The following is a 144,179-nucleotide window of genomic DNA, read 5'->3' as shown; positions in this document are numbered from 1 at the left end:
TCCTCATATGTTCTTGCTACAAATACCCAAGAAGAAATCAATACCCAAGGTCACTAAACCATTTCTTTAGTAATATCAATATCACCACTTTTCTTTGAATGCATTATAGATCTTAATCTAGTATTTCAGTGCATGATGAAAATTTTGACACAATATTCTGAGGAATTTCATCAGATATTATGAGCATATTTCTTATACGATATCAAGAGTTAGGATGGAATACTTTAATGATACAAAAAACAACATTCACACATTACTTTTATCGTTTTTTCCTCATCTTCCCATGCCTCAATATATTAAGGATATTCTACAAATAATTATCGACTGATACATCTCTTTGAATATTTGATGATTGGTATTTCTTCCCAAAATTTTAAAGTCTTATGATTTCTTCCTTTTCAAGATAAAAGTTGATCATGTGTGTGTCCACAATATTTTGGGAACATTATGCAAATCTTTGAATCTATCATGTTCTATTTCGGCATAAAAATTCCATCATACTATTAGAAAAGAAACAGAAAACCATGTCATAGGATTTTCTAAGGGCCCTTAGATAATATACAATGATATTTATAGTTTAAGTCATAATGTGTTTATAAGAGTCACTAATCTTGATCCTAGTTTGAACTTGTCAGGTACCCTAAGAATAAACCAACTCAGAAAATTTAATAAAATACCTACCTCTGATAGCAAGTTTATAAATGAGTACTCCATACATATTAAGCAATCCAATAAAGAAGAAACCATGTATTGTGTGTCTATTTATAATCGTCTTATCTATTTTCCTAAGGTTCCAAAAATAAAGGTTTGAGATGTAAATCAACTCTAAAAATTGAAGTACAAACTCTTGTATCTCTGTAAAAAGTGTATGGATTTATAATCTAGCAGGTTGTATTGGAATGCTTATTGGAAATTAATAATATCCCAAGTTCATCAAAAGGGAAAATGTGATCAACAATAGCCTTTTGCAGTATCAGAAGAAATTATTCTTTCACAACTTAGTAACTAGTTGAATTTAACGTGATAGTGGGCTTTGAAGAAGATGAGATAATGTTTCATACTTGAATTCAAAGCATTCAAATAATACTTTAATGGCCAATGGATACAAATCTTCTACTAGTTCTACTGCATAGAGAGCACTTTGTTGGTTATGCTGCATGGAGAGCACACAAGGGAAGAAATGGTGAGAGACATGGAAAGTACACAATGGAAGAAATTGTGACCAGGTTATTTCATAGTTTGATTTCTATGAAGCTGGAGTAGTATCTAAGAGCATCAGGGTCAGAATGATGGTAATGATTAGGATCATTCCAAATAAATATAGACAAGTATGTGTTTGAAGTGTCTTTTCTTATGTTAGTAATTGATTTTAATTCAATGCAAGTTAATTTGTCTTTATTTGTAAATTTATTTCTAACTAGAAATGAAATTGAATATGTTCAAATGAGTGAAATTGAATATTAATCTGGTGTAGAGAGAACTAATTATCCTCACTCAACTAAGGTTATATGGCACTATCACAAGCATGAAGCATGAAACTCTTACTAATCAATACTCATCCATGGTAGTCCAACATTAGAATTCATACCAATTCCCTCGGAACATTATATGGTTTGTTGTGCACAACTTCCATAAGCCTTAGACCTACAAGAATGTTATTTTTAGTTTCTCTATGCATGGATATGTCAAGGTGGGAAGCATACGGGAAGTCAATTTGGTTTATGAGCTTCCTGCCAATACTATCATTGAGTGCTAGGAGATCTTTTATCAAGAGAGACATATCATTAAGTGGAAGAACCATTATTTTTGCAGTGGTGGAATGAAGAGGGGGAAGGAGGATAGAAGACATGGTAGGTGGAAAGAAGTGATGGCCACCACTGCTGGAAATTTAAAAAATTGGATATTACCAAACTTGCAATTTAAAACATTTCGTATGATGAAACTTACAAAACTTAAACTAAATACAAATATGTATTTACAACTCAAACTTTGGTTAAAATAACATCTAACAAAAGGTTGGATATAAAAAACTTTGGACTTTGGATAAAACTTGAGAGGACTTGAAGATATAAAAAAAATGGAAAAACTTGGGAGAAATTGCAAAATATGTTTCGGAAAGGGAAATTTTTCTATAATACCACCAATTTGCAGACCAATAAAAAACGATGTTTCAATAAAACTTTGGTTAAATCAATGATACGAAAAAAATCAAACTGATTAATATTTTTCAAAACAACATCAATCAGAATTATATACATGCTACTTTGATAGGTATAATAAAGGTAATTGATTCACTTTTATGCATGTAAGATGGAATGGCATAAATAATTTTAATCTTTATAGTTATGTGGATTTTTCATTATGAAAAAAGTGGAAGGGTTTATTTTGATTTTAATTTGAAAGGTATATAGTCGTTGAATTTTAAATTAACAACACAATTAAAAAAAAAGTGGAATAATATATTGTACTTTGAAATTTTGAAGTGTTAAAAGTTAACTACCATAACATAAATGAATAACATTTTTAATTAAAATTTAATAAGATATGTTTTATAATTTTAATCATAATCGTAAATTGGGATATTTGAAAAATAGTTTATATTTAAGTGTTCAAGAATAAGCCAGTAAATATTATTTAAGATTTTCTAGAGGTGGCAAGAGTGGTAGGGGATATCCTTCGCCCTGATGAAAAAATAGATAAAATACTATAATTTGGGTTTAGGTATCACAATTAACAACCAAGCTGAATATTTAACTCTTTGGCAGGGATTATAGTTAGCAATAGCAAGGAAAATTTCTAAAATCATGGGGTTTGGAGGTTCAATAGATATAATTTGATAGGCGTGGAAAGAAAAGGGATCTTGCAATTCTGACCTCCCACCTACATTGCAAAGGACTTCTTTACAAACACAACATTTTGAACAAATTGAATTTTTCCATGTGTATAAGTAGTTGAACACATCAGCTGACACATTGGAAAATAGAGGGACTATGTTGGAACAAGGGTCTTTATAATTGGACCATAGGTTGATTGTAAATTCTCCTTTACCATGAAAATGATGAGCGCAATTTTTGGATAAAAACTATTTATAAACGCTCAAGCAACCGAATAAATGATCGAGCATATAATGTGGAGGAATCCCCATCCATTAAATCATCTAAGAATCAGGCATAGGATTGCATCCCAACACTAGCAATGAATAAATGGTAGTTCCCATTAACTCTCCATCCATGTAGATCAATGTAGACACACTCATGTCCAAATCATTGTAACATCTGGTGAAGGAATGAAACCTTAGGTGAGCACAAGTGGCCACCATTTTTAACACTTCAAGACAAGAATTGAAATATACAGATAGGGAACACATTGGCACATTCAATTTATAGAATGGGGTTAATCTGTTTCTCCCACTATAACATTTAATAGTCACCTAAGGGAATTCGACGAGGTTTTAGTATGGATTTCATAGCCTTGCAATTTAATGCTCCAGGGTGGAGGAACAAAGGTAGAGGAGGTTATATGAGGCTTGGTGATGTTCGTATTCAAACTCACACTGCATTGTTGCTGAGTGTTTTGTACTATGAGTTGCAATGTTTGTCAACTCTTGGAAACCGAGGAGCAGTGCAGAATAGGCTTATTAGGAAGAATCCAAGGACCCCATCTAGTGGGAATGATCATGTCCAAATGAACTTGCTCCTAGAAATATTATTGGAGGTAGTGGAGAGGTTGTTGAAAGCCCTAAAGAAAAAGAGTGCCTCAGAGGAAAAGGAAAGGAAGACTTATTAGTTGTTAATGTATACCAAGTATGAATTGATGCAGAGAAAAATGGAACAATTTCAAGCAGAAATTTGAACAAAATTAACAACCGTGGACATCAAACTAGAAAAGGTTGAAGACCGCTTTAACAGAGGATCTAGGTTTGCTCTAGAATAAAGTGAGACCAACGAGGGATGAGTGAAGAAAAGGGACAAAAAATCTAGGGAGGTAGGAACAACAAGCTAAGGAGGTTGAAGTTGAGTTGCAAGAAGAATTTGAAGAGGCAAGACTTTCATCTGCGAGATAAATTATATTTTTCTTGAAATTTTTTAATGTTATGTAGATATAAAATGTTACTAGGAATTTTTTGTAAGGAATATGGTAGCCATTTGTTTAGAAAAACTAGTAAAAAAAGCCATAAGCACACGTTATCAATATTTTAGACTTCTGAATGTAGTATAATTATGGAACATGAAGAACTATGTAGGGGTTCTTGCCTAGAAACCAAATTTTTATTTCAATATAAAAATACATTCCCATCCTTTTGAAATATATATATGGACAACATTAAAGGTAGGTATATCAACATCAAAAATAAATAAGTTTTAATAAAAATATTGCAATATTGTCTTTTTTGGAAGAAGTTTAAAACATTAATATTTACAATATGAAGCTTTGGACATAATAAAAAAATTGAATATTTTTGTGGATATCTAAATAAAATATTTTGTTCTATGTATCTATATAATGGGAGAGCACTAGATCTTAAATTCATATCTAGAGCATATCACAGAACATGCCTAGCAATCTGACTTACTTGAAAACTTTCGAGCACATCGAGTATTGTGATATAAGAAATTGTAGAACTTGAGGCCTTTGTCAAGGGAATGAATTTGATCAAAACTCTATAAAATCTTGGAAGATATCCTACCTTCTTTACACACATCTAAGATAATGTAAATCTAGCATGTTTGTATCCATGGCTAGTTATTTTGGAAAAAATGCTTATGATTTGGAGATTCATGAGGTTCATACAAATGTAAAGCTAAAGTAAAATGTTAATCAAGACCACAAAGTTTATTATTCTTCTTGAATATGTTGATTTTTCATTGTATCTCTCAACCAATGCATAAATCAATGTAATAGTGGATATTAGAGCATTCATCCATAAATTATTGTGGATATTCCATAAGACAATTTTTCACACCATATATGCTAAAATAAATTGAAGTCTATACTACGATGGTTAATTTCCTTAGATTCCATATTTATTAATTATTGTTTTTCCTCTTATGCATATAATAGATAAAATGTGAAAAATAGATAAGAATAAAAATATAATCACACACCAGCCAAAATGAACACAAGATATGCTCTTGGAAACTCATAAAGGGGAAAACCAAGCTAAAAGTGTTGGGTTGTCTTATATTCTTTCCACGACTAGTCCACGTAGTTAACGGGGGAATTAGAAGGGGGCTGGAGCCCCCCCTTCGTTGTGTTGATTGTGTAGCAAAGGGAGTCACAGGGGGTTTGAGGGGTGCAGGTAACCCCACTTTATGGGGTTCGGGGCAGCGCCCTGGAAAATTTTGTTTTTGGACCCTATATTAGGTTGGGCCGACCTACCTATGGTTTTGTGCATGATTTTTTACACATTGTTTTGGATGTGATGGTTTTCGGTCCATGGTGTTGGATGCTTCGGTATGTATAAATATGTATTGTAACATTGAAAGGATCATAATGAAAAATCAAGATGGTAGTCCCAATTTTAGGATCCAGGGGAAAATCTCTATGTATATGTGTTTTATGTGTTATGCTCTCGCATTGTTTATTTTCTGTGTTTTAGAATTCTTATGCAAGTAATGTTTGTACGGGGTTAAAACCTACATTTGGTATCAGAGCTGTTTTGGCTTCAACGGGATGCCTTTGTTGCTGAGGGGATTTGCTCAAGCCTGTGGTAGACCCTGTTCTATGGGAGATCTGAGAGATCGATTTCCGTGGTGAAAGAAGATGGCAAGCAGTTGAAAGATAGAGATTGAGAAATTTAATGGTCAGAGTTTTGAGTTGTGGAAAATCAAGATGGAGGATTTGTTGGTTAATAAAGATCAATGGATCATGGTAGATCCAGGTACTAAACCAACGGGAGTGTTCGATGAAGAATGGAAGAAGTTGGATCGAAAGGTAAAGAGAAAAATACGATTGTGTGTCTCAGATTTAGTATTGTTTAATGTATCAGGGGAAGCTACGGTGAAGGATTTGTGGGACAAGTTAGGGACTTTGTACCAATCTAAGTCTCTGGTGAATGAACTATTCCTACAGAAAAAGCTATGTAATCTAAGGATGAAAGATGGAGACTCGGTGACAAAGAATCTGAACGCATTTAATATTATGGTAAGTCAGTTATTATCTGTTGATATTAAAATTTCAGATGAAGATTAGTGCATCAGTTTGTTGTGTTCTCTACTAGATTCATGGGATAGTCTGGTTATTGCAATAGGTAGCAATGTAACTGCCTTACATTTTGATGAAATAGTCTCATCCTTTCTAACGAAGGAGATGAGACAGAAAAATATGGAGAGACAAAATGGTGATTCCTTATCTGTATGAGGACGGTCCTAGAACAGAAAAAAAATAATTCATTGAGTGGGAGATCTAAACCTAGAGGGAGATCTAAATCTCCAGGAAAACCTGTAACGGTGGTTTGCTGTAAATGCAGAAAGGAAGGGCACTACAAAAGGGACTGTAAATCTAAAGCTCCTGACAAAGGAAAGGGGTCTGATGATTCTCCTTTCGAAGAGGCGAAAACCACCTCAGATGAAGATGGGGATGTGTACTTGGCTTCTTCAAGTACACATGTAGATCATGAGGCATGGTTGATTGACTCAGGTGCATCCTTTCACTTCACTCCCCATAGAGAGTGGTTCTGCGAGTATGAGAAATATGATGGTGGTGATGTCTTCTTGGGGGATGATAGGAAGGCTAGAATTGTTGGTCATGGAAAAGTAAAGTTGAAGTTGCAAGGTGGAAGGGTTAGAACACTTTCAAGTGTTCTGCATATTCTTGCATTAGCCAAAAATTTTATTTTTGTAAGCAAGTTGGATGATGCAGGTGTAAAAACAGTGTTCGAGAAGGATACCTGCAAGATGGTTTGAGGAGCACTGGTATTGATGTGGGGAGTTTGGATTGGAACTCTGTACAAGCTACAAGGTAGCACTTTTATTGATGGGTGCAACAGTTCGGTGGTTCTTGAAAGAGGAGTAGAAATTCTAGTAGTCTCTAGAGAGAAGACCATGCTGTGGCATCAAAGGCTTGGACATATTGGAGAGAAGGGCCTTCGAATACTTCATGATAAAGGTATGGTAGAAGGTATGAGTAATAGCTCTTTGGATTTTGATTTCTCCAAAAATTGTGTATATGGGAAGCAGAATCGGGGAGTTTCCCCTCTGGTGGTAAGAGGGAAAAAAAGATATTAGAGCTTGTGCACAGTGATTTGTTTGGACCTGTGAAGGTTCCATCACTGGGTAAGTCTATGTACTATGTATCATTTATAGATGGCTTCTCAAGGAATACATGGATATATTTCCTTAAGAACAATTAAGTCTTTGACAGGTTTAAAGAATTTAAGGCTCTAGCGGAAAACAAGACAGAGAAGAAGATAAAGGTGTTGAGGACAGATAACGGTGGAGAGTTTTTCAGTAAGGAATTTTAAGAATTTTTCAAGAAGTTTGGTATAGCATGGCAGAAGACTACTCCATACACACCTGAGAAAAATGGAGTTGTAGAAAGAATGAAAAATACATTGATGGAAAGGGCAAGAAGCATGCTCAGTGGTGCTAGGTTAGGACAGAAATTTTGGGTAGAGGCAGTGGAGACAACATGTTACCTGGTCAACAAATCACCTTCATCAACATTGGAGGATAAGACTCCATGAGAGGTATGGACTGCTAAGAAACCCTCTCTTTCACATCAATGGGTATTTGCATGTGATGCATATGTACATGTTCCAAAGGAAAAAAGAACCAAGTTGGATAGCAAATCCGAAAAGTACATCTTTATTAGGTATAAGGATGGTTTAAAGGGTTATAAGCTTTGGAACTCGATAACGAGGAAGGTTATTTACAGCCGAGATGTGGTGTTCAGAGAGGTGAAAGATGTTATTAAACATGAAATCCAACCAAAGGAACCTGAGAAGATAGATTTTGCGCTTAAGGAGGAAGAATCAAACTCTACAACAGAGGAGGAATCAAAAGACGAAGAGCCACAAACTCCGAGTGTGAGAAGATCAGGCCGAGAAAGAAGTCAGCCAGAAAGGTATAGTCCATCTGCTTTCTATTCAAATTTTGCTTTATATGTTGCTGATGATGATCCTAGAACTGTGAAGGAAGTAGTAGATTCAGAGGATGGCAAACTCTAGAAAGAGGCCATGCTTGATGAAATGGCATCTTTGCACAAAAATGAGGCTTGGGATCTGGCGGAATTGTCAGTTGGAAAGAATCCCATTGGCAACAAATGGGTGTTAAATAAGAAGACAAATACGGAAGGAAAGGTGGAGAAATACAAAGCTCAGTTGGTAGCTAAAGGTTATTCCCAGGTGCTAGGAATTGATTTTGGTGATATTTTTTTCTCCTATTTCCAAGGTAGCTTCTATTAGATTACTTTTATCTGTTGCTGCTACTTTTGATTTTGAGGTAAAATAGATGGATGTGAAGACAACATTTCTTCATGGCGATCTAGAAGAGGAGATCTACGTGAATCAACCTAAAGGTTTTGAGGTGAAGGGTAAGAAAGAAATGGTATGCAAGTTAAAGAAGTCTTTGTATGGGTTAAAATAGTCACTAAGGATGTGGTATCAGAAATTTGATACATTTATACAGGAACTTGGCTTCACCAGAAGCAAAGAATATCACTGTGTGTATTTTAAATTAATTGGTGACCATGTTATTTATTTGGTCTTGTATGTGGATGATATGTTGCTGGTTGGAATGACAAAGAAATTATCTAGGATTTGAAGACCCATTTTTCCTCCAAATTCGACATGAAAGACCTTGGTGCTGCAAACTATATTTTGGGCATGAAAATTAAAAGAGATCAAACAAAGAGGAAGCTCTAGTTAAACCAGAGGAAGTATGTCGAGACAATATTACAGAGGTTTAATATGCAGGATAGTCAAACAGTGAAGGTTCCTACTATAGGTGTAAAGTTATCTGTTCAACAGTGTCCCAAGACACAAGAAGAGGAAGAGGACATGTCCCATCTTCCATATGCAAGTGCAATCGATAGCCTGATGATGCAATGGTTTGTACTAGACCGAACATTGCACATGCAGTGGGAGTATTGAGCAGGTTTATGTCAAAACCGGGGAAGGAGCACTGGACAACAGTGAAGCAGGTTTTTAGGTATTTGCCTGGTACTAGTGATTATGGTTTGTGCTACCAAGGAAGACCAGGATTGGACAGAATGTTGGATATTTGTGGCTTTGTTGATGCATACTGGGCTGGAGATTTGGATCAGAGAAGATCTACAAGTGGGTATGTGTTTAACCTATTTGGAGGTGCACTCAGTTGGATGAGTAATAAACAATATGTAGTGGCACTATCAACTACAGAGGCAGAATACATGGCAGCCACTCATGCAAGCAAGGAAGCAATTTGGTTGTAGAGATTGTGTTCAAGTATGGGGTTAGTACAAGGAGCTATAAGGATAGACTGTGACAGCCAAAGTGTAATTCTCTTAGCAAAGAACCCTGCATATCATTCAAAGACAAAGCACATTAATGTTCAGTATCACTTTGTGAGGGATATGATAGAAGACAAAAAGGTGTTGCTGGTAAAGGTGTACACTTTGAAGAATACTACAGATGCATTGACAAAATCTGTGAGCTCTGAGAAGTTCTCTTGGTGTAGAGAAACAATGGGTGTTGCAGGGCTGGATAAATGACTAAGCTCTCTTGTGGCCCTCTATGGAAAGAAAACAACAAGTGGGATAATGTTAGGTTGTGTTATATTCTTTCCACGACTAGCCCACGTAGTTAACTAGGGGGTTAGAGGGGGGAAGCCCCCCCTTCGTTGTGCCGATTGCGTAGCGGGGGGAGTCACAGGGGGTTTGAGGGGTGCAGGTAACCCAACTTTATGGGGTCCAGGGCAGCGCCCTAGAAAAATTTATTTTCGGACCCTATATTAGGTTGGGCAGACCTCCCTATGGTTTTGTGCATGATTTTTCACACATGGTTTTGGATGCGATAGGTTTCGATCCATGGTATTGGATGCTTCGGCATGTATAAATATGTATTGTAACATTGAAAGGAACATAATGAAAAATCAAGCTGGTAGTCCTGATTTTGGGATCTAGGGGAAAATCTCTGTGTATATGTGTTTTATGTGTTATGCTCTCGCATTATTTATTTTCTATGTTTTAGAATTCGTATGCAGGTAATTTCTATAAGAGGTTAAAACATACAAAAAGGAGAGGTTTATTTTCTCTCTCTTTCTATGGAATGAAGATAATGAAAGTACAAATAAGAAGGCACTATCTATAGAGTTTCTTGAGACATGTGGCCTTTTAGGTTGCTACATTACACAAATGTGTAAAATATCCTTGAATTGCAGTAGCTCGAATTTACTCTTCTAAGTGGTTAGCAGTTTATTAATTTTCTAATGAATACCGAATAAATTACACTATAATTCGTCACAAATAAATTTTTTGGAAGCTAAATAAAAGTTTTGAACTGAGAAATAGATGCACATAGATAATAAAATGGACGCTATAATTTTTGGACAATAGTCCCCTGAAAAAAACCAAAGTAGAAAACTGGTGTAGTAGATGAGGATTTATTTTATTATTATGTAGTAGGAAAATATGAGTACAATAATCCAGATGCCTCACTATCAATCCTCAATAAATAATCTGACCAAAAATATAATGGATAAATTATGTCCCTTCTATAACAAATCTCCCTCCCACTGGCCTGCTCATTCTCTCTCCCTGACAACTCAACTTGCCTAGAACTCACACTACCTAGCCTGAACAGTTTGTACGATATTTGGAAATGCTCCAAAACTTGTCATCTAGCCCTATCCTGCTACGAGAAAAAATTCATATTGCCTTCCAGAATGTCTTTTAGACCCCTGATAGTTGATCCAACATCTTTCTAGCAATTCCTCCACCGGGACGAGCTAACTTGTACCTCCTATATGGCTTTCTCTACAAAATAATTCAACCTCTCTCCTACTATCTAACACTAGAAAATCCTTGAGAATTCTCTTTTGTTGCTCCCTCAATCACTGATTATCTCCTTCTTTGGTTCAAACTCTTCTTCTTGCTGAATCTCTGGAACTAGAGAGCTCAATTTTCTAAGGAACTCACTCTCCTCATGTCTTAAACGTATTTATCTCCGACTAAGATAATTTGAAACTAATATCATCTCAAACTCGATTTTTGTGATTTTCTAGAGCTTTCTCAATCTTTCTCAAATAATTTTTATTAATTAATCAATTTTCCTAAGTTAGACTTAGGCATTTTTTAATTATTGATCAATTAACTTAATTCCATGGTCTCTAGGTGTTTTATCCTGAAACCTTTACTAGGTTTTAGATATCTTGTGTTCCTTAGCCTCTATGACATAAGTCAAGACTAGAATACATGTCCAATGCTACAAAAAGTTGTTGATTAGTGGTTTTCATTGATGTCAACCCAAGTAGCACCAGGGGCTACCCTGATCTTGCAAGGGCCTTTTGACTTGACAACTTACTCTATTTTGAGTCAAGGATCTTCTAAATTGATTCTACTCATCAAGATGTTTCTGTTGATATATGGCACACCAAGTAATTCTTCATAGTTTAAGAGATATTAATGTTTGAAGTTAGTAACCCCGCTTGGTGGGCTAAAACCCTATGGGGTTGTGGCATGGCATGCATAATTGGTTGTGGTCATTGAATAGTAAATAATTAATAATAATAAAAAGTTCTCCTAAAATCCCTCCAACATTCACTTTTTGAGGACCCTCTCAACTCAAGACATTCATATAAATAATGATCCTCATATCCTCCTCTAGTAGGGATTTTGTGGCTTAAAACAGGTCATCATGGCATTTTCACTATAAAAAAATTTCTGCGAAGCTTCAGAAGTTAGAATTAAAACCCATTTGAGCCTAACTCTTGATGAACCTCTTGACCTGATTTCAGATCTTTGATCGCTTTATTTTCAAGGATATGATCTGAGGAAGTTAGGATTTTGGTGGGCTCCCGAATTCCGTGTCAAACAGGAAATGTTGGGAAAATCGTCATAACTTTCTATCTAGGCATTGAATTAAAATTTCATAAATATTCACAGAAATAGGACGGACTTTAGTTTGTTGAGTAGCATTTTCAGGTTTGAAGGTGGCAACAGTAACACATGGCACTTGGTACAAGTTATCTCTACTGAACAACTCTATAATCAGGTCATTGTGGGAGATTGGGCATAACTGTTTATTGAAGAATCCAAACTTGATCAAACTTAGGGGGTTGGAAAGAGGACTCAAATGTCTACCACAAAATGAAATTGCAGCCCCTAGAGATCCTAAATTTCATAGATACAACAGATTCAATATTGAGCTCCTAGAAGGCAAGACAAAACATGCATTCAAGGATCACTGCAGTAAGGACCACACATCAATAGTCAAGGGTAAGTATCCTACAACAATGTATGTATGATTAGTGTTTGCGTTTGAATTTTGAGTATCATCTTTGGCATATGTTTTTGAAGGACAACGTAAATATATACAATATCTCGGTTATATCTCTATGTCTCTATATTACACATTTTATGCTACATATTCTTGATGCTACACCAAGTTTGCTAAATCTATATGATGTTGTAAGTTCATGTTACTTGTCTTATCATAGTTAATAGAATGTTCTCTATTGTTGTACTTATAACCCGGTCCATCACAAGTCTAGGGTCTATCATCAGTTTTTACTGTTTATATCTTTAGGTCAGTTTTGGATATAGTCTTGCATAGAGTCCAGGTCTATATCAAGAGTGGGAGTCTTTGTCTACTGTTGCACCAAGTCAACAAAAAAGTAACAATCAAACTTTAGGTACGCATTGTAATTTTAATTTGTATTTATTCATTATGATGCACTTACACGTGTTTTGCAGGCAGAGGTAGGTTGAAGGGTATTTCTTTTTGTTTTGGGATTGGTTTTGCCTAGAAAATTTTGCATGCAAGTAGAAGAAGATTTAGTTACAACTTCAAGCAAGAATTCAAGAACAGAACTATAAAATCAAAGGAAGCATTGTAGCAGGACATCCTTTGAAGACATGACAGCCATATGTATATTATGAATAAGTGTCAAGGTGAAGGGTCATCATTGTAAAGTTGAAAAGAGTCATTTGTAAAAGTGTCATCATTGGAAGAGCCAATATTGTAAAAGAGTCAATCTGCCCAGAGTCAAAAAGGCATTATTGGGGGTTATTGGAGTCTCTGTTGGGATGATGTCATGGTTGGGTTGCAGGTCATAGTGTGATTGGGTGTTCAGTCAAAATCATTGTAAATCATATTGTATCGTGGATTGGTTTCCTTGGTATGGGAATCCACACTCTTGTCTCATTTCAGTCATTATAGGATGGGAGGGACATGCTAGGTTGGTGCATGAAGTCGCCTATAGGTTGGAGCCTGTGAACACTTCAGGGTGGTAGGTTGGTCTAGGATGTTGGGGCATCCATTCAGTTGACTACTAAAGAAACCAAGGCATTGGGGCATCCTTCTAGTGGGAGCTGGAGAAGAATGTTTTTCTATAATTCTAGGAAGTTGTTGCTTTCATTTCAGTTGGGGCTGAAGATTAAAGAATTTATTAGAAAAGTGTTCAATGGTTTTTGACCTGGAGGGGGTCTTCTACCTAAAATTATTGTGTCTATTGTGTTCTTTTATTTACTATTATTACTTCATAAACATTAATAATAGTTGAATATTAACTAATGCTCTCAAAATATTTAAAAGTGCTTATTACTAAGAAATATTGATTCACCCCCCTCTCAGTATTTCCAACAATTGGGATTAGATCTTGGTTCCTTCAGTAACATCTTAACCACTGGAAGTCAGTTTTTAGAGCATAGATATGGGAAATTCAAAAAAGCAGGTTACAAGGATTTCAAAGGAAGGTACATGAACAAAATCTGAAGAAAGTGAGTATTGTGTACCAACCCGTGATTTTGATGTAGATAATTACTGGATATGGGAATCCATGATGGAAGTACACTTGCAGGCACATGGAGTATGGGAATTAATTGTTTTTGGAGAAACATCTACCGACGAAGCTAAAAGGTACAATTCAAAGGCCATGAATGTAATTTTGAATGTTTTGCCAAATTCTGTGAAAACAAAAGTTGGTCAATGTTCAACATATAAATATATTTGGGAAAATCTTCATAATCTATATTCAACAAAGAAAATAGGTCAAGATGTTATTGAAAATTTAGATCCTTTTGATTATGATGAAAAAATGGGAGAAATAATTAAAACAAAGTTTCAAAATCAAGTGATTAAGTTGATAAAGGAACTCAAAAGCAAAAAGGAAAAGACAATACTTTTGGAAGCAGAATTGAAGACAACAAAAGAACTCATCAAAGAAAATGAAGAGTCTGAGAAGACGATTAGTAGCCTTAGAAATCAATTGGAATAAATCAAGAATACAGCAACACGAGACCTCAAGAGAGAAGTCCAACAGAAGAAACAAGAACTCAACACAGTGTTTGCAGAGATTATCAGGATCACACAACAGATGCAAGAAGAAAAAATTAAAAGGAAGGAATCTAATCAAAGATAGATATCCATTGTTGACCAAAAACAAAAGGAATTGGAAACATCTCTAGTAGAAATAAGTAGGCTCGGGATTGAAAATGAGAAGCAAAAGGAACATATATAGGTTCTCAACAGAGAGGTAGAGAACATCACTCTTCTCAAGCTACAGTTTGAGGAGGCAGAAAAAAGAAGGAAGATCTTGAAAACATGGTTTCAAGAATATCTTTCTCAAAAGAAAGAATAACTTGATGAAACTCGTGATGAGATCAACAAAATCAAGTGATCGAAAAAATAACACTTACAAGATAAGACATATGAAGAAGCAAAAATGATTGCAATTAAAGATGGTAAAGCTCCAGTTGATGAAGGTGCAAGCTCCACATCTTCGCAGGATGATTCTAAGAACTTGGAAGTTGGTCAAAGTGAAAAGCCAAAGAAGAATGTTACAACTCCAAATAAAAAGATGAAATAAATCAAGAACAAAGAACCACAACAAACTACAACACTGCCTCCAAAGAAGAATGAAAAATATTCCAGGTACAACTATCAAGGCTCATCGCATCTAAATGAACCATTCAAGTACGCACATTTATTTAATGGTTATTTCTCTTTATGTGATAACTATGGACATATGGCTAGGGATTGTGAAGTTTTTGACAGGTATAATTATTATCTGCAAAACCCTAGAAGCAAGTTTGCAAGATCACGAGATAGATTCCACGATGATTTTGCCTTGAGAGAATACATCCTAGATGGGCCAAACATTGAATGTTTCAAATGCCATAACTATGGACATAGCGCTCACATTTGCAGATATCATATGGAATCACCTATGGACAACATTTAATGCTTCAACTATCATAACTATGGGCACGTGGCTTGAGATTACAGGAATAAGAAGGTCTGGAAAAGGAAACAGTTATAGGAAGACGAAGAAGATAACAAGGCTTCAGTAGTTATGCTTTTAGGATTTGTAAAAGCATAAGGTCATAAGGAATTACCAGTTGCTTAAGATAATGACTCAAGTCAAGATGGCCTGTTACATGACTCCATATTTTTAACAATCTAGCTTGTTGACTCCTTAATGTTTGTAGAGGAAGAGTCTATGCAGCAGTATATGATAGAAGTCTACGATTGACAGGAAGGTATTTTGAACAAGATGGAAGTTTCATTACAGGTTCATGGGGAGAAAAGAAGTTGCAGGATTACAGGTTACTAGGAACAAGGCAAGATTGGTTTGCAAAGGATATGCACAAGTTGAAGGAATCGATTTTGAAGAAACATTTGCTCCCATTGCCAGAATGGAAGCTATCAGGATGTTTCTCACTTACGCTTGCTCAAGAAATATCAAGATCTACCAAATGGATGTTAAATTAGCTTTTCTAAATGGTGAATTGGAGGAAGAAGTTTACATTGAACAACTCGAATGTTTTTTGCTTTCTAACAAAGAAGACTATGTCTACAAATTAAAGAAGGCTCTATATGGTCTCAAGCAAGCTCCTAGGGCTCCGTATGATCGTCTTGATAGATATCTACATCAATACGGATTCAAGAAAGGAAGTGTTGATAGAAATATTTATGTGAAAGTGGATCGAGATAACCTAACGATTATCGAGGTATATGTGGATGATATAATCTTTGAGGCAATGATGAAAAAATAAGTAAATACTTTTCCATAAAAATGAAAAGTAAGTTTGAAATGTTTATGTTTGGTGAGCTGACATACTTTTTGGGGCTTCATATTTCTCAGCAGGATAAAGGAAAATTCACATGTCAAACCAAGTACATCAAGGAAATGCTCAAAAAAATCTAGATGGAAGATTGCATGCGAGTCCTTACCCCCATGATAACAGATTGCAAGTTAATCTTAGAATATTCATGAAAGGATGTGGACCAAAGATTGTATAGATCCATGATTGGTAGTCTCCTATATGTGAAAACCTCCCGACCTGATGTGATGCAGGCAGTTGGACAAGTAGCAATATTCCAAGCAGCACCAAAAGAATCTCATATTATTGTTGTCAAAATAATTCTTCGATATCTTAAGGGCACAACAGAATATGGTCTATGGTATCCCAAAGGAAATGATCTGGTTATCCAAGTAGATTGGTCAGGAATTGTTGAAGATCATAAGAGTACCAGTGGAGAGACATTCTATCTAGGTGGTTGTCTTGTTTCGTGGTCAAGTAAAAAGTACTCTTCAATCTCGATATCCACAACAGAAGCATAATATACTGTGGCAGTAGCTTCTTGTACACAAGTTCCTTGGATGAAGTGAAATTTCCAAGATATTCAAGTAAATTTTGATGAGCCTATTTCCATATTTTGCAACAACACTAGTGCCATCAGTATCTCCAAGAATCCTGTGATGCATTCCAAAACGGAGCACATTTTGATTAAATATAATTTCGTTAGAGAGGAGGTTGCCGAAAATAATATCAAGCTTGAATATGTTAGCACAAAGGAACAAATAGTTGACATCTTTACCAAACCATTACCTCATACAGAATTTGAGTATCTTTGCCAAAAGCTTGGTATTCTCCCAAGTTTTCATTAGACTCTTTCTCTTATCTACTCGAGTAGAAAGGGGGAGTGGAGGTGTGTACAGGTCAACAGGATAGTTGTTTGTCAGGGGGAGTTACCCTTTTCCATTGATGACAAAGGGGGAGAGAATTGTTGGGTGTAGGAATTTCACTTAAGAAAACTCCTCAACACTTAATTATCAACCTGGGGGTTTCGTAAACTTAGAGATGAATGCTAGAAGTGGTATTAACTTTTCCTATTCTTAATCCTACTTCTTAAAGGAAATGTTTACAGAATCAGAAAGAAAAAAAAATCTTTAAAGGTAACCAACACCAAAGCAACTCTAGTGCTAGAATATAAAAGAACAATTTGCAAGTAAATCAAGTAAAGGAGTTTTCATACAATAGAAGCAATCTTAAATGCTGGAAATAAATGCTATGTTTATATTTAGATAGATGGCTAACAGTCTGACAAGTGGGCCCTTATAGAGATCTGTTTTCCTTTTGATCTTCCTTCTACACAAACAACCTGTTGTTGTACTATTGCAATTTGCTTGCACTAGTGTAGGTATAGTGCCGCTCTGTAAAAGTATATTTTACCTCCATTACTGAAGATTTATGTCTTTGTGGAGGTGCTCTAAGCCTTGGGGCTTAGATCACTCTATTTCTGTGACAAGAGACCAGCTCTTGCACCAAGGAAGAGTTTCCTTCACCAAGTTTCTAATTTATTTTTGAAAAGATTGAAAGACGTGCTGAAAAAGAATTGCAATTACAAATGAAATTCTCAGATAAATTATCTATGGAAAAGAAATGTTTTAATTAATTAAATCTTGCAAAGGAAGTAAACTTCATGAAGTGAAAACAACTCGAAGTAATCAAAGCAATAGCCTAAGTGACCTTACATGTATTATCTAACTTCGGCAATCCACTTAAAGTATTTATGTTCCTTGGTCATAAAGCATAAAATGAAAGTATAACGTGTCTATGATAAATTCACACAATTGTTCTTAGATCCTTCAAAAATATACTTTTAATGCTAAAGACAATTACTGAAATTAACAACCCATTTTCTTGCGAGAATAATTGAAATGAAAATCAAGGAAAGAAATGTAATTTTTGCGATAAAATAAATGACTGAACTGGAATGTGGGAAATCACATGCACTGGTACAGGAAAAGGGCTTCCTGCATGATCCAAGCAGAAGCAAATTGAGATAAGAATTGCGAGTAAAGAAATGCGAGAAAGGAATTATAGAAAATAAATAACTCAATTAACTCCCAAGCCACGGATCCGTTTCACACTTAACTCCAAAATAGATTTAAATCAGAACTTCAGAAATAAACATAAATTTGTTCACACCACGCAACTGCAAAGGGAAATATCCACACAGTCTTTCCAAATAACGAAAGCACAAGGGTAAACGAGCTGGGTTGGCTGGGCCCTAGCCAACCAACTCGTTTCCCTTTTAAGAAACAAACAGATTTAGCACTCATGGTGATTCCTTGTATTACTTGATTAGCAAATGTACATAGTAATGCAAGTCCAACCCCAAAGCTAAGGGTGATACCATATTACATAGAAAATGAAATTACAGTCTAAGGATCGCTAACTAGTTCTACCTACAATCTATATTTTATACATCCTTTCGGCCTTAGCCGTCTTCCACTAATTACAATCATTTTCTTATTCAAGCCTTTTGGCTTAACAAATTAATAACTGAACATTACAAAATCAGCTAACAGTTATAATGGAACATGTACTTCGTTGGTCATAGACCATCCTTGGCAAACATCCCTGATTGTGCGCCACCGATATCCATCCTTAGTTGATCAACAACCGAACTCGGAGTTATGGATCAAAACGTCCTCGTGGAAAGATTCAGCTCATGGAAATCTCGGACCAATCATCGTGGTGATGTAGGAATGTGCATGCACTGATCATACTAACTCATAATTAACACTAAGTTCCTCAATTACTTCTAGGAAATTATCATAAGTTACAAGAGGTACTTAATAGGCATGAAATCTATGTAAAAATGATTAATAAAGCACTTTAATAAATCTTAATGTAAAATACGAAGCATATGTAGGAATAGGTAGTTATCTTGGACTAGTGTAGGAAAGAGAGGTTTAAGTTGAGATAAAACAGAGGTTAATGTTTATAGAAATGGGGTAAAAATAGGGCAATTTGGGACACCAACATCCTCCCATCCCTAATTGTTGTGTGTCCTCACACAAAATTTTACAAAAAAATCCTCAAAAATGGGTGGCCAGCTCTCAACCCTGAACTTCAATGCTTATTCCTGCTTTCACTATCTTCGGCTTTTTCCCTCAGGCTCTTCTCAGTTGATTCGTCACCTTCTTGAGGCATTTGTAGCATTTGGAAGCCCGATACTTCCACACTTTTACTTGCTGCTTCTACCTTTTTACCTCTACAAGTAGCTCCACCTCACTTTGTTTCTGCCAACTTTTTTCCTTCATGACCTAGTTCAAAGCCTCCAGGTCATGAACTTACTGCTCCAATTCTACTATTCGACTGTTGAGGTAGAGAGTAGAGGGTGTTGTGCTAAGATCTTCAGGTGTAAATGTCTTCTTTGCAACGGACTCGAAATAGGTCCCATCATCGTCAAGGTCAAGGCCATCAAATGTCTACATTATGACATCGCTGAGGGTTTCTACACTTGGGGTTTCCTTGTCACTGAGGGTTTTGATACCCTCCACAATCTTCGTGCCAAGGGTTTCAGTACCTTGTGCACTCAACTCCTCAGGGTTTTTAATGCTCTGTTCTTCCGATTCCTCAGGGACTCAGTAGCTTTTCCATCCAAACTAGCAGGGGTCTCATACCCTATCCTTCTAAAATAGTAGGGGCTTTTCCCTAAAACAGAGGGGGTTTCAGTACCCCGTTCCTCGAAAGCACCAAGGATTTCAATGTCTGGTTCACTGAAATTATCGAGGGTCTCTATATGTTTCTCTTCTTCATCTTCATGACCCTTTGTTTTGACTTCACCGGTACTCGGTGTCGTCTTCCTCTTCCTTAATTTGCTGACAAAAATTTACAACAATACATCATCTTTCGCGTTCTCTTCATCTTCCATAGTTTGTGCTGTTGCATCTGCAAGCACAGAGAGATTATGAACTTTAGGGGAAACTTGGGGTGATTCGTCAATTATAATCAAAGAGCTCGACTGGTTCATCCCTTGGGAGAAAGTCTTCCTCCTCATCGAGGTTCTAGTCTTTCTCTTCTTAGCCGAGGGTGAATTACTTTTGATAGCCTTCTTCTTTGCTTACACTGGTGTGCTTTCCTCTTTCCGCTCGGAAGGAGACAATGTCTCTGCTTTCCTTTTCTTACTTGTATTCATGCTGGCAGACTTCTCTGTACTCCTTGCTCGAAACTCCTTTAAGAATGCTTCCTAATTTACTCCTTTTTCTTCCAACTTCTTCTTAACCAGAATCGTGATAAGCCCATGATGGTAGAGCTTGTTTGAAACTTGGCTTGTGTTTCCATTCTGCATGCCCTTCACCATTTTCTCAAGACTCCTAAGTAGGTAGTAAGGGAAATTAATCAATTTTCCCGACTCAAAGTGTAGCAACAACCGAAGGTGATACATGAATGCCAATGTATAGCGTCCCTCTCCAGTCACAAATTTTTGCAGTATGAACAGGAGGTCTCGCCACTTCCCAATCATGGTGCTCTGCGGAAGTCCTTTCCTCCAGTCAACCTTAAGCTTTTTTTCAACCATGAACCAGTGCCATCATTTCTTCCCGAGCCGCTCCTTTTTAAACCAATGCTCTCATGTAAGTGGCAAGCCTATAGCTTACGAGATAGACTCCTATGTAACTTTGAACTTCAATGATCCAACCTTGACTCAGCCTTCTTTGAATGTCCATGCGAACTCCAGTACCACAACCATGTTGAACCCATCGAACTTCTATAAAAATTGTAGGAACCCGGATTCTTGCAATAGTGCAAGACTGTTCTGGTACTCTGCAATTTTCTCCATCTCCTGCAAAGACAATGGCTCACTTCTAACGGGTGCCATTTCAAACTGCACTTCACTCTTTCGGACCACACCCTCGAAGGAATTCCAGTGAGTGACACCAACACTCTGCCAAGAGGTTTATTCCAGAGGTTCTTCACCCTCCATCTTTTCAGTCCCACTCACCTGGTCATAATGAAAAAAACTATTCGTACTAGCCACAGATTCGTATCAACCCGCTGCAGGTAAGTCATAATGATTGGGTGGAGTGGAGGTTTATGCGGTGGTGGTGCAACAGTTACAATGATCGGGTTACGGGGTAAGGTAATAATGGACAAGCAATGCAAAATTATTTCAAGGAAGGTGAATACAGGCTATCTGAAAACATTACTATCCCATAGTATGCCTCGTAATTTAATCAATATGTGCTTCAGCACTTATTACACACCTTGCACTTTAAATATTTTTCCTAAGTCAGTAAATGATGAAACATAGTATTAATTGAAACGTGAAACACTCTTGGACTATGTGAATTTTACTTGCTTTCACAGTCAGCTACATCCCTGCACTAAACCTGCTTGCACTACACTGCGCTTGCATTGCGCATCTTGCGCCGGGGACTTTTACCAAAGCAAAAAATCTGATAGAACATAATTATGTAGTTGGACTTAAAAAAAATTGCCTCATTATACAAGAAAAATGTATTCACCATCCTTTGGTGTTTCACGAGCATACCTTCTGTATTGATTGCATCAAATTCTGCAATCAATTTATGAGTGAATAAAGAAGTGGGAAAGGGGGTAAAAAAAAATAGAATGGGAAGGCACATTATAGCAGGGATTCCTGAAACAATATCACCAAGAGGGATAAACAAAACGGGATGTGGGAAAAAAAATTCAAGGGAAAAGAGGGATTTTACGAAATCAGGCAAGGGTAGTTTCTTAGAAGAAAGAGAAAGGTAATTCATTGGGGATTTTAGTAAAGAAACTAGTGGAAATTTTCTAAATAGGAAATAGAAGAAAGGAAAAGTTTTTACCTTGAAATTTGCCTGCACTGGTGTAGGAAAAAATAACTACAGCGGGAAGTAAGTGTTTACTTGCATAAAAATGTCCATGCTAGTTACCTAAAACTTGGGTAAGTGCCCGGTTTCGTGAACCTGCTTCTTCTTGGTGGCGGCCAACATATCTAAAAATCAAGTAACATTCCCTTTTCATTTAGAATTTCAATCTTCCTTCCATCATGCTAGTTTTCAAGATGATCCTTCTGCAATTATGTCAGTCAACTAATTTTCATAATTACAAGAATTTTTTTTCTTTTTATACTTTTTATTTTTGTCATTTTTTTCATTTTATTTTTCATTTTATTATTTTTTTTTCCAATGAGGACAAGAAGGAATCAAATCTTCAACAGGTTGTTCTTACCACCTGCCAACTCCTTTCCAAAGGGGCTGAAAATATACCTTGAATCTATGCTCGTTTACCAAGAACACATAATTTTGTCCATCAATAGTTTTTATTTCTACTGCTCCATTTTTTAACACTTTGACCACCTCATAGGCTGCCATCCAGCGTGTATGGATTTTTCCTTTAAAATATTTGAACCTAGAATTGTAAAGGAGTACCAAATCACTTGGTTGGAACTACTTCTTCTGAATGGACTTGTCATGCCATTTCTTGCATTGTAGTTGAACCAAGATGTTCTGTTTAACAACATCCCTTCGAAATTCATCTAACTCGTTTAACTGTAGAAGATGTTATTGTTGTGCTTCAGAGAGATCTAGCCCTAATTGGACTACCGTTCTGAGAGACTTGATTTGGAATTCTATGAGCAATAGGACTTGTTTTCTGTACAACAGCTCATATGGTGTGTGTCCTATGCTGTTTCTCCAAGTGGTTTAATAGGCCCACAATGCTTCCAGTAATTTGGCAGCCCAATCCTTTCTATGCATATTTACTATCTTGGTGAGGATGGACTCAATCACCTTATTCGTAGACTCCACCTGACCATTTTGTTGTGGGTGATATGGTGTAGGTTTCTAGTGTCGTATCTTATACTGCTCCATCACACCCTGTACCAAATTAAAAATAAACTGCGGTCCATTGTTAGAAACAATTTCTCTAGGAACACCAAATCTAGTAAAGATTTCAGTAAAAAGAAAATCAACAACAACTCTTTCAGTAGCAAAAGAAACAACTTTAGCTTCTACCCATTTCGTAACAAAATCTGTACAAACCAAAATATGCTTTTTATTTGATGATGCTGGATTTATTGGTCCTATGAAATCAATGGCCCATTTTTCAAAAGGCTCAATCATAACTTGAGGACATAAAGGCATTTCATTGGTTTGATTAGGCTAGCCAATTCGCTGACAGCTATCACATCACTTGACATATTGTTTTGAATCCTTAAACAAGGAAGGCCAAAAATAGCCAACTCGTAACACTTTGTATGCAATCTGCTTATCAGCGAAGTGACCCCCACAAGGTTCATCATGGGAAAATTTTAAAATATCAAACACTTCTTCCTCTCTTACACATCTACGGATAATGAGATCTGCTCTGGTGTAAAAGAGGTCTCCTTGGATCCAGGAATATGCAGCACTTTTCTGAATGATATTCCACTTTTCACGAGTGGATAAGTGAGGTGGTAATTTTCCAGTGACTAAATAGTTAGCTATGTCAACAAACCATGGGGATTTTGTTGACACGGCAAAAATATGTTTGTCAGGAAAATCATCATCAACAGGAATTGCTTCACCAAGATTATTTAACCTTGAAATATAATATGCTACTACATTTGACTTTCCTAGTTTATCAGCAATAGTAGTATTAAATTCCTGTAACAATAGTAACCACCTAGTCACTCTACTGCTAGTTAATGGCTTATTCATTAGATATCTTATTTTGGAATGCTTAGTATTACAAAGACTTCATATCTTGTAATATAATCTCAAAATTTATTAATAGAAAAAATTACATCTAAAAACTCTTTCTCAGTAACCGTATAATTAAGTTCGGCAGTTGACAATTTTTTACTAATGAAATAAATAGGATAAGATTGTTTGTCTTCTTCTTGTCCTAAAGTTGCGCCAATAGTAGTATCTGAGGCATCAGAGGAAATATGAAATGGCAGGGATGAGTTTGGTCCTCTCAAAACTAGTGCCTGGACTAATTTTTCCTTCAATGTCTCAAAGGAATGTTGGCAAGCTGTGGACCAAGAAAACTCACTATCTTTAGTCAAAAGTCGGAAAAGGGGGGTAGCTATCCTTGACAAATTCTCAATGAATCTCCTATAGTAGCTCGCATGTCCTAGAAAACCTCTCACTTCCCTTGGATTTTTGGGTATAGTGAGACTCAAAGTGACTTCTATTTTTGCAGGGTCAACCTGGATACCTTTTTCAGAAATAAGATGGCCAAGAATGACTCCCGCCTTGCACATTAATCTGCATTTCTTGAAACTCAAGGTGAGATAAGCTTCTTGGCAATGAAGAATCACTTATTCTAAATGCTTGAGGGCTTCCTAAAATGAATCACCAAACATAGAGAAGTCGTCCATATAGATTTCTACACACTCAAGGTCAGCAAAAATAGCTAAGACTGCCCTCTGAAAGGTAGCCGGGGCATTACATAACCCAAAGGGCAACACTTGGTAAGCGAATGTACTCCATGGACATGTAAAAGTAGTTTTGTTTTGATCCTCAAGTGCTATTTGTATCTAGTTATATCCACTAAAGCCATCTAGAAAAGAAAAGTACTTCTTACCAGCAAGGTATCGAGTGCCTGATCGATGAAAGGAAGGGGGAAGTAATATTTGTGAGTGGCTTTATTCAATTCTCTTTAGTCAATAAAAATGTGCCATATCCCATCTTTCTTCAGGACTAATACTAATGGAGAGATCCAATGGCTGTTAGAAATGGGATAGATAAAATCAACATCTAAGAGTTTTTTCAATTCTTCCTTTACAACATCTCTTAGAGTTGGGTTCATTCACCTTTGGGGTTGTCGGACAGGTTAGGCTCCATCCTAAATATAGATATGGTGTGTACAATTTTCAGGAGGGATGCCTTTCATATCTTCATAACCTCATGCAAAGGCATCGAGATGGTTTCACAAAAAATTCACAAGCTGCTCTTGTTGAGAATGATCCAAGTTTGAACTTATATACAAGGATTTACCTGGACTAATCTCAACAAGAGTAGTATCAGGTTCAAGAGTACACAAAGGTGTCACTAGTGATGGTGGTGATGGAGGTAGAGAGCCATATCTTTCCTGAAAATCTAGACTAAAAATCTGACTCAATGACTCAAAAGTAGGCATGGTGTCTAGATTGTTCAATAAGTCTTGAATCTCACCCTCTTACGAGGACTCAACATTCTAATTTATCAAGGAAATAGGTTGAGTCTCCTCATCACTCTATAGTCTAAGCATAAAGTGTCTTGGAGCTCCTGAATGGATCTAGCAGGTGGATATAAGGTGGCCTTTCTCCTGGAATCTCCATGGGAAATATACATATCACCAGAACAACATCCAATATAAGCATCGACCGTAGCAAGCCATGGTCGTCCCAAGATGAAGGGATGCCCTCTGTTGAAAATAGGAACAAGAAATGCTAAAAATAGAAGTGCTAAAAATAGCACTACTATAAATATCATTTTGAGATACATTCAAATTTTAGTTAGTCGCTGAACTAAAATTGAGAATTAAAATTCGAATTTGATCTTAGCAGTTGTTTGTAAAATAATTAATTAATTCATATTCAGTTAATTAGTTGTAGGAAATCAAACATGAAGTCTATGTGAAGACATGCAACAGTTTCTCCATTGATTGAGGAAGTTATCCCTTGATTAAGGAGATCAGCATGAGTTGTAATTAGTTAGCTCAGTTATCTGAGTTAAGTCCAGTTAGATTAGTTCCAACAGTTTGCGGAAATGATTATGAGTTCAGTTAGTTAATGCATGCATGCATGTAACTTCTGCACTTCAGATAACTAAATATTCTCTCATAAATAACTCATGTACATGTCAGTTTAGTCAAAGACCCAATTGAGATCAGATGATGGAACAGTGTACTATTAGTTGCAGGAATATTCCATTGAGGATATCTCTTGCATGCATAAGGAATTCATTCCTTGGACATTGTGCAGTTAATTTTGAGTTTGATGAGTGTGTGATGAGGCCAATTCACATAGGTGGCAGCATTGGACCCCAGGAGAAATTATGCAAGGAAATAGGAGGCTTGGAGGGCTAAGGGAAGGCATATGTTGTTTCTATTCAGTCTATGAGTAGCATTGAGGGATTGTACTGGGAGCTAGATAGCCTGTGAGGTAAAGCTTTGTGTAATTTGGACATATTTCCACTTGTATGATATTACATAGATCAGAGTTTTTAGCTGAGGCTTTCCCCAGAGTATTCTTATGTGTTCATGTGTGATTGCTTTCTCATTCTTAGTTATATGTGTTCTATTTGATCTTGCTCAAAATCAATTAAGCTTCCGCAAGTTTGTTGTAGAAGTAGATCTTGTATTTTGCTTTAGTATATTGCATAAACTGTTGATCTACAGTGGGAAATTCTACATGGTATTAGACCAAAGGTGATCAAAGCGAAGAACCATATACAAAGAAGGGAGAAGTTTTAAGTTCAAAGTTCCTGATTATAGAAATCAAATTCTTATCACATCTCAAATTTCACCAATGGCATTCAACGGTTTAGGACTCGAGTATGCCCTTGATGGCAGCTCGAATTATATAGTTGGGAAGGATCGCGTGGAAGTAGTATTAGAGGACAACGGTCTAAATGACTTCATTGATCAAGAAGTCTCCAAGCCGGTAGTAGTTAATTCTATAGAATTGGCAGAATGGAAGAAATGTGGCTAGAGCGAGGAGAATCCTTCTCGAGGGAGTTCAAGACCACATAGTCTCGAGTCTCCATGGGAAGGAGACATTGTTTTAATGTAGAAAAAGTTGAAAGATCTATATCAGAATAGCAGCGATCATAGGAGGCTGGTTCTGAAATACAAGCTTCAGAAAATCAAGTGTGGAAAGGGCGACATAATCTCTACATATCTGAACAAGCTCACCACTTGCAGGGATGAGCTTGCAAGTGTAGGTATCACGACAGCCAATGATGACATGGTGAGTCTTGCTCTCCTCGGTCTTCCTAAGAGCTAGCATAGCTACCAAGACTTGGTAAATGGAAGAGAGAAATTGCTAGATTGGGAACGACTTTGGTCAGATTTAATGTAGGAGGAGATAAGAAGAAGCACTAGAGATGGATTTTCATCAAAGCAATATGATGAAGAAAATCTTGCCTTAGCGAGTAAGGCGAGGAAAGGGAAAGGGAAGGCATCCCATTCCAAATCTGGTTCTTCCTATGGTGGGAAGAAGTTTGACAAATCAAAAGTTTGATGCTTTGATTGTCATGAGGTGGGAAATTATGCTACGAATTGTCCACAAAAGAAATCCAAGAAGGGATCCTCGAAGGGATCAGATGGTGAGGCACTGGCCTCACAATTTGAGTTGGATTTCTCTCTCATCGCATGCATGGTTTCATCCATGGTGGGATGTGTTTGGTACCTACAAAGTGGAGCTTCGTTCCACATGACCGACGACAACAATCTTTTCAGTACCTTGGAGGAGAAGGATCTCCAGATGCGGATCAAGATGCGCAATGATGGAAAGTACCATGTTTCAAGTGAAGGTATAGTTGTGTTTCAGAGGGAGCATGGAGCTCCTCTCACCCTGAGTGATGTAAAGTATGTACCAGGTCTGAAGAAGAATCTTGTGTCCATTGCTATGCTAGAAGACAAAGGCTATGATGTAGTCTTTAGTAAAGGAAAGGTATTCCTGAGGCATATCGGCACTGGACAGATCAAGAGGATTGGGATTTGAGTAAAGAGTCCCAACAAGATGGAGGTAGATGATTATGCTGCATTGAGTTCAAAAGCAGAGTTGGTGCAGAGCCAAGATGTTGGCGAGCTATGGCATAGAATATTGGGCCACTTGCACCATGGAGCCTTGAAGATCATGCAGTAGATTTCTACTGGACTTCCCAAGGGAAAAGTGGATCAGACAGGTACATGAAAAGGTTGTACCTTGGGTAAGTATGCGAAATATTCCTTTCAGGATCGAGACAGTAGGGCTAGAGCAATCCTAGAGTGAGTTCACACAGATGTTTGTGGACCATTCTCTACAATCTCCACCACTAAACAAAGGTACTATGTTATTTTTATTGATGATTTTTTTTGTAGATGTTGATCTACTTTGTGAAAAAGAAGGATTAGACCTTCTTGAGGTTTTGTGAGTTTAAAGCCTTGGCGGAGAAAGAATATGGAAAGAAAATAAAGGCCTTGCATAGTGACAATGGTGGAGAGTATGTCTCCCAATAGTTTAAGAACTTTTGTGCTGCAGAAAGAATTAAATGGGCGTTGACGACACCCCATAACCCACAGCAGAGTGGGGTGGAAAAAAGGAAGAATAGATCGATTGTGGGAGAAACTCGAGCAATGTTGCATGACCAAAGCCTACCACTTCATTTGTGGGTTGAGGCATGCAATACAACAGTATACTTGCATAACAAAAGCCCGTACTATATACTGGGAATGAAGACACCTATGGAGGCCTTTTTTGGGAAGTGACCAGATGTGAGTCACTTCAAGATATTTGGATCATTGATTTATTTCCATGTGACCAAATATACCCAGAAGAAGCTAGATCCAACAGCTGAGTTGGGGATACTTGTGTGGTACACTGGTACACTCCACAACTATCGAGTGTTCCTACCTACCAGTGAAAGAACAGTGGTATGCAGAGATATGAAGTTCAATGAGTAGAAAGCCATGCAAGTATCACTTGTTGAGTCTTCCAGAGATGGGCAGAAACACTCAAGGGAATTTGACAAGTTGATGTTGGATGCACGTGAGAATGTGGGATAACCATCTTCTCAGTGCAGACAAAGGAGGTCACCCGAGCAGTGCACTAGTTACATGGCCCTGGTTGGGGAGTGTATAGAGTCTGAACCTTCTTCATTCGAGGAGGCAGTGCAACAACCAGTCTAGGTTGATGCTATGTAGAGGAGTATGACTCTATCGTTCGGAACTATGTTTAGGATGTTGTCCCAAGACCTCAGGGCAAGTCAGTGGTGAGTTCCCAGTGGCTTTACAAGGTAAAGCAGGTAGCTGATCGCAATGTTGAGAAACATAAGGCAATATTTGTTGCCCGTGGTTTCTCACATGTCGAGGGGATCGAATACATTGAGAATTTTGCTCCTGTATCAAGGTACTCATCTATCAAAATGATGTTGGCACTATAAGCTCAGATGGTTTGGAAGATCCATCATATAGATGTGAAGACCGTGTTCCTCAATGGGAAGATTGAGGAAGAGGTGTACATTGAGCAGCCAGAAGGTTTTGACACCTTTGATCGTGAGTCGCATGTGTGCCGACTCAAGAGGGCTTTGTACGGGCTGAAGCAAGCACCTCGTGCTTGGTACACCAGGATCGACAACTATTTCATCGGGTTGGGCTTCACCAAGAGTGAAGTAGATGCTAACCTTTACCACATCATGGTAGAAGGTAAGCCATTGATCATTGTTCTTTATGTCGATGATCTAATTTTGACAGGTGATGATCAGTTGATCAAGTCTTGGAGTTTGAGATGAAGGACATGGGTCTCATGCACTACTTTCTATGCATGGAAGTGTGGCAAAAGGATGGGGAAGTGTTTGTGTCTCAAGGCAAGTATGCCAATGAGATACTTAGGTGGTTCCACATGGAGAAGTGCAAGCCCATGCAGACTCCTCTAGCTGGTAACTGGAGGAAGGAGGATGCTACTTTAGGTGAGGTAGTAGCTGCTACTATTTATCGACATCTTGTGGGTTCATTAATGTATCTAGTGAACACATGACCAAACTAATGCTTTGTGGTGAACCAGCTGAGTCAAGCCATGGTTCAGCCTACCAAGCTGTTTTGGAAGGCAACGAAGCATAAGCTGAGATACCTCAAAGGCACATCTCAGTATGGATTGTGGTATAGACAGACAAAGGGAGTCAAGCTTCAGGGCTTCATAGATGCAGATTGGGTAGGGAGTCCATTAGACTGAAAGAGCACTTCTGGAGGAATCTTCAACCTTGGTTCAGTTGCAGTTTCCTGGTACAACAGGAAATAGAGGTCAGTTGCACTTAACTCAGTAGAGGTTGAATACATGGCTACTAGTCAGGCAGAATGCAAGGCCATTTTGATGCGGAAGATTCTAGTGGGATTGTTTGGTCAGAGGATGGGTCCAACTATGATCTACTCTGATAATCAGAGTTGTATAAAACTCTCTGAGAATCTAGTTTTTCATGACAGGTTCAAGCACATTGATATCCAATATCATCATCTTCGAGACTGTGTGATGAAGAGGATCATGTTCTTGCTGTATGTTTCGACCGAGGAACATGATGCAGATATTTTGACTAAATCATTGTCAAAATGCAAGCTCGAGTTCCACAGAGACAAGATTGGGGTGGCTGATAATCCATTTCTTGTTAAGAGGGAGTGTTGAAAATAGCAACAAGAAATGCTAAAAATAGAAGTGCTATAAATAGCATTTCGGGATATGTTCCAATTTTAGTTAGTCCCTGAACTAAAATTGAGAATTAAAATTCAAATTTGATCTTAGCAGATGTTTTTAAAATAATTAATTAAGTCATCTTGAGTTAATTAGTTTTAGGAAATCAAACATGAAGTCTATGTGAAGACATGCAACAATTTCTCCATTGATTGAGGAAGTTATCCCTTGATTAAGGATATTAGCATGAGTTGTACTTTGAGTTGTAATTAGTTAGCTCATTTATCCGAGTTAAGTCCAGTTAGATTAGTTCCAACAGTCTGTGGAACTGATTGTGAGTTCAATTAGTTAATCCATGCATGCATGTAACTGTTGCACTTTAGATAACTAAATATTCTCTCATAAATAACTCATGCATGTCAGTTCAGTCAAAGACCTAGTTCAGATCAAATGATGAGACAACGTACTATTGATTGGAGGAATATTCCATTGAGGATATCTCTTGCATGCAGAAGGAATTCATTCCTCGGATATTGCGCAGTTACTTTTGAGTTTGATGAGTGTGTAATGAGGCCAATACACACAGGTGGCAGCGTTGGACCCTAGTAGAAACTGCGCAAGTAAATAGGATTCTTGTTGGGGGGAAAAGTATCTAATGCAGAATGCCTCTATCCCACTCTGAAGGTGATAGTACTTCAGCAACAACTGAATGCAAAGCTATTCAAAGTTTCTTCTTTATGAGATGAGAGAGGGAAGAAAAGGATGATCTACTAACCGTTATCTTGCGCTAATAGTCGATCCAGTCTTCACTCCTTGCTGCTTGCTCCTAGCTCTTTGCCCTTTCACCGGCCCAGCTACCCACGGATCTTGTAAAAGCACAAGAAAAGGAAACTACAAGAAGCATACATCCATAATCGATTATAGGATTAGCATAAATCAAATATACAAGCATCTATTCATCATAAAGACACATGCATATAGAAGAACCTCAAATACTTTATTGATAATAGAAGTAAAGTTCTGAGAGAGTTACAACCACAATGGGCCCAATCCAGCAACACCTCCCAGCTGAAAGAAATCTCCTCTTCACCTCCTTCAAGCAAAACACCCAATAGCTCTATACACAAACCAACAACACTTCCTTACTTGCACAAAATTCCAGCCTCCCTAGACCTCATGAGAGAGCTCTATATATAGGAGATTTGGAGAAAGGATGAGTCATCTTGAGACTGGCCTGAAGTTGACTTGTGTCCTCTCCCACTTTAGTTAATCTTCAGTTCTTGAGTCCACTTGGAGAATCTTGCTTCCACTTGGAGATCAAGACCCTCTTACTCATCATAGGGCGAATTCCTTGAACCAAGTGTCAGTTTGGAAGCTTCCTGGGCAGTTGACACCTTGCAAAATGACTGTGCCACTTGGCCAATCTCGCCCAGCGCAGGTAGCCTTCATTGATTTTGACCTTCAGCGCAGGTACAAGGAGGAGCAGTTGACATTCAGCGCAAATGCTCAGTGGAGCAGTTGACATGATCCAGAAATAGCCTGTTTTTGAGTGTTTTCAGGTGGAGAACTGATTTTCAGTGTTGTGGTTTGCAGACCTTGTTCCTCTAAGGGTAAGAACAACATGTTTAGGGACTTTGGATCCCTCAGATTATTGACATTTCATGCTCCATGTTGTTAGGCACAAAAATGTCTATAACAGTTGCCCCCTAAAGTATGAGGTCGTTTATTGGGTGAAATGCTTTATTAGGAGGATCCGAAGTTCATTCAATCGCTGAGAGGTGCCCTGCAATAAAATACAATACAATACATTATTTTTCATTCTGCTTTCATGATCTAGCTGAGGCGGGCATTCCCATGCTCAGCTTTATAAATTCATTTTGGTACACATAACAGACGACCGTCTGATAATAGACTGATAATTCTCTGCTGAAATTATCATCCTTTGAGTAGGATGATCATCTGTTGCAATGATGTACATATCAAATGTCTTTATATTTCCTGAATATATATCGCAGCCCGGATGGATGAAACTAGATCCAGGGTCTTCAATCTCGTTCGATCTTCACTCTAAGTACAAGTCGATCCATGTGAGAATTTCGCTGAAGTCGAACATGGAAAGACATCGCTTGATTACCGGTCAATAATGTAAACCGTTAACAAGCGCGAGAGGAATCACCAATAATGACAATGACCCTCAAGGTACTACAGTACAATTCACGTGGTGTGAATAAAGGACTTGGTGTCGAACACCGCGCAAAATCTTCTGGTCGAAGGTCATTGATGTATACCTGTCGCTGGAAGTGAGAAACTTGCCATTGAGGCATGCAAGCTTCAAAGTACTGGGGGGGTGTTCCTAGATCAACTTCTTGGATAATGAGCTGAAGTCGACAAGAAGCGATCCGTCAAAGGAGGGCCTTAATGAATCCCACATCAGTGACACGGAACGGAGCTAATGACTTTAGTGGAGGTGAAAACAATCTGTGAAATATGATTCAGGGTGGCGATCATGGGTGGATGAAGGATAATGTATGGCAGTGGATGGGACACGGTTGACTCTTTCTGAACACATCTCTTGAACATATAACGACACTGATGTGATGGATCGGTAGCATTACCCCAAATACGGATGGTTTGGCGCAGACCATGGTGATGAGACCGGTGAATGAAACAACCCAACCCGATGTGATACGGAGGACAAAGTATCATGTTCAAGAGCGACTTGCTACCATCAAAGCTTTGAGGTTCTCCCAATTTTTCCCTAGTCATTTCTGACCAGTACCTCTTTATTTTTGTCAAGCTTGAGGAGGATAACATATGCTTGTTCTATAACCTGCCCTTCGGGCAAGCCCATCGCTATGTTTTAACGAGCCTAGCGATAGGGAAACTCGTTCTCGTCTAAAGACAAGTTTGTTGCTATTTAATCATTTTAACGAGTCTAGCGACAAAGACAACTCGGTCCTTTTCATTTTTAGAGAGTCTGAAAAGGTACAGAAAGTTAACTCCAAAATTCCTTTTTCGTCATCTAATCCCTTAAGTCCGAAAAAGTATAAAACAATACAAAAGGGATGAATTTTCGATAACTTTAACGAGCCGAATAAAACAAGCGCTCGTCCTTTTTGTGCAATAATCCCTCAGGTCCAAAAAGATTAAAATCTAGAGGAGGGATAGCTCTTCCGGTCACTTTAACGATCTGGAAGGCCAAAACTCGGCAAACTTTTCATATTTTACGAGTCAGGAGAAAAGAGCTCAAAGAAGACTCGTCTTTTGAGGAACGAGTGATAAACAGGGATAGCAGCGGATTCCAGGTACAGGTTGGAATTTTCCAATCACGGCAGTGTCACAAGGATGGCTAAGTGAAATCACTCTTCGCAGCTGTTCCTCAAAATGGGTAAACAATCATATGGAGGTGAACGATTGGCCAAATGGAATGGAGGTGGCAGGTGCAAACACGACCAAGGCTTTTATGGCTAATAAATTTACGATCACAATGGTTATTTACCAGAATAGGTTCATTTTTTAATGAGCTTGAACTCTGGAGGAAACTCTTGCTCAAAAGCTTATGTTTATTTTTTAACGAGCATGAACTATGACGCTAAAACTGCTCGGATCTCGCTTTTCTATTTTTTAACGAGCATAAATTCCGCGGTAAAACTGCTCGATATACCAGTCATAGGATAAGAAATGTCTTCCTCCAAGATTCCAATCTTTATAGAGCTTGCACCTCACATAAGCTATGCTCTAAATTTGGCAATTTTTTGACCTTTGCCCCACATCCTTTCTTTATGTAAGTTAGGAAACGATCAATGACCGCTCTTTGTTTACACTCCAAAAGGTTTGCATGCCCCAGGTATAAGGTACAATTTCAAAGCTGCCCCTACTTATCCGATAAAACATTTGTTTTAAAGGGTGAGGCTTGCCTCTTTCTGGTTACCCAAAGGATGGTTTTATTTGCTGCCGCAAATGAAACTCTTTCTTCGGCGATGTCTATCATTAGGTTACTCAAAGATGGTTACTACTTGTTGCAGCAAAGGAATCCTTTTCTTTGGAGGCTGCCCCTACTTATCCTCTAAAACATTAGTTTTAATGGGTGAGGCTTGCCTTTTACCCAAAGATGGTTACCATTTGCTGCCGCAATAGAATCTCTTTCCTTGGTAGCCTACCTGTTTAGACAAAGTTGAATGACCTTTGTCAGACAAATAACCTTATCAAAAGAACCCTATTCTAGAACAACCCCTCTTCCATCCACGGACGGGGTACGGACTAGTCATATTCTTTCGCGGAAATTCTACTTTATACCCAAGGTTTCCTCTGCCCGAAGCAGACCAGGATGCATGCCCCCTGGGTTCCAGTTCTATCTTTCCGAATCACTCGCATTCATCGGGAAGGAGGACTGGGGGTGGAGACATTTCTTGGGTGAATAGACCATTGAGGATTGGTATTTGACTATTTGCGATGCGTGATCCCGGAAATGAAAGTTGGTCTACGAGCTTGACCACCTTTCTTTCGTGTGGAAAACACATTACTCTAAAGAGTGAGGAGACTATAGCTCCCATGCAATATATATAGTCACGTCCAAGGAGTAGGTTATAATCCAAGGGTCCTTGAACGACCATCACGTTCAAATTAACGGTCTTCCCTTTCAATGTAACAGGCACATTGGGGAGGATCCCTAATGGTCGACTGGTTCCTTTATCAAAGCCCGAGAGATTTCTTATCTCAGGCAAAAGCGCCGGGGAACCCAGTGCTTTCCAAGCAACAGAGGAAAGGATACTCACAGATGCCCCTTCATCAATGATAGTTCCAGCCATCACCATTCTATAAATTTGGACTATGATTCTGAATGGTATACTGGCTGGTAACCGGGGTCTGCCCAGTTGGTTCCAATCAAAGGACACAACCAGGTTGCTTGGTGGTGGGACCGAATACACGGCCAGATACGATCCTGACGATGTTCCTTCCTGTGATAAAGGAATGGGCGCATTGCCCTGATGCTCATCAGAATCTGTGTTGATGAAAAGAATCTGGATGGTGTCATCCTTATTCTCTTCCGTGAGGGTGTCATTTGAAGATGAATCTTCAGTGACGGTGTCATTTGAGGATGAAACCTCTGAAGGAGGAACCGGGTCAACTGCCGTATCGAACTTTAGACTTTCGTCTGGTCTGGATTCAGTAGGTTCATTTTCAATGATTGACGCTTCAGCTGACTTGGCACGAGTTTTTTGTATCCAGGAGGAAGTACTACCGGAGAAACCGGACGATCTTCCAAAACTCTCTTCGCTTCGTCTAAGAAGGGACAACGGTGGATGGCGTGACCGCCTTCACACAGTTTGCAGGGGGATCTTGCTCCCCCTCTTTGTCTCGAACCTTCACTTTCGCTGGTTGACGGTAAGCAATCAACATGGCTACCAGAGGTTGATGCTCCCGAATTGTGCAGACGAGGGGACCAGTCCCTTAGTATCCGGGGAATACAGGGACAATCTCTATGGAAGTGGTCTCCTCTACATATGACACATGGCGATTTAGGCCCGGTCAGTGCTGTGTGTGGGTTTTTGTCAGATGTCTTTTGCTTGCCCCCAGTCGCCTTAGGCTCCTTCTTCTTCTTTTCTTTCTTCTTATTTTCCTTCTTCTCCATGGGAGCTTGGCTTTTGCCAGCTTTACCTTTTGAAGATGAAGGATCGGAGGAAGGGTTAGAGGAAGTAGAAGGCTGGTGGGATGCTCTAGATTCATCTAACTGTTGATTCGACTGCTCAGGAACCATGGTGTTCTGAACTACACTAGTTGAGAATATCCAAATAGGCAGGCCAATTGTTAGTCCTGGAAGCGACAATGTGGCCATGTGGGGCGCACCAACTTCTCCCCAAGAGGAGAAAGGACTAGGATTTCCATCATGTGGAGTTCCTTGGTTGGGGCGTTCCATGTTCTCAACTTAAAGAACAACGCGGGAATAGGAGGTGATTATGTTCCGTTTAAAATAAATTTTATAACGACGCTTAGACACAACTTGCTTTTTCACTTTTTAAGAGTCGAGAAAAAGCTAAAGATGACTCTAGTCTCCTTCGATGTATTAACGAGCCCGAAGTGACAAATTCTCGGTTGGACTTTTTCAGTTATAGAGTTTGAAAAAGGCCAAAAGAAACTGCTCTGGAGATCTAGGCAGAGGGTGTGCCAAACCTTTCGCAAAACCACAGAATACGTTTTACGGTACGAGTGGTCGATCTTCGTGAATACTGTGTTCACTGCATTACGATCAGTAGGGCGGCCGACACGGTTTCCTATGGATAAAGGCTTTGATCCTATAGGGGTCTCCAAATATATACGCGACGGTACGTGGGAGCACAAGTCCGTATTGATACTTATCGCTTCACCGTGGAGGAATCACCCAACCACTCAACGCTAAGATATCACGTTTAACGACGCCGGAACACGTCTCTAGCTTAGACCTCTAGATGTTTGCGTTATGTTTCAATGCGTTGTTATGTAAATTCAATTTATTTTAAGGTTGATCTTGTTTAGCAGTTTGCCTTTATGGATCACCACGAGATGTATAGAAACACTCCTGAATGCAATCTAAGATGATAAGCAAGCTTTTCAATCTTTCAACTTTGAAAACCTTAACTACTGAGGGAGAAGGAAGATAACACCTTTTCACACAGATCATAGAGCACACACTAATGCACTTTTCTAAATCAACATGCAAACTGCCATAATGCACATGCACAATGCAAGTATTTCTTTTCTCTTTCTTAATGTTGATGAAATGCAAAAAGAAAGCTGTTGTATAACTTTGAATTCAATTTCAAGCGGAAGCAAACAAGTTTGTCCAAAATCGAAAGACACCTTACGATTCACTTGTTTCGACACTTAGAAATATATAAATTCAAACCATATAACGAAAGCGACAAACTCAATCAGCTATGAACAGCAAATAAACTAACTCTTAAGATCAGAACGACACTTAATCACAGGTCTAGATCTAAGAGGTCAATGCAAGACTGGTTCACTTTCGTTATGGGAAACTGTAAATGACACAAGAAATACAAAAGAACAAATACAGTTTCTTTATACAACTGAGGCGGAATAATGACAAAGGAAGATGGTTTCAGATAGGCCCACTGACTGGCAACAAACAGCAAAAACAATAGTGAAAACAAGGCAAGACACAGCAGGAAACCTCAGTAACTCAAGCCAAGACTGGTCCAGCGCAGGTGTAACACTGCCTGTTTGACCTTCAGCGCAGGTAGCCCCTTCGGGAACTGCGCTGAAATGCAGACTGCCTTTGTACAGCCTGCAATGAAGAACGAGACTTTCGTCCGTCTTGGTTTCCGGGTCATAGATTGCTAAAAAATTCACAGTTTTTGCTCAAATCAGAAGCTATCAGTCAAGGACACACTAAGGGATGTAAAGGAGGATGAAAAGATATCACTAAGAGCTTATTAGAGTCTTTGTGGATCAGCTCTTCAAATCATAAACTTGCCTAGAAACTGAGCTAGAGTAGCTGCCCTCTACTTTGTGTTTGATGGATTCAAACACAGTTTGATTCGATACTCCCTTTGTTTATGAAATGAATAACAAGAAACACAACAAACCAACAAGATACGCTCCCCAGTGGAGTCGCCAATTTGTTGGGGGGAAAAGTATCTAATGCAGAATGCCTCTATCCCACTCTGAAGGTGATAGTACTTCAGCAACAACTGAATGCAAAGCTATTCAAAGTTTCTTCTTTATGAGATGAGAGAGGGAAGAAAAGGATGATCTACTAACCGTTATCTTGCGCTAATAGTCGATCCAGTCTTCACTCCTTGCTGCTTGCTCCTAGCTCTTTGCCCTTTCACCGGCCCAGCTACCCACGGATCCTGTAAAAGCACAAGAAAAGGAAACTACAAGAAGCATACATCCATAATCGATTATAGGATTAGCATAAATCAAATATACAAGCATCTATTCATCATAAAGACACATGCATATAGAAGAACCTCAAATACTTTATTGATAATAGAAGTAAAGTTCTGAGAGAGTTACAACCACAATGGGCCCAATCCAGCAACACCTCCCAGCTGAAAGAAATCTCCTCTTCACCTCCTTCAAGCAAAACACCCAATAGCTCCATACACAAACCAACAGCACTTCCTTACTTGCACAAAATTCCAGCCTCCCTAGACCTCATGAGAGAGCTCTATATATAGGAGATTTGGAGAAAGGATGAGTCATCTTGAGACTGGCCTGAAGCTGACTTGTGTCCTCTCCCACTTTAGTTAATCTTCAGTTCTTGAGTCCACTTGGAGAATCTTGCTTCCACTTGGAGATCAAGACCCTCTTACTCATCATAGGGCGAATTCCTTGAACCAAGTGTCAGTTTGGAAGCTTCCTGGGCAGTTGACACCTTGCAAAATGACTGTGCCACTTGGCCAATCTCGCCCAGCGCAGGTAGCCTTCATTGATTTTGACCTTCAGCGCAGGTACAAGGAGGAGCAGTTGACATTCAGCGCAGATGCTCAGTGGAGCAGTTGACATGATCCAAAAATAGCCTGTTTTTGAGTGTTTTCAAGTGGAGAACTGATTTTTAGTGCTGTGGTTTGCAGACCTTGTTCCTCTAAGGGTAAGAACAACATGTTTAGGGACTTTGGATCCCTCAGATTATTGACATTTCATGCTCCATGTTGTTAGGCACAAAAATGTCTATAACAGGAGGGTTGAAGGAAGGCATATGTTTTGTCTATTCAGTCTATGAGCAGCATTGAGGGATTGTATTGAGAGCTGGATAGCTTGTGAGCCAAAGCTTTGTGTAATCTGGACATATTTCCACTTGTATGATATTACAGAGATCAAGGTTTTTAGCTGAGGCTTTCCCCAAATTATTCTTTTGTCTTCATGTGTGATTGCTTTCTCATTCTTAGTTATATGTGTTCTATTTGATCTTTCTCAAAATTGATTAAGCTTCCGCAAGTTTTTTGTAGAAGCAGACCTTCTATTTTGCTTTAGTATATTGCATAATATGTTGATCTACAGTGGGAAATTCTACTTCCTCCCATAGGATTCTTTAGCTGAAGCACAATGAAATCTGTGGGATATTCCCAATAGTCTAGGGAAATGACCACATCATCCAATACCCCTTCTGGTTTGATTTTAGATCTATCTACTAGTTCAAGTACAGTGGGAGTAGGACAAATATGGACCAATCCAAGTTGATCCATGGTTTTCTTGGTCATAACATTAATGGCTGCCCCTAGGTCTATAAGTACATTGGAGATAAGGACATCACCTATCTGAATAGAGACAACAAGGTTTCTGGGGTCGGTATATTTTTCCATGTGCATACACCCTGTCATTAACTCCGCTACTCTACCAACAAATTGAATAGTTTGAGGTTCCATTCTTCTCCGTCTTGGCTTCTTGAGATAGAGTTCCCTAATGATTTTTGTACAAATGGGGATCTCTTTGATAGCTTGGAGCAAAGGTACCTTTATGAAAAGGTTCCTAAGCTCAGAAGCCAGGCTAGACTCAGGAATGGGGTCTTTCTTCTCCACAACTAACCTCTCTGGATAGGGAGGTCGGTTGGAAGAAGATGACAAGGGCTTAGAATGTACATGGATAGGTTGAATGGTGTCATCTTTTTTAGAATGGTTAGGAGTTTCCTCCTCTCCTTTCTCATTGATAATTACCATAGGATGATTTTGATTTTTTGAGGTTACTACCTTCCCTGATCTCAATTGGAGATCATTGAATCCAACTGGCATAGTCTAATATCTGAATGAAGAAAGTTAGTTCATAGAATGGATCATTTGTACCACTTTATTATTGGGGTTGGGTAAAGGTTGAGCAAGCAACTGAGAAGGTCAAAATGGTGGAGATAAAGGTAATGGTGGCATAGGTTGACTCAGCTGAGGTAACGATGGTTGTGGTATTGGGTAAGGTGCATATGTAGGAGGGTATGTTTGCGTAGGTGTAGGATAGGAGTGATGTGAATGATGTGAATGGTTTGGTCCTCTCCATCCTTGTTGCCAAGATTGGGAGGGTTGTCCATACTAATATTGGTTCCCATGTTGCCAATGTTGAGAGTGACCAGTGTTAGGATATGAATATGAGTGTGCATTATAACCAAAAAAATGTGGTGGAGGTTTAGGAACCATACCTGCACTTACCTGAGGTCAATTTATTTGTGCTCCCATAGCATGCAGTGATTCGATTTCAGCTTGTCCTCCTTCAAGTACATATTTTAGCCTAGGTATGGAGGGACATTTTTCTGTAGCATGGTTCTTTGCACAAATTTCACACTTATTAGTTTCTTTAATATATAGAGGACATTCCCTTAAAGGATGTTTTCTTCTACGTCTTGGATAGAAAATAGCCAATGACTATTGCTCTTCCACAAGTTTTTGTTGAAATTTCAAAGAGTTTATTTGTTTACTAACAGTATTCATTATTTCAATTTTCATATTGTCCATTTTGTTTTCTAATCCAATAATTATAGCATCAGTAGACTATGTTTTCTTGTTTCTATTCCGAATTTCTTTACCAAATCTATATTGGTTCCTTGAGAATTTCCTGCACAAGTCACAGATTTGATCAAAATATTTTTGAGCAATATCCCCTTGTCCTAACAGATTTAAATTATTCCTAGCATCATCAGTAAGGCCACGTAAGAACAAGGTTCTAATGGTACTTGGATCAAATTTGTGCTTTGACCTTTGAAGGATATACAGGAATCTCTTCAAGTAGTCCTCTAGAGTCTCATCATCATTTTGAACAATAGTAAAGATTTCATCTTGAATATCTCTAGTTTAAAATATTCTTGATATTTTGACAAGAACACTCTCTTCATTTTCTCCCAAGAATATATAGTGTTTCCTCCTAGTCCCATGAACCAGCGAAGTGTTGCGTCCTTGAGAGTTGTAGGAAACAACTTTAACTTTTGGTATCAGATGAATAATCATAACTTCTACCCAAAATATCAAACTCAAATAAGAAAGAGTCTGGGTCTTCATGTACCTTACCATAAAAATGAGGAAGAGCAGATGGTGAAATATTTTTCATTTTCACTTGTGTATCAGGATCCACAATTGGTAACCCAAAAGTTGATTGTTCTTAATTTACCTGATTTTCACCAGTTCCTTCTACATGGTCTTCCTGATCTACCATTGTTGTTTTTCCACATGAACCACTCTCAACAGGCTGAGAAGGCTGACTATGGTTTCTAATAGCCTCCTTCTTCCCCTTTGTGAGTTATGTCACACTTGGACTGCTGCTACCAGAGCCCAAATGGACTATTCCTGCGTGATGAGTATGAGTTTGTTTGGACTCTTTGCCTGAAAAATAAGGCCCAATATGAGATTTGGTTTCATAATTTTCAGTATTTCATTAGTCCCTAGTGGGCTTCAGACCCCTACCTCTTTTAGGCATTCATTTCAAAAAAATGACAAAACGAAATTCAACTAAAAAGCTGCAATCTTAAAAAAAAAAAACTCAGCACCTATAAATTCCTTCAAACAATAGAAGCACACTGCAGGAAAAAATAATAGTAGGCTTACCCCTATTGCAAAAACAAAAAATTCTTACCAATACAAATCGCCTCCCCAGCAACGACGCCAAAATGTTGGGTGCAAGAATTGCACTTAAGCAAACTCCTCAACACTTAATTATCAACTCGGGGGTTTCATAACCTTAGAGACGAAGCAAAAGCAATGCTAGAAGTGGTATGAACTTTTCCTATTCTTAATCCTACTTCTTAAAGGAAATGCTTGTAGTATTAGACAGAAAACAATCTTTAAAGGAAACTGACACCAAAGCAACTCTAGTGCTGGAATATAAAAGAACAATTTGTAAGTAAATCAAGTAAAGTAGCTTTCACACAACTGAAGCAATCTTAAATGATGGAAAGAAATGCTATGTTTAACTTCAGATAGATGGCTAACAGTCTGACAAGTGGGCCCTTGCAGAGATCTATTTTCCTCTTGATATTCCTTCCACACAAACAAACTGTTCTTGTACTATTCCAATTTGTTTGCACTAGTGCAGGTATAGTGCCTTTGTGTAAAAGTATATTTTTCCTCCCTTACTAAAGATTTATGTCTTTGTGGAGGTGCTCTAAGCCTCAGGGTTTAGAGCACTCTATTTCTATGACAAGAGACCATCTCTTGCACCAAGGTAGATTTTCCTTCGCTAATTTTCTAATTTACTTTCGAAAAGATTGAAAGACGGGCTGAAAAAAGAATTGCAATTGCAAATGAAATTATGAGAAAATTATCTATGGAAAAGAAATTCTTTAATTAATTAAATCTTGCAAAGGAAGTAAAGTTCATGAAATGAAAACAATTTGAAGTAATTAAAGCAGTAGTCTAAGTGATCTTACATGTATTATCTAACTTCGGCAATCCACTTAAAGTATTTATGTTCCTTGGTCATAAAGCATAAAATGCAAGTATAACGTGTCTATGATAAATTCACACAATTGTTGTCAGATCCTTTAGAAATTACTGAAATTAACAACCCATTTGCTTGCGAGAATAACCGAAATGACAATCAGGGAAAGAAATGTAATGTTTGCTATAAAATTAATGATTGAACTGTGTTAGTTCCACTCTTCGCAGCCTGTCACCAGGGATCAAAATGGGCTCATACTATGTCTGGTTTTCAGAGATGTTTTGCACATGAGTTTTAGTGCAAATCATATCCTAAGTATGTCCATCAGAAGCAGATCAGAAAAATATTTCCAATGGTATATCACACTCTCGTAACCAGTGTCTAGATCAGAAGATATGATCGAAATGAATGATTGATTCTTGGTTATGCATGTTTTGAGGTCATTTGCTGCACACAGGGACAAGTTTACTAAAAAATTAGTTTCTGAAGTAATGGACAGGGATTTTACAAAAGTGAAAGAGGTTTTTGTCAATCACATATCAAATAACAAAAACCTCCTTCAGTTTATTCACAGGTGTTACTATGTGGGAGATATGCAGTGATATTTGAAGCCTACATTAAAACAAAACAAATTTTGCATTTGTTTTACTGTTTTACTCATTGTAGTGCAACGTCATTTTACAACAGATGGAATGTAATTTTGAGAAACCCAAGGAGGTTTTTGTCAACCACGAGCCATATAACATAAAACTCTTTTAGTTTATTCACAACTATCCTGTACTGTAATATTTGACTAGATCTTTTCCGCATATTTTTACAGATTTTAGTATTAAATAAGGATTTTCTGTTTTAGAGATTATTGTGTGACACAGATTCTGAGAAGCTGGAAACAAATTTCTAAAATTTGAGAGAAGTGTTTCTCACACATGACCTTATCTACAAAAACCTCTTTCAGTTTTGTCACAGCTGTTATGGTTCAAGAGTTACGAGTTCATCTTTGAGCCCTATTTTCAGAAATTCGGTCCAAAATTAATGTAACTGATTCTATCTTGAGAGAGATGGTTGAGCTCAACTCCCTTAGTACAGGGATGAGCTAATTGTATATATTTGATGAATTTTAGAGTGTAATGGTTGGATTTTTGCATAATATTGAGGCTGCCGTTGGACTTTGTAAAGTTTTCCTTGAATATTATTTTAATGAAGCTTTTTCTACTCTTTAAATTTGGGATTCATCACGGCGTTTAATGTGCAACATGTTTTTCTTGTAAATTCATTTCCATGCTTTGTTTTTTCTGCTAATTTTGTTACAACATTCTCTAAGGGAAGTGTTAGGAATTCATCCATGCATGATGCTCCTTTCACAATGATTATGTTATTTGATGTAGTGGTTATCTTTTCAAAATCCATCCTCTATTAGATGCTCTATTGAGTAACCCTGTGCTTATTTTTCTTCTAAAGTTTCCATTGTAGATCCATCTATTGATTGATGCCTGTAGGGAAGTGGTATTTTCCCTCTTTTCTTCTCTCATTATATCTTTAATCTGGCTATACATTACGCTTACTTTGCCCCAAGTTTTCCGGTAGCAGCTAGCCCCAAATCCATAGCCCAATAGTCCCTTCCTCTGTTGTTTTCAACCCAAAAACTTTCAAACAAATCCCTACACTCCATAGCTAGCCTAAAATCATTTATTATAGCCACATCTTGTTGGAAAAGGGAGAGCCCTCTCTGGTCTGGCAAAGCTAGATGCCAGATCGAAAGCTTGGTCTGTGGTTACCTCGGAATTTCCTTTTGTCAGCCTTGAGGTTCATTCTAAGTGCTAACATATTGGCGTCGTTGCCGAGGACGAGGTGATAGATCTTCTTCGGGAAATATTGTTCAAGTCGCAGATCTAATTACTGATGGCGAACATTAGTCAGACACATATGAAGGCTGAAATCATCTACCTGACGACTCCAGTGTTCAAGATCCCGAGCTTCAAAGTTCAGAGTGACTTCACTTCCAACAAATCCAGAATCCAGAATTCAGAACGTTGATGGTCATCACCAATGACAGTGTATGTGGCAAACCCTGTGTGTTGTGAAGCTTTCAAAGAATTTAGATATCAATTAGTGGATATTGAAATAGATGAAGTATTTTTCATTACCGTGCTTCAATGTTTGAGACCTCTGAAGTTTCCTCCTAAAGCTAAAACTAGTTTCTTTGAGTTATTTGTTGAAAAATTTGAGAAGGAGATTTAGTATTTAAATGATCAGATCCAATCATATGAATTCCGATATCCCAAAAAGTTCTCAGAAACTCTCCCTCCTTCAAAACAAGAAACAATAGGGCTGCCCGTGGTTGTTTTCATTGACAGTTTGTAGTTGGAGGTCTGTGTTGAGGAGTTAGGGCAGCAAACAGAGTCTGGTTTCTTTGATCCTATTGTTGCATATATGGAGTATTTTTTCAGTTTGAAGGATAAGTCAGATTGTCTTTCACACAGCCAAACTCAATTTGTGCATGTATGGCTGTCAGCATTTCCAATTGTGTCCTGGTTCAAGCACTTCCCAATAGTATCCTTGTCACAGTTACTTAATTGGTTGATCTGGCATTACAACATCACTTGATCTATTGAATTTGTAGCAAAGTAGGGTAGATTTGTATATAAATAAGTTTCCTGAGGCAGCATTTCAGTTTTCGGTATTTGTTTATGTACAGATTACAATATGTATATGTTTTTGGTTAGTATAAGTTGTTCAGGTTTGAAGTTGTTTGTGACCGTATTTCCCAATGGATGAGGCACTTGGTCTATGGTGTTCTTGACACCTCCAAGGAGTTTCCATCCCCAATAAGGCCAATGTTAGTTCCAGTCTTCGCAGCCTATCACTAGGGATCAAAATGGACTCTTATTAAGTCTGGTTTTCAGAGATGTTTTGCACATGAGTTTCAGTGAAAATCATATCCTAAGTATGTCCGTCAGAAGCAGCTCGGAAAAATATTTCCAATGGTATATCACACTCCCATAACCGGTTTCTGGATTAGAATATATGATCGAAATGAATGATTGATTCTTGGTTATGCATGTTTTGAGGTCATTTGCTGCACATAGAGACAAGTTTACTACAAAATCAGTTTCTGAAGTAATGGACAGGTATTTTAAAAAAGTAAAAGAGGTTTTTGTCAATCACATACCAAATAAAAAAAAACTCCTTCATTTTATGCACAGGTGTTATTATGTGGGAGATATGCAGTGATATTTGAATCCTACATTAAAACAAAACAAATTTTGCATTTGTTTTACTGTTTTAGTCATTGTAGTGCGGCGCCATTTTACAACAGATGGAAAGTAATTTTGAGAAACCCAAGGAGGTTTTTGTCAAACATGATCCATATAACAAAAACCTCTTTCAGTTTATTCACAACTATCCTGAACTGTAATATTTGACTAAATCTTTTCAGCCTATTTTTAAAACTTTTAATATTTAAGGATTTTCTGTTTTAGAGATTATTGTGTGACAAAGATTCTGAGCAACTGGAAACGAATTTCTAAAATTTGAGAGAGTTTTTTCTCAAACATGACCTTATCTACAAAAAAATCTTTCATTTTTGTAACAACTGTTGTGGTTCAAGAGATACGAATTCCTCTTTGAGCCCTATTTTCATAATTTCGGTCCAAAATTAATGTAACTGATTCTATCTTGAGAGAGATGGTTGAGCTCAACTCCCTTAGTACAGGGATGAGATAATTGTATATATTTGATGAATTTTAGAGTGTAATGGTTGGATTTTTGTGGTAGAGTGAGGGTGCCATTTGACTGTGTAAATTTTTCCTTGAATATTATTTTAATGAAGCTTTTTCTGCTCTTTAAATTTGGGATTCATCACGGTGTTTAATGTGCAGCATGTTTTTCTTGTAAATTCATTTCCATGCTTTGTTTTTTCTACGAATTTTGTTACAACATTCTCTAAGGGAAGTGTTAGGAATTCATCCATGCATGATGCTCCTTTCACAATGATTATGTTGTTTGATGTAGTAGTTATCTTTTCAGAATCCATCCTCTGTTAGATGCTCTATTGAGTAACCCTGTGCTTCTCTTTCTTCTAAAGTTGCCACTGTAGATCCATCCATTGATTTATGCCTGCAGGGCAGTGGTCGTTTCCCTCTTTTCTTCTGTCATTATATCTTTAATATGGTTGTACATTGCTCTTACTTTGCCCCAAGTTTGTCGGCAGAAACTAGCCCCAAATCCATAGCCCAATAGTCCCTTCTCTTGCTGTTTTCAACCCAAAACCTTTCAAAAAAATCCCTGCACTCCATAGATAGCCTAAAAGTCATTTATTGCAGCCACATCTTATTGGCAAAGAGAGAGCCCTCTCTGGTCTGGTAGGGCTAGATGCCAGATTGAAAGATTGGTCTGTGGTTACCTCGGAATTGCCTTTCTTAGCCTTGAGGTACATTTTGAGAGCTAACAAACTGGAGTGTAGGAAATCACATGCACTGGTACAGGAAAAGGGCTTCCTACACGATCCAAGTGGAAGCAAACCGAGATAAGAACTACGAGTAAAGAAATGCGAGAAAGGAATTACAAAAAATAAATAACTCAATTAAATCCCAAGCCACGAATCTATTTCACACTTAACTCCAAAATATATTTAAATCAGAACTTCAGAAATAAACATAAAGTTGTTCACACCACGCAACTACAAAGGGAAATATCCACACAGTCTTTCTGAATAATGAAAGCACAAGGGTAAACGAGATGGGTTGGTTGGGCCCTAGCCAACCAGCTCATTTCCCTTTTAAGAAATGAACAGATTCAGCACTCAAGTATGCATCAAAGATAAATTAAACACAGTGCATGAATAACATGGCAGATTCCTTGTATTACTTGATCAGTAAATGTACATAGTAATTCGAGTCCAGCCCCACAACTGAGGGCAATACAAGATTACACAGAAAATGAAATTACATTATAAGGATCACTAACTAGTTCTGCCTACCATCTATATTTTATACATCCTTTCAGCCTTAGCTATCTTCCACTAATTATAGTCATTTTATTATTCAGGCCTTTCAGCCGAACAGACTAACAACCGAACATTACATAATAGACTAACAGTTATAATGGAACATGTACTTCCCTGGCCACAGACCATCCTTGGAAAACATCCCTGACTATGTGACACCAATATCCATCCTCAGTTGACCAACAATCGAACTCGGATTTATGGATCTAAACGTCCTCATGGAAAGATTCAGCTCACGGAAATCTCAAACCAATCATCGTGGCAGTGCAAGACTGTGCCTGCACTGATCATACTAACTCATAATTAACACTAAGTTCCTCAATTACTTCTAGGAAATTATCATAAGTTACAAGAGGTACTTAATAGGCACGAAATCTATGTAAAAATGATTAATAAAGCACTTTAATAAATATTAATGTAAAATACGAAGCATATGTAGGAATAGGTACTTATCTTGGATTAGTACAGGAAAGAGAGGTGTAAGTTGAGATAAAACAAAGGTTAATGTTTATAGAAATGGGGTAAATTTAGGGCAATTTGGGACACCAACAAGAAGGCAGTAGGAAGAGGTTTCATGATCGCAGGGGGAGTACTTGTGTTTCCATCAATGCCAAAGGGGTAGATTATTGGCCAATGGTTGTCATTGATGTTAACCCAAGTAGCACCAAGACATACCTCAATCTTGGAAGGGAATTTTGACTTGAAAAAACTACTCTATTTTGAGTCAAGGATCTTCTATGTGGATTCTACTCATCGATATATTTTTGTTGATATATGGCATTCCAAGAAATTCTTCACGGTTTGAGAGATATTCATGTTTGAAGTTAGTAACCCCAGTTAGTGGGCTAAAACCCTATGGGGTTGTGGCATGGCACTCATATATTGTTGTGTTCATTGAATAGTCAATAACTAATAATATGTTTTTTGCTCCTAAAATCCCTCCAGTGTTCTCTTGTTGAGGACCCTCTCAACTCAAGACATTCATATAAATAATGACCCTAATATCGTCCTCTAGTAGGGATTTTGTGGCTTAAAACAGGTCATTGTGGAAGTTTCACTATAACATTTTTTATGCAAAGCTTCAAAAGCTTAAATTAAAACCCATTTTATCAGAAATATTGATTAACCTTGTCACCAACTTTCAGATCCCTGTTCGCTATATTTTTGGATATATGATCTGAGGAAGTTAGGTTTTTTGCAGGCTCCCAAATTCCATGTCAAATAGGTAACGTTGGGAAAATCATCATAACTTTCTCTCTGAGCATTGGATTCAAATTTTGTAAATATTGATAGACACATAACGGACTGTAGTTTGCTGAGTAGCATGTTTAGGGCTTAAGGTTGCATTAGTGACATGTGGCACTTCGTACAAGTTCGATCTACTGAACCAGTATATAATCAGGTCATCGTGGGAGATTTGGCATAACTCTTTCTTGAAGAATCAAATATTGATCTGACCTGTGGGGTTGGAAAGAGGACTCATAGCGCTACCACTGGATGAAATTTTAGACCTTGGAGATCTAAAATTACATAGATACAACAAATTCAATATCAAGCTCCTAGAAGGAAAGAAAAAGCATGTATTCAAGGATCACTGCAGTAAATACCACACATCAACAGTCAAGGGTAAGTCTCATACAACAAGGTATGAATGGTTAGTGTTTACATTATAGTTTTTATTATCATCTTTTGCATATGTTTTTGCAGGAAAACGTAAGTATATATAGTGTCGAGCTGTTATATCTCTATGTATCTATATGTCATAATTAGTTTTTCAGATGTCCTATTCTTGATAATACACATTTTATGCTACATATTCTTGATGCTACACCAAGGTTACTAAATCTATATGATTTTGTAATTTCATGTTACTTGTCTTGTCATAGTTGATAGAATGGTCTTTGTTGTTGTAATTAGAACTTGGTCCATCACAAGTCTAGGTCTGTCATCAGTTTTTATTGTAAATATCTTTAGGTCAATTTTGGATATAGTCTTGCATAGAGTCCAGGCCTATATCAAGAGTGGGAATCTTTGTCTACTACTGCAACAAGTCAACAACAAAGGTGAAAAGCACACTTCAGGTACCATTGTAATTTTAATTTCTATTTATTCATTATTATGCACTTACATGTGTTTTGTAGGCAAAGGTAAGTTAAAGGGTATTTTGTTTTGTTTTGGGATTGGTTTCGCAAGACAAATTTTGCATTCAGGTAGAAGAAGATTCAACTAAAACTTCAGGCAAGGATTCAAGAGAAAAAGTATCAAATCAAAAGAAGCATTGTAGTGGGACATCCTTTGAATACATGAAAGCCATCCATATCTTGTGAAGAAGTGTCAAGGCCAAGAGTCATCATTGTAAAGTTGTAAAAGAGTCATTTTTAAAAGTGTCATCATTGAAAGAGTCATCATTGTAAAAGAGTCAATCTTCCTAGAGTCGAAAAGGCATTATTGGGAGGTATAGGAGTCTCTATTGGGATGATGTCATGGCTGGGTTGTAGGTCATAGTGTGATTGGGTGTTTGGTCAAAATCATTATAAATCATATTGTATCATGGATCTTTGTCTCAGGTATGGGAATCCACACCCTTGTCTCATTTTAGTCATTATAGGGTGGCAGGGAGGAGCTAGGCTTGTGCATGAAGTCACCTACAAGTTGGAGCCCGTTAACACTTCAGGGTGGTAGGTTGGTCTAGGATGTTGGGGCATTGATTTAGTTGACTACTGAAGAAACCAGGTCATTGGGGTTTCCTTCCAGTGGGATCTGGAGAAGAATTATTTTCTAGAATTCTAGGAATTTGTTGCTTTCATTTCAGTTGGGACTGAAGATTAAAGAATTTATTAGAAAAGAATTTTGTGATTTTTAACCCGAAGGTGGTTTTCCACCTAAAATTCTTGTGTCTACTTTGTTCTTTTATTTACTGTTATTACTGCATAAACATTAATAATAATTAAAGATTAACTAATTCTCTAAAAATATTAAAAGTGCTTACTGCTAAGAAACATTGATTCAACCCCCCTCTCAGTATTTCCAGCAAAATCTAACACTCCCTCTTAGCGAGGAAGGTGTTATTTGTCTTCTCCACCCCACTACTATGCCCATCAACCTGATGAATATCCCAAAGTCTGTAGATAAAACACATCAGGTGTTGATGTATAAAAATTTTGATACAACTAGCTCTCATTGTCCATCAACACTGCACATACTCTGATTCATCTAATAACCTTGTGGTTAAACCACCTTGCATTTGCGTTGTTGCTAACACTGCACTCTGCCTACTTGCACTATTGTCAACACTTCATTTGTTGCATATGATCTCATGTTGTTGTTGTTGTTGAAACTACTACAACTAAGAATTGATCTATGGTTCCACTATGTCCTTGTATTGCCTCTGCAACTGTCTCTTGAGTCTCTTACTATAACTAGTCTCTACATTTTCTACTGAGTAATTGTTTGTGCTCATATGTCTCTACACCCCTCTAGTAACTAACTGCATCTAATCTTTACATTATCTCTAAAGATCTGACTGCATCTACTAACATTAGTCCTCTTGCCACTGAAAATTGTGGGCCTTTGTAGAAAAGGTAATGATCCATATGAAAGTATGGTGCAACTGTTGTTTTTCTTTGATGGACCCTACCCAAACTAAAAATTTTAAATTATCATGCTTCTCCTCCATCTAGAGGTATAGCTTTTATCAATCCAAACTCCTTCAACCTAGAGATCAACTCATCTATCTCTACCGAAATTGTTGTCTATTGTTCCCCCTTTTTTTCCTTCTTCTTAGGACATTGAGCTTTGTAGTAACCAAACTCACCACCCCTTAAGCATTTGATCTTTGACATATCCTTCTTCTTATTCTCTCCTCCCTTTGAGCCTCTTCCTATACTGGGACCTTTCTTCGCTTTCCCTTTAGATTCAAGGGCTACGTTCTCCACATCTTTCTCAACCTTTGGCCCTTTGCTAATACTGCTGGTAGAACCCTAGAAAATATTGAGCCTTAGCTCCTCTTATGTGAAATTGAGCCATAGGAATTCCTAATCATGCAATTTATCTCATCAAGTGATTCCTTGAACGAATGTTTCCCACTCTTTGATAAACCCATGTAGTCTTATTGGCACAAATTCACTATCCTCTAGTTTCTCACTACTATTACTAGCTCATAAAATACATCTCAAATTAGGTGAGATAAGGAACCACACCTTCACCCTTCAACATTTTTTTGGTCCTCAACTTATCCTTAAGAATTATTTTATGATTCTCTTCTCGATCATGATATAGCTTCACAATGGCATACCACATTTCCTTTGTTGTTTCCTTCTCTACAATATGTGGAATGATATGATCCCGAGCTCCATCTAATATCATCCTCTTAGCTTTGGCGATTTATTTCCTGTAGGTTGCCTATTGTTGAGGATCCGTCAGTATGGAAATAACACTCTCCATAAACTCCTTCAGTCCATGCTCATTCAACAAGAAACTCATCCTAGCCTTCCATATGCCAAAGTTAGAGGCTCTGTCAATTCTATCCTAATATTTGAGACTTGTTATGGCCATCTCTGTGAAAAATCAAAAATTGGGAAATAGACTGGAATTCACATCTCTTTCCTATGACCATGATTCTTATACTCGCACTTCCTTAGGAAATGCACAACTTTTCTCTTGCATGCCTCTAGAATTCCTTCGTCCTCACACTACCTACAACACCTTAACTGGGAAAATCACTCAACCATATAAAATTTCTTATCTAGAATCTGGCACATGATATTATGCTCTTGAAGCTCGCATTGGTTGTCTAGAAAAATTGTTATGGCTTATTGCAACTTGAAATCTCGGACTTCCCCCTAAAAAATAGATCTGGAAACCCTTTGAGAAATTATGGAAATTCCTCTTCAGTGTGCTTTTCTCTTCCATTCAGAACTGATCTGCTACTGCAATGTAACTGCGCCCATCTCTACTCAACGATTAACTAATCTTCTCACCAGAACCCTTTATCTGAAGAATCCACACCTTGCAAATCTCTTCTCCTGAGCCTATTTGAAATTTTCCTCTGAAATGGATTTGGAAATTAAATTTCTTTCCCCTGCAATTATCATTATTGGCTTGGTCTATGCAGATCTAAAGTCTGTGCTTTAGATATCCCTTTTAAACTACACCATCTATTGATATTTCACCTTTGATCCTCCGATCTGATCAACAATGCTCTCATACCATGTGAAGTTTACTTGAATTGTAGTAACAAGAATTTACTCTTCTAACTGGTTAGCAGTTTATTAATTTTATGATTAATACTAAATAAATCACATTTAAATTCTTCACAAATAAATTCTATATAAGCTAAATAAAATTTTGGAACTGAGAAATAGATGCAAACGCACAATAAAATTTACACAATAATATTTGGAAAATAGTCCCTAGAAAAACCTCAAAGGGAAACCGATGCAGTAGATGAGGGTTTATTTTATTGTTATGTAGCAGTAAAATCTAAGTACAATAATCTAGATGCCTCATTGGAAATTCTCGACAAATAATTTGGCCAAAAAAATAATGGAGAAACTATCTCCCTTCTACAACAATTTAGCTTCCCATTAGCTTGCTCGTTCTCTCTCCTCAATAGCTCAACTTGCCTAGAACTTGCACAACCTAGCCCTTTTTGTTTGTACAACCTCTAAAACTACTCAAAAATTAGTTTTCTAGCCCTCTCTTACCACTACGAAAAATTGTACTACCTTTCGAAATGTATTTCCAGCCTTCGGCAGCTAATCCAACCTCTTCCTAACAATTCATCCACCTAGACTAGCTAACTCACACCTCCTGAATGAATTTCTCTAAAGAATGTTTCAGATTCTCGTATATTAACTCTCTAGCACTAGGAAATCCTTTGGAACTCTCTATTGTTTCTCCATCAATCACTAATGCTCTCCTTTTCAGGCTCGAACTCTTATTCTTGTTGAATCTCTACAAATGGATAGCTTGATCTACCAAGGAACTCACTCTACCCATGTCTTACACGTATATATCTCCATCGCATCAATTTTCTCTTATAATATCTCATTGGATCACCAACAACCATGATTAAACCATTATCAATGGCTAATATAATTTGAAACTCAATTCGTGTGATTTTCTAGATCTATCTCAATCTTTCTCAATTAATTGCTCTTAATTAGTCAATTTTCCTAAGTTATACTTAGGAATCTTTTAATTATTTATTAGTTAACTTAATTGAGTGGTCTCTAGTTGTTTTCTCCCGAAATCTTTTCTATGTTTTGTATATCTTGTGTTCCTTAGCCTCCCTGAGATAAGTTGAGACTAGAGCACCTGCCTGATGCTACCAAAAATTAATAAAAACCCAATCTATTACGCTCTCTCACTCCTATCCCAGTTTTTTTTTGCTCTACCATGGAAGAAAATATGATAAAAAATGATGAACCCCCTTTTCCGTCGAGTGGTCTAGTTTTAACATAACCCAGTATCCAACTAGGGGTCAAGTTTGACTTGATCAACTCTCAAATGGAGTTACAAACTTGACTGTTATAGAGGATTTTTGAAAGTACCGACATGGATATCCCCACATGCATGTGTAATAAGTGTTGACGCGACATCAACTTATGACATGTTGTTAAACACAACAGATGAACTTCCAGAGGCATAACTTTTGCATATGAACTCTGATTGACGTAATTCTTATATCATTGAAAATGTTCCTAACTGTATAAACGTGAAATTTTTGCTCCCCCCCAAAAAAAAACATTATTTATAGCCTCAAAATGGCCCTCGAAGATTTAGATCCCAATTCTTCAAACTAGGTGCCATCGATAAAATTGTTCCTCCAAGTTGATTCCTCTAATTTTTTTCACTCTAAAAGAATCAATATAAATGATAAATTATATGATAATCCAATGTGGATCAATCATAATCCTTGGTACATAATTCTAGTGAGAACAAACGAACTCCTTCATATATTAGTCAATAATTCTATCTAATAATTACAAATTTAGCCCCACTCATTAATTAAAAGTTGCAAATAATATGCTTGATGCATCTTGGGATTAGGATGAACAATAGAAAAAGAAAGCTTACTAGGCATTCTCAAAAGATTTGATAGACAAAATATCATGAGATAGATGTAAATGTTATTAGAAACCACAAGAATAAAGTAAAAGAGTGAAAAATAAAAATGGATAGTACCACAAAAAAAATTGATATGGTTAATCTGGAAAATAAATAGATAAAGATTTGATGTGAAAAATTGAATAAATAATTGTAATGGCAATTTATATGGTATTATGTTAAAAACTATCATTTTCTAAAGTGAATGTGTATATTCCAAATAAATTTAAGAATTTTATTCCAAAAAAATTATTAATAAACTTTTGTAAAAAAATAAAATTATAATGAAAATACGTATTCAATATTTTAAAATATTATTAAAAACTTTACATTTAAACTTATTTTTTTAATATTTATTACACTAACCACAATATCATAATTATATATTAAATATAATCAAGTAACCATTAAATAAGTAAAAATAATAATTTAATAACAAATACCAATATCATAAATCATTATTAATAACATATAGAAACATGCCATAACCATTGAATAAAGGTAAGTGTCATCATTATTAATAACATATAGAAACATGCCATAACCATTGAATAAAGGTGGTTTGAATAAAGGTAAGTGTCAATTGACAAGTAGATACCTTTAAAGATATTAATTATGTAAATGAGAAAAAAGATAAATGATTTCATTGACTCAAGCTCCTTCAAACCCTATTGTTCTCTCTTCAATTGGCTATGTATTTTCAGATTGTCTCCGACAAAGAGACAATTATAAAGAGAATAAAATAAAATAACTATAATATATATATATATATATATATATATATATATATATCATTTATTATATATATATATATATATAATAAATGATATATATTTAGTTAAATTGACGGTGTTTATATATGAGTTTTAATGAAGATATTGTAAAGAACTATTTTACTGAATTAGACTTAAAAAGAAAATAAATTTTAATGAACACGTTGTTCAAAATTATATAAGAATATTGTACTAATAATATTTAGATTGATATCAATAATGTTAGATTGATAAATACATCAATAATGTTATAAAATTATGTGTATGTGAATTGCTAAATAAATTTTATGTTATGTTATATAAGTGTATTAATGAATAGATAATGTTAATTAAAATAAAATAAAAATATATATAATATTAATAAATAATATATATAGTTGATGATGGTCAATGTTAATGAAGCTCATAAGCCATTGTAGATGTCTGAAATCAAACTCTCATATAACTAATACCATTTATTATACTCAATCACAAATAAAAAGCTGAATAGTTGGGACCCCTCTTAAGAAATAATTCTTGGCCATAAGTTATAAGGGCACCATTAAAAGTTTGATTCATCTTCACTACACAAATTACTTGTTCTAGAATTAAAAAATTGCATGATTGTCCAGGTGAATGGACTAATTATGGAATTCCAACAAAAAGGTTTGAAACAACATTTGTTATGTTCATGTACATGTTACATATCATTGTGTGATGATGAGAAGTAGTTAATGGCATAAGGTCTTTCCTTTTTATATCAAAGACATCTTGATTAATGTTAAAGTTTTATTTATCATTATATATATATATGGTTGTTTGGGTGCCACCCTACTGAGCATAAATGTGTATTTGCAAAAATTAGCTATGAGTAAATTAAAAGCAAATATGATAAGTTCAGGAAATATATTTCTACAAATTTAGTTGAAACATATGATAATGCCATTGCAATCTTCAATATCTGATGCATATAATGTTATCCTCATATGATCCTTTATATAAAGTTTTAACATCAAGCCTCCACCGATTAGGTTGCAGTTGTGAATATTGGAATCACGCTGGAAAAATTAATATGGCATGATTTGAGGTTGGTTGTAATGCAGTTATGTCAAGGTGATTCAATATGGTTAATATCGGTAAATATTTGGCGCATTTTTTAACTTCACCTCAGCAATTATGTTTGTGTTGTGACAAATTCGCCAGATAATTTTGCCTACATGGCCTATTATTATTGGTTTTGTTATCACCCCAATAAACTCTCCTAGGTTGTATATCAGAGATGCTCGGGAACATTACAAACTCAACAAAATGTTGGAAAAATGGTGGATGAATGAAAGAAATGTTGCATATTCAAACCAGATAATCACTTCTATTGTGCTTGACCCCAGACATGGGTGAACACCCCCAGACTACAAGGCTTTAGACCACCAATTACTCACAGTTTAAAGGTAAATGTGATGATGGAGAAGACTGATCACACCAACAGCTGCATAGGACCTTGTGATGGCCAGCTGCAACCAGTTAAAAGGTCTGGAAATCTGTTTTCTAATACACATATAAGATGACAGCTCTCTGGCATTAAAATAATAGAAACCTGCAAACAAATTCAATGATACATGCTACATTCTAACACAGAGGTGGGATGACAGCCCCTCTAATGCTAAACATTAACAGCGCATGAATAACTGCAAAACGGGCATAGCCTGGAACAAGAAGAAGAAGTGGAAAGTGAGCAATTAATAGCAAAAGAAGCTTGTATTAGCTGGAAATGAAGACCAGAAGTTGCAGGTTACACAGTAGTTACAATCTCCAGAATTTGAAGCTTACAACAGAATAACACTCATCAACCTCATTACATTCTTTTTCTGTGTATATATGGAGGTTGACTACAAAATTGCTCTACATACCCATGCGTGGAGGGGTCATAACTGACCACCAACCGCATTTAGAATCAGATATGGGTCTCTGATACAGTTTGATTGTTTTTAATTAACGAAATGGCTCTTTCTGTACTTTGATGTCCTTCCTGAAACAGGTGAAATATTGATTGAATAAATTTCCATAACTGCTGCGGTCACTTATCTGCTCAAGGTTGTCCTTCTTGTCCATTGGAGGTACACTGTGTTGAATGTAGTAGTTGTAGATTGAATGCGCTGAGTATTGAACCATGAGCTCCTTTTATTTGGGTGCACGGGACTACCATAAACACAAAAATTACATAGGAAACTGGCAGGAGGCAATGGAAGTCACAGAGGCAGATTAAATAGTGGAACGAAACCCAGCCGTTGGATCATAAAAATCAACAGCGGAGATCGTATTATGCAGGTTATCAGAGGTCAACGGGATCGGGACAACGAGGGCCATCGGATCTGGACACGGTAGATCTAACGGTGATCGCAAGCAGAAGATACACACACGTTACGAGCGGGGGGTCAGCAGTTTCATGGGCAGGCGATCTCCCCGCACCGCTTTTCGGCAGTGGGCAGTATTCGTACCGTGGGGCGTGATCCAGTTATATTGTGCCGTGTGGTAGATAGGTCCGGTTGGAAACCGCCTTCCCTGCTACCTAACGAACGCACAAGTTCCAGCGACGGGAGAAGCGTATGGCATTGGATCTGTGGGAAATGATCGGACGGTTCAGGATTAACATGTATATTGGTTGATATGACAGGCAATGTGACAGGTGAGGGGCGGGCCAGGTTATGTTTTTATTATATTTGCGCGTTATAAAGGGTTAGGGCCTTTGCGCCGGGGTTTAAACAAAAATGGATTAATACGGGGTTTAAAAAGGTTTTCGGGCTTTTAACAAAGGGTAACGGGGTTTAATAGGTTTTAAACAAAAAGAAGCCTGGGAGCCCAAAAAAGGGTTTATGAGGGGGTTTTGAAAGGTTATCGGGTTTATGAAGGGGAATACGGGGAATTTAAAGGAAAGGATGAAATGGATGTAGTGGGGTTATAAGGGAATGATGCACCTGAAGGAGAAAGAATACAATGAACTTCTGCAAGCTTCTTTGCAACCAAAACCAACACTGCCTGACCTGATTTTAGCCATCAAATGTTGCAAACTATAGCAGAGCTAACACTAGCTCCTTCTAGGGATGAGATCCCCCCTGTGAGGTCTCAAGAACCTGTAGACCAATGCCTTTCTAGCTGAAAACAAATTAACCAAAATTCCTAGTGTTCCATTAGGCATGGAGTCTACTTTCCTGCACAGAATTGATAAAAACAAAATATTTACAACTTTTAAGGCCTAAGACCTTAAACAACATAAACTTTCAAAAACTGCCCATTAACTAGGCCATCAAAAACTATCTCTCCTCCCATACTTTTCAGTATGAAGGTGTTGTTCCCTTGAACCTATGAAATGATAAAAGGCCCTGTCCAGAAAGCATCAAATTTCCCATGGTTGCCTTTCTTTTCCTTTAGTGCATCCCATTTCAAAACCAAGTCACCAATCTGAAAATTATTTGTTTTTTCCTTTTTGTCAAAGGCTTCCTTGATCTTTTTCTGATGTGCTGCACCAGCTGTTCTCTAATCTGATGTATTTCTGCCAAATCAGTGATTCTCTTTGCCATATCTTCTTCTTCATCCTGTTTTTCTTGAAGGAATTTTTCCATTGGGAGAGTTAGTTGAATTGGAAATACAGCTTCAGTGCCATATACCAACTTGAAAGGAGAATTCCCTGTCGATTTTTTGATGGTCACTCTGTCAGCCCACAGTACATACTTGAGCTTTGAATCCCAATTCTTTTTAGTGTCCTCTAACAGTTTTTTAATTATCCTGATCAGACTTTTATTATAGGATTCGGCAAGACCATTTCCTTGAGGATAATATGAGGTGGAATGAACAAGTTTGATACCCATTGAATCACACATTTCCACCAGTTCTTTTTCCCTGAAATATGTTGCATTATCTGTTATTAATTTATGTGGACAACCAAATCTGCTAAAGATATTTTCTGTCAAAAGCTTCATGACCACATTATGATCAGCCTTCCTAGTAGGGATTGCTTCAATCCACAGTGAAATAATTAGTAGCTACTAATATCCACCTGTGCTAGCCACTGGAATGTGGATTTATTTCTCCAATAAAATCCAAGCCCCACTGCTGAAAAGGTCCTTTTGCCTGAATTGGTTTTAGGGGCACTGACTTTAACTGTTGTTTTCCTTCAAATCTCTGGCACCTATCACAATATTTAACAAAAGAAAACACATCAGAAAATAGAGTGGGCCAATAGTACCCAGCTCTGAGAATTTTATGGGCTGTAGCTTTCCAATAATGGTGCCCTCCACACATGCTACTATGAAACTGCTGCATAACTTCTTTTGACTGTTCTTTGTCCAGACACCTTAAAAATATTCCAGATGGATCCCTCCAGTAAAGCAGATTTTCCATAATGCAATACTTTGCTACTCTAAGTTTTAAAGTTCTGGCCTGACTTTGCGTAACTCCTGAAGGGATCTCTAGCTTCAGCAAGAAATTAATTATTTCAGCATACCAGTTACATGAAGCTAGATTTTCGGCCACTAACTGCTTTCCCCTTGTTTCAGCTGCTTGTTCTTCTATATTTGTCTAACCATTTTCTGCACTTGTGCTCAGGAAATCAATATCTAAAGACCTGCAATTTTCTTCGGCTAGTAATTTGAAAAGACCCTGACCTCTGACCAGTTTAGTGGGCTTCAGCTCTATGTTAAATTCTATCATCTTTGCAATCCATTTTTCCCTTCTTCCATCAGCATCAGTTTGATTCAAGACATCTTTTATTACAGAAGAAGGCACATATGCAATTATTTTTGAATGCAAGATATAAAATCTGAAAGCCTTTAAAGATTTAATAAGAGAATATGCCTGTTTTTCTATAATATCATACCTTAGTTTAGCATCCCTCAAGTTCTTGCTGAAAAATGATACTGGATGTTCTGAACCTTCTTCATCTGCTTGCAATAAAACTGTTGCAATGGTGTCTTCAGAGGCAAAAGAAAATACGTGGAACTCCTTGCTATAGTCTAGACTTATTAATGTGGGAGCCTCCATAATAGGTTTTTTGATGGAATCAAATGATTTTCTTGCTGTATCAGTCCATTTGATTTCTGCCCCTTTCTTCAACATGGAGGTAACATGCTTTACCAGTTCTGCAAAGTTTGGAATAAACCTCCTGACAAAATTAATTTTGCCCAGAAAGGATTGAATATCCTTCTTTGATCTAGGGATAGACAAAGTCTGAATTGCTTTGACTCTTTCTGGGTCAATCTGAACACCTGCAGTAGACACAATATGTCCTAACAGCTTGCCTTCATTTAAAGAAAATTGTGATTTTTTGGGATTGACTGAGATTCAAAACCTCCTACACCTCAAGAATACCTTTTTCAAATGCTGTAAATGATTTTGATGGCTGCTGGAGTAAATTGTTATGTCATCAAGGTAGATAAGCACAAATTTGTCCTTCTCTCCCACAAATACTATATCCATAGCTCTCTGAAAGGTGGCTCTAGCATTCATCAATCCAAATGGCATTTTCGCATACATAAAAGTGCCCTAAGGAGTGGTAAATGCAGTCTTTTCTTGATCATCTGGGTGCACAACAATCTGATTAAAGCCTGAAAATCCATCCAAAAATGACATCACCTTAGCTCCTGAGACCTTTTGCAACAAATGTTCCATCTTTGGCAGAGGATAGTTGTCTTTCTTGGAGAATTTGTTTAAATTTTAGAAATCAACACACAATCTGATTTCTCCACTCTTCTTCCTCACTACCACTAAGTTGGCTACCCATTTGGAATATCTGATAGGTACTATGATCTTGGTAGCCAGCAACTTCTTAATTTCTTTTTCAATCAATGGAAGAAGCATAGGATTTATTGGTCTCAATTTTAGTTTGAAAGGAACGGTGTCTTTCTCTAGAGGGATTTTATGCTGAATTATGTTCTTGTCATATGTTTTCAAATCACTATACTCCCAGGCAAACACATCAGCAAATTGCCTCATTAAATTGCAGTATTCAGCACTTTGATCAACAGAAAAATGAGTGGACAAATTCACATACCTAGGCTGACCTGGACTTCCTATATCATGCTTACAGACTGTAGATTGGTCTTCCTTTTTAGCAGCTTTGTAAGGCACATCGTTTTGGTCAAACAATCTCTTAAGAGGAATAAGACCCTTATGAATATGGTTACTAGGAAGCTAGACAATGCTATTTTTACCAATTTTATTTCTAAGCTGGGACTGAGGTTTTTCTTCCAAGGCATCATTCTTTTGGTCAATTTGCATTTCGGAAAATTCATCAATGACTTGAAGGAGCCTATTTATCTCGTCATCATTATCAAAAACTTTCCAATGGTGGACATTATCAGGAAAGGAAGGTCTGTACTTCATTTGGACTTCATAAACTAATCTGGGAGGCATGGGAGGTATAAATAGACTAGTAGAAACAACAAGGGAATCAACAAGCTGATTTTGGGCTCTAGGAATGTATGAAATACATTAATAATCAAAGGAATCCCTGATTCTCCATACCTTATCTCTGTATGCTTTAAACCTTGGGTGCTTTGCCTGAAATGTTTTATTTACTTGTTGAATAATCAGATCAGCATCTCCAAACACCTTTATGTTCCTGATTCCTCTATCTTTTGCTACGTTAACGCCCAATAGCAGTGCTTCATATTCTGCTATATTGTTTGTCACTTGAAAAACCAGCTTAAAAGACAGCGGAATGCTTTCATTCTTTAGAGATACTAGCACCACCCCTACTCCTGCAGTTTCCCTGGAACATGCTCCATCAAAGAACATATCCCAAATCTGACTTCCTTGCTCTTTCTCACCTTGAACTGCTGGTTTCCTAATCTGCATTACGGCCTTCTGAGATTCTTCTATTTGGAGAATATATGCTCCAAAATCGGTGCCCACTGCATAAATGGGATGATTTGTGGGATTTTTCTCATCACTAATGCTGTATGCCAACTATGCCTCTCTATATAATCTCTCGATTTCTCCTCCAAAAACTGGGACAGTGGCATAAGATAGATCATTTTGTAATGTCCCACCTAATCTCTTAATCCACCCTCTGGACAACAGCATGCCAAACTTAGGAGGGACATCTGCTACCACAATATCCATCTTCATACTCTTCATGGGCAACTGAGTTAAGGTAATGGCTAGGTCCTTAATCAATCCAAGACATTTCACCTTCCTTGAATCAAAAGAAAATAAATCATGATAGGGTCTAGTGATATCAAGGCCTAACTCTTCCATGACAACTTTAGGCATTAAATTATGGCTCGCCCCTGTGTCTAGCAGGCAATTGTGGAGGATTTTGTCATGAATGGTCAATGAGACATAAAAAGACGGAGAATTATTATCAACAGGTTCAATCATAGGGCTGAGCACAATGGCAGGCTTGTCATCTTGAAAATTGACAGAGTCAGTGGAGGTTTGCGTGGTTGCTAGCTCAAGGGCTTCAAGGATAGGCTTTCTAAATACTTCACTCTTTACCAACGCAACCAAAGGCACATATATTTTCAATTTCTGAACTTCTGACTCAAATTTGAAAGAAGAATATGATTTATCAGAACCTTTTACCTCTTGAACTGGAGCTTTGAGGATGACTAGATCTGCTGCTGATCTTCTCTGCTTGATATTCTGTTGTTTTGTTTGGACAGTAGCTCTTTGTGCAGGATTTTCTTTGACATTCTTTGCATTGGACCTCAGGTTATATCTTTGTTGCTGCTCAATTTGTAGAACAGCTTCTCTGTCCCATTCTTGGTTGTCTTGTTCCTACAGCAATGATTGTTCATACTCAGCCAATGTAAAAAATGTAGCACTGCCTTTATCTTCCATGCAGTGAATTTCATCCTCATCTTCTTCAAATTGTTCCTCCTCCATGACAACATTTTGGAAAGGAGCCTTAACTTTCTGATCTTCTTTTGATTCTTCACCCCTCTGCATTATTTGTAACGGCTCATTTGCTCTTTTGAATGGATTGGGGTTTCTTGGAGAAAATGCGTTCTGCTGCCTTGTTTTTCCTGAATTCTGCTCAACATTTAACTTAGAAATTTCAGCAGCCAACGACTCTATCATCTTAGTCATTTTGTCTAATTTAGGCTTTGAAGATGTTGTAGAAGAAGTAGATTCTTGATTTCTCTGTCTCCTCCTGTCAGCTTGATTTATTAACTTTTCTACAGCCATAATATTAGACTCTACTTCTAGTGTTGCATCCTGCATATCAGCTAGAGTAGCACATCTTCTTTCTCTCAATAACAAGTAGAAATCACAGTCAAAGGCATTGGCATAAGTGAGTTTGGCAGAGGTAGGAGTAGGCTTTACCTCAGCTGGTATCTTACTATACATTCGATTGAATCTTTTATTAAAATCAGGCAAAGATTCATCATTTTCCCTCTTCAGATTACCAAACTTAGTATGATAATATAGCAAGTCCTTTTTATCTCTCCGTTGCTTCAAAAATGCATCATCTAATGCTTCAATATCTGTTATAGATCTCTGGGGTAATTCTTTGAACCACTTCCTAGCCTCTCCATCAAGGCTCTGAACAAAAACTCTCATCCATACATCATTTTCACTTATATCTAAATTATCAGCATAACTGTAAAAAGCTTCAAGGTGTTATTTAGTTGTTACTCTCTCTGTACCAGTGAATTTAGGCATATATTTCTGATATTATCCCACAGGCATAGGATTTAAAGGAACATGCAATACCAATGATCCATATCTGGTAGCTACAATTCTTTCTATCCTCGTAGGTGCTTGATGTCCTGCCATGATTGGAATATTTGGAAGAATACTAGCAGATTGAATGGTAGGGAGTAATGTGGTGGATGGTAGAGATAAAGGGATGTTTTGGACTGAATGGGAAGCTTTCTTTGGACTGAGGTTCAAAGGGGAACTAACTGAACAAGGGGATGAACTAATCTCTGAAGGGATTTCTTTATTAATAGTGATGATTTCTAAATCTTCAAACTATAAATCTTCAACAACAACTTTATCTTTCAGAGATGCATGAGACTTCTTAGGCTTACCTGATCTGGATGCCCCTTTCTGTGAAGCTTTCTTTGATTTGACCATCCTCTCAGGGTCAAGCAATGGTTCAGCTGGAGATTTCTGAGGATTTCTCTGAGTGTGTCTCACAAACTGAGCCAGAACTTCGATGTGGAGTCACCAAATGATGGTCTTCCTCCAATGGAGTCGCCAGATAGATGATTACAACCCAAAACTGTGTTCAAACCTTGTCTATCATCAAAGCTTGAAGCTGTGTCATTCTCCCAGGGAAGCTGAGCTTCAATCTCCTCTCCCTGACAACAGCGCCAATTAATGTTATCACCCCAAGAAACTCTCTTAGGTTGTATATCAGAGACGCTCGGGAACATTACAAACTCAACAAAATGTTGGAAAAATGGTGGATGAATGAAATAAATGCTACATATTCAAGCCAGATAACGACTTCTACTGTGCTTGACCCCAAACATGGGTGAACACCCCCATAATACAAGGCTTTAGACCACAAATTACTCACAGTTTAAAGGTAAATGTTATGATGGAGAAGATTGATCACACCAGCAGATGCATAGGACCTTGTGATGGCCGGCTGCAACCAATTAAAAGGTCTGCAAATTTGTTTTCTAATACACAGACAGGATGACAGCTCTCTGGCATTAAAATAACAGAAACTTGCAAACAAATTCAATGATACATGCTAAATACTAACGCAGAGGTGGGATGACATCCCCTCTAATGTTAAACATTAACAGCGCATGAATAATTGCAAAACAGGAACAGCCTGAAACAAGAAGAAGAAGTGGAAAGTGAGCAATTAACAGCAAAAGAAGCTTGTATTAGCTGGAAATGAAAACCAGAAGCTGTAGGTTACACAGTAGTTACAGTCTCTAGAAGTTGAAGCTTACAACAGAATAACACTCATCAACCTCATTACATTCTTTTTTTGTGTATATATGGAGGTTGACTACAAAATTTCTCTACATACCCATGCGTGGAGGGGTCATAATTGACCACCAACCGCATTTACAATCAAATATGGGTCTCTAATACAATTCGATTGTTTTTAATGAACAAAATGGCTCTTTCTGTACTTTGATGTCCTTCCTGAACATGTGAAATATTGATTGAATAAATTTCCATAAGTGTTGCGATCACTTATCTGCTCAAGGTTGTCCTTCTTGTGCTTCAGAGGTACACTGTGTTGAATGCAGTAGTTGCAGATTGAATGCGATGAGTATTGAACCATGGGCTCCTTTTATTCGGGTGCACGAGATTGCCATAAACACGAAAATTATATAGGAAACTGGCGAGAGGCAATGGAAGACACAGAAGCAGATTAAACAGTGGAATGAAACCCAGCCATTGGATCATAAAAATCAATGGCGGAGATCGTATTACGCGGGTTATCGGAGGTCAACGGGATTGGGACAATGAGGGCTGTCGGATCTAGATGCAGTAGATCCGACGGTGATCGCAAGCAGAAGATACGCACACATTAACGAGTGGGGGGTCGGTGGTTTTCCGAGCGGGTAGTTTCCCCACACCGCTTTTCGGAAGTGGGCGGTATTCGTACCGTGGGGCACGATCCAGTTATACTGTGCCGCGTGGCAGATAGGTCCAGTGGGAAAGCACCTTCCTCGCTGCCTAACGGACGTGCAAGTTCCAACGGCAGGAGAAGCGTATGGCGTTGGATCTGCGGGAAATGATCAGACGGTTCAAGATTAACATGTATATTGGTTGATATGACAGGTGATGTGATAGGTGAGGGGCGAGCCAGGTTATGTTTTTATTATATCTTCACATTATAAAGGGTTGGGGCCTTTGCACTGGGGTTTAAACAAAAATGGATTAATACGGGGTTTAAAAAGGTTTGCGGGCTTTTAACAAAGTGTAACAGGGTTTAATAGGTTTTAAACAAAAAGAAGCCTGGGAGCCAAAAAAAGGTTTTATGAAGGGGTTTTGAAAGGTTATCGGGTTTATAAAGGGGAATACAGGGAATTTAAAGGAAAGGAGGAAATGGATGTAGTGGGGTTATAAGGGAATGATGCACATGAAGGGGAAATAATACAATGAACTGCTGCAAGCTTCCAAAACCAGCATTGCTTGACCTAATTTTAGCCATCAAATGTTGCAAACTGTAGCAGAGCTAACAGGTCTAGCCCTCAGTCAGCTTTTTTGACTCATTTTCTGGGTAATGTGTGTACATCAAGGTTTCCATGTCAATCCTCATTCATTTGATTGTGAACCTTGCATGGAACCAAACATTGGTCCTATTAACATGCTAGCTTGCTCATTACTCCCACATTTACTTTCGTCGCCTCAAGTCATGCATCTTGCTCTTGGACATTCCAAATTCTTTTAGGGTTTTCATTTGTTTCCTAATTTAAATAGGGTTTACTCTGCAAACGATTTTTGATAGAAGGCTAGTTCCTCTCTTCGTTTGGGAATTATAACCGAGAACTTGGTGTGACTTTTGCAACTCTGGTGTCATACACAATATTTTTCTCGTCAAGTATGCCTACACTAAGTTATTTTCTTAACAATATCAAATAATGCATGCGTTCTTCCTACCTCTTTCCTATCTCTCATTGTTTTCTTTCTTGGTGTTGATATTTATGTTCTCGGTTTGACACAAAGTCTAATTCTCATTAAGAAAATGTGCAATCTCCTCTTAAAAATAAAAACCTATCATTTGACCTCACGAAGTCAGCCACCCTGCATACGAGAGGCATGAATCCCTTGAGGATTGACCCTCAGGCAAACAATGCTAAGCATGGTAATTTTGTTCTCTCTAGACAACTTTTGGAAAGACTATTGATTCAACGTGTTTTGACCAATTATAAACATGTCATTAAGCCTGTTAATAAAATAAAATTATATGTTTTAAAAATTTTGGCCTCTTACTTCTGTTTTAATAATGATTACAGTGAGTTTTATATAATTTTGGTTAATTAGCTAACCCTCCTATAAAATAGAATTGTTTTGTGTTTCCAAGGGATCCTTTGAGGTCTTGAGACCTTGGGAAAAAAATCTGTTGGTTGCATGCAAGGCATCCTTCCATCATTTCATAAGTCATGGAATGTGATATTATACCCTCTCACTTTCACTATGTATAAAATTATAGAAAAATCTGCAAACTTGGTTATAGACACACATAGAGGGTTTCATTTATTACATTGTTGTGTATTTGTGTATAATCATTCCTTCCTTGAAATTTATATTGTCAAAACATTACATGATATCGATATTTGGTCTGTACATTCGATGGCTTTTAATCTGCCTTGGGGTTTTATGTTAACTCCATGCCATTTTGTCATACCATGCTCATTTTTGAAATATTATTCAATCTGTATACAAACACATTGTGTCTCTTTCCATTTATTGAACTATATTAGTCGCGACTGAATGCATGACTGTTAACGAAAATATCGACGCTTTTTTTCATTTCCCCTTTTAGTCTGTGTTCTTATTTTGGTGTTTTAAAACCCAAATTTCTTGGTATTTGTTAATATTTTGTAATGAAAATTGGCACATGTGTTATATATGTTTGTTGTGTTTTAATTTACATAGTTATGCAATGGACTTTTTATGTGTTATGGTTATCAGTTTAATTGGAAATAAAACAAATGATCCATATTACTAATTAGTTCATGATCTGAAGAAAAGAAGATGCCTAATGGAATGGATAATAGAGGGTCCCACCTATCACAATCAAACTTTTAATTAAAAAATTCTAAATTGCCTTTAGAAGTATCTCCTCTTGATTCTAATCATCTTAATTACATATGCAACTAATATGATATTTTAAAATTGAAAACTACTAATATGTTATGCCACCAACTCACAAAATAGAAGAAATGATAGATGAACGCCTTCAAAATCAACCTATTCGAGGGGGCAACCTCCTTTACATTACACAAATGAACAATTATTGGATGATACAAATGACTAAATCTCATTTCCATATATAGGAGTCTAAGGGATCACAATATAATCAAAGCCGACATAACAGTAATAACATAAGGGCACAACAATAACAATAGTGGGTTTCTATGGGGCACACTAATAACAATATGGGGACAATAGGGGCACAATAATAACAATAAGGGATATAATGACAATAGTAATGGGGGAATCACTAGTATTATAGGGACCTAACATGCCCCTCTCCTTTAGAAAAGTGTTGTCCTCAACTCTTGAGTGGTTCTGGATGCTTCTGTATAAAATTCTCATCCTCCCATGTGGAATCTTCAGCGGATAAGTTCTTCCACTTGATGAGATACTCTGAAATTGATCTATTTTGTAGTTGTCGAATTCTTATTTCTATGACTGCTTCAAGTTCCAATAAGTTTTTTCCTTCCTCGTCAATTTCTGGAAATATTGTTTGAACTGGGAGCTTGTCACCTATAACCTTCTTTAAATAAGTATCATGGAAAACTAGGTGCACTCGGGAAGCTGCAGGAGGCTCCAATTAGTATGCCATAGTACCAATCTTTTGCAACACCTTGTATGGACCATAATACTTTGGTGATAATTTATTATCCTTCTTAACTTGCTTGAGGGACATTTTTTTATATGGTTGTAGCCATAGGAATACCCAGTCACCTACATCAAAACTTCTTTCACTGCGATGTTGAGTTTCCTATTGTTACATTCTATTATGCACCAACATGAGGTTATCCTTTAAGAGTTGGAGAACTTGTTGTTGATTCTCAATGTGATGTTCCACTGCTTGAACCTTATACTTTTCTCTTAAATATGATGTGATGGATGGTGGATGATATCCATAAAGTGCCATAAATGGGGTCATTTTTGCTGCAGTATGGAAAGAATTATTATACCACCATTCAGCTAGAGGAAACCATTTGACCCATTGTGTCTATTTATGAGATACAAAGCAACGAAGATATCCTTCCAAACATTTGTTTACTATCTCCGTTTTCTCATCATATTGAGGATGATAAGATGAGCTATGAGCTAACTGAGTATCGAGACAAGAAAATAGTTTTGTCCAAAAATTTCCAGTGAAAATGGGATCTCTGTCGCTTACAATAATCTTTGGGTTTCCACGTAGCTTTTGAATTGTTTCCATAAATGCAGTAAAAACTTTAATGGCTTTAAATGGATGCGATAATGCACAAAAGTGCATACTTGGTAAGTCTATCAACTACCACCATGATGACACTCTTTCCTTCGGACTTGGGTAAACCTATTATAAAATCCTTTGAAACCTCCTCCCAACGTTGGCTTGGAATGGATAAAGATTGTAATAGGATTTGGGTCTTGATTGTTTCAACTTTATTTTGTTGGCAAACCAAACATTCGGCCACAATTTTGAATATCTGATTTAAGGCCATCTCAAAAAAATTCCTTCTTAACCCTGTGGTAAGTTTTTATAAATCTTGAGTGCCCTCTTAAGGGAGAAGTGTGCAATTCCATAAGAATCTTTTGTTTGAGTTGGGAATTCTTACATAGGTATAAGCGACCTTTGTACCATCATGAATCATTTTTCCAGCTAAATGTATCAGATGTACTGGGATCTTGTTGTAACTTTTGAATGAGTGCCCACACTTCTTTGTCATTCTTCCATTCATCCCTTGCTTCATTTATCCAATTTGGTTGGATAATAGAAATGGCGCAAAGAAAGCTTCCACATCCTCATCCTTTCTTGAGAGTGCATCTACCATAACATTTTTCTTCCCTTTTTTGTAGATGATTTCAAAGTCATAACCCAACATCTTTGTGACCCATTTTTGCTACTCTTCAGAGGATAATATTTGTTCTAAAAATTATTTAAGACTATCATGATCCGTTTTTACCTTGAAGTGTCTTCCCATTAGGTAGGTTCATCATTTCTTAAGTGTATGTAGTATTACCAACATTTCCTTCTCATAAATAGCTTTGTGTAAATACTTTCCTTTGATTGGATGACTTTCAAAGCAATGGGTCTTTCTTCTTGCATTAAAATAGCACCAATTCCATTTCCTGAAGCATCACATTCCAAAATAAAGGTTTTTGTGAAGTCCGGCGTCGCTAAGACTGGTGCTTGGCACATTTCCTCTTTAAGATGTTCAAAGGCCTTTGTTCCTTATGGAGTCCATGAAAATGCATATTTCTTCAATAATGTTGTTAGAGGTGCTGCTATTCTCCCATAATTCCTAACAAACTTGTGATAAAACCCTGTTAACCCGAGAAATCCTCGTAGCTGCTTGATGGATGTGGGGATTTTCAATTCCTTAGTGGCTTTAATTTTGCTGGGGTCTACCTTAACACCTTCATGAGATACAATATGACCCGATATTCCACCTCTTGTACTCCAAAGAAACATTTGGAGCTTTTTTCATATAATTGTTTCTCCTCCAATAGTTTGAGCACCCTGTCAACATGTTGAACATGATCCTTCAAAGACTTGTTGTAGATTAGTATATCATCAAAAGACACTAACACAAATTTTCTAAGGAAGGGTTTGAAAATGGAATTCATCAAACCTTGAAATGTAGAAGGTGCATTGGTAAGGCCAAAAGGCATGACCAAAAATTCATAATGACCCTCATGAGTTCTAAATGTTTTTTTCAAAATGTCTTCAGTCTTCATTCTAATTTGATAATATCTTGAACAAAGATCCAACTTGGTGAGGTAAATTCATCCATGCAATTCATCCAATAATTCATCAATGACAGGGTTGGGAAATTTATCTTTAATAGTGAGCTTGTTGATCTCCCTATAAACTGAACACATGTGCCACAATCCATCCTTCTTGTGCACCAATACTACTGGAGCAGAGAAAGAACTTTGACTATGTTGAATTATAGTAACCTCTAACATTTCTGCAACCATGCGTTCAATTTCACTCTTTTGGGCATAGGGATATCTGTAACTCCTGATGTTTGGAGAAACACTTCCTGGAATCAAATGAATATCATGATCATGATCACAAGTAGGTGGGAGGCCTTTGGGAGTCTCAAATACCTTGTAATGATTGTCCAAGGCTTTTTGGAGATATGGAGGAATAGATTATTTCGATGTGGGAACCTCTAGCGAACATAATTGTGCAATTACGCCTTGTTGTTGCTTATTTAGAAGCTTTGTCATACCATTAGAGCTTATTATATTTCCCGGTTTCCATGCAATACCCCTTAATTCAACTTCCTTTCCTTCCACACAAAATTTCATGAAAAGTTCCTGAAAATTAAAATCTATTGTACCCAAGGATTGTAGCCATTGTAGTCCTATTACAACATCAACACCACCCATTGGAATTGAAAGCATTGGGCTATTCAATACATATTATCCCATGGATAGCTTGATATTATGGCACTTTCCAGAGAAATTTATGGTTCCTCCACTTGCAACCATCACTTGACACTCTGTTGCCGGATATAGGAAGTAATTCAATTCCTTGGCTATCTTACAATGAATAAAATTATGGGTATTGCTTGAATCAATCAACACTATTACCTTTTTCTTCTTGATATGTCCTTCTATCTTGATAGTTTGAGGAGTGGTAATTCCAGCCAATGTATTACAAGATATGGTCATATTCATTTCTTCTTTATCTAGGGTTTGTTCTTGGTGTGTATCCTCTTCTTTTAACATTTCTTGTTCCTTTTCTTCCTCCTCTTCACAATCTATGTAGAATAATTTCTTCTCAGCACAATTATGCCCTTTAGTGTGTTTGCTATCAGAATTATAATAAAGCCCTTTTGCTCTTTTTTCTTCCAATTGTTGTGGTGTCAACCTTGTAGGTTATGGAAGGCTAGTGGTAATAAAACTTCCGTATTTATAGCTGTGAGTGGTAGGCTTACTAGTTGCCATAATTTTTCTTTCCATTTTTCTTGTCAACCTGAATGCCTTCTCCAATGAATCAGGTTCCCAAAGGCGAAATTCATGTTGGATGTTATCCTTTAAAGTCCCTATGAACACATCAATCCTATGCTCCTCTAGAATCTCTTTTACCCTTATGTTCAATTTTTGGAAGTCCTCAATGTGCTCCATCATTGAACCCTTTTGTTTGATATTTATCATTGGGCTAAAAAAGGTGTTGCTTTTTGTATCCTCATAATGTGCTATCATATCTTTCGTAAAAATTGCCCAAGTGACAATTTGTTTACAAGAGAAAAGCCATCAATACCATACAAATGGATTTGGTTCCAAATATAAAGTTCCAATATGTACATTTTGTGTGTTTTTCACATTATGGAGATCGAAAAATTGCTTCATCTGTAGTATCCATGTTACAGGATCCTTGCCATCAAACTTCCTCATATCGATCTTTGGAACATGGTGGGTCTTCAATCCAACGTTAGAGTCTATGAAATCATGATTAACATTTATTTTGTTCTCATCGTGAGTTTCCTTTACTACCTTTTCTCTGTTCGTAAACATTTCTTGTAGAAACTTTGTCAAATCTATCTTCAAATTGTCCATTTTTCCTTCCATCTTAGCTTCCATGTCATTCATCTTAGCTTTCAAACCATCCATATTAGCTTCCACAACATTCATCTTAGCTTCCATGCCTTTATTTAAACCATCCATTTTATCTTCCATGCCTTTCTTTAAACCATCCATCTTAGCTTCTGTTACTTTTTGTGTGAGTGAATTTTGTTGCACTTGGTCTCGTAATTTTGATATATCATGTTGCATTTCTTCCTCTTCTTCATGAGTCGTTCTAGAGCTTTTAGGTTGCTTACTAGGTGTTTCCATTTTCTTTTTTGGGGCATCAATTAATGCTAATAATGCTTCACTATGCCCTTTGAATTCGTTTAAACTAATTTTCCAAACCAATCTTATGCAAAATTTAAAAAAAAAACTACACATCTTTTTTCACTTTGTAAGAGCTCGATATTGAATATGATGTATCTCTATAATTGCAGATCTCCAAGATCTAAAATTGCATCCTGTGGTAGCCCTCTGAGTCCTCTTTCTAACCCCACAAGTCTGATCAATATTGGATTCTCCAAGGAAGAGATGCCAAATCTCCCATAGTGACCTAATTATAGACTGGTTCAGTAGAGAGAACATGTACGAAGTGCCACGTGTCACTATTTCGACCTTAGTATCTGAAACTGATAAAAATAAAACTATAGGCCATCCTCTTTCTGAAACTTCTTACGAAATTTCAATCTAATTCTTAGAAAAAAAATTATGATGACTTTCCCCAGATCACGTGTTTGAGATATAATTCAAGATCTTGCAAAAAAACCTAACTTCCTTGGATGATATCTCCGAACATATAGTGAGAAAAGTTCTGAAATTCAAACCCAAGGTTCATAGAACTTTTAGCTCAAATGGGTTTTTCTTTTAGTGTCTGAAACATCGCAGAAAAAAGGTTATAGTGAAAATGCCACGATGACCTGTTTGGAGCAACGAAACCCTAGAATCCAAACCTTTGATACCAAATGTTATGCAACCGGTGCATAAAATAGATGAAAAGATAGATGAACGCCTTCAAAATCAGCCTCTTTGAGGGGGAAACCTCCTTTACATTACACAAATGAACAATTCTTGGATGATATAAATGACTAAACCTCCTTTCTATATATAAGAGTCTAAGGGGTCACAATATGATCAAAGCTGACATAACAGTAATAACATAAGGACACAACAATAACAATAGTGGGTTTATATGGGGCACACTAATAACAATATGGGGATAGTAGGGGCACAATAATAACAATAAGGAATACAATGACAATAGTAATTGGGGAATCACTAGTATTATAGGCACCTAACACAACACCACTTGGAGGAGATATCTATGAAGGAAAGGGGGAGAAAGTTGTGAAGAGAGGTACACTACAACAATATTGGGTTGTTCTTTTATTCCTCTGATTTATTTTCTATAAATTAGAGAGTTGACCTTAATGGTGACAACAATTTTATCTCTAAAGGAGAGACCAAGTTGGTGACTTCCCTCAACTATTTAAGGATTTGTGAAGGTATCTTGTGTTCTTTCTGATAATTTTCTTATTTTCTAGAAGGTCTGGTTATTAATTATCAATGCTAATAGTGATATTTATGCAGAAAGCAAACTGCCCAATTTGACAATTTTCCTGAAGGATCAATGTGATGCCACTCTCATTGGATTTCCTTGTGACTGTTGTATAAGGGTTTATACATTGCAGTAGTTTGAGTTTTGAACTAATCAAAGGACTTCGCATAGACATGTTGTTAATATTTTGACTATTAACTTTTTTAATAAAATCAACCTATTTTCCTTACAATATTTATCTCTACATGCCTCGTATATTTTTTATTTTATTATTCATTGTTTTCAGAGCTTATGCTCTACAAGATTTCAAGGTCTTGGCCTAAAATATTGACTAGCTCATTGTTAGTTCAAGTCTGGTTTTTCTTTCTTTTATTACGTATTGATCATGTATCTCACTATGAATATAATTTTTCAAATTCATATATCGATTTTCTCTTTCTTTTTGTTTAATATTTCTGCAATGTAAATATATATAAAAAAAAACAAAAAAATAATTGTACATTCTGATCAATTTGTCTCATTATCTTGTTGTGATAACAAGATTCAAGGAGTTGACTATTTTAGTTTGTCTAAATTAAACCAAACTATCAAAAACTTTTGGTGACCATACTGGGGAGCGAAATTAATTTTTCTCCTTAGTACGTTACTTTGTTAAGCATGCACACTTCCTTTTGAATTCTAATTGATAGATTTCCTCGACATCTTTGTCCAACTTTCGCTAGTTCTCCTAATGAATCCTCTCACGATCATGTCATTAAGTTCTTAATTTTTTGTCATTTTGGAGGGGTTCATGGTCTTCATATTGCTTCCTTCTTGTTTACTCTTACTCTTTTTGGTGAGGCAAAATACTGGTACCCTGATATTTTTGGGTTAGCTTTGATAGATTTATCTGTGATTTTCCTCCTCCACCCAAGCCTCCCCAACCCAAGTTATAGTGTACTTTCTGTGAATGTGGTCAATGTAACATCCTTTTCCCACATCTACCTAAGAAACCAGCCAACCAGAGTAAACATGTGATGAGAGGCAAGTATGATAAGACTCAACCTCCTAGGTAACCTTAAGGAAATGGAGTCAACAAAACAAGACCTTACATACTTCCCTTAGGTGCTTCGGGACCCTCAAGAGCTAATCCACCACTCTAGGTGCCCAATCCCTGAGTTAATCTATAATTTCAATGAATTAGACCCAAAGTCTCTCCCATGACAAGCCATGTATGTGACTGTGAACCTATAGTCTCTCCCATAGTGCCTGCAAGGGAGAGACTTCAATCTCTCTTAGTTAGTTCTGTGCTAGAGACTATGAGATTTAAGCCACTTTTTTAGGGCTAGTCTCCAAGCCAATGCCTCGAACTTGATGATACTCTCCAAGGAATTAAATGACACCAAGGAAAAGCCTCTATCGCAAAACTTGATCAAGGGCTTGACCTAACCAAGCCTAACCATGACAAACATTTTGTCAAACACTTAGAAAGTATGCAACGTACATGTGTAAATAATAGATCTAAGTATAGGGGACTCAAACTTATCTAAGATTTGATATGAAGCATTATCTCGTTATCACATTAGCTTCCATTTCATCCCTTAGGTCATAGATACATTGATCATTCAATAACAAGTGAGAACATGATGAGAGACATACAAAATTGTTGTCATAAAATACATACATAATTAGCATAGTAGGGAAATAAATACCAATGAAATCATAACCATATAAACCACATATAATCCATCATAATTCTCAAAGAGATACAAGGAGAAATAACCTTTCATTATTGATGCAAAATATAAACCCGAGATGGGACTCCCTTGTTCCACCTGACCATAGAATGGCTGAGCCAAATCTCTCTTCAGCCATTCACCCTCGTGCCATATTCCAAGCATGAATTTGAGATCTCATAGAACACATCAATCAATACTCATCCATGGCTTTCAGAGGCTATCCACCTCAACCTATCAAGCAATGATTCCACCTCATGGTCGGACATCACAAAGCCAACATCAGATCGGTCTCCATCCCAGCCTTCCAGGGCTCCAAAGTGTTTGTTCCAACATGGCTCCCAGGACTAGTAACTCAACCCATATCTTTTACCGGGCTCCAAAGAATTTATCCAACTAAGGCTACGAGACTAGTAAATCAACCCACAATTTTTACCAGGCTCCACAACATTTGTCCAGCCAAGGCTATGGGACTAGTAACTCAACCCACCAAGGACTCGAGAGCATTTGTCCAACCAAGGCTATGGGACTAGTAACTCAACCCAAGCTATTATAGGGCTCCAGAGTGTTTTTCCAACCAAGGCTATGGGACTAATAGCTAAACCCAAGCCATTATAGGGCTCCATAGCATTTTTCCAACCAAGGCTTCCAAGAACTAATAGCCCAACCCAAGCTAAGGAAACATGAGAACCAATTAGAAAACAAAGAAAATAACCCACAACACCATGGCTATCCAGAAAATGGCAAGGCTAGGAAAATCCACTGTCAATCTAGGAAATCCTCCATGCCAATGACAAATCATGACCAAGAAACCACATGCATGTGCCATGCCTGCCAAAACTAGTTGTTGGCTTGTAGGGGCCTGACCCAGGTTCAGAGGTGATTTAGCCAAACAAATCCTAGTACTACTGGCCCTTTCAGCAATAGTCCATAGAGCGTGGACTGAGGTCTCACCCAAAGTAGTATGGGAGGGTGCTAGAACCAGGTTTCTGCACCCTGGAGATGAATGATGTTTTCAAGTGGTCCACGGTTTGACCCTATGTGCACGTCGCTATGCGCACATACCCATGCCTCACAGCTTGGGATGCTGGCTTCACGCAACCCTACTCAGGGGCCAAACAATGTTGTTACCCAATTCCTTATTATTAACCCGATATTAGTTGATCACTCAGCTTATCAGTATGTGTCTAGATATATTTAGCAATGTTTAGTACTCATATAAAAGTGCACGATAAAGAAAACAATATAACTAAACAGGAAATAGCATCAGAACATATACACAAGATTTGGAATCAAACTTCTCTTTATTATTCTTCTTTCCTTGGTTACAAACTCGACTCTGTCATGAGCACTCAGCTGCAGACTCAACTAGGCCTCTCCGCACTCAGCTGCAAAGCCTCTTCCTACTACTATGACCCAAAGCACTTATACCTTTGCTCTATACTTCTATCTCATACTTCGCTCTTCCTACTTACTTCTTCCCCCTTTTCACTTAGAGCTTTGCTCTATTTATACAATCCCATGGGCAGACAACCCTATGACTCTAACATACACTTCGCGCTCCACGCCCGCAAGTCACAGAGTTTTTACAAAAATAATACTCAAAACTTGGGCTTTGAGCCCCAAAACATGCTGTGGGGGGATTCCATGCCCAACACTAGTGAATAAATCATACATGCAACTCGGTACCTGCAAGAAAATATGATGTAGCTGTTGGTCCCGATGCCCTCTTGTGCTTTCCTACTCTTCCTTTCCCTTTTTGCTCCAAAATCTAAGTATGCCACACCCTCCAAGAGTGCTCCAAGAAAACTCTAAGTATCCAAGAGTGTGAGAGAGAAAGAGATAATAATGAAATAATTCCAAAACTAAATTGACCAAGTCTTCCCCACTGATCCTCATAAGCCTTTTTATTAATGAGGCCTCCATTTTCTTCATTTTCCATTATTTTCCTTCATTTTCCTCCTCACATGCAACGAATTACCTGTCATCTCCCTTTTTCTCATAATTTCCATTATTTTCATAAATAAAATTCCAATAAGTGTCTCATGCCTTTCCAAAGTATTTTTCATTGCCTTTGCCAATTTCCTTAGCCATAATAAATCGAGTCAACACCCATTAGGATGTTCCCCCAACCATTTAGCTTGGAATATGTGTCCCATCACCGTGGCCTTATATATTTTGACATGGAATTTTCACGAGGGTTGTTACACTCATGACACTTCAAGTTTTCGAATTCTCATTAAATCTAGGAGGAAATACAAACTAGAATGAGACAATCCTATCACTTCTTATGGGTTCTAGTACGCAGATTCTGAAACCTCATTTTCTTATGGATTCCAATATGCAAACTCTGGAAGATTCTCTTATGGTTTCCATTACGTAGATTCAATTGAATCTATGTCCCCTACTATTTACAAAGAAAATGATTCCAATCCTTTCCTGGTTGATTTAGGATCTCCATGTGAATCTTTCCATCTGATGACTCTTTCTTCGAAGAAAATTTTGAATGTCATGTATACAATGATCAGTGCGAACCTCAAGCCAACCTTGAATTTTTTCTTCTTGAAGATGATGTTGTCTGTAACGAACCCACTCAAGAAGTGTTGAATATTTATTATGAGGATATCCTTCTTGATCTACATGACCAATCTTTTTTCTCAACTTCTAATGAAGAGTTTCATGCTCCCGAAAGTAAGAACACCCCTTATTTATAAGATATCAATTATGATGACCATGTTATTTTTAATGATTCTTATGAAGATAGGTCCAACCTTAGTCATCAAGAATGCTTTCATGATATGATTGAAGATTCATTCTTTAATGAATCTCATGTATGTGATAAAGACCTTGGTCCTAAAGTTAGTTTCAACCTTCTTTATCCTATTTGTAGTGTTACATATGATGTTTACGATGAAGATGAGTCAAACTCTATTTCCCCTAGGTGTTTCCATGATATGAAAGACACTTCATCCTTGAATAAAACCCTCCCTGATGAAGTCCCTACTTGTGAAGAAACGAGTCTTAAATGTGAAAACCCATGTTATGGCATAAACAATGATGAGTCACTTTTTAATTAACTTGAAAATAACCCTCTCCTTTTGTTCATGAGATATCCTCTCTTATTCTTGAGATGAATGATGATACCTTTTGTGATGAACTTGAAAGGAAATTGACCTTTTTCAACCCTATAGATGCCATGGATACTATTCTGATTGAATTTAAAAGGTTTGAACTTGAAATTCCTAAAGCGCTTTGCAATATGAACAACATCAATGATCATTTTCTTATTTTTAATTTTGGGTATTTTGCACATGAATCCCCTTATACACCCATTATGGTATACGATTATTGGATCACATTTTTTGGTTGGCACATCATGCATGATGGCCAACAATAATTTTGGCTTTTTGATAAGCCATTATCATAGCCACACAGTTATTTTGGTTAGAAGGGTAATCACCCTTGCCCAACCGCCATCCAATGAGATATGAACTCTACATGCTTGATTCATGACACATTCCTTAATGCATAATTTCATCCAGTGTGAGGATCAACACTCATCCTATTTTCTCATGTACATAAATAAAACAAAATAAAAATTCATTTTTTTACATTTGCTTTGCTTTTCCTGATCTTGACCTTTGTTTCACTTTTGTATTAGTATCTCTTTTGACTTTTCTTTCCGCAAATTTCATGTTTTTGAAACAAATGATTGCATTTACTACTGCTTGTATGCCTTAACAGTTAGGAAATTTAACCAATAGAAATATCCTTCAACAAATAATCAATATAAATGGCACACGCTTTACTGATCTCTTTTCACTGTATTTTCTACAAACATTGTGTTCTTCTTTGAAAGAAAGACTTTCTTACAACAATATCCTTTATTGATGAACCAAGCATCCTTCCTTCTTATCATTACAAGTATGAACCTTAATCTTCAAACCTTAGCATTATTTTTAAAACCATTACAAGTTTTCCTCTCATACCCATTTCTTGCTTCATGTGCTTTCCTTCCCTTTAACAACTTGCTACCTACTCTTTCACATATACTTACATCTTGTAAAACCAAATTTTCTAAGTTCTCACCCGCTTTTGCAAGTCTCCCTGTGAAGTCACCAATGTTGATAATGGTCAATGTTAATCAAGTTTGCAAGCTATTACAGATGTCTGAAACCAAACTCTCCTATAACTATACTATCTATTATATGCAATCATGATTAATAGGCCTAATAGGTAGGACCCCTCTTAAGAATGAATTATTGGCCATGAGTTATTAGGGCACCACTAAAATTTTGATTCCTCTTTGCGCAAATTAAATGTTCTAGAATTAAAAAATTGCATGAATCTCAAGGTGAATGGACTAATTATGGAATTTCAACACAAAGGTTTGAAACAAAATTTCTTTTGTTATGTGTGGTGATGAGAAGCAATGAATGGCATAAGGTTTTTCCTCTTTATATCAAACACCTCTTGATTTATGTTACAGGTTTATTTCTCATTATATGTAAATATTATTTTGGGTGCCATCCTCTAGACATACATGTGTATTTGTGACAATTGGCCATGGGTAAAATAAAAGAAAATATGATAAGTTCAGGAAATATATTTGTGGAAATTCGGTTGAAACATATGATAATGTGATTGTAATGTTCAATAGATGATACATATAATGCTATCCTCATATGATAATTTATATAAAGTCTCAGCATCAAGCCTCCACCAATCACGCTGTAGTTGTGAATGTTGGAATCATGCTGGAACATTAATATTACATTATTTGAGGTTGGTTGTAATGCGGTTATGTCAGGGTGATTGTATGGTTAATATCCATAAAGATTTGGTGTGTTTTTAAACTTCACCTCAACAGTTGTGATTGTGGTGTGACAAATTCACTAGGTAATTTTGCCTACATGGCCTGTTGTTATTGGTCTAGCCCTTGGTCTACTCTGTTGACTCATTTACTGGGTAATATGCGTATCTTCCTCAAAGTTTCCACATCAACGCTCATTCATTTGATTGCATACCTTACATGGCACCATAAATTGGGCCTATTAACACACTAGCTTGCTAATTACTCCTGCATTTACTTCCACGACCTTGAGCCATGCACCTTGCTCTTGGACATTCCAAATTATTTGAGGGCTTTCATTTTTTTCCAAATTTGAATGGGGTTTAGTTTGAAAGTGGTTTTTGATAAAAGGATGGTTTCTCTCTACATTTAGGAGCTACGAGTGAGAACTTGGTGTGACTTTTGCAACTCCAACATCATTCACAATCTTTTGCTCATCAAGTATACCTACATTGAGTTATCTCATTAACAATATCAAAGTATGTATGAGTGCTTCCTAACTGTCGTCCCTCTTCCCCTTGTTTTCTTACCTAGTATTGATATTTATGTTCTTAGTATGATGCATAGCCTAATTCTCAGTAAACAAATGTGCAATCTCTTCATAAAACAAAAAACCTCTCCTGTGGCTGCACAAAGTCAGCCATCCTACATGCGAGAGGCATGAAGCCCTTGAGGATCGACCATAGCAAAAACAATGCCAAGCACAATAAGTTTTTCCTTTGTAGACAACTTTCAGAAAGACTAATCCATCATGTTTTGACCAATTATAAATAAGTCATTAAGCATGTTAATAAAATACAATTGTATGTTTTAAAATTATTAGCCTCTTAGTTCTATTTTAATAATGATTACGGTGAGTTCTTTATTGTAATGGTAATTAGTTAACCTTGTTGCAAAACGGACTTGTGTTGTGTTTCTAAAGGAGCCTTCAAGGTCATGAGACCTTGGGAAATAAATTTGGCCTATTGTACTGATCCAAGTGGATATTGGTGGCCCACCCACCTATCTCACCTAGACCTCTAGTCAGTTTCATTTGTTTCCTTGTTTATTTCAACATTTACTATTTTTAGTAGTTTTTTCAGGTCCTAAACTTTTGGAGCAGTTTTGACCCCCAAAATGGAATTTTTTGAGGTCCACAGAAAGCTCATAGCCACAGGAAAGGGCTTGCACAAAACCTATAGTACTCTGAGAGACCTTTCCAATAAGGTATCGTACACTCCAAACAGAGATAATATGACCAAGTTGTGACCCTAAGAAGTTGGCTGCCCAACTAACCCTAACGGGGCCCACAAACTCTTGGAATTACATCTCTTGGGGTCATGGTTTTGGTCGTCTAAGGTTTTCTCATGTTTTCCAATAATAAATAGGCCCTTGAGCCTCATTGTAACATAGTTCAGAGGCATGTAGCCACCACATCTCGTCTCATAGATAAGCTACCATCACCCGAGCTAGTCTTATTTCCATTTTATTTGTAAGCATATTTCAGTATTTGATATTAATGAAACGAAGTGTTATTTCTATTGCATTTTTATTTTTATGGTTATATCTATAATTTTTATGTTCCTATTTAATTTCAAATCAATGGTATCAAATTGGTCTTCTCATTCTATGTTTTTCTTTGCATGTCCCAAATAAGGTCGGTAAGTTAGGGCTTGAACTTGTCGAACCTTTGCAAGACCAACCTCACAAATCCTGAACGCCTGCCATGGCAGAAGAAAAGAATGATGAGGGGGTAGGAGATCCTATCAAAATCTTGCTCAAATAAGCCCTTGAGTGACAAAGGAACACGATGATGGACAACTTTGCCCAAATCCTTCAGCGGCTACCTAAGGGAAACACATCTACTTCCAGCAGCTACTCTAGAAGTGCCACACCCTTTAAGGTACAAGTTAACTTTGACATTCCCATATTTGAGGGTCAGATAGATGCGGACGTTGTAAATAAATGGTTAAATATGCTAGAAGGATATTTTTCTGTTCATCATTTTTTCCCTCTAGGAAAAGTTTACTTTTTCTCTTCTCAAAGTCATCCCCCATGTCAAGGACTAGTGGGAAACCTACTCTGAGCAGAAGGATGAAATTATGCCCTCACTATTTTTGGCTGCACCCACTTGAGATTCGTTCCGAGATGCCATCAAGGAGCAGTACTACCCTGTCGAGTGCTATGAGGATAAATATATAAAGTGGACCACACTATGACAGGGAAGGGACCAAGACGTGCTGAAGTTTACCAATGCTTTTCATACCCTTTTCACAAAGTTGGTTATCAAGGATTATGAGAAACATTTGGTACTCAAGTACCGCGACTGCCTACACAAGGACATCCAGGATGAGATGGAGTTCCTAGACATCTCCTCGCTCAGCACGGCGTACCAATACACTATCAAGATTGAGAAGAATCTTAAATAGAAAAATCAAGAATTTTGATCTGCTGATTCAAAGCAAGCGAAAGGAGCCCCCAAACCGCATACCAAAGGGAAAAGCCAAGGTGGCATGACCTAGGATAACCCGTTGAAGCCGCAAGAAAATAACAACACCATGAATACAAAGAAGGACACCAAAGTGGTGTGAGTTCCATAAGTGCTCCACTCACAACACAAGAGAATGTCGGGCCGAGTAGTTAGGGGTGGTCAAGTTGAAGGCTTTTCAGTCTAACGCATGTTCTGACTCTGAGCTAGCACCCGACAAGGGGAATGAAAAAGGGAAGCAGATCATTGACATAGAGCCCAGTGCCACTATGGCCACCACCAAGATCTATAAGATTGAGCCTAAAGATCCAGAAGAGGGGGAGTGCCTATTCCTCTCATAGATGTGGGTGAAGGGTTCTTTTTTGCAGTTCATTGTCGACATCAGGAGCCAAAAGAACCTCATTTTAGTAAAGGCCATGAAGCGATTGGGCTTACCGACTATAACACATCCACATTTGTACACCATTGAGTGGCTTCACCAAGGATGAGATCTCCACGTCAGCCAGCAGTGTCGCCTTCCCTACAGCATCAAGCCCTTCACGTATGAGGTACTATGTGATGTTGATCCTCTTGAAGTTTTTCATATATTATTAGGACAACAATACTTATGGAAGAAGCATGTTGTATATGAGTCTAGACATCGCTCTGTTATTATTTCTTCAGGTACTAAGTTATACAGGATACCGAAGGTAGCCCCACCTATAGTCATATCTTTGACCTCCGCTAAGCAATGTAGTAAGGTCATCTCCCAGACTAGGAAATTTGTTTTCTTTTTTATTCTCTCTCAAAGTAAGGGGAAGGTCTTAGCTACATCCATGGTCCCTGGGAAAGGTTCCTTCAAGCAACAGAATGAGGTGGATGTGGTCATGGAAGAATACAGGGGCATCTTCTCCTCACCCATAGGGGTACCCTTGCATTGTCAGGTCAAGCATTCAATTGATCTAACTCTCAGAGTACCTTTGCCCAATGGGGCGATATATCGCTGCTTAATTCTGGAAAATGAAGAGATCAAGCAATAAATGTAGGATTTGCTACAAAAAGGGCACATCTGACCAAGTTCATCGCCTTGTGGGAGCCTAATTTTACTGCTACAGAAGAAGGACAGAATGTGGAGGCTCTACATTCATTATTAGGTATTAAAAAAAATCACTGTCAGGAAGAGGTATCTAATCCCATGAATTAATTACCTTCGGACCAACTCAAGGGCGCCAAGTATTTCATCAAGATATATCTGAAGTCTAGTTATCACCAGGTTCCAATAGAGCCCACAAATGTATGGAAGACTAACTTTAAATTCAAGGAAGGCCTTTTTCAATGGTTCATTATGCCCTTCAGGTTGAAAAATGCCCCCGTTAATTTTATGAGGCTAATGGATGGCATCTTGTGGCCCTTCACCAACTCGTTCATAGTGGTTTATCTGGATGACATCCTCATGTTCAATAAGAGTTGGGAAGAACACTTGCAACACATTCGGCGAGTCCTTCAAACCCTTCAACAGCACAAGCTGTGTGCCAACTTGGATAAATGCATCATTGGCATGAAACAGGTATAATACTTGGGGTACATCATAGATGCATGTGGCGTGCATGTGGACCTAGCCAAGATCTAAGTCATTTGGGATTGGCTAGCCTTGACCACTCTAATGGAGCTTTGCAGCTTTTTGGGCCTTGCAATTTTTTATCGGAGGTTCATGTTGGGATTCTCCCATACCTCTTGGCCTTTGAGTCAAATTACCAAGGGCAAGGTGAAAGCAAAGCTTTCCTGGTTCGAGTCCCAACACAAGGCATTCATTGAGTTAAATCATTTCCTCAGCTCTAAACCGATACTCACACTCCCAGACTTACAACAACCATTTGAAATCGAGACAGGCACCTCGAACTGTGATATTGGTGTAGTCCTCACCCAACATGGGCATCCAGTGGCCTATCATAGTGAGACACTTTCCAATACAATTCAGAATTATCCCACCTATGATAAAGAAATGTATTCTGTTGTGCAGGCTTGCCGACAGTGGAAGTACTACATTCTGGGGAAGGAGACAGTCATCCACACTGATCACTGACCACTTCAGTTTATACAGAGATAAGGGAAGTTGCAAAACGATCGTCATCAGAAGTGGTCTACATATCTGCAACAATTCTACTCGAACATTAAATACAAAAAGGGCAGCACCAATCATGTTGCAGACTACCTCAGTCAGCCCCTAGTTGCAAAACTGACTACTATTCTCAACTCTTATGATCACGAGACCTATGGATGGCCGCAACTATATAAAAATGATCCATAGTTCACCTCCACATACCATATGTTAGTAGATGGGAAGAAAATTCCCAATTTCCACCTCCATAATGCATTATTATGCTACCTGGGCCACATTTGTGTTCCTTCAAGCAAGCTTGCCAAACTGATTTGGAAGGCACACTACAGTTGGATCGTAGGACACTTTAGGGTGGAGAAAACTATGGCTCTACTACAAAAGTACTTTTATTGGCCCAAACTCTGTTTGGATGTTGGGAAATATATTATATCTTGCACTGCCTACGTCATCGCCAAGCCATCCATCAAGAAGCAAGGCATGTACACTCGTCTGCCTACTCCCAGCCAGCCGTGGGAATCCATCTCCATGGACTATATGTCTAGCCTCCCTTCTACAAAACTTGGTAATGACTATGTATTTGTGGTCATGGACATATTTTCTAAGATGGCTATATTGGTAGTCTACAAGAAGAGTACGACAACAGAGGACACTGTCAAGCTCTTCTTTGAATGAGTATGGGTGCATTTTGGGATCCCACGGACCATTATATCATATCGGGATAGCAGGTTCCTGAGTGCATTCTAGTCAAGCCTCTGGACATTATTGCACACCAGGCTCACCAAGTCGACTGCCTTCCATTCCTAGACTGATGGCCAGACAGAGGTTTTCATCAAGATGATAATGCACATACTCTGCATGTACAACTCCAAGTATCCTTGAACCTGGGATAAGAGTCTTCCATATGTGCAACACAATTATAATAGAGCTCACCATAGCTCAACTAGTCGTAGTCCCTTTCAAGTGGTCTAGGATTTAAACTGTTGTGTATGATTAATGTTGCCATGCCTCAGACAACTACACCAACAAAATCCACACATGTATCGTCTGAGGCAGATAAAGTGACCAGATTTATTGAATGCATCCAACACATCTGCCAATAGGTTCATGACATACTGGAGAAGTCAAATGCCAATTACAAGAAGAAACATGATCAACATTGAGTGCCACTAAACTTTCATGTGGGTGACAAAGTCTAGTTTCATTTGTAGAAAGAACACCTTACTGGTGCCCATCGAAAGCTGAGACCACTCCGATATGGTACTTACACCATTACCAAGGTTGTGGGAGACAATGTTTTTGAGCTCAAAATTCCCCCATTCCTTGGTCTGCACCTAATATTCAATGTGGACCACCTTCAACCATACTTCCCACAATTACCAGACACATCATACATTGCAGAACAACTCACACCAACAGAGTTAAATCCAAACTGCATGGAACAAGCCACAACTAATCATATTATGGACACACAGGTTAAGAACACTCGCCAGTAGAAGATCCAACTATATCAAGTTTTCAAAGCTAGCCAAGTCCTACACCAAGTCAAGTAGCTCACCAGGGACCAGATTCAATGGGAATTTCCTCACCTCATGGAGGTTCTACACACAATGGGGACCATTGCTTCCTAAGGGGGGAGGAATGATCTAGGTGGATATTGGTGGCCACCCACCTATCCCACCTAGACCTCCAGTCAGTTTCATTTGTTTCCTTGTTTATTTCAACATTTACTATTTTTAGCAGTTCTTTGGGTCCTTAACATTCATAGTAGTTTTGACCCCCTAAACGATGTTTTTTCGAGAAAAAACCTATAATACTTGGTCAAACCTTTCCAACAAGGTATTGTATGCACCAAACAGAGATAATATGACCAAATTATGACCCAGAGAAGTTGGTTGCCCAACTAACCCCAACGACACCCACAAACTCTTGGCGTTACATCTCCTCATGTTAGGGTTTTAGTTGTTTAGGTTTTTCTCATGTTTTCCAATAATAAATAGTCCCTTGAGCCTCATTGTAACACAGTTCAGAGGCATGTAGCCTCCACATCTCTTCTGAGAGATAAGCTACCATCACCCAAGCTAGTCTTATTTGCATTCTATTTGTAAGCATATTTTAGTATTTGATATTTAATGAAATGAAGTGTTATTTCTACTTCATCTTTGTGTTTATGGTCATATATGTAATTTGTTGCATTTCTATTTAAATTCGGATCACATACACAGTGAATCTTTTCGTCATTTCATAAGTCATGGAATGTGATATTATATCCTCTGAGCCTCTCGCTTTCATTATGTAAATATTTACAAAAAAATATGAAAATTTAGTTATAGACACAAATAGAGGGTTTCGTTTATTACATTACTATGTATTTTTGTATATTCATTCCTTTCCCAAAGGTTGTGTTACCAAAACATTACATGATATCAATCTTTGGTATGTACATTCAACAACCTTTAATCTTCCTTGGGATTTTATGTTGACTCTATGCCATTTTGTCAAACCACGCTCGTTGGATACAGATTATTCAATCTATATACAAAGACATTGTGCCTCTTTCCATTTATTTAACTATATTAGTAATGATTTACTGCATGATTGTTAATGAAAATATCAATATTTTTTTTTCCTTTCCCCTTTCAATCTATGTTCCCAGTTTGGTGTTTTAAAACTAAGATTGCTTGGTATTTGTTAATAAATATTTCATATTCTTCACTATCTTCAAGTAATTTGTTATATATATATATATATTGTAGCATGAGTTTTTTTAATGCAAATATGGGAAGAGGCATGGACAAAGGAGTAATGAACAAGAATCATCATTTGTGGAGAAATAAGAGGAAATGGCAGACACAAGGTTTTAGGGACTGCAACGATAATATTTTGTAATGAAAATTGGTAGATGTGTTATATATGTTCGTTGTGTTTTAATTTACATGGTTATGCATTGGATTTGTTATGTGTTATGGTTATCAATTTAATTAGAGCATTTAAGAGATGAATAAGACAAATGATCCACGTTGCTAATTAATCCATGCTTTGAAGAAAAGAAGAGCCCTAATGGAATGGATAATAGAGGGTCCCACCCATTAGAGTCAAACTTTTGATTAAAAAATTTTAAACTAAGACTTTTGAAGTCCTTCCTCTTGATTCCAATCATCTTGATTAGAAATGCAACTAATATGATCTTTTAGAATTGAAAACTACTAAAACCACTTAGAGCCTCTTTAAAACATGAGATATCTATGAAGGCAAGGGGAAGAAAGTTGTGAAGAGAGGTATGCTACAATAATATTATGTTGTTCTTTTATTCCTCTAATTTTATTTTTTATAAATTAGAGAGTTGTTCTTAATGGTGACAATAGTTTTATCTCTAAAGGAGAAACCAATTAGGGTTACTTCTCTCAACTATTTAAGGATTTGTGAAGGTATCGTGTGTTCTTTCTTATCATTTTCTTGTTGTTCGAAAGGTTTGATTTTTAATTATCAATGCTAACAATGATCCTTATGTAGAAAACAAGCTGCCCAATTTTACAATTTGCATAAAGGATTAATGTGCAACCACTCTCATTGGATTTCTTTGACTATTGTATATGAGTTTGTACATTGCAATAGTTTTTCAAGGTCTTCACAGAGATTTGTTAATAAGATTTTGACTATTAAGTTATTTAACAAAATCAACCTATTTTCCTTACAATATTTATTTCTACATGCCACTTATATTTTCTTATGTTATTCACTATTTTCATAGTTTATGCTCTGGAGGATTTCAAGGTTTTGCCCTAAAATCCTAACTAGCTCACTGTTAATTCAATCCAGTTTTTCTTTTTTTTAGTACTTGTTGGTCATTTATCTCACTATGAATATCACTTTTCATATGCATATACCAGGTTTCTCTTTCTTTTTGTTTAATATTTATGCGATGTAAATATATCCGAAAAAAAAAAAAAGAGGAATAGTGAAACATTTCCATCTCACATTGTACATTCTGAGCAATCTATCTCATTATCTTGTTGTGATAACAAGATTCGAGAAGTTGACTAGTTTAATTTGTCTAACTTAAACCAAACTATCAACATGTATATAAATGAATATTAAGGTGGTAGGAGGGAACATGTATTTTATGACTCCTAAGAAGTTAAAGTTGCAACGTACTTATGGGGCTTAGGATGCATGGCAAACAACTAAGCTAAAGCTTATGCCCTCTACTAGGAGATTCAATTATCAAAATAAAATTAGGTAGTTTCTCTCATTGTTTTCCTAAGAAGTTAAAGTTGCAGAGTATTTTATGGGGCTTAGGATGCATGGCAAACAACTAAGCTAAAGCTTATGCCCTCTACGAGGAGATTCAATTACTCTACTAGGAGATTCAATTATCAAACTAAAATTAGGTAGTTTCTCTCATTGTTTTTGGTGACTCCCTCAGTATTATAGCATTGGGTGAAGGGCTCCTTTATAAGGGACAAAACATTAGAAAATTTTATGAAAGAAACATAATAGTTCTCTTAATAGCATATTTCCATATTCTTGGTGATCTCAATCAAGATGCAAACTTATGTGCTAATGAATGGTGTAAATTAAGATAGGGAAATTGAAAAATCGATGGTGGAATCAAGCCCTCTCATATTCCTTAGAGCTAAATGGGTTGGCATTGCATAGTCATGATGGATTGCATTATCAATCCGTTATAGTATGACATGTAAGATTATGAAATTTAAAAATCAAAGGTGGAATCAAGCCTTCTCATATTCCTTAGAGCTAAATGGATCGACATTGCACAATCATGAATGATTGCATTATCAATGAGTTATAGTATGACATGCAAAATTTGCTTTTCAGTGATTAGTTTTATAAGATATATACCTACAAAACTCCTTTTTTGTTGTCTAATTTAGAATCAATTTCAAAAATAATATAATTTTACAAAATAAAAAATCCTTTAAAAAATTGTAATTTTGCCCGATAAAAAAGCTAAATTTATTTTTTTTGGGAAAATATAACTAAGTATTATTTAATATATTTATTGCGATCTAAAATTAGTCTTACATATAAATATAAATACAAAATTAACATTTTAACTAATAATAATAGTAGTAATAGTGACTATTTAAAACTTAACCTTTGGCTGGATTAACAATGTGGATGGATTAATAGATTGGCGACAAGTGACTATTTAAAACCTAACTTTTGGATGGAATGACCATGTGGATGGATAGATTGGCCAGTAGTGACTATTTAAAACCCAACTTTTGGCTGGATTGACAATGGGGATGGACGGATAGAATGGCATATATTTATATAAAAATGAGTAGTGATTATTAAAAACGATGTTGTTGGAATGACAAAATCACTTTTCTTAGATTCATTGGATTGACCATGTGTGTAGATTGAACAAATCACCCTTTTTAGATTCTTTGGGGCTCAAAATCACTTTTCTTAGATTTTTTGGATTGACCATGTGTGTGGATCGACTAAATAAATAAATAAAAATTCCTGGCCATTTTTGGATATAAATTGTGTAAAGGTTTTTCTAGAAGATTTAACTGGACATTCATTTATTTTTGGAGACTAAAAAGCAGATAGATAAATGGAGATATGAATGGTGTAAAGGTTTTTTTTTGAAATTTAAGTAGACATTCATTTATCTTTGGAGACTAAAAAGCAAATAGATAAATAGAGTAAAAACATTTGAGAAAAAATTCTTTACCTAATTCATATTATAAAATCTTAAATAATATAAATAACTATGAAAATTTTCACCCTGAACAAAATCCCTCCTTATAACTTTTTCATAAAAACTTTTTAATTAGCATGGAAGAAAAACAGAACAAAGTTCGCAGTGCACCGTGGAAAAAACAGAGCAAGGTTCGCACTGACAGCTTGCTGTTGGCCCATTTGAAATTAGCAACCACTTATTTATGAACCTATCATGCCAGGATAACCCCGAAACTGACGAGTTAGCCTAATAGTTGGCATGTAAACTGGCTATTCCTTTACACTTCAGATATTTCAACTGATTTTTTTGGTAGATATTCCATGAATGCATCATAATTGACTTTGGATAGATATTCCATCAAATGATTGAAGCAGCAGAATTGAGCTGGCCTGTATTCCTAATAATTAGATTTATGAATGGTATGTAGTTAGTATCCAGTAATAAATAATTGCATGAATCAGGTTAAATATTTTAAGAGTTTAGTGAATAATTTATTTCTTTATCTACTTAAATTCAATTTCCATTAATATACTATAACACTAGTTTAATATGATATTTATAGATTAGTTTATTATTTATAGATTAGTTTATTATGATATTTATGAAATAATTATATATAATGTAATCTTCCAGTACTGATATTTTAAAATCACATATTCTCTGTACATGAATTTGAATTTATATATATAATATTTTCTGTGCATGAATCTGAATATATATCTATATATATATGAGATTTTGTATATGGAGTTGTCTATAATGTGACTTTTTGGAGATTCTGGTGATGGAATCAGGCGAAAGAAATTGAGGTTAAATCTTCATTTGTTGCAGTTAAAATGGTTTTTTAACTGCATATTTGGATTCAGCATCCTGGAAAACCCCTGGGACGCTTTCATTGTGCAGAAATTAACTATCAAACTTGCGATTCCAATAAATTCCTGCCGGATTTCGACCAAAAAAACCTACCGGAAAAACTCCAAAAAAACCTACCGGAAAAACTTTCAAAAAATCGCGTTATAAACAACTGCTTTGTATATTGATTACCATCAAATACATGGTCCCCTGAACAATCTTCTGGTTTTCTAATCATTGGCTCTGACCATACCAAAAAAACGAATATTATTTGGCGTTGAGATTCATTCAGTGAATCGATTATGTAGTTGGCAAACCGACCATCCGTTTACGCTTAATATATTTCATTTTATAATGTGGTAGGTAGTTCATCAATGCATCAATCAGAATTCCTTGATAATTAATGTGGTAGGTAGTGCATCAATGCATCAATCACAATTCCTTGATAATTGGTTGTAGCTCGCCCAACAATATTTTTAAGATATTGGTTGTTACAGTGATTGATTAAATTTGACAAGGTGTTTGTGTAGCCATTAAATATGGCAATTCTATGTACGTTATTGCGAATCTTCGGATTGATATGAAATTGTATATTCATATATAAGTCTGTGATCATATATTTACTTATAATGTGATAGGTAGTTCATCAATGCATCAATCAGCATTCATTGATAATTGGTTGTAGCTCGCCCAACAATATTTTAAGATATTGGTTGTTACAGTGATTGATTAAATCTGACAAGGGGTTTGGGTAACCATTAAATATGGCAATTCTATGTACGTTATTACGAATCTTTCGGATTGACATGAAATTGTATATTTATATATAAGTTTGTCATCATATATGTACTTATCATGAATATTTATATATTCTTAAAATCTTGAGAGTTGAAAATTTATATTTATATAAAATTATTATTATCCTATAATAATATAATTGGCAGTTTTAAAATGAATATATATTTGCCAGTTTTGAAATGAAAACTTAATTGAACAAAAGTGTAAGGTAGAAAATTATTTTCATTTTATATTAAGATATAGTTTTCATATATGATTGAACATTGAAGAAAAGTTTATATTATGTTTATGTTTATATTTTGTTTATTTTATTTTATTTTATATACATATATAAGTTTGTTAATTATAAATGTAAGTTATCATGAATGTTTATTTATTCTTAAAATCTTCATATTAATAAAAGAGTTGAAAATTTATACTTATATAAAATTTTGATGATCATATATGATAACATATTTAGAAGTTTTGAAATAAGAACTTAACCCAGATAAGAGTGTAAGACAAAAAACTATTTTAAATTAAAATCTTCATATTAATAAAAAAGTTGAAAATTTATATTTATATAAAATTGTGATGATCATATATGATAACATATTTAGCAGTTTTAAAATAAGAACTTAACCCAGACAAGAGTGTTAGACAAAAAACTGTTTTAAATTTATATTAAGGTATAGTGTTCATATATGATGAAAGATTTGAATATAGGTTATATATATATAGAGGGGGGTTATATAGATTTATTGATCATAAATTTACCTTATCATGAATGTTTAGTTATTTTTTAAATCCTCATGAAAACTTAACCCAGACAAGAGTCTAAGACACAGAACTATTTTCATTTTATATTATGGTATAGTGATCATATATGATAAAACATTTGAATATAGGTTTTATATTATGTTTAGGTTTATTTTTTATTTTATTTTATGTTTATATTTTATTTTATTTTGTTATATAATTTTGTTGATCATATATTTAGATTTTACTTATTCTTAAAATCTTCACATTAACAAAAATGTTGAAAATTTATATTTATATAAAATTATGATTATCATACATGATAACATATTTGGCAGTTTTGAAATGAAAACTTAACCCAAACAAGATTGTCAGACATAAAACTATTTTCATTTTATATTAAGGTATAGTGATTATATATGATGGGACATTCATGAATATAGGTGTTATGTTATGTATATGTTTTTTTTTAATTATTATTATTTTTTTATTATTAATATTTTTATGTTGATATTTTGGTTATATAAATTTGTTGATCATATATGTACGTTATCATGAATGTTTACTTATTCTTAAAATCTTCATGTTGAAAAAAGCAAAAGAGTTGAAATTTTATATTTATATAAAATTATGATGATTATATATGATTACTTATTTGACAGGTTTGAAATGAAAACTTACTTCGCTGAGACAAGAGTGTAAGACAGATAACTATTTTCATTTCATATTAAGGTATAGTGATCATATATGATGAAATATTCAGGAATATAGGTTTTATATTATGTTTATGTTTATTTTTAAAAAATAAATTCATTTCATATTAAGGTATAGTGATCATATATGATGAAATATTCAGGAATATAGGTTTTATATTATGTTTATGTTTATTTAAAAAAAAAATTGTTTATACTTTGTTTATTTATTTTTTATGTTTATTTTATTTTTTTTATATTTATATTTTTTAAATAGTAAGAAAAACTTATTATAATGATATTTTTCTAATAATATTATCTTTACGATATTTTAATTAATGATATTTTTTAGGTTAATGTATGTATATAAATTAAATGACTAATATATATCCAAAAGCTTACTTTATACTTCTTATATGATATATGTCAAATTGCTAAAATTAAAAAAAATTATAAAAACTCAATAAATTACAACTTTACTTAAAATTATTATTACTATTGTCATTAAATAAAAATAATAAATAATTTATTATTTAAACACATATATTTATATATATGGAACATAATTTTTATCCATGAAGATTTATTCCCACATTATTATGAATATTCTTAATTTGTAAATAGGCCTTGCTATAATAGTATGACTTATCAATATGGCATGCCTAAAAAGCCATAACTCACTTCATATGTCAATTTTTTTAATTAATCAATTTACTTAAAAAACATAATTACATCCATGAAATCTTAGATAGATAATGATTAGATACCTTATTAAAACACTCTTACATGTGAAACCATTTATAACCAGTCTCACCCATTTTTCCTTCCTTTTAATTTTTTCACTACAGCTTTCTTGATTATCCCATGGAACATTGCTGGTAAGGTTGAAGGGTAAACACTAGAAAGTTTCCATGTGGTTCATTTAAGATTACATTACTCATAGTTACACACTCTTTCACATTTCGAATGGCATTGAAATTCATTTTATCCCGCATAATAAATTTTAAGTTAACTTGTGTAGAGACTGAGCATCGAACATTCTCAATTCCGTCCAGTTGTCTTCTATCGAAATACCCATGCATCTCGACAGATAGGATGGTTTCAATCTACGGTGCATATGTTCTAGGGATTCAATCAAGGATGGATTGAAAAAGTGGTGGTTAGGGAGTAGCCACCCACCTCACCCACGATGCCTATCGCTCATTTTTTGTCCTTCGGCTCATTGGCTCTGCAACCTTTCGGTGAAGAAACGGTTCGATTTCCTAGAATGTTCACCCAGAACTTTCATCATCGACTTTGTTAGGTAATAGTTGTGTTGGCTCTTTGTTAATGGCGGTGTAGAAAGTCAACGCTCCTCGTGTGTTTCGTGGCATGTGCTTAACACTAGCGATGTGTCTGTTTACTAATACCTGCGGGTTTTGGTGTAATGGAAATCGTGACTCCAACAAGTGGTATCAGACCCAGAGGTCTCCAGTTCAAAACACACTGGGTGGAGCTAGAGACAAAGTGTGCACGAACTAGTAAACATGGCAGAGCAAAATACTTGGAGGCATGCGTGCGAAAGTATGAAGTTGAACCATGTGTTTATACGGTGGATGAGCGTGGGCATTCACTTAGCAAGCTGACGGTGGAGAATTATGTTTGGGATGTTGGTCGATGGGCCGACCAACCACAAATGTAAGCGAAGGCGTTGGTTGAAGTAAAACGAAGGTCGGCCAAGAGGTGGCACGACCACTCCATAGAGGCATATAAGTAAGCAAGGCGTGGAGGCATTTGGATAATCATTCGAACTTCGCTCATCATCCACAAAGGAGAAGTGCACAAGACTTGTGTAGCCGCAGCAAGAAGGGAAGGCGCTGATTGGTGATGCGCTCGCTCTTGGGCGAGGCCGCATGGAGGTAGGCACGCTATCTCGGTTTTGGGTGAGGGCGCGGGTAGGAGTACCCACCGGTTGGTAAACGGTGGAGACTTGGTGGAGTCGCCCGCCGGTGCGAAGTTGGTGAACAATGGAACGTTGGTGAAGCCGGGTGAACGGTGGAACGTTGGTGAAGTCGGTTGTGCGAAGAGGGTGTCTTGGTGACTTGGCGGAGTCACTCGCCCGTCGTGCACGAAAACAAGGTTCGGTTGTGAAGTGCGGAAAGACAGCTCCTGTGAGGGCACACCCGCCCGACTTGGGCAATGAAATCTTGGTTATCACATGGTGGTGTGATGAAGTTGTAAAATTGGCTAAGTATGAAACTTGGTGTTTCTAAGTATACTTGTAAAGCTTTGTAATATCGAAAAACTATATAACATATTATTCGGGCAAACTCATTGTTCAGGGAGTTACCCCTCCCTTTATATTGTGCAATTGTGTTCTCTTGTATAATTGCTGTTGATAATGAATGTGTATGGGTGTTCATTGGTATAAAGGAAACATAATAATTACTTGGTTGAGAAACACAAACTAAGTAGGATAAGTGGTTAGGCATAGTCCACGAACATAGGTATTGGTGAAAAGAAAGTGTTCGATGGTGCTGCACCTTGCCAAAAGCGGTTGAAAGACTACCACCGACCTGGGGGCATGACAGGAAGTGTCCTATCAACCTTCAACCAACGCCATGTTTCAGGTTCGAAAGCTTGAAGCTTCACTCCTCTCTTTGCGCTCATTCTAGTAGGTACAAGTCTCCAAGGTTGCTTCACCTTTTCCAATGTTGCCTCAGGTTTTATTGCCTCTCACCTTCTTGGCTCCCTTGTCCCAACTGAGATTATTTATTTCTATGGAGAGGAATAACTGTCTTTTAAATGAAACTCTCTTTTAGCATTGTCTAGTAAATGAAACTTTCTATTAGAACTTTTTCCCCATAATTTTTATGATTGCCTATAACTTGTATATTATAAAAATAAATTCAATTACATAAAATAGCATTTACCTTTTATCATCCACTTAAACTTTTACTTGACTTTAAGATCGACCAATTCATTTGTGGTAAAACAAAATATTTACAATTTTACTAATAAATATTATACACTTTCACATGAAAAAAATATAAATTGTCTTTTTAAAACTGAATTATTTTCCATTATTTAAATTTATATTTAAATATATAAATCAATAAATAAAGATATATTTATCATAACTAGATTTTAAACAAAATATGAACCAAAAAGAACATAATACTACGACCAAATTAGAATTCGATAGCCAGTCGAATTTCTACCCTGATTGGTTATAGTTGAGGTTGATATTCCATCAATGAATGGATGAGAACAACTGAGCTGTACATCATGTTTAATATCTTTTTTTAAATACTTGGCTCTTAAGAATACACCTCATTTTGGATCGGTGGAGCTAACCAGCCATATATTGGGTATTTAATGTTTTTAGAGCAGCATGCCACTTAGTCCGATAACACGGGAACGGGCAAATATTATTTAATGCCGAATTTGCCCACTCTCGTGTTATCGCGTTAAATCGCGTGCTGCTCTGAAAGCATTAAATACCCAATATATCACTGATTAGCTTTTTCCATTTTGGATAGATATTCCGTTCGATAAGTACGACTGAGCTGTACAGCATGTTTAATATCTTTTTTTAAATATTTGGCTCTTAATAGTACCCCCGATAGATATTCCGTCACTTCAGGGTACATTATTATGTAATATTATATGGATTGAAATAGGGCGAAAATTAATGCAGACTGAGCCCACTTGAGGGAAATGTCAACGTAGATCATAGCTAAAGTAATGGAAATACCAACGTGAAAGTACGTGTGCATGGTCTGGCATGATCTCACCCCTTTTCTTCTTTCCCGATAAAATGACATCATACTTGGTATCCAATAAGGATATTCTTTTAAAAATATATATATTTTATTATAATTTTAAAATAAATAAAAAACTTTTATGTATTTAAAAGTTAAGTTATTTGAATATTTTTTATTAAATATATTTTAGTTAATTATATAAATTAAATAAGTGGTGAAGGTGAATAGACATCAGATTTATTTTATTATAATTTTAAAATTATTAAAATAAAATAAAAAAACATAAATATTAATTAAATTATAATTTTATTTAAAATAATAATAATAATTATTTATTATAAAAGAAATTAATATAATTTAAATATATATAATTTTTATATATAAGACTCTTAATTAGGGAGACTCTCTCACTTTATCATGTAGGTTTTTAATTAGTAAATAGCTTTTATTATAATGCCATGGACCAATACCACTATTCATCAACATTACATATCAAAAAATTCACAACCTATTTCATATGAAGTTGTTGATATCTTTTTTAATTAATGAATTTAATTTAAAAGTAAAAAGACATAAATAAATTGGATCTTTTGATTTATGTATACCACCAAAAATGTATATTGTCGAGAATATTTTAAAATATTTTATAGAGGTTAAATCCCTATAATCCACCTAATAATTAATGTATATTATCAAAAATATTTTATGGAAATTAAATCTCTATCATCTATCAAATAGTTATAAATAATTATTAATAATTAGATTAAAATTTTAAAAATCCTATTAAAATAAACATACATATTAACATAATAACTTCATTTATTTTTAATATTACTTTTAATTATCCTATTAATTTCACATTACACCTTTTTTTTTATATATAAAAATGTATTTTGATATTAACATTGCATAATTTTAACTGATTTTATATGTTCGTTTTCTTTTAGTTGTTATGTTTATTTAGGCTTTAGTTGCATGTTATTTATATCTGGCTCTATGTGTAATACAAATATATATTTTTGATTAAAGGTTTATAAAGATAATATATATTTTTATTTTATTTTATTCATTAAATATAGTTAAATTTTTATATATATTTGTATAAATTAATAAGAAATTGATAAAATAAAAAATATATATAATAAATTTACATATAATTTATTTAAATTATTATTATTAATTAGAAACATAATTAATATATAAGTTAAGTATTTAGAAAAAATGGATCAAATTTTTTAATTATAGAGATTTAACACCATTTTATCAGTTTGAGTAGGCCTAATGGTTAAGAGCATGTATTTCCTCCTAAGAGGTCACAGGTTCAAAACAAGATGGGGGTAGAGTATGTATGCCTTCGTAGACTTAGCAGTCAAATCGCTGCGTGGAGGTGGGTCCCATATCCCACAAACAAGGGGGTCTCATACATCAATTTGGTGTCTGGCTTGGCTGTGACCTTAAAAATGGATATTATTATTATTATTATTATTATTATTTATCATGTAAATTTTTAATCTCTAGGTTTTGTTACAATATCATGACTTATCAATGCCACTTGCCCAAAGAAATATAACTCACTTCATATGACTCTTATTCACATGACATTTTTTTAATTAATCATTTTAATTAAAAGGGAAAAAAAGAGTAAAACTACTTTGGAGATAGATTTCAACCTTTGATTTGTGTACTACTATGAATATTCTAGAATATTTGTGGAGGTTGAATCCCTACCATCCACTTAATAATTATTGATAGCTAAATTAAAATCCTTAAGGCTCATTCCAAAATAGACATACCTATCCACCTAATAAATGTGCACTATCATAAATCACATGGTGATAATGTTGAAAAGAATGGAATCTCTCTTCAACCAAGGCCCAACGAAGCACCTATGTTTTGATATTGTTACATTATTTATACTTTGAAATAGAGTCAATTCATATTGTAGGTTGGCCAAAATTTAATGATTACTTATCAACATAGAAATTAGTGAGAATAAATATAGCATGGAGGTTTCACATTATCGACCAATATCTATCATGTTCATTCATAAAGGAGGTTTTAAAATTGTGAAATATAGAATCAATATATTGTAGGTATTGGGGTTTGGGGGGGAGGAAATGTGGGTTTGTGGAGTATAAAAAAGGGTATCCGGTAAAATTAGGGGATATATATTATAAATATGGATTATTTTTATTAGAGATATGTATTAGGAGGAGGATCTAACAGAAGGATTTTGGAAGAATTTTAGCAATATCTAGTGATATTAGAAGTATTCTTTAACATCTCACCAATGTAGGCACTATGATATGGGTTGAATGAGGGGATACCCTCTAAAGTGTGAAATTTTCCTTGAAATGCAGCAAATGGAAATTATTCTTCTAACTAGATAATTATTAAATGATTTATTTCTACGACAAACAATGAATAATTCACATTGCAACTTCTTCACAAACAAAATGTTGACGAAATAAAACCGCTGAGAACTGGGAAATAAAGACCACACACACAATACAAATGACACCATTATTTTTAGACAATTGTCCCTGGAAAAACCCAATGCAGGAAAACTGGTGCAACATATGAGGGTTTTATTATTGTGCAGTAGCAAAATTCTGAGTATAATCTCTAGCTATCAAATCAGCAAAATAATAAGGCCAAAATATGTTGGAAATAATACTGAGAGGGGGGGTGAATCAGTATTATCAGATCAATCAAACTTTTTCAATGCTCAGAAACATATACGCTGCTTCAGTTAAGTGAACCGGCGTGTACACGCTGCTGTGACTAAATAAAACAACGTATAAGAAGAAAACTCATAATTTAGTTAGCTTATTCTTCAGTTAAGTTCATCAGGACATTATTCACCACATTAACAGTAAACAGGTGCAGTATAACAGAACAGATCAAAAGCCACACACATGAACACCAAGATATAAGGTGGAAACCCAATGTGGGTGAAAACCACCTGCTGCAAGTTGTCTCTATCTTTCTTTAATATGAAACTTCAGTTTACAATCTTTTGTACTGGTGCAGCCTTATACCAGTACGCAGGCTACAACCTGCAGAAGGCTACAACCTTCTCTCGTTCTCCAAACTTCCTTGGAAGGGAGCTCCAACCCCCTTTGCTCTTGTACTAGCCAAGATACTAGTACGTAGGTGCTGACCTACAATCTTCTTTCCTTCAGGTACCACCTTTCATACATTTTCAGACTGGATATTCCTGAAGCACAACATTACAATCTGAAGGCCACAATTCATTCACCTTTCACAACAGATCATTGAAGCATAAAACAACCAAACTTTGAATCACTGAACCACTGAACCCTGTCAATCACCAGTTACCAGAACACAGAGCAGACTACAGAACTCTGCAATAACAGTCAGACCCAACTGTAAACCCAAAATCAAGCTTCAAAAGATATACGCTACTTCAATGAGCAAAACCCGCGTATACACGCGCTTTTACCGAAGCCAACCTGCGTACAGATCTAAAAAATAAACTTTCTCAATTTGCAGCTGTACCAGACATCAGTTAGACCCAGAACATAACATTGCGACAGTATGCAGATCTAGAAATACGCATAATCAACCATATCATGATAGTGCATTTCAAACCATTAGATCCCGATCTATCCTTAGATCTAGTCTTCCATCAACCGATGTGATCTCTCCTTGGCTTAGATCAAGCAACCCAGAACCTGCATATCAGATCTCTTTCTTTTTCAGATATTCAAGCCTTTTCGAAAGATGATTTTGCCTAATGATCTTCTTCTCCTTATATAGCCTTAGGCCTTGCTCAATACCAAGAGCCAAAACCATAGAAATCCAAAACCATCAACTTCAAAACTAGAGATCTACACGACTGTCGAGGTACTCTGGTCCAAAGACATGGGCACAAGTACCGAGGACTAACTACCATGGACCAAAAGGAAACTTCCCGACATATACGCACTTTTCTGTTCATGCATCTGCGTGTATACGCGCCTTATTATGTAGCTCTCCTGCGTATACGCGACTTAGTATGCATATCACCAGCGTGTATACGCAACTTGGACTTAATTAACCTGCGTATATGAGATTTCGCTTCATTCTGTAGACTGAACGGAGATCTGTCATCAAAGAGAGTTGCCATCAAGGACAACACCTGTATCATAGCGCCATTCCTGAGCCAAAAATGCCAACAATCTCCCCCTTTGGACTTGATGGCAACCTTCAGATCCTTAGAATCATTCTCCCCCTTTGTCATCAAGGGCAAAGGGCTGAGCTCCCCCTGAGAACATGCTGATACCTCAGCTTGGCTGTGCTGAAACATGCTCCCCCTGACTGTAGGCAAGATCTGCAAAAGATGTTCTTCAACAGGAACCAAGACTTATACACCATAAGGGACCTTCCTATCACCAAAAGACTCAATACATACATCCATACTCCCTACCAAGAGGGGACACATCAGAGACAATCAATTATATTACATCATTCATCCCAGGCATAGTGGGGAAACCAACATAGGCCGTTACATGACCTTGACACCATAAAAGAGATATCACAAGAGAGATACATGACATAGAGACAATAGATCTAGACCAAGACTTATGAAAGTCACCAGCAGCATCTGATAAACATCTTTTTAGATCAGCAACCAAGAGATCTTTCTGAGCTCCTTCTCCTGAAATCAACAACCAAAACATCTGAATGCCAACAATGCTTTATGAGACTTTTAAGCTGCTCCCCCTGAACCTGTGCCTGCTGCACCCCCTGAAAACTGTGCCTGAAGAATTCTGACATACCCATTGCTGTTCAGGACTCCAGAGTTTGCCCTTGCTGTTCAGAACTTCATATACGCGATTTATCCTGTATGAAACTGCGTATGTACGCGGATATACTTTCTGCAACAAGCGTCCAACATACACGCGACTTACTTCGCATAAATCGGCGTATATACGCGGATATCCCTTCCGTAACCTGCGTATACCAACTTTTCTGTAGAATAAACAAACTTCAACAGCAGGATGAAGCATCTACTACTCCCAGCTTTTGTCTGAGATATTCAAAAGTTTCCCTGGGCAGTGGTTTTGTGAGAATATCAGCAACTTGTTCCTTAGAAGGAACATACTCCAACTTGACCTTCTGCTCAAGCACTTGTTCCCGAAGAAAATGGTACTTGATTGGTATGTGCTTGGTCTTTGAGTGCATGACTGGATTCTTTGAAATGCTGATTGCACTTGTATTATCACATAAGATAGAGACGGGTGGAGTGCAAGTGATTTGAAAGTCCTGCAAGGTCTGCATCATCCAAAGAAGTTGTGTGCAACAAGATGCTGCAGCCACATATTCTGCTTCAGCTGTAGATAAGGCAATCGAACTCTGTTTCTTGCTGAACCAAGATACTAATCTGGAACCCATGAAGAAAGCACCACCACTTGTGCTTTTCCTATCATCCACACTTCCAGCCCAATCTGCATCTGTGTAAGCATGAAGAGTGAGATCTGTATTTCTAGGATACCATAAGCCATAGTTTTGGGTCCCTTGAAGATATTTGAAGATTCTTTTGACTGCCTGAAGATGAGTTTCCTTTGGGTTGGCTTGAAATCTTCCAACCATTCCTACTGCATGTGTAATATCTGGTCGAGTACCTGTCAAATAAAGCAAACTCCCAATCATGGATCTATAAGTGGGTTGGTGAACTGCTGCTGATTCATCATTTGCACTGAGGCTGCATCCTGTAACCATGGGTGTACATACTGGCTTTGACTCTTCCATGCCATACTTCTTCAAGATCTGCTTGAGGTATTTGGTTTGAGACAAGAAGATACCTCCTTCATTTTGTTGGATTTGCAATCCAAGAAAATATGTCAATTCTCCAAGAAGTGACATTTCGAATTCTTTCTGCATAACCAAGGCAAAGTTTTGACTCATAGTCTCTTCATTGCTGCCAAAAATAATATCATCTACATAAACAACAAGAATTAGCAATTTGTTATTTTCAACTTTTATATAGAGATTGCTATCTGCTGATCCTTTTGAAAAGCCTTGTTGGTGAAGATATTTGTCCAACCGATAGTACCAAGCCCTTGGAGCTTGTTTGAGTCCATAGAGTGCCTTTTTCAATCTGCATACAAGGTTTGGATCATTCCCAAGAATGAAGCCATCTGGCTGCTCAATATATACTTCTTCTTCTAAGTCTCCATTCAGGAAGGCTGATTTCACGTCCATTTGAAATACCTTGAAGTTTTGAAAGCTTGAGAGAGCAAGGAACATTCGGATGGCCTCAAGTCTTGCCACAGGAGCAAAGGTCTCTTCAAAATCTATTCCTTCTTGCTGTGCATACCCTTTACAAACAAGTCTGGCCTTGTTTCTAATTACTTCTCCATTTTCATTTAATTTATTCTTGAAGACCCATTTTGTTCCTATTACATTCTTATCTTTTGGTCTAGGAACTAATTCCCAAGTGTTGTTCTTTTCGATTTGCTCAAGTTCTTCATCCATTGCTTTGACCCAACATTCATCTTTGCATGCCTCTTTCACATTTTGTGGTTCAGTGGAGGAGAGTAATGCCAAGTAGCTTGAAGCTTCTGCAAGTGTCCTTCTTGTTTGTACTCCTGCTTCTTTCTGCCCCACAATCTGAGTTTCTGGATGATTCTTTTGAACATATCTGGATGGAGTCTTCTCTTCTATTCTTGTCTGCTCCTCTGGTTCTTCTTGAGATTCTTCTTCTTCTTGAGGTTCTTCTTCTTCATCATTTCGCCTTTGAGAGTAACCTTCATCTTCTTCAATGTCTTCATGATGAACTTGCCTAGGAATATATCCCTTCTCATCAACCACTATATCAATACTGTCAACAATTCTGCCAAGTCTTTTATTGTAGCACTTGTATGCTTTGCTATGTGGAGAATAACCAAGAAGAATGCCCTCATCTGCTCTTGGTTCAAGTTTGCCAAGTTGCTCATCAGTATTCTTAATATAACATTTGCTCCCAAAGATTTTGAAGTGCTTCACGGAAGGAGTTTTACCACTCCAAAGCTCATGAGGTGTTTGAGTGTTGTTTACTCGGACATTTGTTTTGTTAAGAATAATAACAGCAGCATGTGCAGCTTCACCCCAGAAGGTTGCAGGAGTACCTGATTCATCGAGCATAGCACGAGCCATTTGTTGGATAGTTCTGTTCATTCTTTCCACAACCCCATTTTGCTGAGGAGTTCTAGCTGTAGAGAATTCTCTTCTTATCCCATGTTCGTCACAGAAATCGAAAAATTCATTTGAGGTGAACTCCCCACCTCTGTCAGATCTGAGGCACTTAATTTTGTGTCCTGATTCATTTTCAACCAATGCTTTGAAGGATTTGAATTTTTCGAATGCTTCATCTTTGTGCTTCATAAGCCCTAACCAAACAAACCTTGAGAAATCATCAATGAATAATATCAGATATTCTTCTCCTCGAGGTGTCCTTTTCCTAAATGGACCACATACATCTGTATGGACTAGCTCAAGAGGCAAGCTAGCTGATCCTTCCTTCTCTGGAAAGTTAGTTCTGGTTTGCTTTCCAAACTGACAAGATTTGCATATGGTGTTGTCTGGAATTTTGATATCTGGAAGATCGCGAACTGCCTGATATTTGCATGCTTTCCTTATTTGTGAGAAGCTTAGATGTCCCAACCTTCGATGCCATAACCAGTGCTCTTCATCCTTGCTAAGATAGCATTGTTGTTGTCCTTCTTCAAATATGTACAGATTATTTGGAGTTCTTTTGCCTTTGAGAACTGTTTTACCTGTATCAAGATCACGAACAAGACATCCATTCGATCTAAAAATAACCTCGGTTTTTTGATCACACATCTGGCTGACACTTAGTAGATTATGCTTCAATCCATCAACATACAAAACATTTCCAGCCTTGACCTTTTCTTTCAAAGGAGCAATACCTTTTCCTTTTATAGTTGCAGGAGTATCATTTCCAAAAGAAACTTTCTTTCCCTTTTCTAAAGTAGAATAAGATTCAAGTTTTTCTTTATCACCTGTCATATGTTTCGAACATCCACTGTCAATGTACCATAGATTTTCCTGTCCTTCTGCATAAAATGCTATCCCACATCTTTCTGTTTGAGGTTCCTTTATTCTCCATGTTTTGGTGCTCGTGGCTTGTTCCTTTTTCTCCTGAAACCTGCTCCTGCATTCAGAGTCTTTATGACCAAAATTATTGCAAATAGAACATTCAACTTCATTTTCAAGAACCGAAAAGTTGTTATAGGTCCTTTTTGTAATCCCTGTCATACTTCTTTGTTTTTGAGCTTCCCTAGTCATGATTGTTTTATATGCAACACATTGAGCTGCTTTGTGACCAAAGTTATGGCAAGAAAAGCATTGTCCATTGAAGAAGCTTCTGCGGTTATTGAATCTACCAGCCAACTGATTGTAATTTCTATTTTCATCTATTCTTGAGCCAAACTGAGAAGATTTTACCTGTGGTTGGTTGTAGCTTTTGTTCACCCTTAAGAAGGATTGTCCCTGATAGTTTCTGTTTGTAATTCGTCCCTGCTTTACCTGATTATCTTCATTGTTCTTCTGCTCATTTCTTCTTGCTGCATCAAGATAACTTTTTGAGGTGGATGCTTGAGAGGTTTCTCCATTATAGCCCAAACCTGTCTTGTTTAGAGGAGACCGCTGCACATTGATAATCTCATCCAAAGTTTCAGATCCTTTGACAAACTTAAGATTAATAGCTTTTGTTTTCTCAATTTCTTTTCTGAGACCAACAATTTCACCTTCTAGTTTTTCAAGATGTTTTTCCTTTTCATCAATTTGAAATTGCAAAGTATCAATGATCACATTCTTTTCTTCTATGCATCTCTTGAGTCTAGTAATTTCATTATAGAGATTATCCACATCTACAGCATCCTCATAATCATCATCTTCAAATGCCATTAACAGCTTATATTTATTACCTTGTTCATCTTCATCACTGTTTGATAAGCCATCACTATCTTCATGGGTGTAGTAGCTTTTCTTATTTGCACTTTGTTTCTTGTTCCATCTAGCAGGTTCTTTTCCTTTATCCTTATAAGGACATTTTGCAGCATAATGACCTACTCTTCCACAAGCAAAGCATTTGAAAGGTAGCTTACCTCTGAACCTTCCAGAACCCCTTTGAAGATTTCTGACAAAATTTGATTCTTCTTCCTCTTCTTCTGGAACATGGCTTGCTTCATAGTAATCTTCTTTTCCTGATGCCTTAAAAGCAGCTTCCCTTCTGTCTGATGGACCTCCCTTTCTCATTTCATAAGCAGTTAGAATTCCATGTAGCTGAGACATAGTGAGAACACGGAGATTTTCTTTTTCTTCTATTGCAGATACTTTAGATTCAAACTTGGGGGATAATGATCTTAGAATCTTTTGAACTACTATAGTCTCTTTTATTTCTTCACCCAAATTTTTCATACAATTAACAATCTCATCTACCCGAAGAAAATAATTAGCCACACTTTCATCATTATACATTTTGAGAGTCTCATATTGAATCCTGAGAGTTTGAAGTTTAGCTTGCTTTACCTGTTCATCTCCTTCATAGCTAGTGATCATTTTGTCCCATATCTCTTTTGCTGATTTGAAGTGCATGACCTTCATGAATTCTGTTTGGGATATACTTCCTAATAGAGTACTGACTGCTTTTGCATTTGTTTCATACTGCTTTTTCTCAGCTGGATCTGTAGGAGTAGCTGAAGGAAAAGCATAGCCTGTTTCTACAATGTTCCAAACTTCTGTACCAAGAGATTGAAGATATGCAGTAACTCTTACCTTCCAATAATTGAAATTTGTCCCATCAAAAATCGGTGGCCTGATTGATGCTTCTTTCTCGTAGTTGCTCATGATGAATGATCTACCTTCAAGCGATCAAGCTTCTCTGAAGGACCTGCTCTGATACCAATTGTTGGAAATAATACTGAGAGGGGGGGTGAATCAGTATTATCAGATCAATCAAAATTTTTCAATGCTCAGAAACATATACGCTGCTTCAGTTAAGTGAACCGGCGTGTACACGCTGCTGTGACTAAATAAAACAACGTATAAGAAGAAAACTCATAATTTAGTTAGCTTATTCTTCAGTTAAGTTCATCAGGACATTATTCACCACATTAACAGTAAACAGGTGCAGTATAACAGAACAGATCAAAAGCCACACACATGAACACCAAGATATAAGGTGGAAACCCAATGTGGGTGAAAACCACCTGCTGCAAGTTGTCTCTATCTTTCTTTAATATGAAACTTCAGTTTACAATCTTTTGTACTGGTGCAGCCTTATACCAGTACGCAGGCTACAACCTGCAGAAGGCTACAACCTTCTCTCGTTCTCCAAACTTCCTTGGAAGGGAGCTCCAACCCCCTTTGCTCTTGTACTAGCCAAGATACTAGTACGTAGGTGCTGACCTACAATCTTCTTTCCTTCAGGTACCACCTTTCATACATTTTCAGACTGGATATTCCTGAAGCACAACATTACAATCTGAAGGCCACAATTCATTCACCTTTCACAACAGATCATTGAAGCATAAAACAACCAAACTTTGAATCACTGAACCACTGAACCCTGTCAATCACCAGTTACCAGAACACAGAGCAGACTACAGAACTCTGCAATAACAGTCAGACCCAACTGTAAACCCAAAATCAAGCTTCAAAAGATATACGCTACTTCAATGAGCAAAACCCGTGTATACACGCGCTTTTACCGAAGCCAACCTGCGTACAGATCTAAAAAATAAACTTTCTCAATTTGCAGCTGTACCAGACATCAGTTAGACCCAGAACATAACATTGCGACAGTATGCAGATCTAGAAATACGCATAATCAACCATATCATGATAGTGCATTTCAAACCATTAGATCCCGATCTATCCTTAGATCTAGTCTTCCATCAACCGATGTGATCTCTCCTTGGCTTAGATCAAGCAACCCAGAACCTGCATATCAGATCTCTTTCTTTTTCAGATATTCAAGCCTTTTCGAAAGATGATTTTGCCTAATGATCTTCTTCTCCTTATATAGCCTTAGGCCTTGCTCAATACCAAGAGCCAAAACCATAGAAATCCAAAACCATCAACTTCAAAACTAGAGATCTACACGACTGTCGAGGTACTCTGGTCCAAAGACATGGGCACAAGTACCGAGGACTAACTACCATGGACCAAAAGGAAACTTCCCGACATATACGCACTTTTCTGTTCATGCATCTGCGTGTATACGCGCCTTATTATGTAGCTCTCCTGCGTATACGCGACTTAGTATGCATATCACCAGCGTGTATACGCAACTTGGACTTAATTAACCTGCGTATATGAGATTTCGCTTCATTCTGTAGACTGAATTTCCATCTATTCTGCATTGATTTATTTAGTGATTTATATATGGAAACTTTCCTTTTATACGAAATCGCTAAAAGCTTAACTTTAACGAACAGTAGGTTACAAGCCATTGAAACTAAAAAATCATGTTCACAACCTGGCTTGTCATCTTTCCTATTACGAGATCATCAATCCATAATAGAAATTCATCCTGATTTTTATGATCCAATAGGTTCCCAGTTGGAAAGAAGTTTTCATGAGAAAGAAATATCAGACAGAATTCCAACTAAGGTTACATATTCTTATTCCCCATCCGACATTAACAGTTCAGGAAAAGTTTCATTCTCAACGCTAATGTTTGGAAGTTACATACGGCTAGGAATAAAAATGAAGAGATGGTTCCACTGGAAATATCATTTCACCTAGTTAATTTTCTGTATATAGTTGGAATAGGAGTAGGAGTAATTTAGCTAGGTTATTAGGTTTTAGTTTCACTTTTAATAGTTGGTAGAAAAGAGATTATCCCTATTCCGTGCATAATCCTAAAGAATGTCTGCCTCTCATTTCGTTAAATTTTTCCCCATAATAAAATTTGCTATGGTTAACAGCATTTGACATTTACTAAAGACACCATTTCTCTGTCAGGTTTTGAACTTCTGCTTGTGTAAATAGCAAATCTTTCAGAAACTTGATCTTTATTATTAATAGATATAGTTAAAAACTTTAAACCAGATATGATACTAGTGTCAACTTCCAAAAAACTTGACAAAAGTAATCTTAGTAAAGAAATTGTTTTATATCAGTACGATGAAAAGTATCAATAACAAAATAAAGATTCCCTGTAGAAACAGCCATTTCCAAAAAACTCTATTATTGTCGTCCAGAGCTTTCTTAAGGAAAGCAATGATATCCTCCCTGTTAGAGAAAATCGCAGCATTCAGAGAGACAATCCAAGAAACGCTATATCTCAAAGAATAAGAGGTCTCATCACGAGCTGGCTTATCATGATCACAGATATTATAACTTGCTGACTTTGCCAAAACTGTCCACCAAAACAGGGCAACGACTCAAGATTGTTGAAATCAAAAGACAAGGGGTCTCATCACGAGCCAGCTTGTTCAGCAAAAGTGTAAATCAAGTGAATGACTGTGTCATAATTTGGCTACCAAACCAAGACATTGTTCTTTAGAGAGGAAAAAGTGTCAATCTGGGTTTTTCTCCGAAGGTTGTAGATCGCCTCAAGCAGGATAAAGGATCATTACTGGGTAATAGGTAACCCTGTCGAGGCTATGGATGCCTGTTGGTAGCAGAGGCTCTACCTGCGGCAAAAGAGCATATTTAAAAGACTGCTACACAAGGGAAACTTCATTTTATTTTTACAAAACCAAGTAATGGCTGATGTAAATGCAAGGACAAGCTGAGGATACAAGTAATTAAAATAGAATGAGGTTGAAACGAAATATCATTGACAGTTTGAAGTATGACATGCTTTATCTTTTTATAATAAAGTTTAAGTTTCCTGAAAAAAAAAATTTGTTGTTTCGGAAGTTAAAAAAAAAAAAAAAAAAAATTCATTAGAAAATCAGAGATAACTGGTTCTCCCAAGTGAATCGCCAATTGTTGTGGCCGGCAACAACCCCCCCTTTGTTCATTTAAGTGTTGACCAAAATACTAAATGAATGGGGACCCTTAGTTAATTTTTAGGAAGAACAAGAGTTTCCTTTCCTCAAAATAAGGTTACCATCATAAGCTTAGGTAGGTCTTTTGAATATTTTAAACCTAAGTCTATGATAAGGAGAAAATCTTTAAAGTCGCGTTGCAAAAAAGATAGGAAATGCCTCCATTTCTCTTTAATATCAGTATGCGCAAGACCCTCGTGTTAAGTATAACATCGCGTCGCAACAAAGTAATACTCATAAGGAAAAACTTAAAGATTTACCGATCTGTGATAACACCGATCGCAAGATCGCATATTGCAGAAATGAGCCGGCAAGATTTGGCAAACATCAAACTTCTGCGATCTGCAATGTTGCGATCGCTGCGATATTGCGTTCTCGCGATCTGCGATGGTGCAATTTGCGATGGCGCAATCTGCGATGGTGCGATTTGCGATGGTTACGTAAGCAAATCATAAATCACTTCATTACGAATCCTTCGGGCACGCCATTCAAAGAAAAGCCACTTACCATAATTAGACTCGAAATCATGCGCTTTTAATGATAGTAAATGAATTAGTTGTCAGTTATTAAATGAAGTAAAGACGCGTGCCTTTGTAGAGAATTACTTCACGTAAGGTGGCATATTTGATACATCTGTTGCATTTAAAACTCTCCCATCACCTTTCTGGATCAGTCATTTCCATTTCACTCGTAATCTGCAGGAACGAAGATCTAAGACGATTCAAACCCAAACGCAGGAAGAAATGGGAAAGAAAAATAAAGCTCAAAGCTCTGAAGCGAAGGAAAAGACGAAGGAGATGGCGCATTTGTATACAGACACAGCCTGTAACAGAGACGTAGGGATATGGACATGGGAAAGCATGTACAGGCTGCTTGAAGAGGAAAATCCTAGAATAATGAAGGTTGCTGCTGTTGCGGGCTCACAACGCTCTTCTGAGGCGTCCTTAGAGGAGCTAGCATGTTCATTTCTTCATAGGATAGCAGCAAGACCCAAAATTTTACCATATACGGATATGATCAAGTGGATACTTGACAATGCAGACATGAACAACAGACAATTCAAAGTTCAAGGACATGGTCTCATCGGATCATTCGCTGCGCAAGATTTGAAGCTTATGTATCATCTTCCTGAACCGCAGGCGACTTACAATGCACAATTCGTTAAGAAATTTGCGGCAGAGAACCCAGACTTATCAGAGACCACCAAAGATTGGTCCAGAAAAGAGGAGCCGCTCAAAAAGGAAAAAAACGGTATGTACAGCACTGGTTCCCTCACCTCTCCGTATTGTTTTGCTGCGGGTATGCTTTGTAGGTTATTTGGGATGCCGGATATCAATAAGTTTTCGTCTGAATGGCTACCATTAATTGATGCTGCAACAAATGCCGATATTATGGATTGGGCCAAGATCCTTTCTGATAATCTATACACGGCTGTTATCAATTACCGGTCTAAAAGATCCTTGTCTCAAAGGATCTATCCTCCTTTTTATTTATCTGCATATGTTATGGATTCTATTTGTTATGTGTCTAAATTTCCCATTATGGGTTGGAAATGGACTACCCAGGACCCATTACCTATCCATGTTTATCATAAGGTGTTATGGGATTCTCAGTTCGTCCCTCACTTCTACCAGATTTTCCACGTGCTTATTTTGCCCTTGTATAGAATAATGTATGATGAAGACCCCCCGAGGTGCTCACCCGAGGCCCAAATAGACATCATCCCCATCGCAAGATGGTTCGGGGAAGAATGGTTTACCTATATTAGAGTGTTTGGAAGCACAGTACCTCCACATGTCCTACCTCTATATATCCCTGATAAACTTTTGGCTCGGGAAATTGCTTATCAAACCTGTTCAGAAGGCGGCCTGACCAAAGACCTAAAGGACAAAAAGAAGGCCATATGGCCTCAATTTCCTGTAGCTTGTGGGGCCTCCTCATTGTTCGATGTAGGACACGCTTTCACCGAAGTGGAGAATGTGACGTGTCTACAATTATTTAAATTCCCAGCAAGGCCATTTGACCCAAATGATGTTGCCCAAGATTTCACAACGAACGTCAAAATAAAAGTATTCGTTGGAAAGAAAGATTTGTTTGATGATTTGTTTCAGAGTAGAAGCTCACTCCAAGAAATTTTGCGGGAAGCTCGGTCGAGGTTGTCTCTAGATGACCTCCAAAGATTCATGTTATACAGGGAAAGAAGGTTGGCTAGTGTTCCTCTAGAGAAGCTGCGACTGCCTGCTAGAGAACCAACTCCAAGCATTAGCCTCAGTGGAAACTCTAGCACTTCCAGCTCTAAATCCAACGCTGCACAAGGAGTACCTGAACATCCTAAAGAGTCTGGATGCGACCAAGGAAAAAACGAAGAAACAACTAAAGATACAGCTCAGTCAAGTGCAATGTCGCAACAGCAAGTTATCGCCTCCCCGCTAAGAGATGTCCCCCCTCCTGTCATAGAAGCACCACTCGTCACAACAGAACTGGACAAAGAATGGGAAACCTTCAATGAACTGATCAATCTTGAAGGTCAAGCCCCAAAAACACCTGTGAATAATACACAGGTAGTGCAAGAAGTGGTTTCGACCATAGTCAGTAGTGTCACAGAAATGGAGCACATTCCTATCGCTCCACCTTCTGAACTTCTACTTAATGTAGAAGAAATTCCCCCACTGGATGTATTCTATAGTCCCCAACACAAAGCAGTTGTAAGGAGACAGAGGAAGAAAAGAAAACTAGAAAATACACTGTCACAAGATGCTGAGCATTTGGACGTCTTATGGAAAGACCCCAACAATAACCCGACTTAAAATCTCACTAAGCTGTCTCAGATCGCAGGAGCATATGCTTCTGCAACTATTGACAAGGCATCGGAAGTTCAACAACTATTGAAAGAACAAGAAGATCAAATACAGCTGCTACAACGACAGTTGCAACAAGCCAATGCTAATATTGAAGCTTCCAAACAGCTTGAGAAGCTGCAGGAAGACTTTCAGCAGATGAAAATAGGCTATCAAAGAAGTCTAGACGAGAAAGGAAAACAATTGCAGACTTTACAGGAAATGCATAAAGATGAGCCTAAGCTGGCAGAATTTCTTTCAGAATCTATTGGCATAAATGAGCAACTACTGCAGCAACAGGAAGAGTTGGGACGTAAAATATCACAGTGGAGTCACTATTGCGAGCTGAGCGATAAAATCACCAATCAAGTGGTAGACTTACGGAGTGACTATGATCAGAGTGACAGACGGGTGATGGAATACTTAACTTGGCAGGATGAAGATGAAGGGAAAAGAGCAGGCGCACCCAGGATAAACGAAAATCATAAAGAATTGCTCTTTAATAAATGGGACGATCAAATCATGTAGGCGGAGCGAGCAGCGGAGACAGCGGCTACACAGGCAAGCATTCTTATCGACTGTGTAAATGAGAATTTACACAGGGCCAATTTAATCGTAGAGAGCAACCTGGGGTACCTACCAAATAAGTTACAACTGGAAGCAAAATGGAAGCAGAAAGCGCAGGCAAAGGGAAAAGCGATCCAAGCATTAAACAGGTTGAATTGGGAATGTTAATGGACATACTTGGTTAAACCACACAGTCAATGGATGATGGTGAAATGCATCACAAACGCGGCCAAAAAAGTAGTGCCAGCTCTCGTAGATGCTGTTTTCGTAGCCCAGCTCAGCGCAGAAGTCAGTGAGCCAACTCTCCTCAAGCCCATGATGAACACTTGCAACTTTAAGGACCAAATTCAGAAGTAGCCTTATTTTAGAATGTTGTTTTTTTCTTTTAATTAGATTAGAAAAAGGACGGTCATTTGAAAAACGCATCCTAAATTTTGTAAAAATACTATTATTAGAATTAGGAAGTAGTATTTTAACCCTTCTCATGCATTTAGAGAAGGGTCCAGAAATTTGTCAAAAACTTGTCCTTGGAACATGCACTTCTGCACCCTCAGAGGAGGTTTTGATGAATGGATGGATCGAGATTTATTAATGTTTGCATTTGATATCTGCTACTGATGTTGCACTTTTGTACTCTTAGTAGATGTTAGAACAAGTAGAGATAAATCGTTGTTGCTTGAAGCTTATGAGTGGAACCAGTCATAAATGGTACTTTTATCTCTTGACCATTTCTGCTTATATTCTTAAAGTGATATACAGTTTTCAGTTGTTTATATGTTAATGCATGAATGTGTGGGTTACCATTTGGCACTTCTGTACGGTGGAGTCATTTATTTGTGTTTGATATATGAATAACTTATTATGTGATATGCTGTTCACAACTGTTTTGCTTAACTTTTTATGCGGAGTGGTTTATCTTAATTGATTTCTATTCTTATGATAGCTGAATGATCTTTATTACCAGTTATTGTTCGAAATCTCTTTAGATCGCATAATAGAAGAAATACACCCCGGGTTAGCGTAGATCAGATGTGTTGTTTCTCATTAGATTACAATAGCATAGAGTTAGTTTAGAAGTTTGACTTAAATTAGCTTTAAGTACTCTTAGATCAGCATCATCCAGCTCTACACACACACACCCCCTTAGATTGGGAAACTGGTCCCATTATCCCCAGTCGGACCCGCTATACCAAACGGATAAGGAGCTACCAACCAAGGTCCGGACGGGGTGGGTATCCCCCTTGTTGTCGACCCGATTTTCGGGGCCTCAACATCTACTTAGATGACATCTTAATTTTCAGCAAGTCTAGAGAAGATCATGTCATGCATGTTAGGAAAGTACTTGATGTTTTGAAGAAGAATCAGTTATTTCTTAAAATGTCAAAGTGTGAATTTGGAAAGACTTCTTTGGTTTATTTGGGACACATAGTAGGAGGAGGTGCTTTGAGAATTGATCCTGCTAAGATTGAGTCTATTGTGAATTGGCCTACTTCCAAATCCATAACAGAGGTAAGAAGTTTTTTGGGTGCAGCTCAATATTGGAGGAAGTTTATCTCTAACTTCTCTTCTATAGCAGCTCCTATGCATGCAGTGACAAGTGTGAAGCATGCTTTCCAATGGGGAGGCAAGCAGCAAAAATCTTTCGAATCTTTGAAAGAGAAGATTAGTTCAGCTCCGGTCCTTGCATTACCGGATTTGAGACAGCCATTTGAGATACAAACCGATGCTAGTGATTATGCCATGGGTGCAGTTCTTCTACAGCATGGTAAGCCTATTGCTTTTCATTCTGAAACTTTTAATGGTGCTGTTGTAAATTATCCTACATATGATAAGGAGTTGTATGCGTTGGTACAAAGCGTCAAAAAGTGGAAACACTATTTGATGGGCAAAGAAACTGTTATACATACCGACCATCAGCCCTTACAGTACTTGCAATCACAAAGCAAGTTACAACAGTCACGACACTTCAGATGGATGGGCTTCTTGCAACAGTTCCATTTAGTAATAAGGTAAAAGAAAGGTACTTTGAATAAGGTTGCTGATATGCTTTCAAGGCCTATTATTGGTGCTGTTACTTTACTTAAGAATGATTCCATTGTACATGATAGTTACATAGAACAATATGCATCTGATGATGACTTTAAAGATGTGTATGCTAACTTGAGTACAGGGAATCATGTAGAGGAAAATGACTATCACATTCATAACCATTTGTTGTTTCATTTGGGAAAGTTGTGTATACCACAGGGGGAGAGAATAAATGTCATAAGAGAAGCTCATTCTTCTCTTATTGCTGGCCATTTTGGGGTAAGCAAAATAGTTGCACATCTACAGAGGTATTGCTATTGGCCTCGCATGGTAGATTTTGTTTCAAGGTTCATAAGAGGTTGTTCATTATGTGCTACAAGCAAGCCTAGTAATAGGAAGCTTGGTTTGTATACTCCTTTACCGGTACCTTCTAGACCATGGGAGAGCATCTCTATGGATTTTGTAGGAGGTTTTCCAAAATCTAGAAAGCAGCATGATTATTTATATGTAGTAGTTGATCGTTTCAGCAAAATGTCTATACTTATGCCTTGTAAGAAAACTATAACTGATGAATTATTTTTTCATCATGTATGGATTCACTTTGGTTTGCCTACTTCCATTATTAGTGACAGGGATTCTAGATTTGTGGGGAATTTTTGATCCAACCCATGGGAGATGATGGACACAAAGTTGAAGAAAAGTACTGCTTTCCATCCGCAAACAGATGGACAAATAGAAGTTGTGAACAGAACCATTGTACACCTCTTGAGAGGATATTGTAGCAAGCATCCCAAGCTTTGGGATGAACATTTGCACTACATACAGCATGCTTACAATCGTGCCAAGCACTCTTCCACAAACACCTCACCGTTTGAAGCTTGTTTTGGTTACTTGCCAAAATCACCTCTTGATTTCATTCTTGAGAAGGATGTTGCCATTGAGGGACATAGTGATATTGACAAATCTCGTTCATTCATTGAAAGAATTCAGCAAATACATCAGCAAATTCAAGAACAGCTTGAGAAGAGTCAAGGCAAGTACAAGGAAAGACACGACAAGCATAGAGTCGATCACAAGTTTCAAGAAGGGGATGAGGTATGGTTGTACATTAGTAAGGAAAGGATGCAAGGAGAAGGTAAAAAGCTGAAGCCTATTCGTTATGGTCCATTCAAAATCCTCAAGAAGGTTGGAAATAATGCTTTTCAATTAGATTTGCCTTCCTACATGCAAATGTATTCTGTTGTCAATGTGGAGAACTTACGTTTGTATGAACCTCCTTTGATTGCTGATCATGAAAGTGTTGTTCAGCTGCATCTATAGAAGATTTCTCGCCAGAATTCTTAGATGAGCTGAAAGAAGATACAATCCTTAACAGAAGGACACGCACTTCAAGGAGGGGCAGTGTATATTATGTTCGGGTTAGTTTCAAAGGTAGAAAACTGAACAAGGGAAAGTGGATGGAGGTGGATAGAGTGAGGGAGCTGTACCCTCACCTCTTTAATAGGTAGTTGAAGGCTTTTGGGGTCCAAAAGCTTCCCAATGGGGAGGTGTGATCAGGTGCTCATGTCCTAAGTGTCGTAAAATGCTCAGAACTAGTTCAAAGTTGAATGACTGGAAAGTGCTCATCTTCCTGATTCCGGCACCGCAAATGGTTCGAAAAACGGTCTCCGTATGAGGAAGTTATGGCAAAAAGAAGAATTTGTCAATAACACTGTAATTTTGAATTTTTCAAAAAAAATAATTAAAAAAGGAATATTCTGTAGAATATTCCTTGGAATATTCTGTAGAATATTCCTTGGAATATTCCCTTTTCGGCAACCAATCACAGGCTGCCACGTGGCAGGCCCGGAGGCCGCCACGTGGCCCATGATGACGTCAGCAAGTGTGTTGGGTGCGTTTAAAATTTTTGTTGGCAACAAAGAGGTTTGAACACGCAACCTCATTACCACAAACTATATGCCTTACCAACGCGCCACATGGGTCAGACGTGTTACAATGGCCTGAGCAATTTAATTTGAACTTTAAATTTCAGTTGGGCGGGGCCTTAAGGGGGCCAGCCCCATTCCATACGACCTTATGCCTTGAACCGTGGGCTAAACCCTTAACCGCCCGGCGCGGAATCCTATGCAAACAGCCAGCCCGAATGTTTTGGTCACATGCGCCTTTAATGTAACTGCAGTTCGTTTGGCAGAGATTCTGGCAGGAGCGCCAAAATTGGCGGGCCCACCATATTTTGTGGGCCTAACTGGACTCCAACTAAAGTTAGCTGGAGTGTTTCTAGGCATCACTGGAGGAAAACTTTAATTGGCCATAACTTTGGCTAGGAAAGGCGGTTTTGGACGAATTTTTTTTTGATTTTGGGTATTTTCGACCTTTTGAAGCCATTTGTGCTGGTCTTATAGCCATCTGAGGTCATTTGCAGAGGTTTTGGAGCCGTGAAAGTTCTAGGAGCCACTAGGGCCCAGTATTGTGAAGACTGTATAGGGTTGCAGGTATCCATTGGAGGTGAACCAGTAGTCAATCCTGAAGGATTCAAGTGTTTTGAATCCATTTTTATCATCTATTCCACCTATAGATGCTTCTATTCAGCTGTATATTCAATTTGAGCATTTAATTAAAACAAGGACAAGCCCAATTGGGAGCTTTGGACCCAGCAGACGTAGCCCAGGAGGGGTGAACTGCTTTATCAACTTCTTTTGCATCTGTGATTGATTTATTTTGCAGAACAGATTCGTTTTAGTGTGTTAAATAGTAAAAGGAAATAAATCTGCTATGGTTAAATGGGTCATGAACAGCTGAACATTTCATTTGTTTTCTTTCTGCAAGACATGGAAATCTTTTAAACATGTATATTTCTGAATTGAATACCTTGCAAACAATTTACAAGTAGTTTCAAATTCAGATCACTTACTTGTGAAGAAACGAGTCTTAAATGTGAAAACCCATGTTATGGCATAAACGATGATGAGTCACTTTTTAATCAACTTGAAAATAGCCCTCTCCTTTTGGTCATGAGATATCCTCTCTTATTCTTGAGATGAATGATGATACCTTTTGTGATGAATTTGAAAGGAAATTGACCTTTTTCAACCCTATAGATGCCATGGATACTATTCTGATTGAATTTAAAAGGTTTGAACTTGAAATTCCTAAAGCGCTTTGCAATATGAACAACATCAATGATCATTTTCTTATTTTTTATTTTGGGTATTTTGCACATGAATCCCCTTATCCACCCATTATGGTATATGATTATCGGATCACATTTTTTGGTTGGCACATCATGCATGATGGCCAACAATATTTTTGGCTTTTTGATAAGCCATTGTCATAGCCACACACTTATTTTGGTTAGAAGGGTAATCACCCTTGCCCAACTGCCATCCAACGAGCTATGAACTCTACATGCTTGATTCATGACACATTCCTTAATGCATAATTTCATCCAGTGTGAGGATCAACACTCATCCTATTTTCTCATGTACATAAATAAAATGAAATAAAAATTCATTTTTTTTACATTTGCTTTGCTTTTCCTGATCTTGACCTTTGTTTCACTTTTGTATTAGTATCTCTTTTGACTTTTCTTTCCGCAAATTTCATGTTTTTGAAACAAATTATTGCATTTACTACTGCTTGTATGCCTTAACAGTTAGGAAATTTAACCAATAGAAATATCCTTCAACGAATAATCAATATAAATGGCACACGCTTTACTGATCTCTTTTCATTGTCTTTTCTACAAACATTGTGTTCTTTTTTGAAAGAAAGACTTTCTTACAGCAATATCCTTTATTGATGAACCAAGCATCCTTCCTTCTTATAATTACAAGTATGAACCTTAATCTTCAAACCTTAGCATTATTTTTAAAACCATTACAAGTTTTCCTCTCATACCCATTTCTTGCTTCGTGTGCTTTCCTTCCCTTTAACAACTTGCTACCTACTCTTTCCCATATACTTACATCTTGTAAAACCAAATTTTCTAAGTTCTCACCCACTTTTGCAAGTCTCCCTGTGAAGTCACCAATGTTGATAATGGTCAATGTTAATCAAGTTTGCAAGCTATTACAGATGTATGAAACCAAACTCTCCTATAACTATACTATTTATTATATGCAATCATGATTAATAGGCCTAATAGGTAGGAACCCTCTTAAGAATGAATTATTGGCCATGAGTTATTAGGGCGCCACTAAAATTTTGATTCCTCTTTGCGCAAATTAAATGTTCTAGAATTAAAAATTGCATGAATCTCAAGGTGAATGGACTAATTATGGAATTCCAACACAAAGGTTTGAAACAAAATTTCTTTTGTTATGTGTGGTGATGAGAAGAAATGAATGGCATAAGGTTTTTCCTCATTATATCAAACACCTCTTGATTTATGTTAAAGGTTTATTTCTCATTATATGTACATATTATTTTGGCTGCCATACTACTAGACATACATGTGTATTTGTGACAATTGGCCATGGGTAAAATAAAAGAAAATATGATAAGTTCAGGAAATATATTTGTGGAAATTCAGTTGAAACATATGATAATGTGATTGTAATGTTGAATAGACGATACGTATAATGCTATCCTCATATGATAATTTATATAAAGTTTCAACATCAAGCCTCCACCAATCACGTTGTAGTTGTGAATGTTGGAATCACGCTGGAAAATTAATATTACATTATTTGAGGTTGGTTGTAATGTGGTTATGTCAGGGTGATTGTATGGTTAATATCCATAAAGATTTGGTGTGTTTTTCAACTTCACCTCAACAGTTGTGATTGTGGTGTGACAAATTCACAAGGTAATTCTGCCTACATGGCCTGTTGTTATTGGTCTAGCCCTTGGTCAGCTCTGTTGACTCATTTACTGGGTAATATGCATATCTACCTCAAAGTTTCCACATCAATGCTCATTCATTTGATTGTAGACCTTACATGGCACCATAAATTGGGCCTGTTAACATGCTAGCTTGCTAATTACTCCTGCATTTACTTCCACGACCTTGAGCCATGCACCTTGATCTTGGACATTCCAAATTATTTGGGGGCTTTCATTTGTTTCCAAATTTGAATGGGGTTTAGTTTGCAAGTGGTTTTTGATAAAAGGATGGTTTCTCTCTACATTTAGGAGCTACGAGTGAGAACTTGGTGTGACTTTTGCAACTCCAACATCATTCACAATCTTTTGCTCATCAGGTACGCCTACATTGAGTTATCTCATTAACAATATCAAAGTATGTATGGGTGCTTCCTAACTTTCATCCCTCTTCCCCTTGTTTTCTTACCTAGTGTCGATATTTATGTTCTTAGTATGATGCATAGCCTAATTCTAAGTAAAAAAATGTGAAATCTCTTCATAAAAAGAAAAACCTCTCCTGTGGCTGCACAAAGTCAGCCATCCTACATGCGAGAGGCATGAAGCCATTGAGGATCGACCATATCAAAAACAATGCCAAGCACAATAAGTTTTTCCTTTGTAGACAACTTTCAGAAAGACTATTGATTCATCATGTTTTGACCAATTATAAATAAGTCATTAAGCATGTTAATAAAATACAATTGTATGTTTTAAAAGTAATAGCCTCTTAGTTCTATTTTAATAATGATTACTGTGAGTTCGTTATTGTAATGGTTAATTAGTTAACCCGGTTGCAAAACGGACTTGTGTTGTGTTTCTCAAGGAGCCTTTGAGGTCATGAAACCTTGGGAAATAAATTTGGCCTATTATACTGATCTAGGTGGATATTGGTGGCCCACCCACCTATCTCACCTAGACCTCTACTCAATTTCATTTGTTTCCTTGTTTATCTCAGCATTTACTATTTTTAGTAGTTTTTTCGGGTCCTGAACTTTCGGAGCAGTTTTGACCCCCAAAACGGAATTTTTTGAGGTCCACGAAAAGCTCACAACCATAGGAAAGGGCTTGCACAAAACCTATAGTACTCTGAGAGACCTTTCCAATAAGGTATCATCCACTCCAAACAGAGATAATATGACCAAGTTGTGACCCTAGGAAATTGGCTGCCCAACTAACCCCAACAGGGCCCACAAACTCTTGGAATTACATCTCCTGGGGTCAGGGTTTTGGCTGTCTAGGGTTTTCTCATGTTTTCCAATAATAAATAGGCCCTTGAGCCTCATTGTAACATAGTTCAGAGGCATGTAGCCACCACATCTCTTCTCAGAGATAAGCTACCATCGCCCGAGCTACTCTTATTTCCATTTTATTTGTAAGCATATTTTAGTCTTTGATATTAATGAAACGAAGTGTTATTTCTATTGCATCTTTCTATTTATGTTTATATCTATAATTTTTATGTTCCTATTTAATTTCAAATCAGCGGTATCAGATTGGTCTTCTCATTCTATGTTTTTCTTTGCATGTCCCAAACGAGGTCGGGAAGTTAGGGCTTGAACTTGTCGAACCTTTGCAAGACCAAACTCACAAATCCTAAACGCCTCTCATGGTAGAAGAAAAGGAGATCCTACCAAAATCTTGCTTGAAGAAGCCCTCGAGTGACAAAGGAACACGATGATGGACAACTTTGCCCAGATCCTTCAGCGGCTACCTAAGGGAAACACATCTACTTCCAGCATCTACTCTAGAAGTGCCACACCCTTTAAGGTACACGTTAACTTTGACATTCCCATATTTTAGGGTCAGATAGATGCGGACGTTGTAAATAAATGGTTAAATATTCTAGAAGGATATTTTTCTGTTCATCATTTTTTCCATCTAGGAAAAGTTTACTTTTTCTCTTCTCAAAGTTGTCCCCCATGTCAAGGACTGGTGGGAAACCTACTCTGAGTAGAAGGATGAAATTATGCCCTCACTATTTTTGGCTGCACCCACTTGGGATTCGTTCCGGGATGCCATCAAGGAGTAGTACTACCCTGTTGAGTGCTATGAGGATAAATATATAAAGTGGACCACACTACGATAGGGAAGGGACCAAGACGTGCTGGAGTTTACCAATGCTTTTCATACCCTTTGCACAAAGTTGGTTATCAAGGATTATGAGAAACATTTGGTACTCAAGTACTGTGACTGCCTACACAGGTATATCCAGGATGAGATGGAGTTCCTAGACATCTCCTCGCTCAACACGGCGTACCAATACACTATCAAGATTGAGAAGAAGCTTAAATAGAAAAAGCAATAATTTTGATCCACTGATTCGAAGCAAGCGAAAGGAGCCCCCAAACCGCATACCAAAGGGCAAAACCAAGGCGGTGTGACCTAGGATAACCTGCTGAAGCTGCAAGAAAAGAACAACACCATGAATACAAAGTGCTGTGAGTTCCATAAGTGCTCCACTCACAACACAAGAGAATGTGAGGCCGAGTAGTCAGTGATGGTCAAGTTGAAGGCTTTTCAATCTAACGCATGTTCTGACTCTGAGTTAGCACCTGACAAGGGGAACGAAAAAGGGAAGCAGATCATTGACGTAGAGCCCAGTGCCACTATGGCCACCACCAAGATCTATAAGATTGAGCCTGAAGATCCAGAAGAGGGGGACTGCCTATTCCTCTCATAGATGTGGGCGAAGGGTTCTTTTTTTGCAGTTCATTGTCAACATCAGGAGCCAAAAGAACCTCATTTCAGTAAAGGTCATGAAGCAACTGGGCTTACCGACTATAACACATCCATATTCGTACACCGTTGGGTGGCTTCACCAAGGATGAGATCTCCACATTAGCCAGCAGTGTCACCTTCCCTACAACATCAAGCCCTTCACATATGAGGTATTGTGTGATGTTGATCCTCTTGAATTTTTTGATATATTATTAGGAAAACCATACTTATGGAAGAAGCATGTTGTATATGAGTCTAGACATCGCTCTGTTATTATTTCTTCAGGTACTAAGTTATACAGGATACCGGAGGTAGCCCCACCTATAGTCATATCTTTGACCTCCGCTAAGCAATGTAGTAAGGTCATCTCCTAGACTAGGAAATTTGTTTTCTTTCTGATTCTCTCTCAAAGTAAGGGGAAGGTCTTAGCTACATCCATGGCCCTAGGGAAAGGTTCCTTCAAGCAACAGAATGAGGTGGATGCAGTCATGGAAGAATACAGGGACATCTTCTCCCTGCCCACAGGGGTACCCTTGCATTGTCAGGTCAAGCATTCAATCGATCTAACTCTCAGAGCACCTTTGCCCAACGGGACGATATATCGTTGCTCCATTCCGAAAAATGAAGAGATCAAATGATAAATGCAAGACTTGCTACAAAAAGGGCACATCTGACCAAGTTCATCACCTTGTGGGAGCCCAATTTTACTGCTACAGAAGAAGGACGAAATGTGGAGGCTCTGCATTGATTATTGGGTATTAAAAAAAATCACTATCAGGAAGAGGCATCCAATCCCATGAATTAATTACCTTCAGACCAACTCAAGTGTGCCAAGTATTTCATCAAGATCTATCTGAAGTCTAGTTATCACCAGGTTCCAATAGAGCCCACAGATGTATGGAACACTACCTTTAAATCCAAGGAAGGCCTTTTTGAATGGTTCATTATGCCCTTCGGGTTGAAAAATGCCCCCGTTAATTTTATGAGGCTAATGGATGGCATCTTGTGGCCCTTCACCAACTCGTTCATAGTGGTTTATCTGGACAACATCCTCGTGTTAAATAAGAGTTGGGAAGAACACTTGCAACACATTCGGCGAGTCCTTCAAACCCTTCGGCAGCACAAGCTGTGTGCCAACTTGGATAAATGCATCATTGGCATGAAACAGGTATAATACTTGCCAATGTGGCGTGCATGTGGACCTAACCAAGATCTAAGTCATTTGGGATTGGCTAGCCCTGACCACTCTAATGGAGCTTTGCAGCTTTTTGGGCCTTGCAATTTTTTATTGGAGGTTCATGCTGGGATTCTCCCATACCACTTGGCCTTGAGTCAAATTACCAAGGGCAGGGTGAAAGCAAAGTTTTCTTGGTTCGAGTCCCAACACAAGGCATTCATTGAGTTAAAGCATCACCTCAGCTCTACACCGATACTCACACTCCCAGACCTGCAAAAACCATTTGAAATCGATACAGGCACCTCGAACTATGATATTGGTGTAGTCCTCACTCAACATGGGCATCCAGTGGCCTATCATAGTGAGACACTTTCCAATACAATTAAGAAGTATCCCACCTATGATAAAGAAATGTATTCTATCGTGCAGCCTTGCCGACAGTGGAAGTACTACATCCTGGGGAAGGAGACAATCATCCACACTGATCACTGACCACTTTAGTTTATACAGAGATAAGGGAAGTTGCAAAATGATCATCATTAGAAGTGGTCTACATATCTGCAACAATTCTACTCGAACATTAAATACAAAAAGGGCAGCACCAATCATGTTGCAGACTACCTCAGTCAGCCCCTAGTTGCAACACTAACTACTATTCTCAACTCTTATGATCACGAGACCTATGGATGGCCGCAACTATATAAAAATGATCCATAGTTCACCTCCAGATACCAAATGTTAGTAGATGGGAAGCAAGTTCCTAATTTCCACCTCCATAACACATTATTATGCTACCTAGGCCACATTTGTGTACCTTCAAGCAAGCTTGCCAAATTGATTTGGAAGGCACACTACAGTCGAATCGTAGGACACTTTGGGGTCGAGAAAACTATGGCTCTACTACAAAAGTACTTCTATTGGCCCAAACTCTGTTTGGATTTTGGGAAATATATCAGAGCCTGCACTGCCTACGTCATCGCCAGGCCATCCATCAAGAAGAAAGGCATGTACACTCGTCTGCCTACTCCCAGCCAGCCATGGGAATCCATCTCCATGGACTATATGTCTGGCCTCCCTTCTACAAAACTTGGTAATGACTATGTATTTGTGGTTGTGGACATATTTTCTAAGATGGCTATATTGGTAGTCTGCAAGAAGAGTACGACAACAGAGGACATTGTCAAGCTCTTCTTTGAACGAGTATGGGTACATTTTGGGATCCCACAGACCATTATATCATATCGGGATATCAGGTTCCTAAGTGCATTCTAGTCAAGCCTCTAGACATTATTGCACACCAGGCTCACCAAGTTGACTGTCTTCCATTCCTAGACTGATGGCCAGATAGAGGTTGTCATCAAGATGATAATGCACATACTCTGCATGTACAACTCCAATTATCCTTGAACCTGGGATAAGAGTCTTCCATATGTGCAACACAATATAATAGAGCTCACCATAGCTCAACTGGTCGTATTCCCTTTCAAGTGGTCTAGGATTTAAACTGTTGTGTATGATTAATGTTGCCATGCCTCAGACAACTACACCAACAAAATCCACACATGTATCGTCTGAGGCGGATAAAGTGACAAGATTTATTGAATGCATCCAACACATCCGCCAACAGGTTCATGACATACTGGAGAAGTCAAATGCCAATTACAAGCAGCAACATGATCAACATTGAGTGCCACTAAACTTTCATGTGGGTGACAAAGTCTAGTTTCATTTGTAGAAAGAACGCCTTACTGGTGCCCATCGAAAGTTGAGACCACTCCGATATGGCACTTACACCATTACTAAGGTTGCGGGAGACAATGTTTTTGAGGTCAACATTCCCCCATTCCATGGTCTGCACCTAATATTCAATGTGGACCACCTTCAACCATACTTCCCACAATTACCAGACACATCATACATTGCAGAACAACTCACACCAACAGAGTTAAATCCAAACTGCATGGAACAAGCCACAACTAATCATATTATGGACACACAGGTTAAGAACACTCGCCAACAGAAGATCCAACTATATCAAGTTGTCAAAGCTAGCCAAGTCCTGCACCAAGTCAAGTAGCTCACCAGGGACCAGATTCAATGGGAATTTCCTCACCTCATGGAGGCTCTGCACACAATGGGGACCATTGCTTCCTAAGGGGGGAGGAATGATCTAGGTGGATATTGGTGGCCACCCACCTATCCCACGTAGACCTCCAGTCAATTTCATTTGTTTCCTTGTTTATTTCAACATTTACTATTTTTAGCAGTTTTTTGGGTCCTTAACTTTCATAGTAGTTTTGACCCCCTAAACGGTGTTTTTTTGAGGAAAAATCTATAATACTTGGTCAAACCTTTCCAACAAGGTATTGTATGCACCAAACAGAGATAATATGACCAAATTATGACCCAGAGAAGTTGGTTGCCCAACTAACCCCAACGGGGCCCACAAACTCTTGGCATTACATCTCCTTATGTTAGGATTTTAGTTGTTTAGGTTTTTCTCATGTTTTCCAATAATAAATAGGCCCTTGAGCCTCATTGTAACATAGTTCAGAGGCATGTAACCTCCACATCTCTTCTGAGAGATAAGCTACCATCGCCCAAGCTAGTCTTCTTTTCATTCTATTTGTAAGCATATTTTAGTATTTGATATTAATGAAATGAAGTGTTATTTTTGCTTCATCTTTGTGTTTATGGCCATATATATAATTTGTTGCATTTCTATTTAAATTCGGATCACGTACACAGGGAATATTTTTGTCATTTCATAAGTCATGGAATGTGATATTATATCCTTTGAGCCTCTCGCTTTCATTATGTAAATATTTACAAAAAAAATGCAAATTTGGTTATAGACATAGATAGAGGGTTTCATTTATTACATTACTATGTATTTTTGTATATTCATTCCTTTCCCAAAGGTTGCGTTACCAAAACATTAAATGATATCAATATTTGGTATGTGCATTCAACAACCTTTAATCTTCCTTGGGGTTTTATGTTGACTCTATGCCATTCTGTCAAACCATGCTCGTTGGATACAGATTATTCAATCTATATACAAAGACATTGTGTCTCTTTCCATTTATTTAACTATATAAGTCATGATTTACTGCATGATTGTTAATGAAAATATCAATATTTTTTTTTCCTTTCCCCTTTCAATCTATGTTCCCAGTTTTGTGTTTTAAAACTAAGATTGCTTGGTATTTGTTAATAAATATTTCATATTCTTCACTATCTTCAAGTAATTTGTTATATCTATATTTATCTATCTATCTATATATATATATATATATATATATATATATATATATATATATATATATAGTAGCATGAGTTTTTTAATGCAAATAGGGGAAGAGGCATGGAGAAAGGAGTAATGAACAAGAATCATCATTTGCGGAGAAATAAGGGGATATGGGAGGCACAAGGTTTTAGGGACTTCAATGATGATATTTTGTTATGAAAATTGGCACATGTGTTATATATGTTGGTTGTGTTTTAATTTTCATGGTTATGCATTGGACTTGTTATGTGTTATGGTTATCAATTTAATTAGAGCATTTAAGAGATGAATAAAACAAATGATTCACGTTGCTAATTAATTCATGCTTTGAAGAAAAGAAGAGGCCTAATGGAATGGATAATAGAGGGTCCCACCTATTAGAGTCAAACTTTTGATTAGAAAATTTTAAACTAAGACTTTTGAAGTCCTTCCTCTTGATTCTAATCATCTTGATTAGAAATGCAACTAATATGGTCTTTTAAAATTGAAAACTACTAAAACCACTCAGAGCCTCTTTAAAACAAGAGATATCTATGAAGACAAGGGGAAGAAAGTTGTGAAGAGAGGTATGCTACAACAATATTATGTTGTTCTTTTATTCCTCTAATTTTATTTTTTATAAATTAGAGAGTTGTTCTTAATGGTGACAATAGTTCTATCTCTAAAGGAGAAACCAATTAGGGTTACTTCTCTCAACTATTTAAGGATTTGTGAAGGTATCGTGTGTTCTTTCTTATCATTTTCTTGTTGTTCGAAAGGTTTCATTTTTAATTATCAATGCTAACAATGATCTTTATGCAGAAAACAAGTTGCCCAATTTTACAATTTGCGTAAAGGATTAATGTGCAACCACTCTCATTGGATTTCTTTAACTATTGTATATGAGTTTGTACATTGCAATAGTTTTTCAAGGTCTTCACAGAGATTTGTTAATAAGATTTTGACTATTAAGTTATTTAACAAAATCAACCTATTTTCCTTACAATATTTATCTCTACATGCCACTTATATTTTGTTATGTTATTATTCACTATTTTCATAGCTTATGCTCTAGAGGATTTCAAGGTTTTGCCCTAAAATCCTAACTAGCTCGCTGTTAATTCAATCTGGTTTTTCTTTTTTTTAGTACTTGTTGATCATTTATCTCACTATGAATATCACTTTTCATATGCATATACCAGGTTTCTCTTTCTTTTTTTTTAATATTTATGCGATGTAAATGTATCCGAAAAAAAAAAATGGAATAGTGAAACATTTCCATCTCACATTGTACATTCTGAGCAATCTATCTCATTATCTTATTGTGATAACAAGATTCGAGAAGTTGACTAGTTTAGTTTGTCTAACTTAAACCAAACTATCAACATATATATAAACGAATATTAAGGTGGTAGGAGGGAACATGTATTTTATGACTCCTAAGAAGTTAAAGTTGCAGCGTATTTATGGGGCTTAGGATGCATGGCAAACAACTAAGCTAAGGCTTATGCCCTCTACTAGGAGATTCAATTATCAAAATAAAATTAGGTAGTTTCTCTCATTGTTTTCCTAAGAAGTTAAAGTTGCAGAGTATTTTATGGGGCTTAGGATGCATGGCAAACAACTGAGCTAAAGCTTATGCCCTCTACGAGCAGATTCAATTACTCTACTAGGAGATTCAATTATCAAACTAGAATTAGGTAGTTTCTCTCATTGTTTTTGGTGACTCCCTCAGTATTATAGCATTTGGTGAAGGGCTCCTTTATGAGGGACAAAACATTGGAAAATGTTATGAAAACAACATAATACTTCTCTTGAATAGCATACTTCCATATTCTTGGTGATCTCAATCAAGATGCAGACTTATGTGCTAATGAATGGTGCAAATTAAGATAGGGAAATTTAAAAATCAATGGTGAATCAAGTCGTCTCATATTCCTTAGAGCTAACTGGGTTGGAATTGCATAGTCATCATGGATGGCATTATCGATCAATTATAGTATGACATGTTAGATTATAAAATTTAAAAATCAATGGTGGAATCAAACCCTCTCATATTCCTTAGAGCTAAATGGATCGACATTGCACCATCATGAAGGATTGCATTATCAATGAGTATTTAATGACATGTAAAATTTGCTTTTTGGTGGTTAGTTTTGTAAGGTATATATACCTACAAAACCCCTTTTTTTGTTGTCTAATTTGGAATCGATTTCAAAAAAATTATAGTTTTACAAAATAAAAGATCCTTTAAAATGTAATTTTGCAAGATAAAAAAACTATTTTTTTTGGAAAATATAACTCTGTATTATTTAATATATTTATTGCGATCTAAAATTAATCTTACATATAAATATAAATACAAAATTAACATTTTAACTAATAATAATAGTAATAGTGACTATTTAAAACTTAACCTTTGGCTGGATTAATAATGTGGATGGATTAATAGATTGGCGACAAGTGCCTATTTAAAACCTAACTTTTGGCTGGAATGACAATGGATAGATTGGCCAGTAGTGACTATTTAAAACCCAACTTTTGGCTGGATTGACAATGGGGATGGACGGATAGATTGGCATATATTTATATAAAAATGAGTAGTGATTATTAAAAACGATGTTGTTGGATTGACAAAATCACTTTTCTTAGATTCATTGGATTGACCATGTGTGTAGATTGAACAAATCACCCTTTTTAGATTCTTTGGGGCTCAAAATCACTTTTCTTAGATTTTTTGGATTGACCATGTGTGTGGATCGACTAAATAAAAAAAATAAAAATTCCTGGCCATTTTTGGATATAAATTGTGTAAAGGTTTTTCTAGAAGATTTAACTGGACATTCATTTATTTTTGGAGACTAAAAAGCAGATAGATAAATGGAGATATAAATGGTGTAAAGGTTTTTTTAAATTTATGTAGACATTCATTTATTTTTGGAGACTAAAAAGCAAATAGATAAATAGAGTAAAAACATTTGAGAAAAAATTCTTTACCTAATTCATATTATAAAATCTTAAATAATATAAATAACTATGAAAATTTTCACCCTGAACAAAATCCCTCCTTATAACTTTTTCCTAACAACTTTTTAATTAGCATGGAAGAAAAACAGAACAAAGTTCGCAGTGCACCGTGGAAAAAACAGAGCGAGGTTCGCACTGACAGCTTGCTGTTGGCCCATTTGAAATTAGCAACCACTTATTTATGAACATATCATGCCAGGATAACCCCGAAACTGACGAGTTAGCCTAACAGTTGGCATGTAAACTGGCTATTCCTTTACACTTCAGATATTTCAACTGATTTTTTTGGTAGATATTCCATGAATGCATCATAATTGACTTTGGATAGATATTCCATCAATGATTGAAGCAGCAGAATTGAGCTGGCCAGTATTCCTAACAATTAGATTTATGAATGCTATGTAGTTAGTATCCAGTAATAAATAATTGCATGAATCAGGTTAAATATTTTAAGAGTTTAGTGAATAATTTACTACTTAAATTCAATTACCATTAATATACTATAACACTAGTTTATTATGATATTTATAGATTAGTTTATTATGATATTTATGAAATAATTATATATAATGTAATATTCAAGTACTGATATTTTAAAATCACATATTCTCTATGCATGAATTTGAATTTATATATATAATATTTTCTGGGCATGAATCTGAATTTATATATATATATATATATATAATTTATATATATATATAATTTATATATATATATGAGATTTTGTATATTGATTACCATCAAATACATGAACCCCTGAACAATCTTCTGGTTTTCTAATCATTGGCTCTGACCATACCAAAAAAACGAATATTATTTGGCGTTGAGATTCATTCAGTGAATCGATTATGTAGTTGGCAAACCGACCATCCGTTTACGCTTAATATATTTCATTTTATAATGTGGTAGGTAGTTCATCAATGCATCAATAGCATTCCTTGATAATTGGTTGTAGCTCCCTCAACAATATTTTTAAGATATTGATTGTTACAGTGATTGATTAAATTTGACAAGGGGTTTGCGTAACCATTAAATATGGCAATTCTATGTACGTTATTACGAATCTTTGGATTGACATGCAATTGTATATTTTATTCGGAACTAAAAAACACAATTGTATTATATTGAGACAATATAAAAATAACGGATAGTACATTATAATGTTTTTAGAAACTAGATAATTCTTAAACATAAAATCAAAACTAGAGAATATGTCTATCCAGAAAAGAAGCGATCTGAGCTAACACACATCTAAAACAGATACAAGTCTTTTATGCAGCACATGAGATTTTCTGATATATGGACTTATCATGAATATTTATATATTCTTACCATCGTGAGAGTTGAAAATTTATATTTATAAAAAATTATGATTATCATATAATAATATAATTGGTAGTTTTAAAATGAATATATATTTGCCAGTTTTGAAATGAAAACTTAATTCAACAAAAGTGTAAGACAGGAAATTATTTTCATTTTATATTAAGATATAGTTATCATATATCATTAAATATTCAAGAAAATAAGTTTTATATTATGTTTATGTTTATATTTTGTTTATTTTATTTTATTTTTTTTATATATAAGTTTGTTGATTATATATGTAAGTTATCTTGAATGTTTATTTATTTTTAAAATCTTCACATTAATAAAAGAGTTGAAAATTTATATTTATATAAAATTGTGATGATTATATATGATATCATATTTAGCAGTTTTGAAATAAGAACTTAACCCAAACAAGAGTGTAAGACAAAAAAACTATTTTAAATTTATATTAACGTATAGTGTTCATATATGATGACAGATTTAAATATAGGTTTTATATAGAGAGAGGGGGTTATATAGATGTGTTGATCATAAATTTACCTTATCATGAATGTTTACTTATTTTTTAAATCCTCATGATAACTTAACCCAGACTTGTCTAAGACACAACTATTTTCATTTTATATTAAGGTATAGTGATCATATATGATAAAACATTTGAATATAGGTTTTATATTAGGTTCATGTTTGTTTATTTTTTATTTTTTTTTGTTATATAATTTTGTTGATCATATATTTAGGTTATCATGAATATTTACTTATTCTTAAAATTTTCACATTAACAAAAGAATTGAAAATTTATATTTATATAAAATTATGATTATCATACATGATAACATATCTGGCAGTTTTGAAATGAAAACTTAACCCAAACATGAGTGTAAGACATAAAATTATTTTCATTTTATATTAAGGTATAGTGATTATATATGATGAGACATTCAGGAATATAGGTGTTATATTATGTATATGTTTTTTTATTTTATTTTTATGTTTATGTTTATGTTTATTTTTTATTTTTTATTTTAGTTATTAATATTTTTATGTTGATATTTTGGTTATATAAATTTGTTGATCATATATGTACGTTATCATGAATGTTTACTTATTCTTAAAATCTTCACATTAAAAAAAGAGTTGAAATTTTATATTTATATAAAATTATGATGATCATATATGATTACTTATTTGACACTTTTGAAATGAAAACTTACTTAAGTGAGACAAGAGTGTAAGACAGATAATTATTTTCATTTTATATTAAGGTATAGTGATCATATATGATGAAATATTCAGGAATATAGGTTTTATATTATGTTTATGTTTATTTCTTAAAAAAAATTATGTTTATACTTTGTTTATTATTTTTTATGTTTATATTTTGTTTATTTTATTTTTTTATATTGATATTTTTTTAAATAGTAGGAAAAACTTTTTTTTTTTTCGCTGAAGCAAGAGTAGTGCCTTTTATATCAATAAGCCAACAAGAATTTACATAGAATACAAAAGTCCAACTAACACCATGGACTTCGGCAAAAAAGGCTAACTGCCTAAAAAACAGACCTTCAACCTAGCTGAGAATGCCTCCTAACTCTAGCAAATGCGTACAATGAAAGCACCTAGTGGGCGTAAAAACAAAGGATAACACAAGCACGCCAAACTTTCCTAAAGAACCACAATCGTTCAAACCCTCGAGCCATCCAATAGACGAGAGAGAATACCCCTGCGAAGTTAAACAAAGATTAAAGTTCCTGCCTGCCAAACCGCCCGCTCATTCCCGACCGTAGATCTGATCCATCAGATCCAATGGTCGTGGGCCATATCGCTTATCACTAGAATCCCGAACAATAGCACCCGGGGAGGGTGGTTTACATTTTCTCTCTCCTGCCACGTGTAGGATCCCCACTGGAATTGCTCCCCAAACACTGAAACCAATTTCCGCTTAAGTGCTGAGCGATCGCCCGAAAACCACAAGAACAACTGATTTCCTTGCTGCCTGAGAGAAAGAGGAAAAAGCGGTCGCCTGGAAAGCCATGTTTTCCGTCCCACTTATTCTTGTGTCTGTATCTGTTATAAAACTCTGGATTGTTGTGAGTCTCTCTACAGTGATCCCTCCTGGAGAACTGCGAGAGCCTGTTAACGATGATCGAGGTTTTTTGAGGCCGACTTCCAAAAACCCGACTAAAGAACAAAGGTGGAGCTTTCTGCGTTTTAGTCATTGTGTACACTTTTCCTTTACTCTGTTAACAAATATGTCCATATCCTCTGCAGCTTGCTCGCTACAGAGAGCCTTTAGTCTACTTTGAGGTAGCTCCTGCCACTTCCTCCAAGCATTGCCTTCCTTGCAGCTCACTCCTTGGTTAGCCAGGATATCCGCCAGCTTATTGGCTTTTCTCCGCACGTGGTTGAAACTGACTGTGCGAAGACCCAGAAGATGACTTTGAATTCTTTGGAAAACCCTGATGAGCCTCCAATGTTTTGAAACTTTCTCTGGTTCAGTTCCACAGCTAATTCTTTTCACCGAATTGATGGCTAACTCTGAGTCTGCTTCAATAATAACATTTAAGCAATTGTCCTGCTTCAGAAACTCTAAGCCTTGTTCCAAGGCCATTAATTCTGCCATGTTGTTGGTGGCTTTGCCTAAATGACCATGGAAGATACAGATGATGATTCCTTCTTCGTTCCTTAAAACTCCTCCAAAACCAGTAGTTCCCAGGTTCCCTTTCGAAGCACCATCAATGTTTAATTTCAAAAAACCTGTCATAGGAGGATGCCAAAAGTCCTTCTCCACCTCCCTTGAGTTTCCTGTCCTCTGCAGGCTTTGAGGTATGAGCCCCTGCATTCCCAGATGTCTGAGAATTCTTAAATCCGCCTCTGAGGGAGGATTCTTGGGTTGATTGCACACTGTGGAGCTAACAGTTTCCCTAAGTTGATTCAAGGTTAGCTCAAACAGTCTCTGAGGGGGGTTTTTTTCATTCTTGAAAATTCTCTTGTTCCTTTCTTTCCAGACATTCCATATGATGAAGCTTGGTGTTAGGGCCCAAGCTAAGCTGAGGAATTCGTTGTCCGAGAAATTCCTGCTCCAGTTGTTAAGGGTGTGAATGATACTCCCTTTATCCCTATCAGACTTTTGAAAAATGATGGCGAAAGAATCCCATAACCAGGAGGAGAAAATGCAGTTGTTGAGTAAATGCTCCATTGTTTCCTCCTGAGCTTTACAGAGCTGGCAAATGGAAGGTCCCAGAATGCCCCTTTTTCTAATATTGTCCCAAGTCAAGATTTTCTTTTGAAGAACTAGCCACATGAAGAGTTTTATCTTCATCCACCCTTGGTGCTTCCAAAGTTTCTACCAGGATTTGTCTGGAACATGGGAATCCAGCTCTAAGAGAATACTTTTTGCTTCCCTAAGATTAAAGGTGCCTTCTTTATTGTTGCCCCATCTTAGCTGATCCTGCCCCCCTGCTACTAAGATCATTCTTTGATCCAGTATTCTTCTAAGTTCTTCTGCTTTTGATTTCAAGAGACTATTGTCATCACAATTAATATTCCTCCAGACTCTCCACTTTTCAGGATTCAAAGAGTGATCCCAGAAATCTTTTACCTTACCTAAGCCTTGGATGTCTGTTTCACTCTTAAGGCTGAGAAAGTCCTCTTTTAGCAGAATTGGTTCTTGTTGCCATCTATCCTCCCAGAATAGTGCTAGATCTCCCTCTCTGATTTCCCAGAAGCTATTATTTTGTACCAAACCCCTATTCTCCCAGGCTTTATTCCAGATGTATGACCCTTTTATATTTCCAGACATTCTAATGAGATCACTTGAATGCCAGGAGTTGGCATATTTTTCTTTCCAAATACTTGCCCATTGAGCATTTGGATCATGAACCCATCGCCACCATAGTTTGGCACCTAAAACTTTATTGAGAATCTCCTGGTCATCCAAGCCTAGGCCTCCCTGGTGCTTGGGTTTACAGATTTTTTCCCAGGAAACCAAGGCCCATTTCTTCCTGGTCTCCTCCTTACCCCATAGAAAGTCTCTTTGGATATTTCTGAATTGTTGTAGAACTCCTTTTGGAGTAGGGAGAGTTGATAACATAAAAACACGGATAGCTTGTAAAACTACCTTAGTAAGGACCAACCTTCCAGCCAGATTTAAAGCTTTGTAGGTCCATTTTCTGACTTTGTCCTGCATCTTGTTGATTAACGGTTCCCAAATGCTTTTTTGCATCGGTTTGGCGGTGAGAGGAACTCCTAAACATTTTGAGGGAAGGGAATCCCATTGAAAACCTAGGATTCTGGCGATATTTCTCTGTATAGCAAAGAAAAAGATTTTTGATTTGAAGAGATTAACTTCCATACCTGAAGCCTGAGTAAAGACATCGAGGATGTAATTGTAGGTTGTGGCTTCTTTGGTAGTGGGGATTCCCTATAGCGTTGTGTCATCAACAAATTGTTGACGTGTCAGAGCCTGACCATTCTCTATAAGTTGTATGCCCTTGATCTTGCCTGTTGCTTTAGCCTGTTTGAATGCTCGACCTAGTCCTTCCATCATGAGAATGAAAAGAAATGGAGAAAGTGGGTCTCCCTTCCTGAGGCCTCTAGAAGGAATGAAAACTTCAGAGGGAGAACCATTCACTAAAATTGAAAAGCTTGAGGAAGTTACTAGGGCCATTACCCATCTCACCCAATTATGGTCAAAACCAAAGGCCATAAGAATTTTCTTGATGTAGGACTAGTTTACCTTGTCATAAGCTTTGGCAATGTCTAGTTGCATGATCATTCCCGCCTGCCTCTTGCTTGTCAGCAAGTGAACCACCTCGTGAGCTTGAATAATGTTATTTAGAATTTGTCTACCTTCCACATAACCAGATTGTTCTCCTAAAACCAGAGAAGGGAGTAGAGGTTTGAGCCTGTTGGCCACTACCTTGGATATGATCTTGTAAACCACATTGCATAAAGCTATGGGTCTATATTTGTTAGGAGTTTGAGCAAGGTCCTGTTTAGGGATAAGGGAGATGAAGGAGGTATTGAGAGCTTTCAACATAGTTTTGTTCAACCTGGAATCCTCTACAACCTTGAAGATATCCCGTTTAACAATACTCCAGCAGAATTTGAAAAAATCCACATTAAAACCATCCAAGCCTGTTGCTTTGCCTTTTTACATTTCTTTGAGGACATCACAGACTTCCTCTTCCATTACTGGCCTATTGAGATTGAAATTATCCTCTCTGGACACAAGCTTAGGGATGTTGTTAGTAATTTCCTTGATGGATTGCTCTCTGTCTGAATTGTTCTCCTAGGTGATATCATGGAAGTGCTGAACCAAAACCGAGTCTATCTCCTCATGGGAAGTATGAAGCCTCCCATTCTTATCCTTGATCGAGGAGATTCTGTTGTGGGATCTATTGGCCATGGTAGATCTATGAAAGAATTTGGTGTTTCGCTCTCCTTTTAGCCATTGGATTCTTGAATTTTGTCTCCAAAATATTTCCTCTTGTTTGCTCAAATTTTCCCATTCATGATGATGTCTGTCTGCTTGATCACTCTTGTCTTTATCAAAGCCTTCCTTTATTAGAGCTTGATTGAGTCTCTGCATTTTGATTTCCACCGATTTTTTTCCACAAAAATATTACCAAAATCACTCTTATTCCATTCATTGAGATCGAGTTTGATATGCTTCAATATTTTATGCAGAAGGAACATATTTGTTCCTTGAATCTGCAAATCTTCTTACCACCATTTTTCAATATTGCTTATGAAATCTGGGTGAGAAAGCCATATATTCTCAAATCGGAAAGGTCTATTCCTTGGAGTACCTATGCCCTTGATATCCAGTTGTACTGGCCAATGATCTGAGCCTCCAAAAGGAAGAATTCTCACTGTTATTTCTTTATCTATAAGCATGAGGTCTTCCGAGATAATGAATCTATCTAATTTGGAGGCGACCTGAGCCTCTCCTCCTCTTTTATTATTCCAAGTAAAAAGGCCATTGCTCGTTTCTGAGTCAACAAGATTCATATTATCTGTGAAGGTTTGAAATGCGATAGAGTCTTTACTTAGAGCTCTGGTTCCCCCTCTTTTTTCCGAAAGGGATTTGATCATGTTGAAATCTCCCCCCATGATCCAAGGAATTCCTGCATGTCTATTCCTGAGTTCCCCCAGTGAGTCCAGAAACTTGAGTTTGTCCTCTGATCTCTGGGGACCATAAACATTCGTGACCAGATAGTTCTCCCTATCTCCTACAGGCTAAATAACAACTGATAAATAATTCCTCGATGCCTCAGCATCTATTATCCCAATTTTTTGGGGGTTCCAAAGAATGAGGATACCTCCTGCTGTGTTTTCTGCTTTAACTTCTAGATACTCGAATCTATCGAGCCCAGGGAAAATTTTAAGAACCCCCCTAAATTTACATGTATAATAAATGGGCGAATCTCCATGGTATATAGGAAAAATGGAAGGCGATTTTATCAATAATATGATATGTATATACAATTTTTTGGCGAATCTCTCACCAGGCATGGCGAATATTTTACTCAATTATAAAATCTTGTGTTTATTGAATACACAAATGAAATCATTGCATTTCTTTAAAATATCTTTTGAAATCAAAATTACCGAAATTACATATCGATAACCTAGTGGGTGTAGGATAAAATTCACCTGTGCCATTCACAGAAAGCATGAGAAAAAACCTAATACTATATATAAAACCAAGAAAAATTCAAATTCATCACTTCTAGGGACCTCGTAACCACCCTGCCAATTTACAAGTATGTTCCTATTTGCACTTAGAAAATTTACCCAAATTACAATCTGTTTACTCCAACATATGTTGGAAAGTTATAGAAGGATGACTAGTGTAATCAATCCATTCCTTTTAGCCCTGGATTTGTTTCAGTTTAAAACAGAAGTATAAAATATACTTGTCCAATGTCTATGCTTTAACCATTCACCTTAAGATGTTTTTACAATATAATTTCCTAAGTCTATTTAATATCTTCATTATCATAAAAACCAACCTATATCCATCTTAACTCCACATCTACCACTCTTACGGGGATGAAATCTATTTATCCCTCTGAGCACTTGGTAGACCCAGAATTAAGATGGATCTAAGATGATAGAATTTCCCCTTTAAATAATCTATGATCACATGAATACCATGGTACTACCATGGGTCAATACCATGGGTTATCATAAACCTGGAGCTTAAAAATTACTATTAGTAATTTATAAAAATTAATAAAATTAATAGTTGATTTTTATTTTATTTTTTATTTTAACCAAGCTAAAATGTTTAACATACATTAAATTACAACATCCATTTTTACTCTTGATCAGATCAAATATTTTTTCACTCTATGCTAGTTTGCATATCACGATATTTATTTGATACCTCTCGGGGGTTAGTAGATCTAGAGTAAAGATGGATCTATGCTGGTTTAATTCCCCCATTTAAATAGGCTACATTCCAGGTGAATACCATGGGTCAATACCATGTGCCATTTTGGTGAATACCATGGGTCAATACCATGTGCCATTTTTATTTTTATTAATACTAATATTAGGGTTAATAATTTTTTTTTGCATGGTATTAATAACAATCTAGTCCATGGTATTTGTCCCATAGTATTTTGCCCATAGGTTTCACCTAAATATAACGCATTTGTTGAGTGTTCGTAAATATAAGGTGACTTATGGAGTAAATATAAAAAAATGTTTTATTTGTTTACCATACCTCTCGTTTATTTATATTTTTATTAATTTACCATACCTCTTTTACAAATATGGTATTTGGCCCATAGGATTCACTTAAATAAAACCTCTTTCTTGAGCCTTCATAAATAGAACGAGGGTTATGGACTAAATACAAAAAGAGGTTTTATTTATTTACCATGCGTTTAGTTTATTTATATTTTTATTTATTTACCATACCTTTTGAGTAAATATAAAAAGACGTTTTATTTATTTACCATACCTCCACTTTACTTATATTTTTATTTGTTTACACCCTTGCATGTATATAAGGTGACTTATGGAGTAAATATAAAAAATGTTTTATTTATTTACCATACCTCTCATTTATTTATATTTTTATTAATTTACCATACCTCTTTTATAAATATGGTATTTGGGCCTTTGGCCCATAGGATTCACTTAAATAAAACCTATTCTTGAAAATGGGCGAATGGATTCACTTAAATAAAACCTATTCTTGAGAATGGGCGAATGGAAGGTTGTAACTCCTAATTTCAAGGGCTAAATTTACCTTTTTTACCCTCACCCTTAAAATAAGGTGGGCTATTTGAGGTGATTTGTAAAATGTACTATGATACAAAATATTCGCCCACTAAAAATTTTAAACCCCTTAATTTCGCCAAAGGGCGAACATTCGCCCCTAAAATTTTCTATGATCGAGCCATTTTCTATGAATCTGTCTTAATTTTTGAATGGAACATTTTGTTTCTTGGATGAAGATAATATCCGGCTTTGTTTGTTTCATTCTATTACTAAGCATTCTCTGCTTTCTTTTACTTCCTAAACCCCTAATATTCCAAGATATGCACTTCATAATTAAAGATTTGTAAAGGAGTAGCTGGCAAGATCTTTCATCTTACCCGAGTCTATCATCAACTTTCCACACTCCATCAAGAGTTCATTTTGCTTTTTTCTGCCTCTTTTTTTTCTGGGATTTCTGGTTGCTAGTCGAGGGGTTGTTTTCATCGTTTTTACACCTTTATCATCTTGCTTGCTACTGCTTTTTTCCTTTTCAAATCCCTTGGCCTGAGTTTTCCATAAAAACAATTGTTGTATTCTATTGAGCTCTTCTTGAGGCACCGAATCTACCCCCTCCTTAGCTCCTTGGATTAAGAACCCTTCTAGATCTAGGTGTTCTTTGTCAAGAATCTCTTGAAGCTCCTGATCCTCCAGTTCCATTTCACTTTGTGTCATATCCGGGTCCATCTCCAGCTCTATATCGCTTATCATGGCTTCTCTTTGATTATCACTGTCCTTACTTTGTTTCTGTTTATCATTTTCCTCATTTTCTTCTGGATTCTCTTCCATTTCTTGATCTTCTTTCACGTTCTCTTCTTCTTCCTCCAGAACTTGGAACTTGTTTTGGCTGACCTTTTTCCCTTCATTTGGATGTTTCTTTGGCCCTCTTTTGCTTCCTTTCCCTTTGTTTACCACTTTGCGAAAACTGTCATTATCCTTAACTGTGTTAACTTTACCCTTGTTTTCTGCTTTACTGAGGGGGCAGTCTCTAAAAAGGTGCCCATTTTCATGACATTTACGACATTTGAACGGATTATGTTCATATTCTACTGCTTGCACCCATTCTTCATCATAAACTTCCAAGATAACCGCATCCGGAAGGGCTCCAGATAGATCCATTTCCACACATATCCTTGCAAAGGAAGTATATTTTCCTCTTCCAGTGGCTTCAAAGGCTTTGACAAACCTCCCTAATTTGTTGCCTATAGTCGTTAGCAATTCTATTTGCCAATAATCAAGAGGTAAAGAAAAGAGCCTTACCCAGACTGGTATAGAGGAAAAAATTTCGCTCTCCGGGACGAAATTCATCATCCATGGCCGCATGTAGAGGCCAACTGCTACATAGAAGTAGGGCCCTCCTTCAAACACTCTGTCTTTGTCCTCGATGTTTGTGAATACTACCATGAAGAACCCCTTTGACCCAAGATGTAGGTCAATGCTCCCTTTAGGTTTCCAGTGATATTTGATCCACGATTGTAGAGCTTTTTCAGTGGGCCATAGGCCCATGAATTTATAGATGATGGCATAAGTCCTCATGTGATCCCTGTGTGCCTGAAGAGCTGGATCATTTAAGACTACCCTGGGAGAAATTTCCGCCTTGGGTTTGCAAGGTCCTTTTTGTTTTTTGTCTTTTGCTTCTTGTGTTTTGTCTTCTTCCTCCTTGTCTTTTGCATCCTTTTTCTTCTTGGTTCTGATTCCTTCTGTCTCCTCATTCGGGGTCCCGTGCCTATCCTCTTCTGTACCTCTGTCATTCTCTAGAGGCTTCTTGCCTCTACTAGCAACTGCATCCTTGTAGGAGGGAGTGGAGCTCCCTCCTCTGCGCGCATCCATGAAGATTGACTTCTGTGCCCCCCTGCAACCCTCGTTGATTTCCCGCTCCTCCACCGACGCTCCTCCACACTTTCGTGTTTTCAGAAATCAAATAGTAGGAAAAACTTATTATAATGATATTTTTCCAATGATATTATCTTTATGATATTTTAAGTAATGATATTTTTTAATATTAATGTATGTATATAAATTAAATGACTAGTATATATGCGAAGTTGGTGAACAGTGGAACGTTGGTGAAGCCGGGTGAACGGTGGAACGTTGGTGAAGTCGATTGTGCGAAGAGGGTGTCTTGGTGACTTGGCGGAGTCACCCGCCCGTCATGCACGAAAACAAGGTTCGGTTGTGAAGTGCGGAAAGATAGCTCGTGTGAGGGTGCGCCCGCCTGACTTGGGCAAGGAAATCTTGGTTATCACACGGTGGTGTGATGAAGTTGTAAAATTGGCTAAATATGAAACTTTGTGTTTCCAAGTATACTTGTAAAGCTTTGTAATATTGAAAGACTGTATAATATATTATTCGGGCAGACTCATTGTTAAGGGAGTTACCCCTCCCTTTATATTGTGCAATTGTGTTCTCTTGTATAATTGCTGTTGATAATGAATGTGTATGGGTGTTCATTGGTATAAAGGAAACATAATAATTACTTGGTTGAGAAACACAAACTAAGTAGGATAAGTGGTTAGGCGTAGTCCATGAACATGAGTATTGGCGAAAAGAAAGTGTTCGGTGGTGCCGCACCTTGCCAAGAGCAGTTGAAAGACTACCGC

Source organism: Pinus tabuliformis, chromosome 4_2, assembly GCF_031772625.1.
Source record: "Pinus tabuliformis cultivar Carrire ecotype Pingquan chromosome 4_2, CPIR1, whole genome shotgun sequence".
Classification (NCBI taxonomy): domain Eukaryota; kingdom Viridiplantae; phylum Streptophyta; class Pinopsida; order Pinales; family Pinaceae; genus Pinus; species Pinus tabuliformis.
The sequence above is the reverse complement of the archived record's forward strand: the minus strand, read 5'-3'. Positions refer to the sequence as shown.